The 144,179-nt window shown below is 40.1% G+C and overlaps 2 protein-coding genes across 3 annotated transcripts; both read left to right on the plus strand.

Moving 5' to 3' along the window:
- Nucleotides 1–625: 625 nt before the first annotated feature.
- Nucleotides 626–118,475, plus strand: SMG1 (SMG1 nonsense mediated mRNA decay associated PI3K related kinase). 2 transcript variants are annotated; one of them, XM_084642090.1, is made up of 63 exons: nucleotides 626–865; nucleotides 20,456–20,619; nucleotides 25,627–25,782; nucleotides 33,000–33,136; nucleotides 38,432–38,490; nucleotides 41,255–41,468; nucleotides 44,421–44,546; nucleotides 44,644–44,716; nucleotides 45,643–45,740; nucleotides 46,760–46,933; nucleotides 48,634–48,858; nucleotides 49,705–49,806; nucleotides 50,478–50,747; nucleotides 51,749–51,879; nucleotides 53,398–53,559; nucleotides 54,035–54,153; nucleotides 54,993–55,080; nucleotides 55,169–55,270; nucleotides 56,999–57,139; nucleotides 65,717–65,916; nucleotides 66,242–66,438; nucleotides 67,980–68,126; nucleotides 69,016–69,170; nucleotides 73,272–73,417; nucleotides 74,146–74,347; nucleotides 77,649–77,758; nucleotides 78,153–78,300; nucleotides 78,793–78,952; nucleotides 79,418–79,538; nucleotides 81,574–81,822; nucleotides 82,265–82,549; nucleotides 83,283–83,427; nucleotides 83,720–83,855; nucleotides 84,227–84,457; nucleotides 84,576–84,753; nucleotides 85,847–86,008; nucleotides 86,460–86,677; nucleotides 90,176–90,330; nucleotides 91,998–92,220; nucleotides 95,090–95,336; nucleotides 96,058–96,287; nucleotides 96,957–97,205; nucleotides 97,644–97,782; nucleotides 97,864–97,973; nucleotides 99,426–99,644; nucleotides 100,123–100,313; nucleotides 100,663–100,835; nucleotides 101,063–101,342; nucleotides 102,668–102,940; nucleotides 104,192–104,426; nucleotides 106,042–106,268; nucleotides 106,778–106,928; nucleotides 107,012–107,201; nucleotides 108,323–108,792; nucleotides 110,241–110,378; nucleotides 110,808–110,960; nucleotides 111,253–111,432; nucleotides 111,650–111,877; nucleotides 112,405–112,616; nucleotides 112,816–112,922; nucleotides 114,041–114,220; nucleotides 114,317–114,420; nucleotides 115,815–118,475. In XM_084642090.1, the coding sequence occupies exons 1-63, from the start codon at nucleotides 777–779 to the stop codon at nucleotides 115,890–115,892; spliced, it is 10,962 nt and encodes a 3,653-aa protein (XP_084498216.1). In that variant the 5' UTR covers nucleotides 626–776; the 3' UTR covers nucleotides 115,893–118,475. The 2 variants fall into 2 exon arrangements, with proteins under 2 accessions (XP_084498216.1, XP_084498215.1); XM_084642089.1 differs by having other exon boundaries at nucleotides 627–865; nucleotides 114,314–114,420.
- A 12,806-nt stretch (nucleotides 118,476–131,281) lies between these two features.
- ARL6IP1 (ARL6 interacting reticulophagy regulator 1) lies at nucleotides 131,282–140,441 on the plus strand. The gene is made up of 6 exons (XM_084640776.1): nucleotides 131,282–131,429; nucleotides 134,854–134,987; nucleotides 136,082–136,201; nucleotides 137,368–137,485; nucleotides 138,199–138,283; nucleotides 139,400–140,441. Exons 1-6 carry the CDS (start codon nucleotides 131,394–131,396, stop codon nucleotides 139,516–139,518), a joined length of 612 nt encoding a protein of 203 aa, XP_084496902.1. The 5' UTR covers nucleotides 131,282–131,393; the 3' UTR covers nucleotides 139,519–140,441.
- The last annotated feature ends 3,738 nt before the right edge of the window (nucleotides 140,442–144,179 follow it).

A 144,179-nucleotide genomic window follows, 5' to 3' on the forward strand; every position in this document is an offset into this window, starting at 1 on the left:
CTAACCACCCCCAATACCTGTAGCGCACCAAGGTGTGAACTTCTGTCCTATATGTGGAAGAAAGAACCCCTGTGTGAATTGGGCTGGGTCGGGTAGGCAGGAGACCCCTCAAGGTACCTGGCAAGGAAGGAAACTACTTTTGGGGGAGTAGTCCCCTCAATATGGGTGGGAGGGCAGGAAACCCTACTCGCCCTTCATGGGGATAGGAGACACCCTCATCACAGGATGACCCCCTCCTGAGGATAAACCCCCTCTTCGGGTGGGTGGGGGCCAGGAGGCTCCCTTAGGGGAAGGCGAACCCCCCGAACACACCAAAGAATGGGAGACAGGGGAGAGTTACACCACGGGGAGACCCCTCCCGGGCGGGGGCCAGCAGGCAGAGGGCTGAGTCCCCCGCTGCGGAGACTCCCCCGGGCTGGGTGTGCCCTCTCGGAGTGAGGGAAAGGTTAGGGAAGCCCGTTGTGAGGATACGGCGGGTAGCGGGGGCGCCCCGGCCCAGTACAGGGGGGTTTCCCGCGTGACCCCGCGGGGGTGACCCCGTTCGATGGCCGCTGTCCCAGGGTGCCCCGCGGAGGGCGGGCGAGCGGGGCGGCCCCATGGCCCGCGATCCCAGCATGCCGTTCGGCCAGGCAGCAGCAGCAGGCGGAGCCGCCACCGCCGCCGTCGTCTCCTCCTTGCCTGTGAGACAGCAGCAGCTTGAGGGGAGCGAGTGAGGAGCCGCCGCCGCCCCTGCCCTGCGCCGCTGCCCGGCCGGCCATGCCCTCTCGGGCAAGGTAATGAGCCGCAGAGCCCCGGGGTCTCGGCTGAGCGGCATCGGCACCAGGCAGCACTATCACCCGCGGAGCTGGAATGACTGGCAACCCAGGTGGGTTGGGCTCGGGTAGGGGGAGGCGCGGCCTAGGCGGCCTCCGGGGACACGCGGGGAGGGGGCCTGGCCTGGCCTGGCCTGTTCCCGCTGTGCTGGGGCCTGTGGAGATTGGGAGGAGGGAAGGTGTGGGGGAGAGGAGAAACCCCCGGCTTTCTACGTAGGCAGGCCCAGCTTCCTGAGTGCTGGGGCCTAGAGGGAAATGGGGAGGGGGGAGTGACCCACCCCCTGACTATTGGGGCCTAGAGGGGGTGCGGGGGGAGTGACCCATTCCTTGACTCTTGGGGCCTAGAGGGAGTTGGTGGGGGCGGGGGAGAGGAGGTGCGAGTGACCCGGTCCCTGACTGTTGGGGCCTACACACTCAGGATTGGGGTGTGTGTGGGGTGAACGGGCACTGCCTCTCTAATGTGGCCTAGTCAAATGGGGAACGAAACGCCAGGACACCTCTGATATAAAGGATCCAGACTTTGCTGGGTACTGGAAAGAGCTGGGGTAGGACGTGTGGACAGTGGAGGGTATTTCCTGCTATATAAGCAATCCCTTATCTATTGGTGGTTAGAGAGACAAAATGTTTCTATATCACACAACACGTAACGTCCTAGGATCCTAGTTGGGTTTATCTTGATTTAGCCTTCGCCTTTCAGGGTTTTGTCCTAGGTGATTTATGGTGTATGATGATTTTAAGGTGTTTCAGTTCAGCTGTTGCTGGCACCCCACACAGTATTGTAAGTAGCAACTTTGTTGCTCAGTGACTTATTTTATAGTAGGAGGCACTTTCCTTTAGTGGTAAATAGACGTTTTGAGTTGCTTATATTGAAACAGAATTTACGGGAACCTTCAGTAAGTGCATTTTTGTTCTCTTTTTGTGTTTTTTAATTGGAAATTACTTGAAGGAGAATGGAGGCTGCAAACATACTGGAGGTCTTTCAAGGGCTAAAAAAATAGCACACAAAACATATATATAAATTTTGTTCTTTAATCAAGGAAAAGTAGTTCAGAGTTGTAAGTAAACTAATGGGATTTTTGTTTGGGATGTGTTGCAGTTATTACATTTCAATAAGTGAAAAGTATATTTTGCATCTGAACTATTTCCAGCATGTCCTGTCACCCATGTAGTTGCTAAACTGCTTTAGTTTACTATATTAATTTTTAAAGTTGTTTTTGTAAAACTTTGTAATTTGGCCTGAAGTACAGTATCTAAGTCCTTTGACTTAATTGTTTCTATGTCAAACTTTTTTGGCTTTGTTTGAATGTTACTAAAACTTAAGTTGGCAGAGAAAGGGACTAGGGTTCTGAAGTTTGCTGTCAGTATCATGTAGTTTATTAAATTGATAGATTGAATGGATGTGGAAGTGGATCCTGCTATTGTATGTGTGGAACATTAGTTTCATATATGTGAAAGAATCAAAAGTTCATTTTGACTAAGTAGTCAGCTCTCCACATGTTAGGGATGTTAAGTATGCAAAAAGCATGCAACATTTAAATGATTACGTGATCAGACCTCACTAGATTCTGATCTCTTTAGTTGTTGAGGTGTAGTAAATTGTAAGTTTAAAAGTTAGAAATTTGCAAGCCATCATATTGATGTCCTGTTGTGGCATCCTATTTCTTCAGTAACAATGGAGGACTTCTAATGGCCTACAGTCTGGTACTTCCCTTACTCTGCAGGCAATCATTTAGGGAATAATGGACTCCATACTTGAAGTCAAAAACTTTCAAGCTCTTGACCCAGAGTTTTCCCCCCAAGGGAAAGCATTAGATGTACAAAGAAAAGGAGTACTTGTGGCACCTTAGAGACTAACCAATTTGTCTCTGCTGATATGGTGACAGCTGTGATAACAGCTTCCTGATAGGACATATTCATTCATTCATAGGACCCATCTGATTTTCAGCATAGAAAATGTGTTTTACAGATGCCGAAGCCCTGTCTATGCTAAGAAATTGACTTACTGAAAACCATTGAACTGGAGGAGGTGAAAATGGTATAACTGTTGGCACTGTAAGAACAAAACTATTCAGCAGTATTACAGAAAGTGAGACTTAGAGGAGATGAACCATTGTCACTGACAAGTTAGTTTCCTAATGTGAATGGGGCCTGGTCCTCTGCATCCGGAGGATCATGAAATTGGAGCATTTGTAAAGGAATAAGTGAGATCTGTAGCTGTCCTCGGGAGCAACCTAAACCTGCAGCAATTAGCTTTACCCCTTAGTTTATCTACTAGGCACCCCAAAGAGTATAAAAATGTGCACCATGAGAGTTGAGAGCTAATTCTACATATATATGAAATCTAAAAATGTTACCATAATACAAAGATCACTTTGACCATATGAATCAATATATGGTTGTTTATTTGAGCCTTCAACATGCAAAAAATCTTTGCAAAGGTATATTGTCAAGGAATTTTAAAAAAATCTGATAGAACTCCCTTAAATAGTATGTTCTGATATATTTTTTTAATTTAAAAGTAGCTGTGAATTTTTTTGCTTCCTTGTTTTATGTTTAGAATGAACTTTTGGGTAGCAATTATAACACAAAATATGCTCAGACTTCTTTTCTTTTTCTTCTTCTGTGTATACATCTGTTTTACTTACCAGTTCGGTTCTAGCTCTGTTGCTGCTGGTTAATGGTAAATAGCTTCTTGCAGGGACAGAGAAAGGTTGTATGCAGGGACCAAAATTGCAAAAATTCTATCAAATTTCCAGTGCAAGAAAAAAGAAAATAGAACTTTTTTCACTAATCTTTCATGGCACAGAACTTTCAAATGGAAATACTATTTTTGAAGTTGGCTGTATCCCTTTAATTAGGATATTGTGTTTTGAAGTTTAATTATCTGTAAATGTGATAAATGAGATGAAATCTGAACTATATCATCAGAATCAAAACTTCCTGAGCTTTGAGGTGTGAAAAATGTGGTTCTGATTTTTGTAGCTCAGATCCATCTCTAATAAAGTCTAGTTGGTGAAGCAGAATTTGAATTTCGTGCCCAGGTGAATGCGGCAATACCTGTCAGGTGTGTGCGGGCTGGTCTACACAAAGTTTTTGTAACACTGTATATTGACCAGGAATAAGCTATATGATATACTATAAGCTCCTTTATTCCTGAATAACTGTACCCATGCTAGGAGGTTGTACCAGTTTAACTATATCTGTTTCTAAATGGATATAGCTTACTGTGTATGGACAAGATCTGAGTATATGTGGCAGAACTTTGATCAGGTGACTTGATCAGATTTAGACTCTCTATTGCTACCTTTCTGAACTTTCAAGTTTCCACTTCCTTTGGCTTTTGGAAATAAGAAAAAAATTAAAAAGTCATATCACTGTGTAGCTTCTGCTAGTTTGTCTGCTATTAATCTTTAGCGTGGGGCTGAATTAACTGTGCAACACACTACTTCTTCACACTGACAGGAAAGCAGGGTTTGTGCAACACAGTAATATTAAGCAAACTGATGTCTACTGATGCAGCGTAATGGTAAAGACTAGAACCATGGTTTCAACGTTCACCTTTTCAGGCTATGGAGAGAAAGGATAGATAGATTTTAAATCGCCTGCTCCTGTAATCAGGAATTACTTCTGGAATAACTGAACTTCTCTTTATGAACAGAAAAAGACACAAACAATCTGGTAGCTGAGGATGTATATGGAAAAGTAAGAAACAAAAGCTCTGACTGGTAAAAGTTCCAAAACTACTCTGATAGATACAAGTTCAATCCTGGAATTTAATTCTTGAAAATGGAAGTTATCCTTCTCATGCAATGTAAGTTAGTGTTCTGAATTATTATTATTCATTTGTATTACTGTGACACCTAGAACCCCTGGTCATGAATTAGGATACATGTGTGGTAGGTGCTGTACAAATACAGAACAAAAACATGGTCCCTGCCCTCAAAGTGCTTATAGCCTAAATTTTAGGCCTGAGCTACATTAGAAAATTATGGATCAGAAAATCCACACCCTTGAATGCTGTAGTTAAGTTGGCCTAACCCCCAGTGTAGACATGATTGAGATGAGACCCCATAAGAGTTTTAGCTGTGTGAATAGATAGACAAGGCTGTATCTTAGATGTTATACAGAAAGAATCGGCAAGATTTATACATAGACTTGATGTGAGGACCTAGAGAGAGAGAGATCCAAGATGATAATGACATGCAGGTTACAGGCCTGAATAACCGGCAGAAAGGTGGTATCGTCCACTGTGATTGAGAAAGCGGGTAATGGGGAGGGTTTGGTGGAAAAGATTAACAGCTCTTACTTTAGCTGTATTCAGCTTGAGCTGACAGACAACCACAAGGACACGTCAGAAGGAGACATATCTGGTGAGAAGTGGTAGATCTATGAGCATAGAGATGGTCATTCAATTTGTCTTTGTGGATGATATTCCCCAGAGATAAGGTGTAGAGAGAGAACAGAAGGGGGCCAAGTACAGAGCCCTGTGGAACCCCCACAGAAAGTTGGACAGGTGATACAGAGGATCTACCAAAAGACATGCTGTGGTACCAGTTACAGAGGTAGGAATAGAACCAGGAGAGGACAGAAGCATGAAAGGCAAGGGAGGGCAAGGTTTCAAAGAAAAGCATGGTTGACTATGTTGAAGGTGGCTGACAGGTCAAGAAGGATGAGGATGGAATACTGGTTCTAAACTTTGATTAGGAAGAGGTCATTAGAGATTTTGGGGTGAGGGATTTCAGTGGAGTGCAAGTGACAGAAGCCAAATTAGAGAAGGTCAAGGATGGAATTGGAGAAAAGAAAGCTATTGTAACCAGTGTGTTCAATGACAGGTTTCAGAGTAGCAGCCGTGTTAGTCTGTATCTGCAAAAAGAAAAGGAGGACTTGTGGCACCTTAGAGACTAACCAATTTATTAGAGCAAAAGCTTTCGTGGGCTGAAGCCCACTTCATTGGATGCATAGAATGGAACATATAGTAATATATATACATACAACACATACAGATAAATTGGAAGTTACCTTACAAACTGCTGTAGCTCACGAAAGCTCATGCTCAAATAAATTGGTTAGTCTCTAAGGTGCCACAAGTACTCCTTTTCTTCTTACAAACTGAGAGGCTAATTACTTAAGATGAAAAGGAGTACTTGTGGCACCTTAGAGACTAACCAATTTATTTGAGCATGAGCTTTCGTGAGCTACAGCTCATCGGTATGCATCCGATGAAGTGAGCTGTAGCTCACGAAAGCTCATGCTCAAATAAATTGGTTAGTCTCTAAGGTGCCACAAGTATTCCTTTTCTTTTTGCGAATACAGACTAACACGGCTGTTACTCTGAAACCTGTACTTAAGATGAGATATTATCAGCAGGAGAAAAAAACTTTTGTAGTGATAATCAAGATGGCCCATTTAGACAGTTGACAAGAAGGTGTGAGGAATAATCTATGGAAATAGATTCAATATGTGTAATGACCCAGCCACTCCCAGTCTCTATTCAAACCCAAGTTAATAGTATCTAGTTTGCATATTAATTCAAGCTCAGCAGTTTCTCCTTGGAGTCTGTTTTTGAAGCTTTTCTGTTGCGAAATTGCCACCCTTAAATCTTTTACTGAGTGGCCAGAGAGGTTGAAGTGTTCTCCTACCAGTTTTTGAATGTTATGATTCCTGATGTCAGATTTGTGTCCATTTATTCTTTTTGTGTAGAGACTGTCCGGTTTGGCCAATGTACAAGGCAGAGGGGCATTGCTGGTGCATGATGGCATATATCACATTGATAGATGTGCAGGTGAACGAGCCCCTAATGGTGTGGCTAATGTGATTAGTTCCTATGATGGTGTCACTTGAATAAATATGTGGACAGGGTTGGCATCGGACTTTGTTGCAGGGGTAGGTTCCTGCGTTAGTGTTGTGTGGTGTGTGGTTGCTGGTGAGTATTTGCTTCAGGTTGGGGGGCTGTCTGTGTTCAATGAACTTACAGATAGATGGAAGAAGGTGTTGGAGAGGCAAGGGGGGACAAGGTTGTTCTAGTCTTTCTTAAAGCAGTCGCTCTCAACCTTCCAGACTACTGTACCCCTTTCAGGAGTCTGCTTTTCCCTGCGTACTCCCCAGTTTCATCTCACTTAAAAACTACTTGCTTAAAAAAATCAAACATAAAAATACAAAAATATCACACCATACTATTACTGACAAATTGCTTGCTTTCTCATTTTTACCCTATAATTATAAAATAAATCGATTGGAATATAAGGATTGTACTTACATTTCAGTGTATAGTATACAGAGCAGTATAAATAAGTCCTTGTCTTTATGAAATTTTAGTTTGTACTGACTTCACTAGTGCTTTTTATGTAGCCTGTTGTAAAACTAGACAAATACCTAGAAGCGTTGGTGTACCCCTGGAAAACCTCTGTGTACCCCCAGGGTTGAGAACCACTGGATTAAAGCATGTTTGTTTGTATTGTGAGGGGAAGAGCGAGAGGAGAGTGACAGGTTGAGGAGAAGAGGAAATGAGGGTATGAGAGGAGATCAGGAGATGGCATGGGATGGGGTCACTGAGGCAAGTGGAGGGATTAGAGAAGGTCAGACAAGAAACTTCTATGTCTCAGACAGGAGAGAGCTATAGGAGGGGATTGGGAAAGGAAGGAAGCCAAGGGAGAGGGAAAGTTGTCACCTTTTGCCTATGTTAACTTTTTCTTGTACAAGTTCATCCTGAGCAGAGAGAGAAATGGAGGCAGGGAGGGTTTGAGGACTGAGTCGAAGATGTTGAAAAGGTGGCTGGAATGCAGGACATGACATTCAGTTAAGTTGGAGAAGTGGAATTGTTTAGGAAGATGGCATTTGTAGTGAAGGAAGTTAGCTTGATTACAGGCTTTTTGCCAAAGATGCTCTGCTGTATGGGAGCAGAAGGAAGTGGATGTTGTGACTGAGCCAAGGCTGCAGATGGACAGGATGGGTCTTGCAAAAGAGTCAAGGTGTGGAGGGGAATGAACCATGGAGAGAATCAGCCACCATATCAGTGGATAAAAAGGGAGGTGAGGACTGAGAGCAGATGAGAAGTCATCAACCTTGATAGACTGGAAGTCACAGAATATTCTGAATGTTTCAGCGTTGTATGTAGCAAAGAATCAAAGCATATTATAATTAATTTGATCAGGATCTCCTATTAGATGTTCTGTCAGTTTCATGTAATGTTCATGGAGCAGTTTCTTTTCAAGTGTGGCAGGTGGATTTCAAGATTTTCTGTTCTAATATACAGAACTTTTAAGCTAATTATGTCAAGGATTCAAACTTGTATAGAGATAACGTAAGCATGTAGTGTAGTATACAGAGAGTTACCTGCACAAGTCCATTTACTGTGTACATGCTCTATTGCCTTTTTGGTGCCAGCTTGCACTGAAAAGATAACTTACTGAGGTAACAACTGATAGTTGTGGTTCGTGTTCCCAACAGAGATACTGCAAAATCCTAGTAGAATGCTTTTCCTAGCACAGAAAACCTTTTTAAAATATTGCAGTGTATTGGATTCCTATTCCACTCAGAATGAAGAGATTATAACGAGCTCAAAGATACTTTTTTCTAATTCAAGCAGTTTTACTGTTGTATTGGGGATTATGTTTTAATTTTATATGACAAGAAAGAGCAATAAGGCTTAATGTGTAAAATGAAGGTAGAAAGAATTGAGGTAGCAGTGATCACATTAGTAAAATTACGGTAAGAGAGATCCTTCATATGATGAATATTTACCTATAATTACTCAGACGCCACACTTCACTGCTGGCCTCCTTGAAGTATTTTGTTGTTGTTTTTTTTTTAAACAAGTATTCTATTTCTGTTGTCGTTGTTTTGAATCAGCTTCAGTAGTTTGTCCCAAATGCCATGCTTTTCTAATCTTGAAATCAGTCAGTTCAGTTGTCCACTGAATTGCTTTACAGAAATTGATTGATATGTAATATTTCATCCTTGTTGGCCACATTAGTGCTATTATCTAAACATTCATGAAAACTGTTGTGAATAATTTTCCTCGTCAATCTTACTAGTCTTTAAAATGACCTGCAATGGATTTTTAAGTATTATACATTTATTAATTCTATATAAAAGTGGCCTGTAAGATGATGTGGGGGGGGAGGAAGATGTTGTTTTTTGTTCCTTTTTAATAACTTGGTAAATAACTGAAATATCAAGCTTGGTTTTTTTTCTAGTTTTGCTGGAAGACCTCTTCCAGGTCTCAGAGCAAATGGATTGTGATCTCCCATGTCTTGACTGAATGGTCAGTGGAACTGAATCTTCTGATAAAGATATCCTTTCTTCAGAATGTTCTATGATCATCCCTGCTACTACAGCTAGAGGCCCAAATCATTCCTGGGATCTTATTGTGCTAGACACTACAAATACAGAAGTAGACATTGTCGTCTTGGTCATTGGGAGGATTCTTTAACCACAGCATTTCTAATTGTATTTAAATGGGCATCAGCAAACACCGTTTTAAACATTCTGACTAAAAATGCCTTTTTCTCTGTTGCCTAGGTTTATCTTTTGAATTCTGTGAAATAAAAATTGGGGGAGAAAGGGATAATCTTTCCTTCCCATTTTCCTGAAAATGTGGGGGTGGGTGGAATAGCAGTGGAAGTTTTCTCCCATTTTTCAGGTGCTTGGACTTTGGTTTCAGGAAGTGGGAGCTTGCTTTTGAAAAACAGCCTTGGCAAACAGGGCAGGAAACGCAGATCAAAGCCTGCCACCCCCACCCCTTTTTTTTAAACTGGATTTTGATGCCAATTTCTTTCTACGTATTTTGGAGAAAGGAGAGCAGTTCTGTGACCCATAGGGATTTATTTTTCATTCTAGAAATGTACCTCAACTTCAATTTTGGACAGCATATTTTCAAATTCATATATTACCTCAAGGCAAAATACACTCTACCTGATGGATGTATAACTCCTCTGCTCCTTCAGTGTTTCCATCTTGATTTGTCAACATGTAGCTATCAGAAAGGTCAGTTACTATTGTCACCTCATTTGTTATCTGTACTCCTTTCTACCCTTCATTGGTGTCTTGTTGACCCCAAGCGCTTTGGTGGACCACCCTGTGCTCTAGCACAGTAGTGATTTTGTCATTTTTGTTGGCACAGTGTGAAACTGACCAGGATCACATAATCCTGGTGCTGGATTGTGAGTGGGTAGTTATAGAGGATTTAATTTGAATGGCTGTATGCCAGAGGGGGTGTGAAGAATACTAAGCATTGAGAGTCTCTTGGCTAATTCAGACCAATAAACAGGCTAGATGTTCAGTCAGTCATTCACCTGTGCTGTTGCAGGTTATAAAATCTCTGCTAAGAGTGAATATTTTAATAATTAACTTCCTCTGGAAAAAATGCCTACCTTGCAAGGTGGGTACAAATCTGACTTTTTAAAAAAACAAACAAAAAAAACCCCAAAAACTAAAAACAAATATTTTATTTTATTTTAAAAGTAAATATGTTTAAAATTAACCTTAAATTTAGTACCAAATCTGTTTTAGGCCTAAATTTATTATAATCTCTTAAATAAGTAGGCTGAATCCATGAGCCTCTGTGACAAACTGTATGTTAAAGGCTACTCTTCTGTATAAAAAAAAAATCAGGGGAAAAAATTAACTTTTAGTATCAAGCTTTATAAATATGGCAGAATAGGTCATGTACTGTATTAAGGGCTTGTTTTGTTTAAAACAGTTTATATGCTGTTTTGTGTGTTTAGTTAAATTCTAGTCACCTTTCTAATGCATCCGGACACAAATCATGAGTAGAAAACTAATTATCTTGTAAATAAACAATATATTCATCATCTTCTAATACTAAATACTAGTACATACTAAAAATGTACAGTTAATAAGAATCTGAAAACATTAAACTTTTAATAGTTGTTTAAATAAATAAATGCTATAGTTTAAGGCTACGTTTTAGTCAAGGGTATTTTTAGTAAAAGTCATGCATAGGTCACGTGCCGTAAACAAAAATTCATTGTACTGTATACCCCTAACTAAAACTTGGGCTGGGCACCGCAGGTGTGTGTCGGGGGGGATGTGGGCTGGGGTAGGGCAGGTACTGTAGGGTGGGCGCACGCAGCGGGCCGGGGCTCCTGGTGGAGGTCAGGGGGCGCAGCTGGGGTGGGCCGGGCAGCGGCTGCATGTGGCCTAGCACCCCAGTGGTTCTGGGGGGCGGGGGGTTGGAAGGTCTGGCAGGCTCCCTACCCGGATCCCTGCAGCTCCCTGGAAGTGGCTGGCATGTCCCTGCAGCTCCTAGGGGAAGGGAAGGCCAGGGGAGCTCTGTGCTCTGCCCCTGCCACCAGCTCTGTGCGCTGCCCCCGCCATGAGCTCTGGTCCCGCACCCCAACCCCGACCTGGCCCTGAGTCCACTCGCATAACCAAACTGCTGCTGCTTAGGCAACCCCTGAGCTAGCCGCACCGGCCACTGCTTTACTGCGGAGGTCATGGAAAGTCACGGAATCCATGACCTCTGTGACAGACACGCAGCCTTATTTATAGTGCAAAAAAATGTACCAAATCTAGTGTAATGGCTCTATTTAGTTGTAAATCAACATTTTAATGGTTATATCAACCAGTCAGAATGCACCTTTCTTTAAAAAATAACTGAAGTACAAATGGAAAAGTTGCTTAAAATTGATGATTTAAATTGAGGCCTTCCAGTTGGAGATTTAAATCAATCCACCCTGCTACCTTGGGCACGTAGGTACTGGGGGTTGTCTGCATGGAACACTTGACCAGCAAGGCTATTCCAGACTAACTAATCTGCTATAAAGTCACTTTTATTCCAGAGTAATTTCCACAGAGGACAGTTATTCTGGGATAGCTAAATAATAGCAGAATAGTTAATCTGAAGTGGCCATGCCAGTGAATTGCTTCTTTGTAGACAAGGCCATAGAAATTGTAAACCCTTCTGGCATCCTAAAAGTGTTATCTCCACCCAGATGCTATGATAGGTTATTTTTACTGACTTGGAACTATAATCAATATATTCATCTAGGAGGGAAGAAACCAATCTATTTGTAAGGTCACTGACCTTCACGGGATGATGTATTTCTCCAATCATAATGACTCTACTTTTGACTGACTATTAAGTGTACTCCTTTTCCAAAGAGATTTCTGCCTGTCTCCTTATTCATTTGTTAGAACATGAGTATAGTAACTTTTGTGAACATGCAGTGACTATTTGAGTGTTTAATAAACTGGACTGCTCTTTTTTTTTTTTTTTTTGATAGGTGGGGAAAGAGAATTCAGAATGTTGCTTTGTGAATGTGAGCTTCCCAGTTTCAAAGTGCAACACAAAAACAATCACAGTATGGGCAAGGAAATTGCTCAGTAGGCAGCTATGCTGATTTGCTTCTCTTCTGTTACCTGATAGTGCATCTTCTATCCATACTATTCTGTGTTCTTTGTCTGCTCTCTAATCATGAGTTTATCATATAGAAACAAAAACTTAAAAGTATCTAATTGGCACTGCCCTGTGGAAGTGCATCCAACACCTTATAGTGTTGTTATGGTTATCCACCTTCATTTGGTTTCTCACATCTCATTCCAACTGCACAATTTTTATTCTGATATCTCATCATGTATTTGTGACTGAGCTGGTCTGCTGGCACCACTGCATAATGGCTTGGTCACCACACTGTGTGTGTTCTCTTATGAGGTCATGTCAAAATATGTGACCGATATAAAATCGGCGTTCCACAAGACTTTGAGACGGCATTAATAGTTATGTTCATAACTCAAACTTATCTGCCTGGCACAATCTAGTCAAAATATAAATATTACTTTATGAACAAGAAAAGTGCCATCTTAAAATACAGGCATGCGTTTAGAAAGGCAAGAATACAAGTTTTGTATATCTAATTTGGTTGATGTTTGATGGCACAATTGTATTGCATCATAAAAGAGGAAATGGGGAGACAGGTCAAGGAAGTATACTTTTAAATGCAAGTCACTGAAAAGGTTCTGTATTTGTAAGTATCTATGTAAAGTGTGTTATGGTTTTAAAGTGGATAAAATAGATAGCACTCTCTCCAAAATACATGTACTCTAATATAGGAAGAAGCTTTTAAACTTTAAATGATTGAAAATGGGTTTATTTTTATGGTTTTATTCTTAGTATTTACCAGTAATTGTACAAACATATTTGGATAAGCACGCACAAGCCATGATTTCAGCAGTCATCTTGCTCTTTGTTCCTTCAGTGAAATATAGAGGCTGAATTTCCATAGTGACATATTATGAGGTCACACATGGAACTCTGATAAGATCAAATCAAAAAGAGAATATGCGCTGTTACTTAAACACACATTTTTGAATAAGTAACAAAGTAATACTGAAATGATTGCTAAGAAAATTGCTTTTTGCATAAATTTTCTTATTACAAGCTTGCTTCAGTGTGAGAATCCATCTTCAAAGCATGACAGGTCATAGTTGAATCATTAAGTCTATTCTCAGGAAACCAAAAACTTGTATTGAAGGGGCCCCTTTATGCCTGCTGAGAGAGGATCAGAAATTGATGGTTGTTTGAAATGAGAACATTGATTGCAAAGGAGAGGAACAGACTTTTTAGAAGAGATAATAATGCTTGCTTGAGAAAGATGCATGGGGGCAAAAGAGCTTTTTTATTTAAACAAAACGCCACTCTCCCTTCTGCAGTTGATGGGCTGTTATGCAAGGTTGCCCGGCATCTCTTGATTCTGTTAGTTTGCAAGACTCTGCTCCCAAACACAGAACCACAATAGTACATAATACTTCTCAAAGCATCTACAGGCTTGTAGAGCATGTAGGCTTCACCACAATAAAAAGATTTTAAAACACTCTTTTTAAAAGAAAGCAACATTTCAGGAAGTGAGGTTAGTCAAGAATATGTACAATTCTCAGGTCAACTGATGTACAAAACCCCCCTGAGTTTAAAAGTGCGAAGTCAGTTAATGCTTTACTCAACTTAGGGTATGTCTACACTATGAAATTAGGTCGAATTTATAGAAGTCGTTTTTTTAGAAATCGGTTTTATATAGTCAATTGTCTGTGTCCCCACACAAAATGCTCTCAGTGCATTAAGTGCATTAACTTGGCGGAGTGCTTCCACAGTGCCGAGGCTAGCTATCCCACAGATCCTGCAGTCTCTGCCGTCCATTGGAATTCTGGGTTGAGATCCCAATGCCAAATGGGGCAAAAACATTGTCGCAGGTGGTTCTGGGTACATGTCGTCAAGCATGAAAGCAACGGCAGACAATCGTTTTGCACCTTTTTTCCTGAATTATCTGTGCAGACGCCATACCACGGCAAGCATGGAGCCCACTCAGCTCACTGACACCGTACGTCTCCTGGGTGCTGGCTTTTTTGCATTGCTACACAGCAGCAGCTCATTGCCTTTTGGCAGCAGGCGGTGCAATAAGCCTGATAACCATCGTCATCATGTCCGAGGTGCTCTTGGCCTCCCTGGTAAGGTCGGTCAGGAGCATCTGGGCAGACATGGGCACAGGGACTAAAATAGGAGTGACTCGACCAGGTCATTCTCTTTAGTCCTGCCGGCAGTCCTATTGCACCGCCTTCTGCCGAGCAGCCAGGAGATGAGGATGGCTAGCAGTCCTACTGCACCGTCTGCTGCCAGCCAAAGATGTAAAAGATAGATGGAGTGGATCAAAACAAGAAATATACCAGATTTGTTTTGTATTCTTTGCTCCTCCCCTCCCCCGTGAAATCAACAGCCGACAATCGTTTCGGTGAGGTCTGTCAGGGGCACCTTGAAAAGTTTCATGGAGATTCAGTCCTGCCTGGAATACCAGGGGGAGGCATAGTTCAGTGGGTTGAGCATTGGCCTGCTAAACCCAGGGTTTTGAGTTCAATCCTTGAGGGGGCCATTCTGTGTGACAGTTGTTCTTGTTTCTCCTTGTTGTAAAGCCACCCCCTTTGTTGATTTTAATTCCCTGTAAGCCATGTCTTCAGTCGCCTCTCCCTCTGTCAGAGCAATGGCAGACAATTGTTCCGCGCCTTTTTTCCATGTCGATGCCATACCACGGCAAGCATGGAGCCCGCTCAGATCACTTTGGCAATTAGGAGCAAGTTAAGCACCATGCGCATTATCCAGCGGTATATGCAGCACCAGAACCTGGCAAAGCGAAACCAGGGGAGTAGGTGACATCAGTGCGGTGACGAGGAGAGTGATGAGGACATGGACACAGACTTCTCTCAAAGCATGGGCCCTGGCAATGTGGGCATCATGGTGCTAATGGGGCAGGTTCATGCCGTGGAACACCGATTGTGGGCCCAGGGAAACCAGCACAGGCTGGTGGGACCGCATAGTGTTGCAGGTCTCGGGCGATTCCCAACAGCTGCGAAACTTTTGCATGCTTAAGGGCACTTTCATGGAACTTTGTGACTTGCTTTCCCCTGCCCTGAGGTGCAAGAATACCAAGATGAGAGCAGCCCTCACAGTTGAGAAGCGAGTGGCAATAGCCCTGTGGAAGCTTGCAATGCCAGACAGCTACCGGTCAATCAGGAATCAATTTGGAGTGGGCAGATCTACTGTGGGGGCTGCTGTGATGCAAGTAGCCAACGCAGTCAAAGATCTGCTGATATCAAGGGTTGTGTGCCTGGAAAATGTGCAGGTCATAGTGGATGGCTTTGCTGCAATGGGATTCCCTAACTGTGATGGGGCCACAGACGGAACCCATATCCCTATCTTGGCACCGGAGCACAAGCCAGCGAGTACATAAACCGCAAGGGGTACTTTTCAATGGTGCTGCAAGCCCTGGTGGATCACAAAGGACATTTCACCAACATCAGCGTGGGATGGCCAGGAAAGGTACATGACGCTGGCATCTTCAGGAACTCTGGTCTGTTTCAAAAGCTGCAGGAAGGGGCTTTCTTCCCAGATCAGAAAATAACCGTTGGGGATGTTGAAATGCCTATAGTTATTCTTGGGAACCCAGCTTACCCCTTAATGCCAAGGCTCATGAAGCCATACACAGGCAGCCTGGACAGTAGTCAGGAGCTGTTCAACTACAGGCTGAGCAAGTGTAGAATGATGGTAGAATGTGCATTTGGACGTTTAAAAGCGCGCTGGTGCAGTTTACTGACTCGGTTAGACCTCAGCAAAACCAATATTCCCACAGTTATTACTGCTTGCTGTGTGCTCCACAATATCTGTGAGAGTAAGGGGGAGACGTTTATGGCGGGGTGGGAGGTTGAGGCAAATCGCCTGGCCGCTGGTTACGCGCAGCCAGACACTAGGGCAGTTAGAAGAGCACAGGAGGGCGCGGTACACATCAGAGAAGCTATGAAAACCAGTTTCATGACTGGGCAGGCTATGGTGTGAAAGTTCTGTTTGTTTCTCCTTGATGAACCCACCCCCCCTTGGTTCACTCTACTTCCCTGTAAGCTAACCACCCTTCCCTGCTCCCTTCAATCAACACTTGCAGAGGCAATAAAGTCATTGTTGCTTCACATTCATGCGTTCTTTGTTAATTCATCACACAAATAGGGGGATAACTGCCAAGGTAGCTCGGAAGGGATGGTGGAGGAGGGAAGCAGCGGGTGGGGTGGTGGAGGAGGGAAGGACAAGGCCACACAGCACTTTAAAACTTATTGAATGCCAGCCTTCTGTTGCTTAGGCAATCCTCTGGGGTGGAGTGGCTGGGTGGCCAGAGGGGGACCCCCCCACCACGTTCTTGGGCATCTGGGTGAGGAGGCTATGGAACTTGGGGAGGAGGGCGGTTGGTTGCACAGGGGCTGTAGCGGCGGTCTGTGCTCCTGCTGCCTTTCCTGCAGCTCAACCATATGTTGGAACATATTAGTTTGATCCTTCATCAGCCTCGTCACTGAATCCTGCCTCCTCTCATCACACTGCTGCCACCTATCAGCTTCAGCCCTCTCTTCAGCCCACCACCTCTCCTCCCGGTCATTTTGTACTTTCCTGCACTCTGACATTGTCTGCCTCCACGCATTCGTCTGTGCTCTGTCAGTATGGGAGGTCAGAGAACATTTCATTGCGAGTGCGGTTTTTTTCGCCTTCTGATCTTCGCTAGCGTCTGGGAAGGAGAAGATCCTGTGATCCTTGAAATACATGCAGCTGGTGGAGGGAAAAAAAGGGACAGTGGTATTTAAAAAGACACCTTTTCTAGAACAATGGGTACACTCTTTTTCATGGTAAACCTTGCTGTTAACATACATACATAGCACATGTGCTTTTGTTAACAAGGTTGCATTTTGCCTTCCCCCACCAATGGCTAGTCCCTCCCCCCTCTCCATGGCTAACAGCGGGGAACATTTCTGTTCAGCCACAAGCAAACAGCCCAGCAGGAACGGGCACCTCTGAATGTCCCCTTAAGAAAAGCACCCTATTTCAACCAGGTGACCATGAATGATATCACTTTCCTGAGGATAACACAGAGAGATAAAGAACGGATGTTGTTTGAATGCCAGCAAACATACGCTGCAATGCTTTGTTCTGCAATGATTCCTGACTACGTGCTACTGGCCTGGTGTGCTAAAGTGTCCTACCATGGTGGACGGAATAAGGCTGCCCTCCCCAGAAACCTTTTGATAGGGCTTTGGGAGTACATCTCGGAGAGCTTTATGGAGATGTCCCTGGAGGATTTCCGCTCCATCCCCAGACACATTAACAGACTTTTCCAGTAGCTGTACTGGCCGCGAATGCCAGGGCAAATTAATCATTAAACACGCTTGCTTTTAAACCATGTATACTATTTAAGAAGGTACACTCACCAGAGGTCCCTTCTCTGCCTGGTGGGTCCAGGAGGCAGCCTTGGGTGAGTTCGGGGGGTACTGGCTCCAGGTCCAGGGTGAGAAACAGTTCCTGACTGTCGAGAAAACCAGTTTCTCCGCTTGCTTGCTGTGAGCTGTCTACAGCCTCCTCATCTTCATCTTCCTCATCCCCAAAACCTGCTTCCATGTTGCCTCCATCTCCATTGAAGGAGTCAAACAACACGGTTAGGGTAGTGGTGGCTGAACCCCCTAAAATGGCATGCAGCTCATCATAGAAGCGGCATGTTTGGGGCTCTGACCCGGAGCGGCTGTTCGCCTCTCTGGTTTTCTGGTAGGCTTGCCTCAGCTCCTTAAGTTTCACGCGGCACTGCTTCGGGTCCCTGTTATGGCCTGGGAGATTTTGACAAATGTTTTGGCATTTCGAAAACTGGAACAGAGTTCTGTTAGCATGGATTCCTCTCCCCGTACAGTGATCAGATCCCGTACCTCCTGTTCGTTCGGTCCATGCTGGAGCTCTTTTGCGATTCTGGGACTCCATCATGGTCACCTCTGCTGATGAGCTCTGCACTCACCTGCCGCTTGCCTCGCTGGTCAAACAGGAATGAAATTCAAAAGTTTGCGGGCCTTTTCCTGTCTATGTGGCCAGTGCATCTGAGTTGAGAGTGCTGTTCAGAGCGGTCGCAATGGAGCACTCTGGGATAGCTCCCAGAGGCCAGTACCGTCTGATTGCGTCCATGCTACCCCAAATTCGACCCATTTTGACAGTACGAGATAGTACAGTGTACTGTACTGGAAGGTCATGGTTATCAGAGGAGCCAACTGTTATGAAACTTTTGGGTGTTTAAGCTCAAAGCAAGTGAAAATCTGCTGCTCTGTTGCATTGGGTGGCTGAGACAGCAGACACGCTATATGGGACATTCTCCATCTCCCTGAGCGTGAACTAGAAATTTCTGCAGTTTACCCTGGAGGGAGAAAATGTGCAAGGGCCATGTAAGTGGAGTTGGAGTATGATACAGATACATGTGGCATAAAATGGGCTTCATTTGCTACTTAATACCATATGCTGTAGTAGTGACTGTAGTCCAGTTGTGTGGGCATGTTCACAGCCCACAGTTAGTTCTCATGAGCAAAGTCTTTTGTTCAGGCTTTCCCTGTTGGATCAGGATTTGGGCCTAAGGGACATCTGTCTGTGTTGCAATAGGAAAGTATTAATTGGGACTCTTAGCTACTTGAGTCTGTAGACTGGGGACAAAATTGTAATTTGGGGTGGGCATTGGGGAATTCAGGAAAACAGATGTGTTGTTTTTTTTTTTAAATCCCCAATAATATTTTTAGTGGTTTTTTCACCTGCAAAGTGCTTGACAAGCACTAACCCTCGACTGTTATTCTGTTTTGTAGATTGGGAAGCTGATCTTTGAGGGCATCTTTTAAGAAATGGTTGAAGAAATAAATCTCTTACTATTTCTTTGTTTGGTAACCTTTTTGCCTGCAAAGTGTATTTAATTCCACTGTTTTGAATTTGCCTCTTGACTCTTACCATAGTGACCTGTTTCGTTTTTATTGGAAGACCATTGAGGATTTGTCATATTTTCTCTTCTGATTTTTTGGGGGGTTTATATTTAAGAGTAGAAAAATTAGACTATCATTTTTTTCTTGAATTATTAAATATAAACAAAAGCTCATAATGAGTATGGGAGATCTTTATGGCTTGCTGAACAGCCCCCTCTGTGAATAATTTTCAGCAATGTAAACTCAGGTATCATTCAGTGTGTTGTATAAAAATCATTTTTGTTGGTTATAGTTTCACTTGATTTAACCTAAAACCTCCAATGCTACTTATAAGGAAGCATTTAAGAGTCTGGTCTTAATTAACTTAAGATACTGGACTTGGATATGCAAAACCAATAACTTCAGAATATTAAATGAAGTTACAGCATTCAAAGTCAAATTCACTTGACATATATGGGGAGAAAATGAATGATGTTTCGGTTTGTCACTCCCCCCACTCTTCCCCCCCAAAGTTATTTAGCATGACATAAAGTATATCCAACACACTTAATGAAAGTAATGCACCTTTATAGTCTTTCCTCAGTTTCTTTTTTTGTAGTTATCCTGTGTATGCTAAATAACTTCCTAACGTTAAACTTGCTGCTATACTTTTGCATTATACTTGAGAGGTACTGAAAATATTTGGTAAAAATTCTTATTATATAATTATTTTGAGACGTATTAGTGTGATAGTCTTATTATGATTTGGTTTTTTAAAATCTCCAATTCTGGGACATCACAAATTAAACTTCATTCTGCAAAGGAATTGCCTGAAAAGTCATTTGTAATTTCTTGACCCTTGAAAAGGGTAACAGTTCTTACTTTGCAGGTTTAATTCTTCCACAGTCACTTTCCCTTTAAATCTCATCTCAGTATTATGCAGCTCATCGCAAACAATATGTCTGCTTACAGGGAGGAATTACCTTGGAGCAGTTCTTAGTTCCTCCACAGTTAACTACATGGTGTTTGTTCCTGGCTGGGGTGGGTGTGTGACAGAGAGCTCAATCTGCTTTTCTCTTTTTGTCCATCTCTTCTTTCTTGCCGAATTGATCAAGATCTGACATTCCATGCAGTCCATCCAAGTCTGAGAACTTGACCGTAGTTCTTACAGTGGGGCATTGACCCGCTAGAACACATTACCTTTGTGTTCTGTAACTGTGCTTACTCAGTTCTGATTCAAGGCACAAGTTTAAGGTGCTTGCTTCTTCTACAAGTAGCTAGGGTATACAGTGTAGTCTTATTTTTCTTTCTAAGAAGATTATTGGATTGTTTTTAAATGTGAGCTGTGTTCATAAATGTGAACCCCTCTTTTAGTGTACTCTTACATAAAAATAATTTTCTTTTTGTAGATCTGACAGTGCATCAGCTGATCAAGACAGTTTAAAATACCCTGCATCCAGAGACCGGGGCAGCTCTGCCTCCTATGGATTACAACCCTCAAATTCAGCTGTGGTGTCTCGACAAAGACACGATGATATCAGAGTCCACACTGACATACAGAATGAAGAAAAAGGTATATGGATTTCTGTTTCATGTGTAAAGCACCAGGGGATATCCAAAAAAACCCTGAAAGGCAGAAAACTTAAAATTGATAAGAGGGATTGTCTTTACATAAAGCGTAGTTAATCTGTGAAACTGATTGCCACAAGATATAACTGAGTCTAAAACATAGCAAGATTCAAAAAATATTAGACATTTGATATGGATAATGAGAAAATCCAGAGTTGCATTATATAAAATAAAAAAACAGGTATTAATTGACTGATTAGAAAGAAACTTTGCTGTGGTTCTGTTATTTCATAATTGTCTGCTATGGCTTTCTGGCTCCTTCCTCTGAAATACCTGGTACTGGTTGCTGTTGGCAGTAGGTTACTGAAATAGATGGACCGTAGGTCTGATCTCTTATGGGAATCACTATTTTTCTAGTGATCCTAGCAGTGGATTTGGAATTTACTTCTGGGATCTAGTCTGTACTTTGCCGCTCGCTGTAATCTTGAGCAAATTGTTTAACTTCTTTCTGCCTCAGCTTACCTTTATTATAAAATTGGTGTGATATCTGTTTGTCCCACAGTATTATGAAGTTGGTAGATAAAACACTTCATGGTGCTTGGAGAAAGTATGAAGTATGTTCCTATATCTATATAAAAAAGTGACATTTGTCTCCTTCAACTTTATAGCTGTTTTCTGATTGGGAAGGTTCTCTAGATTCGAACAGCTTGTCTACGCAGCACAGCAACGTGCACTAGAATAATTTGAATTCTAAAATCCACCAGTGTTGTGCAGTAACTAGCATGGATTGACTCTGCTGTGTGCACTAAAAATTCCCTAGTAGGAAAGGGTCTGAGTTAGAAAAGTCCATGATTCCCCCCACCTCCCCTCCCGCAAGTTCAGAAAAATCATAGTTTTGTAGTTTTCTTTGTGAAAGTCTATACTGTGGAAATGACCAAACACACTGATTTTGGTAATCAGGCTTGGGAAGTATTTCATTCTAGTGGACTTAAAGGATACATACCTCCACATTCTTATCTTATCCACTAAAGGAACTCGCATTTTATGATGACAAGAAATCCATATTTCTGTCTAGCTTTGTTTTTTGCTCTGGTCTTTGCACTAGTGATTTTTTGGGTATGTCTACATTACAGACTTCTCTCCACTGAGTCTGCCTATAGAGGTCCAGGTACTTGTGGCTGCTTGTGTGTGAACTAGTACATGTATATTTAACCTGATCAGAATAAGTTATGTTCTGTCCAAGAAATAGTCAAGCTAATAGCCTGTAGACAGATAATTGTCACAAATGGATCGTTTCTATTCATTCACAATTTTGACTCAGTAGTGATCATCGGACTGCCATTGGTGGAATGTTTCAATCCTGTAACAAGATTTGAGAGGTTACACCACTCTTGAGCAACAGTCTAGGAGGTGATGTTTGGCAAGGAGGGGAAGAGTACATTTCCTCTTTTCCTCCCTGTTGTAGGCAGGTAACATTTCGTTTGATTATGAGGGTACTGGAAGTTCATTCCACAAACTTTCACAGCAGCAAGCTATTCCCCTGTATACTAAATTTCCACCATTGCACACAATGTTGTCTGCATGGTTCTGCTAAAATGAAAAACACTGTAATATTAACATATTTAATTACTCCTGGTGGAATTTTGCACCAAAATATTAAAAATTATATGGACAATATTGTAAAATTCTGCATATTTTATTTGTCAGAATAACACAATATAATCATGTGAGCGCCAATTATTTTGGTAATTTCTTTCAAAATACCGGTCAGCAAGTATGTCTGTAACAATACAGATGACAAAAAAGATTCGGGAAATATTTTTTGACAAATAGATTCCTTACTAGGCATATTAACACAGAACGTTGAGAAATAATTCATTTAAACTACAGTATAGGAGCATATTTCCTGCACCCCTCAGAAGCAGTGCAAAGGTTTGGGGGAGTCAGGGTAACAGAGGAGCTGAGGGAGAGGGAAATAATTGCTGGGAAGAACCCTAGGTGTGAACTTGGAGGGTTGTTGGGTGTGGGTGGGAGATGTATGGAACGGTTTTTTGGGAGTGGGGGGGTGTAAGGGAGTCAGTGAGCCTCCCTCATGCAGACCCTGGCCAGCCCCTAGCCTCTCCCATTCAGTCAGGCACATCTGTCCCCGTCATCTGTGTCCCGGCGCCTTCACTCAGCCACCCCTCTTCTCCTGTCCCCCATGTGTCCCTGCACCCCCATTCTCATTCACCCCTGCATCAGTACTGTCACCCCACTAGCTCCTGTGCCGGTGCTCCAGTCTCCTCTCCCCTCCCCCCCAGCCCTTCTGAATCCCAGTCTATATGACCCCCAGCAGCTCCATGTGCCACACTCCCTCCCTCCCTCCCCCCCCCCGGTCATATCCCGTTCCTCCTTATCTGTATGACAAAGTGGATATTTTGGAAGGTGGATATTTAAATGTGGCTTTGGTTTGGTGTGAAGTCAGATGTTACCTGTCACTTTCAATTAAATTACATGCTTTTAGTCTTGAATTTTATTGTGGTATACTGTCACTTAACCATAAAATGTATTATAAACATAACAATTAAAAGAAGTGTTGTAGCCATGTTGGTCCCAGGATATTAGACAGACAAGGTAATATTTCTTATTAGATCAACTTTTAGTGGTGAAAGAGATCAACTTTCAAGCTTATACACAGCTCTTATTCAGATCTGGGGAAGGTATGCAGTGTCACAGCTAAATAAAAGAGGGGGACAGATAAGGAGTAACCTGTGGTGCAAGAGACCATTCAAGGTGAAGTGAGTTGTTAACATCTCTAGAGTCGTAGGAGAAAAGAGGTGTAGTAGTTTACAGATTGTTGTAATGAGCCATAAATCCAGTGGAGATACATCTGCAGGTTTTGCATCTGTTATTTCTCTTAAAACTGCCTTCACCAAACAAGGAAACTCCAGAGTGGAGTGTTGCTTTACTTGTGGCAAAAAAGCCTTGATGACATATATTCTTTCTGTTTGAACTGAAAAAAATGAGAGAGAGAAGTTGTAGATCAAATAAAAATACATAATAAAAGATTATCCTTTACTATAATTTTCCAGTTAATTACATAATATACTGTACATAGTTTCAAAGTAAGGAAGTTATAGGTCTCTGTACAGAAATTTGTTGGGTCCTGAGGGAATGGTGAAATTTTCGTTAACATCTCAGATGCACAGCTCTTGGAGAGAAGCTTTATAATTGCTCTTTGGGTCCACTGCATCTCAACATCATTTGGACTTCAGTTTTTAAATTTCCTAATTCCTGCAGCTTTAAAAGACATACCTGTTCCAAGCAACTGCTATGGCTGCTGGAAGATGGTCTGCGTAATAGTCATATTTGTTTTTCATCTTCCTTATATTGTGAGGCAGTTTGGCTTCTGGAAGTGGTGTTGCTGAGAGAGGGCCTATCGACCATTGGTGATCTTGTGTCAAAAAATCTAGATGAGTTCTTCCCTGGTTGACTGGAGGGGTCAGGTAGGGAAGAAATGTTAAAAGGTTGCCTGCATGGCCTGAAATTTTCTTTCCATGTCTGAGCTTCAAGATTGAGTTCTTGCCAATCAGACAAAGGATTGTGAAGGCCCAATAGACTATTCTTTACCCTGTACAAATTGGCAATCCTGCGGAGAGATGGGCAGAGGAAAGTCCCCCACACAAAGTGCTGCAGGAGACATGATGGAACAGAAGGTTTCTTCCATTCACTATGTCAATTCTCAGAGAACTGGTTCTTTCAGAATGGCAGTGGCATTTGGCTGTCACCATAGGACAGTATGAACACCACTGGGCTGTGCAGTACCATGAGGAGGCGCTGCAGGGCATTGGGCGGGTCATGCACAAGAGACCATCCTTTCTTCTGGGTTGGCTGATCAATGGTGAATCAGTATCTAATTAACTTCCAGGGCTTGTATAGCCTGGAAATGTGCAGGCTTTTAAGGAACATGATCCATTAGGGAAAAATGTTAGTTCAGAAAGGTTTTTAGAATTTAAGGCCGTGACAGCATTTTAAATTTTATTTAACTGATAGTGGAAGTGTTTCCAGTTTAAGTATACGTTGTGCACTTAGAGTTGACCAGTGGTTCTCAATTTTTTGTATTGGTCAGCAAGCTTCTGAATGCGACCCGACCCTCTCCCCGCCCTCCCTTACAAATTAGAAATACTTAAAAAAAATATTCAATACTGTTATAAATGCTGGATGTGAAGTGGTGTTTGGGGGTGGAGGCTGACGGCTCGCAATCCCCACATTACCTTGTGACCCCCTGAGGAGTCATGACCCCCCAATTTGAGAACACCTGGAATAGACTCTGTTCCAAATTTAAAAATGTTTTTCCAAATAATAGATTTGTTAGTACACCATGTGTGAGTGAGGATATTCGTTGACACATGCAATTTTTCAAATTGACAATGTCCCTTTTAAGTATTTCTACCTGGAATTTTTTTTACTGGCTATTGCTACAAATAACCCCTAACATCTTTATGACTGAAACTGGAGAACTTCCTCTCAGTGTTTTTTCACCATTTCCCAGAGTGTACAAGATAATGTTTACCTGTTAATAGCAGCAGCAGGTCTGGAACTGGAAATAAGCAGGCAGCAAGGAACAGGTGGGTAAGTGCACAGAGGATGGGTGGGCCCTAAGCCTGTTTACACTCAAGCCCACCCAGAAGACCTCTCTAAGCATAAATAACACCCTTAATCTTTTTAAGGGATTTTAAAAAACTCAAACATATGTATTATTTTGAAAATTGAACTTCGATTTTTTTTAACTCTAATTTCAGTTTGATAGTGTCCCTTTAATTTAGTCTGAACAAGTGACCCAGAAACTCAAAGGACCTAGCAAAGCACTTTTGCATATGAAAGTCTAAAATCAAGCCAAATAACAAATTCAATTTTTTTATAATTAAAACTGGAAGCCTTTTAATTATTTAAACACTTTATTACATTGGTATAACGCAGTACTAAATAGACAATGCAATAACGTTCTGATTTCAAACCAATTTTTTCCCAGGTGGCTACAATGTCAATGGAGGATCTGGGGAAAATACTTATGGTCGGAAGTCGGTGGGGCAAGAGCTGAGAGTTAACAATGTGACCAACCCTGATTTTACCAGTGTTCAGCATGGAAATCGTGCTTTAGCCACAAAAGACATGAGGAAATCACAGGGTAAGAATGCTATGTGTTTACAGGAAGAATAACAGTAAATTATTTTGAAGTGTAAAATTGTAAACTTCCAAAGGTAGGTTGACTGCAGATTAAAAGTATTTGGGGAAAAATACACAATTTAAAAACAAATGTTTTGGCTATATTGTTACATGGGAAAAAGAGAACATGAAAATATGACTCTCTAATTTGACAGCTCAGTTTATCTTCTAAAGTGAGGAGCGTGGTCTACTTAGTGATAAGAGCAAGATGGGAATCAGTCATGGGCTCTGCTCCCACTACATCAGAGACTTCCTATGTGAAGTTGAACAGATTTTCAGCCTTATTTTTATGATGGTTTAATTTGAACAGTGTTTGCATGAAAATAGGATTTGTTTTATGACTAAATGAAGTTATAAACACTAACTACAGTTGTGTTACTTAGTCCAACAACAGCTGATCGTTATAATTACACCTCTACTCCGATATAATGTGGTCCGATATAACATGAATTCGGATATAACGCGGTAAAGCAGCGCTCCGGGGAGCAGGGCTGTTTTACCTTGTGATATCAGAATTCATGTTACCACAAGTGGTTCCTCTGAGCCTCCCCGCTCCCCCCCCTTACTTGCTGCGGCTCCCCCATCCCAGTTCACCTCCGCTCCGCCCCCTCCCATGAGTGCGCTACAGCTCCGCTTCTCCCCCTTCCCAGGCTTGCCGCGATTGACGCGGCAAGCCTGGGAAGGGGAGAAGAGGAGCTGCGGCGCACTTGTGGGAGGGGGTAGAACGAAGGTGAGCTGGGGCGGGGGGGCGCAGAGGAACCTCTTCCAGCCCCAGATCACCTGTGCTCCGCCTCTGCCTCTTCCCCTGAACCCGCTGCCGCCGCTCTGCTTCTCTCCCACCTTCTTTCCAGACTTCCCGCACCAAATAGCTGATTGGCGCAGCAAGCCTGGGAGGAAGAGGAGGAGCGGAGCAGCGGCGGTGGGCTCAGGGGAGGAGGCGGAGCGGAGATGAGCTGGGACGGGGAGCTTGGTTTTCCTCTCCCTACCCCGATATAACACGGTCTCACCTATAAGACAGTAAGACTTTTAGGCTCCCGAGGACCGCGTTATAGCGGGGTAGAGGTGTAATTAGTGGTTCCTAAAGGCCTCCACCAAAATTGACTGTGCTACGCAATTTATAAACAAATAGTAATGGACAGTCCTTGCCCCAGATAGTTTAGTCTACTTTAGGCAAGACAGACAAAAGCTGTGAGAGAAGAATACTATCTCCATTTTACAGATTAGAAAATGGGGATACAGACTGACTTATTCAAATAGAGATTTTGTGGCAGAGCCAGGAATTAAACCTAGACCTCCTGAGTCCCAGTCTAGTTCCTTAACAACAAGAATGTCCTGCCCTTTCTGATCTCTTCAGATGAGCCATAAGTAGATGAATGACTAATAGCTGTCCCTGTTTTAAGTCTCATGTCTCTAGTAATAGAATTTAGGGGTGAGAAGAGAGAATATTTTTCAGTATTAGCAGAATATTCTTAATAGTATGTATGTTTCTCTTGAGCAAGCCACAGCTCTAAGTTGCTTCTTAAAGTGCAAAAACTACAGTCTTTAAAAAATGAAATTTAAAAGTAACCATCTGTGACTAGTACACATCTGTTCATATTTCATCTGTCTTTGGACTCAACAGTTTGAGGGCAACTTTTTATTGGGCAGAGTTCACTAATTGGTGGTGTAATCTCTTAGCAAGTTATGTTAAAACTTGGTGTATCCTTTGAAATATAGAATAATTTTTTTGTGGTAGGATTTTATTTTTAATTTCTTTGTTTGCCATGATCTGAATGTGGTTTCTTTACAGTTGTTTAAATATGGAGGTTGTCTTACTATGAGGGGTAATTAGCATGTTGCAGAAACTTCCCTATTTTGCAAACAAAGTCTTTTGCAGGTGTCCTGTGTTTAACGCTTTGCTTTGCACAACTTCATGTTCATTTTGTCCTTCTGACTTGGTTTTCAGCATATGATTTAGGCTCAACTAAGTGGCAGTCTCAACATTTTATTATGTAATAAAGGTCAATATTTCATTTATTAATCAAATTGAAAGAAAGCTGTTTTTAACAGAATTATAAACTGGAAGACTTTTTCATGGAGAAATGAAGTACGTCTATCTAAACCAGTAAACTGTCTTTTTGCAGTTTCATATTGTCGTTTCTTTTTGTATATAAAACAGCACAGCTGCATTTTAATTGAGAAATAAATGTACAGTTCTTGCTCTGAAGAGATTACAAACAAAAGGATAGACACACAAGATGAGACACCAGGAAGTCAAGAGATGAAGATTTAATTACTACAGGTTTAGTTATTTCTGTTAACTTTAGATCTACAAGTTAAAACTGAAGAGCCTGCCAGTTTGCTCTACCTCCAGAGCTGCAATTGGTGACAGAAATCCCTCTGCGCAAGTTTAGCACTGCCTTATTCAAGACATTTCTAAATTAGTTACTAAAGAGTACTTATATTCTTATTCCTAACTATAGTATAACTAGTACAGAGTGCATTTCAGAAAAGTAGTTTCTCTCTAAGGCTCCGGTGACCTGTTTCTCTGCAACTCAAATGCTACAGAAACTGGCTGACAAGGCAAAAGAAAACTTTGAGCAAAACTACTCATCCTGTTCCTCTCCTTCGTTCCACAGTGGGTCAGAGATTTGTGATTTTCTGTTTTCAGATGAGTCATTACAGTGCCCTTACACCCTGCTCTCCTATCTCTGTAGCTCAGCCATGTATGGGACATTGGCAGGTAATCTTTGCAGAGCAGCTGCCAAATAAGTCCAGCAGCCAAAGGCTTCTCAAATTAGAGTGATCTTCTTGTAGCAGGGATTCCAGTTCCTAGAGTGGGAATTTCATGGAAGAAATTCCAGCTCTTGCATTAGCAACACCAGGAGCTGACTGTGGTTCCTTCAACACTCCTCACTGGATATATGGTGTGCTTTCCCATTTCTTAAGACCATGACTTCCAGATAAGCCAAGAGAAAAGGAAAATGAATTCAGTCTACATGGCTATAGTACAGCTGAATACATTGTGCTCAGTTCCAAGAAAGAAATTACAATGAGGAAGTAACATGTTCTCCAAAAGCCTTTTTGAAATTCTTTGAGCTTTTGGGGATGTATAGACATGCTGGCCAGAAACAAGATGTACATTAGACTGCGTCAAGTTTTCCTTGCCATTTCCTTTTCATAAAGATGCCCAATCACCTATCTTCCTCAAAGTTTTAAGACTCTGAACTAATGGCTGATGAGAAACAGATTCTCAAATGCCTTTTTTTTAAACCAGGCAGGGCAGCTACAACAATCAAGACCTGTCTGGAAGGTTGGGAAGCACCTTTCCCAACCAGAATAGTACAAGGAGTGTGGTCTCCTAGGGTGAAATGACCAATTAATAGTTTACCAGAACAGAGTGACAATCCACAATGGTCTCAAACCATTGATCTAGTAGTCAATGATGACTAACCGTAATCTTTCTCATGCTCCATATGTCTTAAACAGCAGGGAAAATCTAGCCAACCAGTCTTCCAGAAGGAGCCCTACATTCCCCTTTAAACAGGGGAAGAAAAACTACTATCTATCTGAACTCCCCCATTCAAGAGAACACCATCACAGTTGGCTGGCTAAGTAAAGAACGGATGAATTTTATGGATTGGAGTTGCCACTTCCTGTCTTGGTATTAGTAGTAAAATTGGTTGGCTTTCAGACCTAAGGGCATCCAAGCAAAACTACAATTCTTCTTTTTGTATTTTTACCCACGAGACTAAAACATGGAGCAGTAGCCACTCTCAGTTAGGACCAAGGGAGCTCTTGTCCACGTTTACTTTTTTCTTCAGAACCAGAGATCTCACTGAAGATCAGAAGAAGAAGAGCAATAGTCTTTCTTATCATGCAAACCTGATGTAGGATACCATGTATTTGGGGATCAACAATCTCTCGGAAATAATCGGTTTGTTCCACACAGGAAGAATCTGCTAGCATAGGAATCAATGCCATATCAAGATCCTACCAGATAGAAGTTAGCTGTCTGGTTGTTTAGGTTATCTAATTATTCTCTTTTCCCCAGTGTTAACATGCCTTTCTCATCAAAGAAAGAATTATGAATAAAGTCTATGTATGCCTGTTGGTATTCAAACACTAGAACAAGGTTGGACAAATCACTGCTAATTCTCATTAAGATTGTACAAGTGCGGGATTTTTTATCACTATGGTATGGATAAAGATGAATCCATGTGGAGTGCATATTTCCTCTATCCTTGTTTGTTCTCATAGTAATGACTACGATTTTCCATCCATCCAGATGTTAAGATATAGCTTAAAGCAGACTCTCTATTACTTCTGATAGATGAGCAGTTCATTTTCCTCAGTTCTTCTATCTGATATTAAAAATATTTACTGAAAATTGATTTAGGTTTCACTGTACATTTTATTTATCAGAGTCTTTTCACCTTCTCATGACCTGATTTGCAGTGAGGGATCTCAGGGGAAACTCACTTATGTTTGTTCTACTTAGACAAACAGGTACCAAACATAGATTCTATTTCTGAAGTAAACCAAACTTTTCATAGTTCTGGAGTAGTTCTGATGTCATTTGGTAAGATTCTCTCTGTGTAAAATAAATCTGACAAATTTTAGACAACTGCAGAGTCATCAAGATTCCTGAAGCTAGTAGGTTACCATCTTATTTAGCAAAAACAACGAGGAATCCTTGTGGCACCTTAGAGACTAACAAATGTATTTGAACATAAGCTTTCGTGGGCTAGAACCCACTTCATCAGATGCATGGAGTCAACTGTCTGTAATGGGCCACTCTCTTACCACCTCAAAAGTTATTTTTCCTCCCTTGGTATCCTGCTGTTAATAGATTTATCTCGTTAGATTGACCTCACACTTGGTAAAGCAACCCCCATCCTTTCATGTATTTATACCTGTTCCTGTATTTTCACTCCATGCATCTGATGAAGTGGGTTCTAGCCCATGAAAGCTTATGCCCAAACAAATTTGTTAGTCTCTAAGGTACCACAAGGACTTCTCGTTGTTTTTGCTGATACAGACTAACATGGCTACCCCTCTGAAACCTGTCATCTTATATAGGGCTCCAACTCGCCTATCAGTAATTACCTTGTGGACCATGGAATGGTACATCTCAAATGAAGGTACTGATCAGGTAGTAAATTGATCACTCATTCACTAAACAATACAAAACTTAAGTGGAGTCCATACTCAACACAACATTTGGACGGAAAGGTTTGCATGTAGTAGTAACTTGTTAACTTACATTTATTTTATATTACTGTGGCACAAAAGAAGCCCCGACTGAGATCATAGCCCCATTTGCTCTGTACATACACATATATTATAAACAGTCCCTGCCCAGAAGATCTTGGAGTCTTAAACAAGACAGAGAGGATGGAAGAAATAAGTATGATGCCTATTTTACAGATAAAAAATTCTGTATTTGTCTCTCTTCTAACATTAAAACAACATGACCTGCCACCCTCGGTGGAGTGTCAGTACTTAAAACAAAAACAGTTCCTAATCTTTCAGTTTGGTGTGGATGCCCTAGGCCTGCTAGAGGCCCCAGAGTGACAGGAAACCTTGGAAATGCCTCATAAACTCCCCAAGTCCATGTCTGCTATATATGCTTTATATATGCTTTAGTCTGGAGTTCTTTGTGTAAGCATATGAAGGTGAGTTATCACAGCCCTTAAAAGAATCTCAGTAGCAGAGCATATTACAGAATGTTACAAATGCTTCTGTGGATCTCAGGCTATGCCTGACACAGCAAAAGATTCTATTCAAAATGTATTGGACTCCACGGAGGTTTTGCAAGATGAGGGCTTTGTCCTCTGATGTAAGTTGGTGCTGTAATAGAGAAAAAGGAACCCTTCTGCATGCTATGGGACTGTCGAACAGCCAGGCAGTTGTGGAAAGAGGTGGACACAAGTGATACGCTTCTTCAACCAGATCTCAGTTTAAAATTATTTCCTAGGTTATGTACCTACTATGCTTGGTTTAACTCCACCACAAGACTTTGATTCTTGAGGGTTGCCATGATTATGAAGCTCATGATTTTACAAAAAATGAAGGAGTAGGCTTATGCTCGGAATAGAGCAATAGTATTCGGACCTGTCTGAGTGAGCAGCAAAAGAAAGAATATCTTACCAATATTGAGAGCACTTATATGAATTGGAAGAAATTTGGACCCTGTTTCTTGATACACTTGGATAAAGAATGCAGACAGCTCAAGGAATACAGACTTCCATTCTATCTGACTCCTCTGCTTTTTTTCCTCTCCTTTCATCTCCCCAGATCTCGCCTTCCCTTTTTTGGCTATTTGTGTGTATTTTTATTGTTACCTCAATCCTAACATGTTGTCTCTGTGCAGTATTTTATTTTTGTATTGTCTAGTCTTGCATCTTTGACAAGCTGTAAAATTGCATAATTTTATTGAATAGCCTGTGAAATGGGTGGTATTTGGTAACATACAAGCTGTAAATTGTTTACTTTTTGTATTTTTTTGTTTCTTTATGAATACTAATAAAAATGATTGTCAAATCTGTGTTCTACTGTTCTGAATTTCTGAAAATGTGTTGTTTCATTCCAGTTAAAATCTCTCCTGCTTGGGACATCAGCTGCTAAGATTTCATTTTAAGATCTTTGGGCCTGAATATACTGGAGATTAGGAAAGTTTTATATTCCCCTGAAAACTTCCTTTCTGTTAATAGTTAGGGAGAATAGGATCCTATAAGAAGTGGAGACATAATTACAGTAAAGGTATTCTGTTTTGTTTTATAAGTAGAAGACCCTGCTGCAGAGGCAGGAAAACAGAGCTGTTCAAAACAGTTAACCTGTTCTTATTGTTAATCCATCATAAAATTAAATTTATTTCAGTTTTGAAGTTATTGCTCTTCAACAGGCAGGGTTAGCCTAATGCTGTAACCACAGGTTTTGTTCTGCCTAAGAGCAACAAGGAGACCAAAGAGACATTATAGAGTGTGTACTATTTGCTAAAGAGAAGAAATTTTCAGGTATCTGAACCCATTTTTCTATTTCATTTTTTTAATTTGAGGCTAAGGTAAAGACAAAAATAAAACTGGGTTTTGTTTTTTCTCAAGAAATGGCTATGCTATTAAAATATACCCATGAATTTAAGTTCAGCTTGCTTAGTAAATACTCATACACCATTATAGAGAAAAAAATATTTTTCAGAGCGATCGTTGTCTTATTCTGACGAGTCTCGACTGTCAAATCTTCTTCGGAGAATTACTCGGGAAGACGACAGAGACCGAAGACTGGCTACTGTAAAGCAATTGAAAGAATTTATTCAGCAACCAGAAAACAAACTGGTTAGTAATGTTAACATGCAGTTCCATGTATCATTAAAATGTATAATATGTTCGTTTTCTAAATCAATTTTCTAAATGTTTGACTACTGAAGTGTAGGCTGGGTTAATGCACTTGTTTTTTTTTTTTGTTTTTTTTTTAAAGGGTAAACATTTCTGGGCCATGTGCCCTTTCTGTAGCGTTCAGGAAATGATTTATAGCTTGATTACTTAAGACATTTGCCTCAAAGCAAAACCACAAAATACGTGTGAGCCCAAGATGTAAATACGACATCCATTGTACAGCAGTCAGTCTGTTCTTTTTCTTCTGACTGCTCCTGGAAATATTTTCTTGATGATTTAAGTGCATTTTTACTTGAATTGAAATGATTTTCTTGTATTCAAAATAATAATTAACTTGAATATTTTTATTAAAAATTGAATACTTATATAAATCATGGATTACTGTGGCAAGGTTCGCAGCTGAGGGAAATACAATTTTCTAGAAAATACAGATGGGGGGAGGGAAGAGCTTCCTACAATGGTACTTGGGGAACCAGAAGCACCCCATCCCCATTTCAATTATGAGCTAGCTTGATGCAAATATCATTGTCTCACCAGTAGTTTCCCAGCTGTTGAACAGGGACGGGTGATAGATTAGAATCCTGTGAAACCTGCGTGATAGATTATTTCACAAAAACGAACATTTGCTTAACACCAACCTCTCAGATCTCTCTGAAGGGCAAAATAGAACCACTGAAGCATGAACCTACTACTCCTTCCAGGGATCGCTGTCAAGTTAGCAAAATCTCATCGTTAACTGTATAATATAATAAATCTGAATCCTGTCCATTACCAGGATTGGATTGATAGTTAATGATTAAAGGGCAGTCTCTGTGTTGCAAACCAGACTTAAAGCCAGTTAAAAGGGGCAAGGTCATAAGAGGGCTCCACATGGAGTTAATTTTGCTATAGCCATCTTACTATCTTTGCCCAAATAGGAAAGATTATGGCAAAATAGCTTTAGTTCCACTGCAGCCCTCTGACTGACTTCACCCTTGATCCTGTGTAACAGGATAGCTTGCACCTTTTAAAGGTGAGAGGCCTGGGGCCAGCTAATCTTAGGGAAGTAGGCACACCTTTGCAGGGATCAGGTTAGTTCCCTATAAGAGCAGCAGGAACCTGCAGAGAGAGGGGATGCTCAAGGAGAGAGAACCAGAGGAAGCTGTGACAGAGACTGTAGAAGAGTTGTTGTGCACACGAGACCTTTGTCCAGGCAGAAGGGTTTGGGCCTGGAAGACAGAGAACAAGGCTGAGGACCAGGGAGAGCAGATTCCATGGGAAAAGAGAGACTTCAGCCAGGTGAGGCTGAGAGTGGCTTGCCAAGACAGGAAAGAGCTGGGGGGAGAAAAGAAGTCCCAGGACTGAGGATAGTTTTGCCTTTCATGCCAATAAATTAGATCCTAGGAGAAGGGGTGTTATTTAAGGAGCCCCTTGAAGGGGGGAAATTGAGGCAGGGTTGCCTGTTGAGTGACTTCGGCTGCGAGAGGGCGTGGAAGGCAGTCCTTATGATGAAACTCTGGCTGCAGGCCTTTACCATGAGACTGTGCTGCAATTGTTAATTGATATCTTAGCAATAGACTGAGTTCAGATATTGTCTGTGTTGATTATTTTAGGTCAGCTACCATAAGGGGCACAAGTCCAGTTTGCAAGTTGGAAGTCAAAGCTTTGTGAGCCCATCTAGTATTTTAAAAATGAACTGAAACAGAGAAGACATTGCATTTGTCTCCTCTAAATACAAATTTGCTACCATGAAGGCATCCAGTCTGGCCACAACAGAAATATTACTGTTTCTTGGAGAAGGCAGCCTTGATTCAGTAGACAGTATACCTCTCAAAGACATTCTGGTGGTTAGGGCTTCCTTGTTCTGGAAGAAAGTGTTTTGCCTCCTCTGAATCACTGTTAGACACAATAAGAGTCTTCTAATCCCATTCTGCAATTTACAAAGGTTTGGTATTATAGACCTGAGGTGTGAGAAACAAAGAGCAAATTTGCCAGTATTTACTTGTTGGCGAGAGAATGAATCTATGCAGGTAAAATAGCTACATGGGATATTTATGAATCTCCTGTTCTGCAGCAATTGGTGCTGAGTTCAACAGTCTTGCTATCAACATCAGAGGCTTCTTTTGAAAATCATATAAATGTTTTTCCCTCTTAAAGTTTAAACCAGTGCACTTTTCTCATGCAAATGAGACCTACATCAGTTACTCTCCTTTAGCTTATTTTACAGTAACTGTAAAGTTTTTCCTTCTGAAAATCAGTGTGGTGTTGATTTCTGCATCATATTGAGTATCTTCTTTTATTGAATAAATCTTGTTTGGTCTTGATTATTAAAAACGAGGAAATGCATATTCCATTAAGGATTCCTACGGTCTATCAGGCATATGAGAGGAGCTATTATATATATGTCTTTAAAAAAATAAATAAAGGCATAAGAATACTCCCAGTGAAGTGCATGCCTGTTTTATGCTTTTCATAGCCACAATGCTGTTAAAACTTCTGAAGGAACCCACTACTCATAAAAAGTCTTATCTGATGCTGATTGGAATAAAAATTAAGCATAAGTAGCTGGGAGGTCAGACTACTTTTACATGTGAATTTTAGTTCAAATGTATTTATAAGCATCTTTTTGGAATCTAACATAGGCCTGTTGCCCTCCCACCCCTTGTGGATCTTACATGTTTTAGGCTTAGTTGTAACTGTCAAGCTCTCCAGTGGCCTTGGGATTTTTCACACATATGCTCAGAAAAAAATACTGATGGGCATCTGTGAGCATTTCATGTTGTTTATTTTGGGGTGGAGTATAAGTGTGTGTGTGTGTGTGTGTGTTTTAATGTGGGAGAAGTTAAGACTCCTCAAAATGGGACAGTTGAGAGCACTGTCATCATTTTAGTTTGCTAGCATGAAAGCAGGACTTCAAAATTAAGGGTTAGCCTAGCTGAAAATATGAGGACTTGCTAAAAATCTCTTCATCTCATTTCATTTTACTTGTAGGATCTTGGCTCAGGCTCTCACTATTTATTAGTCAACCTCTTCCCCTGCCCTTCTCCATCCTCAATCCAACCTCAGTTTTTCATAATCTTTTTAATTTAGACTTTTCATAACACTAGGGAAGATACAGTAGACTTGCAGATATATTTCTCAGAACACAGTGCTAATGCCCATCAAACTTGTCCTTAACTCAACAGTGAAGGAAGTTTTAGGGTAGACCCACAAACAATTAGAACAGTAAGTATCATACTTCTCACACGTGGCCTGTCAGAACATTGTCAAAGCCTCTCCACAGTGTCAAACTTTTAATATATTTTTAAAGGAAATATTTTCTTTAACTTAGACCATTCCAGGAAGTACACTTTTCATCACTGAAATTTTTAGCTATGAGCAGATAATGTTCTTGACATAATCTTGAGCCAAAACTTTAAAACCTACTCAAGACAAAGATTTTTAGTGAGCCATAATATCTGTAGGCACTAGGTCAGGGGTGGGCAAACGTTTTGGCCCAAGGGCCACATCTGGGTATGGAAATTGTATGGTGGGCCATGAATGCTCACGATATTGGGGGTTGGGGCGTGGGAGGGGGTGAGAGCTCCAGCTGGGGGTGTGGGCTCTGGGGTGCAGGAGGGTGGGACCAAGGGGTTCAAAGGGCAGGAGTGGGATCCAGGTTGGGGCAAAGGATTGGGGCATGGGAGGAGGTCGGGGTGCAGACTCCAGGCAGTGCTTACCTCAAGCAGCTCCTGGAAGCGGCATGTTCCCCCTCTGACTCCTACACAGAGGTGTGGCCAGGTGGCTCTGAACGCTGCCCCGTTCGCAGACGCTGCCCCTGCAGCTCCCATTGGCCCTGTTTGTTGGCCAATAGGAGCTGTAGGGGTGGCGCTTGGGGAAGGGGCAGGGGCCGTGTGCGGAGCAGAGCTGCATAGAGCAAGCCCCTGACCCCGCTCCATGGCAGGAGCTCGAGGGCCAGATTAAAATGTCTGAAGGCTCGGACGCGGCCCCCGGGCCATAGTTTGCCCACCCCTGCACTAGATGCCACCACCGTTTTTGCATTCTGTCTTGCAAAGCCTGCATAAGTCTTTCCCTTCCTTGTTCCATGGTATCCTGTGCCTTTTCATACTTCCTTTCCCAGAAGCAAAGGTTCCCCAACTTGTTTTATAATGACACCATGGTATTCTGAGGGAGTCGAGCACGCAGTCCCTCTCATTTTGCCATTGTTTTCTGAAATGGATCAGCATTGATCAGAATGTCAGATTTTTGAAGTGACCACACACTTTTTCCCCCAAGCACGTTAGAAGGTAAACCTGTTTTATAAATAAAAAAACCATAAAAGTAGGCGTATTAGTTTTTAAACATGTCATGTTTTTTGTTATCGTGCCTAACGCTATTGCAGTTGATGTATTTTTGTTTGACCATGCATTGCAGTGTATATACCGTGCAAGTAACTATTGCTCTAGCTTCAGCAATAATTTCCTTTGCAGAATAAGAGATGTTACTGTTTTCCAAAGTTAGGGTCACCTAACAAAACATGCTTTTTTTTTTATTTTTTATTTTTTTTAATAAATACCCCCCAGCCTTAATTAATCAATTAAAGGGTTATTCTGCTGATATACCTGATGGTCAGCATAAAATTGTGTACCCGTAGAAGACACGACAGTAGAATCTCAGAGTTACGAACACCTTGGGAATGGAGGTTCGACATGTTCGTAACTCTGAACAAAACATTATGGTGGTTCTTTTAAAAGTTTACAACTAAACATTGACTTAATACAGCTTTGAAACTTTACTATGCAGAAGAAAAATTCTGCTTTTTTTTTTTTAAGTTGTTTACATTTAACACAATATTGTATTGTGTTTTTGGGGTTTTTTGTGTCTCTTCTGCTGCCTGATTGCATACTTCCGGTTCCAAATGAGGTGTCTGGTTGATTGGGCAATTTGTAATTCTGGTGTTTGTAACTCTAAAGTTCTACTGTACTGGAGATAAGGCTCTCTTCATGTTTGTGATGCAACAGTATTAGTGAGAACTACGTTTAGGCTTAATTGCAGTATGTTAGTAAGCTTTTCTAGCCAGTGCAGATAGGTATGAAACATAATCTGTAGCACAATATTACAAATCTATTTAAAATAATTCATAGCTGTGTATGAGGTCCAGCGAAGATCTAATAGTAGTCCACTGTTGCTAATAATGTTTTAATGTGAGTGTAGGAAGGGTCTAAATTGCAGTAGCAATTGTGACAGTTTTAAGTGTATATCCTTTAACTATTGCAGGTACTAGTTAAACAACTGGATAATATCCTGACTGCCATACATGATGTGCTTAACGAAAGGTAAGCTGCAATAAGCTAGAAAAACGAAGCAGTCCAAAAGTTTTAAAGGGACACTGTTCACTTGAATGTTTTCAAATTGACTAATTTCTAAAATGTCTATTTTCTTATAGAGCACCTTTTCAAATATTGTGCCCTGACTTAAAATAAAAAGTCCTTTTAAACATTTTTAAGTGCTTTTCTGCTCCTGTGTTAACAGCAAAGGTGAAACTGACTGTTGGAAGTATGTAGAGTCAGTTTCACAAAGTAAACACAGTGCAAAAAGACATTTTTCTCCAACTGTCTATGCAGTAATACTTCATAGGCATGACAAGCTATATAAGTAGGGTGGGATTTTAAAAAATGCTTAAGGGAGTTGGGGTTCCAACTCTCAGGCATGTCAGAAAATGCCACCCACATTGCTGAAGTGCAAAAATGACACACACCTTATATTTCTGAGGTGTTTACTTTTTTTTCAAATCTTAGATGCTACTTTTAACAAGAACATGGACAGAATTTTAATGTAGAAACGTGATTGTTGTTTGTTGTTATCCCTGTAACTGAAAGGTTGTATAACATCATTGACAGGTTTCAGAGTAGCAGCCGTGTTAGTCTGTATTCACAAAAAGAAAAGGAGTACTTGTGGCACCTTGGAGACTAACCAATTTATCTGAGCATAAGCTTTCGTGAGCTACAGCCGTTGAAGTGAGCTGTAGCTCACGAAAGCTTATGCTCAAATAAATTGGTTAGTCTCCAAGGTGCCACAAGTACTCCTTTTCTTAACATCATTGACACTTGTTTATTCTCAATTGGTATACTTAAAATGTAGATTAGTATGTAAGATTAAGTATAAATGCTCATTAGTAGCCATAGGTATTTTGACAAACTTTTATTTGGTGGTCATTGCAGCAGAAAGCCTCTCTTGGCTTTTATCCAACATGATACACCATATGTACTACATTACAATCAACTTCCTAATCCTTACAAGTTGCCAAGGATACTTTCACAAAGCTACTGGTCCTGTTTCACGATGTGTATTGAGCTGACCACTGTTTAGTAAAAGTCACTAATATCCCTGTTCAGATATTAAAATAATTCTTCAGTTGACATTTTTTTTGTTTCAAATTCAGGAGATCTTTCATGAACAAATTTTATAAAATAAAAAAAATTAACTTGAGCTTATTTTTCAACAACTCTTTCATATTATATCCATCTGCAATTTGCATCTCTCCATAATAGTTTCCTATTCCTTTGTTTATATAGTAGCTTTTTTCTAAAATTTCTGCAGACAACCAAATCCCCTCTTGTCTCTGTCGCTATACATGAAGGGGACATTAGATATGGTTACAAGGAAGTAAAATTTTACACAACTAGAATTTTACATAACTAGCCTCTGGAACTAAGTGCAACTAGAAATCATTGGGGCTAAGAATTTAAGTAGGACTCAAAAGAGAGTGATCCGTTTGTATGGGTAAATAAGAACATCCATAATTGCATTAGACTCAAAATACCTTTTTAGAAGGGGTGTGAGTGTGTGTGTATGGGCATAAGCAAACCCACTAAGTGACAGGGGTTAGAAGGAAGCTTCTTTTGTGAGCAGGTTATTCCCTCATTGTCTGCTATGGGGTTTTTTGCACCCTTCTCTGAAATATCTAGTGCAACTGCTAAACAGGATACTGATCTACACAGACTGTTGATTTGATCTGGTATTGTACGTAATTCCTAGGTTCCTAAATAATGAAAATAATTCAGACATTAAGCATTGGCATTTTTTTAACTTAACCTGAAAGTTCAATTTCACGACAGTAGCTTCTGAATCTGTCAGTTTTATTTTGCTGTGTTTTCTGCTGGCTGAATTAAATAGTTGGACTCTTCAAGTTTTTAAATTTTATACCTAGAATACTGGAGCTTTATTATAATGTAAAGGAAGTAAGTTATCTTTGGGGGGTTGGAAGCGAGAGAACCCAAGTTTCATTCATTTGAATATCTAATTATAGGAGCATACAGATTACAGAAATTTTATGCCAAATGCAACCTTGGTACCTATGTGCTATAACTTAAATTAAAATAAAATTAATATTAAATGTTGCATATAAAAATAAATTAGTATTTTTTTAAGCCTCCCCCATTGGCCAATAGACAAACTTCATACAAGCGAAGAAACACCGTCCAACTAAAAGCTAAATGAAAACTGTTTTACATGGTTTCTAGAAAGTGGCCAGACATAAGTTTTCATGTAGTGTGAGAGGGAGTGAGTTCCAGAGGGTCTCCCATTAAGAGTGCATTGCCATAGGCCACAATGAGGTCATTTTGTAGGGTTGCCAGAAGAACACCTGAGTAGATAGAATCTGTTGCAAGTGGAGCATGGGAGAGAGGTGGTGTCTGAGGTAGCCAGGCCCTGAACTTTATCTCTACTATGTATTCTTGTATCTCAAGTCAGCTGTCTGTTTACTTGAGGAGATTTGTTCATCAGATGGCAGGTCTAAAATAGTTTTGCCAATCTAACTGTAGTATTTCCATATTTATATAGACTTGTTTAGTGGAAATCCATTTCTTATTGTTCATTTTTACATAACTGATCTAAATGGCTGGTGCAGCTATTTAGTGGAAGGAATACAATAGCTTCATATATACATGCCTTTTTTGCATTAGAAATGATTGCTTGTGCAAACTTTTTTACTGAATATGTTCAAGATTTTTTCTGTTCTTGTACTTGTTCACTGTGTAAAAAGGTCTAACTGCTTTTACCTTCTGAAAGCTTAAATTAATTTTTTTTGTATAAATACAGTAGCAAATTGCTTCAGGAACTGAGACAAGAGGGAGCTTGCTGTCTTGGCCTTCTTTGTGCTTCTTTGAGCTACGAGGCTGAGAAGATCTTTAAATGGATTTTTAGCAAATTTAGCTCATCCACTAAAGATGAAGTTAAACTTCTTTACTTGTGTGCAACCTACAAAGCACTAGAGACTGTGGGAGAAAAGAAAGCCTTTTCATCTGTAATGCAGGTAAGAATAAAAGTTAAAATTGGGGCATTATTGCTTTTCTGGTATTTTATTGATGCACAGCTTGAATCAAATCATTGCTTTTACTAAAATGAAGACATGAAGAGTAAGCAGTCAGGGTGTTAGAATAATAGAGATACATAACCCTGTGGAAAAACACATTTTACATATGGAATAGAAAAGTTTAATATTTTATGAGATTTAAGTTTACTTTTCCTTTAAAAATGTGATTTGAATTTGATGTCTGGATTATAGTTTGAAAAATCTTTATATAGTAAGGATGCGTGAAATGTCCTTCTTTATTCTGTTTTGGTTAATATCTAGTCTGTAAGTATTTTAGAACTAAAACTACTATTTTATCTCACTTCTTGTGACCTTGCTGCCTGCTCTTGGTTATTATAGCATTTTTTTCCACCTTTTTACTTGATTAAACTGGAAGACTTGGCAGCAGAACTTGCCAGACCCTCCCTCCCCTTGAAAAATTATTTTCAGTCACAGGGACATCTGAAATATCACCTGTCCAGTATGAGGGCTGTGAAATATTTAAAATAAGCCAGGTGGCTGGAAGGTCCACCAGAGCACTAGCTTGTATTTGCCTTGTATTTTAATTTGTACCTTTTTACTCTTCATCCCGTTTTGTTCTTGTGAGTATTCATGATTTCATCAGTTCCCTGGGTTGTTTTTGGTTGGGAGACCTGCCTACGCTTAAAAGGGTTTTCCGGTATAGATCTACTGGTAGAGTTATGTTGGCAAACTGCCCTAGATGGAAATGTTCTTTTGCTAGTATAGCTTAAACCAATTTCTAAAATGAAGTAAGGCTTTGTGTTTAAAAGTTTTTTGCTGGCATAATTATGACTGACATAGTTATGCTGGCAAAAGCCCTAGTATAGATGGCCATTCTGGCAAACCTTCTAGTGTAGACAGAAATTATATTAGTAAAAGAGTTTTATTGCCAATATAGCTTACGCCAGTTCCCAAATAAACTTTACTGGCAAAAGGACTCTTGCCAGTATAGCTGTGTCTACACTAGGTTTTTGTTTTTTCTCCTCCTATCCTTGACCGACAGCTATGCTGGCAAAAGCCATAGTATAGGAGCAGGTACAGTGGCAGAAAATTCATCTTGCCAGTATAGCTTATTTTGTTCAGGGAACTGGTAAGAGTTGTACTGGCAGTAAAACTCTTTTGCCAGTATAAGTTGCATTTATATTAGAAGAGTATGCTAGAATAGTTATAGTGGTATAACTATACTGGCAAACCTTTTGTAGCGTAGACCAGGCCTAAGAACTCTTACCAGTTTAACTGCATCTATACTGGGCTTTAGCTGGCATAGCTGTGTCAGTCAAGGTTGGAGAAAAATCACACACCTTACCGATATAGCTATGCTGACAAAAGTTTTAAGTGTAGACCAGGCCCACACCTGTAGCATATTTGCTACGCTCGTTTTGAAATGCTAAACTTTTTTTCCCCACGGTCACTTATGAGGATTCCTTCAGTGGAAGAAGTCTGTAAGGAAAAAATGCTAATTATGGTCAAGGAGCTCATTTCATTTAGTGGTCGCTTCAGTTAGCCTTTGGCCTGAGGTACCTTACACTTTTTTCCATCTCTCAAATGTTTTATTATGACATGGCTGTAGCTCCACCCTTCCCTTCTCCAGACAGTCGCTCCAAACTAAAAACATTTGTGATTTACCCGGGGGATCAGCCTACAGTAAACCCCAAATGTTTGGGTAAAAAGTATTCAGACTGTCTTTTAAAAGGTGTTAATTGTCAGTCAGTTAAGTCAAGAGAAACTGTAGAGAAACAAGGCATGAGTTTATGCTTTACCTTTGATTGTGTCTACAATCTGGAGACTTGATCTGCACTTAAAAATTAGGTTGACATAGCTATGCCATTCAAGGCTGTGAACAATTTCGTCCGCTGAGAACTGTAATTAGGTTGACCTAACCCTGACGTAGTTGTGGCTAGGTCGATGGAATAGTTCTTCCATCAACCTAGGCACCACTAAGCTGCAGTGCTGTAGCTGTGTTATTGTAGTCTGTGTAGTGTAGACATGCCCTTAATTTGGGTGGTGGTGTTCCTACATCAATGGAAAAAACCCTTCTATTGACATGTCTGTGCTCCAGGGTTATGCTGGCATAGCCACGCTCACATTGGAAGGGGTTTTTCCATCCGTGTAGGAACACTGCCTCCACAAATGAAATTAGCTATGTTGACGGAAACATTCTTCCGTCAACATAGTTGCATCTACACGGGGGGAGATCTACATAGTTGGCGGGGAAGGTCAGCATAGCTGTGTGATCAGGGGTATGTTTTTTTCACACCCCTGATCAGTGTAGCTATGTAGATTTAACTTGTAAGTGTGTAGGCCAGGCCTTAGGAAAGACCAGGGTTCTCCCTAGGCTAAAGCATGAATGCTTGTAGCCTGGATCAAAGTGAAGAGTGACCACTTAGTCTTTATGAATGTTAAATATCTCCTAACTGGATGTAAAAAGTCTAGTGAAGACAAGCCCTTTGTGAACCTCAGGTATTTTGGAATACCCATCCACACGTTCAGCCCAGGCAAGTGTTAGAAGAATTGTTAGGGGAACCTTCAAGTCTTTTGTAGTTTGTTGGAAACCCTAACACCATGCAAGCCCTCTCCCAGGTAGCCTTATTAGTCTCTGTAATTCCTAGTAAGCTTAAATAAATTTGTCATTGTTAACCTATCACTTCCCCCCCCTTTCACACCTTGGCATTTCCATGTTTCATAGGAAGGCAGAAAATATATACTATACATCAAAATGCTATGCAAGTACCTGTTGCTTGAATCTTAACAATGAGCAGCCATCTGTTTTGTATCAGATCTATCTTATGCCAGTCAAGGTTACAATTGATTTAACAGCATTCATGACTTTTCAATATTTTTGAATAAGCTGAAATGACTAGTAACTTTTTTTAATTTGTGACTCTTTTTAAGCTTGTAATGACCAGCCTGCAGTCCATTCTAGAAAATGTGGATACACCAGAGTTACTGTGCAAATGTGTCAAGTGCATCCTTCTGGTGTCCCGATGTTACCCACATATTTTCAGCACCAATTTTAGGGTAAGCTTGTGCCTGAATTTTTTCTGCCCCCTTTTATCGTATAAAACATTGACATAGCACATCACGTAGGTGATTTACCTTTTTCATTGCTTTCAAGGACACAGTTGACATATTGGTTGGGTGGCATATAGATCACACTCAGAAACCTTCTCTGACACAGCAGGTGTCTGGTAAGTCTGGCCTACAAAATCGTTACATGTGATGACCTACTATTAGTGTTCTGCTCCACCTTGTGGAGGATGTGGATTTATTTCTAAGCGTTACTCACTGCCACTGCGCGCACACTGCTGTGGAGGCAACCTGCCTGATCCCCAGACAGAGGATGCCTCTTGTCACTCAGTGGCAACCCCTCCATGTAAGTGGCATTCATTAATTATTAAAAGTCCAATGCAGTTCCTTCCCACATGGGGTAAAGGAGTTTACATAAAAACAAAAACAAAAAAAGTCTGGTTATACGGGAGACTTAGTGTATTAACAGAACTCAGAACCAAAAAGCCTATTGTCATATACCATTCATGTCAGTCAGTTAAAATTTAATTAAAGGACATTTTAGCCAGCCTACATTTAAACATCATTTGCTTTCTCTGTTAGAGAAAATTAATTCATTCTTATAGTTATCAACCCTCAAGCAACTCCTGAAAACATAACCACCTCCTTGTGCACCTTTTAAAAATAACGTGTTAGAAAAAAGGAAGGATGGATTGGGATTCAGGAGACAAGTTAATTTTCTGGCTTTACCACAGACTTCCTGTGATGACTTTGGGCATGTCACTTAATCTCTCTATGCCTCAGGCGCTTATCTGTAAAAGGGGACTAATGTTTCCTTTGTCTGTTTAAATTGTAGACTCTTTCTTACAATGTATTTATGCAGTGTCTAGTCCAGTATGACCCCAATCTCCTTGAGGCTCCTTGGGTTACTGTAATACAGATAATTATAAATAAAATAATTTTGTTCTTAAAAAAAAAAAAAAAAAAGAAAGAAAGATAAATTTAAATGAGTCATCTTTTCCATCCTTCAGTAATATGTATCTGAAATTTTATACCTGTGTTCTACTTTGCTTGTAACAATCTGTTTCACTTGGTCTGACTTATACAGGATGGCTACAGAGCTTGGAGCCATTTTGGGTAGCTGATCTTGCTTTTTCCACCACACTTTTGGGTCAGTTTCTAGAGGATATGGAGGCATATGCTGAGGTAAGCAAAGTTTATTGTGAAGCAGCATTAAGAGTTCTAAAATAATTAAGATATATTATAGCCATAAAGGCCTGTTTGAAGAGCTCTGTGTAAGCTTGAAAACTCATCTCTCTCCAACATAAGTTTATCCAATAAAAGGTATTACCTCACCCACCTTGTGTGTCTGATCATATTACCTTGTTTTGTTAAGTTTATAGAAAGTATGTTGAAAGTAAGGTGTGGGGTTGATGGGAGGGGACTCAAATGCTGCATACGCTTGTAGAAAATAAAATAAAATATAAAGGTGCTTGCATACTGATATGCTTCTTGGATGAAATTCTAGCCCCATTAAAGTCAGCCCCTCTTGTTTTTAGGAAGTCTAATTTTGAGGATGGGAATAGGGAAGAAACAATGATCTTTTGTAACAGATTAGTCAGTTAGCTCTGGGATGTGTTTAAGACATGCATATTGAAACACTGGGGTGCAATATTGCATTTTCTTAGAGAGACAAGGTAGGTGAGGTAATGTCTTTTATTGAACCAGCCAGCTTCTGTTGATGAGAGAGACAAGCTTTTCTTAGCAATTTCTGCTAGTTTGTAATGTTGTCGTCGTCATGATTTCCTGTTAAAACAGATGAGATGACATTGAGATGTTCACAATAATTGAAAGGACGACATAAAAAAGAAAGTTGCTTCTTAAATCTTATTTAATATGGTACCTGGTTTTATTTTGCTATAAATTACAACAATAATGCATCTGTAATTTGTACACCAGTAATCTATCTTAAAATTTGTGGTGACTGTATACACAGAGCTAATGTAAATACAGTTTTCCAGACATTTTGTGTTGCTTGTCATCTTTAATTAACAAGTATAATTACAGCTTGTTGAAGCTATAGTGTAAAGAGAGAACTCTGGTGTTGCATATTTATTGTGATACATTTGGGATACTTCTGATATTAAAACTGAATTTTATATATATTTTGTCTATATTAGAACTGCTTGTACTTACTACTTAATGACATAAATTTTCCTATCTAGGACCTCAGCCATGTGGCCTCTGGAGAATCAGTGGACGAAGATATTCCTCCTCCTTCAGTATCACTACCTAAATTAGCTGCACTTCTTCGGGTTTTCAGCACTGTGGTGAGGAGTATTGGGGAACGCTTCAGCCCAATTAGAGGACAACCAATTACTGAAGCATATGTAACTGATGTAAGATTTCAGAACATGTTTCATGCTACTTATTAAGAAAGATGTGCTGGTAAATTTATTGTAAATAATGAAACCCAACATCCATATTTTTTGCAAAATTTGGCAGCGTACAAATGTACTCATGGTCAACTTTACTGAAGGACTAGATTTGTCTGACAGCTAATAGAATCTGATTTAATATTTAGTGGTGATTGTGACAGAGACCTGTGATAGCTATATGTACCAAAAACCACAATGTATTTGATGTAAGTATTTTTCCAAAGGTTTTTCAGTCTGACCTGGCTATAGACCTTTGTTATGATCTGTTCAAATTATCATAGTGCAAATTATCATGATGCTTTAAAAATACTGGAGTATAATTATAACCAGCTAAAGGTTTGTACTTTATCCCTTTCTAATCTTCATCTAGTTGAAATCTGGTATATAAGAAGTTTTTCATTTTAGAGTATCTTTTGGAATAGATACTATTGCACAGTATGAGAAGGTGACTTTTGTTCTTACGTTGGTAATACAAAAATAATTAATGGGTTACAATCACAGTTAAAGCGACATCCAATTTAATCAAAACAAGGACACTCAGGAATAAGGTCCTGATTCTGCAGTTGAATCTGAGTGGGTAGACCTATGCCTGTACAGAATCCCATTGATATGCCTGCAAGGAGTTCCATATTTAAGGGTCCACCTGCACAGATTTCATTATTGGGATCTAAAGTTGTCTGAGTGACATGTGCAGGCACTGAAATATGAGACCCTTGTGGGACAAGTTAAGAAAAGAAGACCAGTTCTTTTCTCACTGAAGGCAATAGAAGTTCTAACATTGACTTCAGTTCAAGGTGTATAGGACCCAAAGTAATTACTTTAACTCTGTGTTTCTGTGCTTCTTTTAGTTCATTGTCTTTAAAATTATTCTAAATTTGGGGTTGTTGCATTTTTGTATTTAATGAAAATATAAATGCACATTAAGCATTTTTAATATTTATTTTGACAAAGAACTTGCTCCAGTGCAGAGTAGTGTTGGATTCTGAGATTATTAACAGGAGTGTCATATGTAAGACATGGAAGGCAATTATTCCACTCTACTCTGTACTGGTGAAGCCTCAGATGGAGTACTGTGTCCAGTTTTGGACATCACACTTTTCAGAAAAATGTGGACAAATTAGAGAGAGTCTGGAGGAGAGCAACAAAAATAAGAGGTTTAGAAAACATGAGGAAAGGTTAAAAAGCCTGGACATGTTTAGTCTATAGGAGAGAAGCCCTGAGGAGGGACACAAGTCTTCAAATATGTAAAAGGTTGTTACAAGCAGTGTGGTATTCAGTTGTTTTCATGTCCATCGAGGGTAGGACAAGAAGTAGTCAGCTTAGTTTTCAGCACAAGAGATTTAGGTTAGATATTAAGAAAAACTTTCTAACTCTAAGGATAGTTAAGCACTGAAACAGGTTACCTAAGGAGGCTGTGGAATCCTCATTCTTGGTGGTTTTTAAAAAACAGATTAGATAGACATCTGGCAGGGATGTTTTAGATGTACTTAATCTTGCCTCATCATGGGGGGATGGGGGAGATTAGATGATGTCTTGAGGTCCCTTCTAGCCCTGCATTTCTGGTTCTGTGTAGTTTCAAATGGATGTGGGTTTTTCCCCTATGCTTAAATAACATCCAGTACTAGTTAAACTGACTTGAATTCACTTTCCTTCTTTTCCAGGTTCTGTACAGAGTAATGAGATGTGTGACTACAGCAAACCAAGTGTTCTTCTCTGAGGCTGTATTGACCGCTGCCAATGAGTGTGTTGGGGTTTTACTCGGTAGTCTGGACCCCAGTATGACTATACACTGTGACATGGTCATCACATATGGCTTAGATCAACTGGAGAATTGCCAGACTTGTGGTACCGATTATATCATCTCGGTCTTGAATTTATTGACACTGGTACATACAAATTCTCATTTTTGTGGGGCTTTATAATTAGAAAAAAATATTTAACATATCTCATTCAGGCACCTGAATTACAAACTGATTTAACAGTAAATCGTGATTTTTGTTTCCTTTTTTTCTATTTCAATGTCTTGTATTCCCCCCCCCCAAAAAAAACCCCAAAACAAACAAACAAAAACCTATCAAATGTTTGTAATCATTTTGAAAAACTGGTAGAGCTTGTGCTGATAGCCTTCCTACTTAGTTCTATTACTGAATAGTTTTCAGTTTATCCAAAATAATTTTCCTTTGACTTTGGATAGTGCCTATTCTTTAACCAATATGTTAACTTTCCTCTGCAACTGGTAGCAGTATTTTTGATGAACTGCCAGAGAGACTAGGATTTAGTATGTTTATGCAGTCACTCTGCCATGGCTAAACACTTTGGATAGCGGATGACTTCAGAATATTGATCTCCACAACCTGTGTGTTGGCTAAATAACTGTTTTAACCTCTATTGGCTAAATAACCATATTAGCACATTACCATAGAACTTACGTCCAGCAATCTATATTGGTCATATGCTTGAGTTCCACTTCAGTTGACAAGATAGCATAAAAATAGCCTGTCCTCTGAATATTGAATTTTGGCAGAGCAATTATGTTTTTTCATTAACTTACAAAAGTAACTAATTGGTATCTATGTAACTGATTTCTTAACTCTAATGTAGTCAAATATTTATAAATATCTTTAAGGGGTTCTGATTTATTAAGTTCTGTAAATTAGTGCCATAAATGTGTCTGAATAAAGAATTCAGGCAATTGAAGATGTATATTATCAGTGCTTATGTTTTGTCTCTAGATTGTTGAACAAATAAATACAAAATTGCCATCGACATTTGTAGAGAAATTGTTTGTACCAGAATCTAAACTACTTGTACTCCGTTACCATAAGGAGAAAGAGGTAAGAAGTGGATGGTTGCTACTAATATGCTATAGCAATTCTAATACTGTTTTAGAGGAGTGGTATATTATCTTATGGAATTTTGCCCATAAGAAGAACAGTTAGTTGCGTAGATGTCTGAACTCATTAGAAAAACAGAAGCCTAAACTCAGGTTTGGTTATTGTTCATTCGGTTGTGGCATGTGAGGAAACATACTTTGTCACATACCAGACAGAAAAGAATTCTTTTTAATTTGCATAGCATCATTTGTTACAAATATAAATTGGAAGGTGGAAAAGAAAAGGATTACAATCCAGTGTTTACTTGGGGTTTTTTTGTGTGCGCGCTAAATATATCTTAACTCAAAGTTTATTCAGTAGGGCTTTTAGCATATATTTTAAGATTAACTCAATTTTAATTTTAGTTTTAAAGTTGATTCTTAATGGAAGTTCACCTACTTGTGGCAAATAGTCTAATTTGTTTTACTATTGGCTGGTGTAGTTTTGGTACCCTAAAATAATGATCAGCTTAATTTGCCTAGAAGAATTAAAGAAACAGTTAATTATAATAAACTGAAGAGCGAGACACTCAGACCATACATGTTCATAAGTCTTTCTTTCATTTAACAAGAAAGCTTCACTTCAGAAATATCTCACTGTTAAATAACATTTTGAATCTTTTCATTTTCAAGGTTGTTGCAGCAGCCCATGCTGTCTATCAAGCAGTATTGAGCCTGAAGAACATTCCTGTTTTGGAGACTGCTTACAGGTTGATTCTGGGAGAAATGACCTGTGGTCTAAATAGTCTCCTTTGTAGCCTACAGCTTCCTGAGGCATGTTCTGAAATCCAGCATGATGCTTTTAAGAACCATGTATTCAATGTGGCTAATGCAAAGTTTGTAGTTATATTTGACCTCAGTGCCCTAACTACTATTGGAAATGCTAAAAACTCATTGATTGGGGTAAGTATTTAACTGCAGTAAAAATAAATACTTTTTTTAATTTTTGCTCAATAAATCATATAATGTTTGGCTTTTATTGATAGGTACAAGTCTCTGTGGATTCATGTAATGCATATAATCTTCATTTCATACGTGCATATATGTACTTAAGGTGTCTTTTTCTTGATACTTCAATACTTTTGAGGGAGGAATTTTAATAACTTCCATGGTGCAAAATTGTTTGAGATAATTATTTCTAGTCTTAAAGGTGTGATGAAATATAACTTCCACATTACAGTACTTTACTGGGGTGATGGTAATTACTTCTGATACTGTCAGGACATTCTACTATCTTGATGAGAAAAGAAAGAAACTAAAGTAGTTTCGACATATCTTGCAGTGATCCTCACTGACAATAAAACGCTACCTTGCATTTGATGTCGTGTTTTCTGTCTTTTCAAGGTAGAATATAAACCTTTTGGGGCAGTGTATGTATAGGGTGCTTTTAAAATAAAAAAGGTGGACAGCAAAGCAGAACATTAGCAAACAGGGTCAGAAATATGAAGGATATATTTTCATTAAATCATTTAAAATATAAACAGCCAAAAAAACCCCAAATCTGCCAATGTATTTGAATACAGTATATAGAAATTACCGAGTAGGAAAGAAAAATGTAGAAAACTGCACTGTCTCCAACTTCCGTATTGTGCCACTTTGATTCAAAGTACCCTTGCATCACCTTTTAAAGAAAACTTTTACATCAGAAAAGACGGATGTGTGTTTCTTCAACTATGGGCAGGACAGCATTCACATTTGAGAAATTCTAGATAGACAAAAACAGTAAAGATTACTAGTAAAAATGTCCTAATTTCAGCAGGTTTTTTGTGATTTCAGCAGTACATTTTTTTGTTTAAAGCAAACTTGATCATTTATTTCTTTATAAACCAGATACATGTAAATATGACTGATAGCAATATCCTTTACATACATATTTTTGTGCTTTTATTACAATTGTTTTGTAGATGTGGGCCCTTTCTCCAACTGTGTTTGCACTGTTGAGTAAGAATTTGATGATTGTTCACAGTGACATAGCCATTCACTTTCCTGCTGTCCAGTATGCAGTTCTCTACACTTTATATTCACATTGTACCAGGTAGGAAGATCACTAAGGCATTAATATTTAAGAGCATAAATAGATAGATGTAAACTGTATTTGAGTTTAGGGAAGAATTTTACAATAGCAGCACTGATGGTCATGTAATCAATGTGTTGCCACCATTTCTCTTATAAATCCTTATTTTCATTGATTTTATTTTCATAGGTACTAGAGATCACCCATGAAAAACGGTTCTAGATTGAAATTGGCCATGCATATTCTCAGTTTCCTAAAAATCTTGTGCAAAAGATAATTTTAGGTATTTTTAAGATTGAGAATTAAGGTTTATTTTATAACTTCTAATTTAAGTGTGTCTAAAATAATTCTGCAAGCAGTTTATGATGTGAACTAATGGGTTTTCCTTTTTCGAAAAAAATTAACCTCTGGTATGTTACATGGTTCCTCTGATACTTAGCGTATTCTTTTCAGTACACATTAAACAATGCTTCATTTTGTATGGCATCTTGCATGCAAACATTAACTGAAACATTGTACACTGCAACTGCAAAAATTAAAGTAGATTTTAATTGTTGTATTAGGGATAAAATACCTCTGAATAAAAAACTTCTAGATTTCAGATCAACAAGTAGTCATAACATGTCCTAATGAATGCAAGGGTGAAGTAAAAAATCCAGCTTGAAATAGAAGAAATCTGGGGGGGAACAGATTGCTGAGACACAAGTTGCTCCTGTGCCACCTTGGAATTAATAGTACATGATTGGTCACTCGTTATCTAATGCTTGCAGTGATGTTGTGGCTGTGTTGGTCTCAGGATATTAGAGGTGGGTGAGGTAATATCTTTTATTGGATCAATTTCTGTTAGTGAAAGAGACAAGTTGAAGAAAAGCTCTTTGTAGCACGAAAAGCTCTTTCACCAGCAGAAGTTGGTCCAATAAAAGATACTACCTCACCATTCTTGTCGCTCATTACTTAAGGTATTTTGCAAGGTATGTCTTGTGGTTGAATCCATCTTTGGTGATGAGGGATAGGAGCACTGACATAAACTAGAACCATGGTGCACACAAGCACGGTGGCAGCATGTACATGCAGTTTTGCAGGTCAGGACTGAATGACATAGGCAGTACTCTCATTATTCTAGACTTGGGACGCTTTTGAGCAAATGCTAATAGATGTGACAAACTATGTGGTGATTTTGTAGTGGAACACATCTGGATCAGACCCTCTCAACTTAACTAGCTTTAGCTTCCTTTCTTGCTTGTATACCTCATATTTTTTCTGTCGCTGTTTAATGTTGAAATTACATTTATTTTCAGTACTTCAGAGGATTTGAGGCTGTAGTTAGCGTAAAACTATTGAAAAATAATTAATTAAACTCATTCTTATTTAGCTAGACATTGATAGTGCATTGGAGCTTTAAATTTTAGACTATCATGCGATTATAACATTGAAACTAGTTTCTGGGCAACACATCTGAGTATAACACTGATTTTTTTTTTTTTCTGATTTAGTTGTATGTTTAAGGAAATAAAATACTTTTTTCTAATTTTCCTTCAGGCATGACCACTTCATATCCAGTAGCCTCAGCTCCTCCTCTCCTTCTTTGTTTGATGGAGCAGTGATTAGCACTGTAACCACAGCTACAAAGAAACATTTCTCTATCATACTAAACCTTTTGGGGTTATTGCTTAAGAAGGATAACCTTATTCAAGATACCAGGTAAATAGTATTGTCTTCATATCAGAGATTGAGATTTTTTTTTAAAGAGAATTATTAGTTCTGATTTAGAACCAAGAAAATGTTTGCATTATTTTTCTTTAGAATAAAAAAAGGAGTGGTGAGGACTAAATATTTCAAAGTGGAGGATTTTGGTTTCATACAAAACATAAGAACTAAAATAATCATTCATGCTCAACATAATTGGTTCATAGGATTCAGGCTAAAACACTGAAAAAAAAGTTTTCATATTCATGAAAACACCAAAGGTGAAACTCTTCTAGGCCAAACATTGAATATAGAGCTTCCAAAACTCAATTGTTAGGTAATTTTCACTTATTTAATGGTTTTCTTTCACAAATATTTGCAAGTTTGCTTTACCACATTGATGTGAAAACTCAGGATATTTAATGTTTTATGAGTAACTTTGTCCCAGAATCTAGTTTTATAGAGTGACTAGTCTGTAATGCATTTTTAGGAAACTACTGATGACCTGGGCTTTGGAAGTGGCTGTTCTAATGAAAAAATCAGAAACATATGCGCCGTTATTCTCTCTTCCATCTTTCCACAAGTTTTGTAAAGGACTTCTAGGAAACAGTAAGATCACACAAAATTGTTTTTTCTTATTGGTTACCCTTTATAAGATGCCATTAACTGTATTGATATGTCCTTGGATAAAGACAGCTGATTGATAGATACAACTGTGGTCATCTTCTGATTTGCAGTTTTTTGTTGAGCTCTGGTTGCAGCTGCATAACCACTCCCTTGCCTTTTCCTCCTCCAAATAACTGACAGTTTGAGGAACAAGAGGAAAAGAGAATGTCCTTGCATGAAGGGACTACAATCATGAGATTGATTAAGCTTCTCAGTGGAATAATAGATATTTGGAAGTCAGATTGCATATGTTTGACAAAGGATAAGCAATCCTACCATAATTTGAGGTATTGTGTTAGATAGAGATTGGAAAACTAAATGGTGACAGGGTTATGGAAACAAGTATTCTAGCCCTGCTCTTATATCCTTCTGGCCTTGGACAATTAATTTACTTTCTTTAACTCTGTTTCTCCTAACTGCAAAATAGGCAAATGTGTATTATCCCCAACACATAGGGCAATATAAGGATTAACCTGTCAGCAATGTTTTAGGTCAGAAAGTGCTACATAGGTGCCAGGGATTATTCTTGATGATAATTATACATTTTTAAAATGACACAATCATGTTAAATATACATGGTAGGGATACAATTTCAGCTTTGATTTCCATGCGGCTTCTATTAGTATTAATAAAATCCATGCAGCTAAAACGGAACAAAATAAAAATGAAATGATTTTTTTATACAGTAATGTCCTTAAACGTTCAGGATATCTCTGTGTGGAGATGAATGAGTTTTTGCATCTTAATGAAAATGATAACCTTTATTTGTACCCTTAATGCAGCCCTTCTTGAAGATGTGAATATCTGTCTTCAAGCATGTAGTAGCCTCCATGCTCTTTCATCTTCCCTACCAGATGACCTTTTACAAAGGTACTTCCCCAAAATTCAATAAATTTTCTTAATATGTTACTAGATGCACATTTTATTATGACTCAATTTATTTTATTTATTTATGCAGGTGCGTTGATGTGTGCCGAGTTCAGCTAATCCATAGTGGTGCCCGTGTAAGACAAGCTTTTGGGAAACTGTTAAAGTCAATTCCTTTGGACGTGGTTCTGAGGTAAATAGTTCGTTTTAAGTATTTGTGTATCTAGAAAGTGTTTTACTACTTTGTTTCACAGACTAACTTTATTTTAATTTTAAGAAAGTACACTTCTGTAATGTATCCAAATAGCTTAGCTATACAGAGTTAATATTTTTTAAAAGATCATATACAACATGACAACAGTACCATGAGACTGTTTTTTGGTTTTTTTATTGGGTGCTTAGTGTACTTTTAGCATAAAATGACAGTTATTGACTTGGAGTTTAATGAAATGTGAACTTTGTAAGATCAGTATCACCCAGTGTTTCAACAATAACATCTTCTTGGTCTCCAGGACACAAACTCCTGGGTTCCAAAAAGCCATTCTCATAATCTGAGAACATACTTATTTCCAGCAGTTATAACTTTTATTTTGACTGGGAAGAAGATTGTTGCTTCTGTGCATATCTAGTAAATTCTAAATTTTAATATATCAAATTGTATTCTTAATCTAGGAACATATGAACGTGTTTCCTTCATAACGTCGTCTTTTGGGCTGAAACAGCCACTATCTAGAGTCAAATATTGACAAACAATGTATGGCAACTCTGTTATATATATTATAGACCACTCTATAATTCAATAAGATGATTCAACTTGTATAGGCAGAGTACTTGAAATCCAGAAATGCTTCTAGTATCTGGTAAATTTATCGAAGTATCAAGTCCCTCAAACCTTACATAAATCTTTAGATTCTGCCTTAACATGTATTTGTGAGCTGTTTTCTTTTATCCTTGGATAATTAATCTATATTTTTAGAAATTTCTTACTCTAATTTCTCCTGTTCTGTCAGAGACTGCCATCTTTCTTAAGGTGTTCTTCCGACTCGGCAAAACAAGTGGCAATGTTATACAAAATTCTTTTTAAAAAAATAAGTAATTGGTGGTATTTTCCTGGCAAATTAAAAAGGTATAAGTGGCAGAGACTGGCTATAGAGAGACTCCTATTATTTTTCCCAGTCCAGCATTTATATATATGTTGAGGGGATTTTGATGGTGGGACTTCTCTGGAAACTTTGTATCTTTAGAAGCTTTTCAGAAACTCAGTTGTTTCCCTCAAGGAAATCCTGCCAATATAAAATTCCACACATGTATTAAAAAATTTAAGATGTACTAGTCAGCCCCAAATCTCTTAATGATAACAACACACACAACAGAAAAAGCCCTTGCTTTACTCCAAAGGGTGAGTAGTGTACTGTCAAAATTGTAGTTTACAAAACCAGTTATAATCCTTAACTTCAAAACTTTAACTGAGGAGTTTCTCAGCCATTTAGTATAGTAACTTTTCAAGCAAACAGCCAAGTCTCAAAATCTTTATCAGTGACCTAAAACAGGTACAAAAGCAGTTCAACAAATTGTACTCCAAAATAAAATATGTAGTTCTGCTTGGTTGAGGTCACTGAGTTGAAAAAAGGTAAAGACAATTACAAATGTTTAGGTAATTGGAGATAAAGTACATTACTTTTTTAGTTTTTGCTTATCCCTTCTCTCTAGGCCTGGGATGAATGGGATGAGATTGGCCCAATGAGCTCTAGGGATGTTTTGCTGTACATGCAAAAACTAGTTAAAACTGAAATAGTGTTGCAGTTTCTTTCCTAAAATTAGTAAATACCGGGAATAATTTAAATTTGTTTTGTGAACTTCCTTGTATAGTATAGTTTGGTCTAAGGAGAATCAGACATATCTTATGTTTTTCTGTTTGTAGTAACAACAACCACACAGAAATACAAGAAATCTCTTTGGCTGTAAGAAATCACATGAGCAAAGCTCCAAGTAATACATTCCACCCACAGGACTTCTCTGATGTCATTAGTTTTATTTTGTATGGGAATTGTCACAGAACAGGGTAAGAACTTTTTGTACCTTTTAAAATAAAAAATATTATGTAGAATCCACACTTGACTATTTACTAAGTATATGCCTATTATTATTGGACAAGTTTAATGTGTTTGGTTTGCATTGGTTACCTTGAATCCTGAAATACGAAATTAGCTCATCAACAGACCTACTTCAAAAGTGATAACTAATTTACAAATGGTTTTGCTTCATAGTATAGATATTATCTGTGATGGAATTTGAGACTCTGCTTTTATTAAACATGTAAGATCAAATAGCTTTGGTAGCTCTTTTCAATGCCCCCTGGAAGAATTGGATTCATTTCAGAATTTGGGCCTCTTGCTCTTAAGAGTTATGGAAAGTCACTTTTGGTGGTAGAAGGCTGCTTCCACCTTTCAAAAACTCCTGTTCAACTACTAAAAAAAATTGCTTTTTGTTCACCCTCTCAACCTTTCAGTTAGTGAGAACTGTGTATAGGGTTGTGCTAGTGACAATGTAGTTGAACAAGCATTTTAATTACATGACTATCTTTTTCAGATGTTTGTAAGTGTGTGCGTACTTTGTGGTCTAACTTCTCATTCTTTTTCTCATCCCAAAGGCTAAACTTATTTTGAAAAGTTTGGTAAAATTCCACTGAGCTGTTTGAATTATCAGGATGGGAAGTGCTTGTGGGAAGGTGTCTTCAGTCTTAGGCCCCAGTTCTATAAAGAACTCCATGTGAGCAGACACCCATTGTTGTTGGTGTTGCTCCACCCGAGCACATAGGTTTACACTTGGCTAACTTGGGGGATTTAGTTTTAAAAATGAAACTTCTCATGCTTGAGCCTTGTGAGCTGCATGTAGTGTTTTTCAGTTAAATGCAAATGCCAGTACATTTGTCTGTGTGCAGTCTCACAAATGTGATTATATTTACAACATACGCGATATGATTGTGTAGACATTGAAATGAATGTATGATCATTTTGCACGTCACATCACACACAACAAAACCTACAATAGTGTGTATAACCAAGGGGGATTAGTTACAGACTGAGATGTTACTGCAATACAAATAATAAATAGTAATTGCAGGAATGCAGTTGCTGTGGGAAAATTGCTTTATATATCCTGATGCTTTAAGATATTATTAATCCTCAATCACTTTTCCATTGAATTAAAGAAGGTAACATTCTTCTTTGAGGTAGATGTAGCCATGTATTCCATGTGGGTGTGTGCACCCCACATACCAGTGAGCCAGAGAACTTTGCCTCGCAGTACCTGTAGGGGCAGCCCTTACGCCCTGCAGCCATAGCTCTTCCTGGCCACATAAGGGTGGTGCTGCCCTCACCACCTCGGTTCCTTTGCACTACCCATGGATAGAGTTGGAGCTCTGTGTAGTATCTTCACCTCATAAGAACGGCCATACTGGGTCAGACTAACGGTCCCTCTAGCCCAGTATCCTGTCTTCCAACAGTAGTCAATGCCAGATGCTTCAAAGGGAATGAACAGAACAGGGCAATTATTAAGTGATCCCAGTTATGATTTTCACTTTCATGGCATCTTCAGGTAATGAATTCCACAAATTATGTGTTGTACAACAAAGTACTTTCTTTGTTTTAAATCTGCTGCCTATTAATTTCATTGGGTGACTCTGGTTCATGTATATGTGAAGGGGTAAATAACACTTCCGTATTCACTTTCTTCACACCATTGATGATTTTATAGATCTCGGTCATATTCCCCCTATATTCCCCCCCATATTCCCCCTTCCCCCTCTTTTCCAAGATGAACAATCCCAGTCTTTTAATCTCTCCTCATAGGGAAGTTGTGCCATACCCTAAATTGTTTTTCTTGCCCTTCTCTATACCTTTTCCATTTCTAATATATCTCTTTTGAGATGAGCAACCAGAATTGCACACAGTATTTAAGGTGGGAGAGCGGTGGTAAATTTTCATATTATCTGTTCCTTTCCTAATGGTTCCTAACTTTGTTAGGTTTTTTGACTGCTGCTGCACATTAAGCGAATGTTTTTAGAGAACTATCCACAATGAATCCAAGATTTTTCTTGAGTGGTAATAGCAAATTTAGACCCCATCATTTTGTATGTATAGTTGAGATAATTTTTTTCAGTATGCATTACTTTGCGTTTATCAACACTGAATTTCATCTGCCCTTTTGTTGCTCAGTCACCCAGTTTTGTGATATCCCTTTGTAACTCTTTGCTGATTGCTTTGGAGTTAATTGTCTTGAGTAATTTTGTACCATCAGCAAACTTTGCCACTTCACTGGTTACCCCTTTTTCTGGATCATTTATAAATATGTTGAACAGCACTGGTCAGAGTACAGATTCTTAGGGAACCCTGCTATTTACCTCTGTCCATTCTGAAAACAAACCATTTATTCCTTCCCTTTTAACCAGTTACTTATGCATGAAAAAAACTTCCCTCTTATCCCATCACTGCTTAATTTGCTTAAGAGCATTTGGTGATGGACCTTGTCAAAGGTTTTCTGAAAATCCAAGTACATTGTATCCACTGGATCACCCTTGTCCACATGTTTTTTGACGCCCCTCATAGAATTCTAATAGACTGGTGAGGCATGATTTCCCTTTAAAATAGCCAGTTGACTCTTCCCCCAACAAATAGTGTTCATCTGTGTCTGATCATTCTGTTCTTAACTGTAATTTCAAGCAATTTGCTTGGTACTGAAGTTAGGCATATCAGTCTGTAATTGCCAGCGTCACATCGGCTATACTCCCATCATCTGGACAGAGCCCGATTTAAGTGATAGGTTACATACCACATTTAGTAATTCTGCAACTTCATGTATGAGTTCCTTCAGAACTCTTGGGTGAATACCATCCGGTCCTGGTAACTTATTACTGTTGAATTTATCAATTTGTTCCAAAACATCCTCTACTGACACCTCAGTCTGAGAGAGTTCCTCAGATTTGTTACCTAAAAAGAATGGCTTAGCTGTGGGAATCTCCATCACATCCTCTGCAGTAAAGACCAACGCAAAGAATTCATTTAGCTTCTCCGCAGCACACTTGTCTTCCCTGAATACTCCTGTAGCATCTTGATTGTCCAGTGGCCCCACTGATTGTTTGGAAGGCTTCCTGCTTCTATTGTACTTAAATTTTTTTTGCTGTTTGCTAGTTGCTCTTCAAATTCTTTTTTGACCGACCTAATTATACTTTTACATTTGACTTGCCAGAGTTTATGCTCCTTTCTATTTTCCTTAGTAGGATTTGGCTTCCAGTTTTTAAAAGATGCCTTTTTGACTCTATTGGTGGCATTTTTTGGTCCTCTTACAGTTTTTTTAAATTTGGGGTAAACATTTAATTTGAACCTCTCATGTTTTAAAAAAGATTCCATGCAGCGTGTAGTCATTAAGCAGTCACACTTTCACTCCCAGTTTTCTGAGAACTTTTATATAGTAATATTAGTACCTTCGATTAAGTTTAAGTGTTTAGTTTAGTGTTAGAGTAGTTAGCTGCCCTGTGTGATGCCCTCACCAGGGTTCAAGCAATGCCCACCATGCAGGGGGGCTATCCCCAACAGTTTATTGTGCCTCAGCGAGGGTCAGAGCACCTCTCTTTAATCTATCTCCAAGTCATTCACCAAGAGGACTCAGGTGGCAAGAGACTTGCAGTTGAAGCAGAACCTTCTGGAGCAGGCCTTGAGGCCCTCATCTCCTCAGCAGTTGCCTCTGGATCCAGCAAGTGATGTTGGCCTGCTCTCGGGCCCTGCTGCTTCCCCCCCAAAGAAAAAGGGGTTGTTCACCCTCTCTGGTGCAGTGAGAAAGAGGTCCTAAAAAATATGAGTTGGGCCCGTTCCAGGGCTTGGGGAGATGATGACTTTTCTAGGAGGAGTGTTGACCAGCATTGTATTTCTTTTGGCATGTGGAATGGAGCAAGTCTGTCCAACCGCTCCCTAATATTGGACCGAGAGCAGTGAGGGCCCTTACTGCCAACTTTGGTTCTGGCCATGGTGCACAGTTGAGTCAGGTATTGACGACATTGGCACCAGCGCTAACTGTCTCTATTATGATAACATACCATGCATCAGACCTGCTTTGCCTCTCAATCCCAGACTTCCTCTTGTTTCAGGAGTTCTCTAGTGTTAGGGTGTCTACTGGCTCATCCTCCATTGTGTCTTTGGCACCTTCTGGCCATATCGCAGTCACAAGCTCTGTTGGCAATGCAACTTCTATCGCATAAGCCAGACTGCAGAGTCAAGGCTGGGCCCAACACTGAAGGCCCCCACGATGCTGGTGCAGGCTTCAGCACAGTTATCGTCTTGGAGGCAGATCCCATCATTGAGTTTGGTACCAGCTTCGGTGCTGAAGCCTCTGCTGGCAGTACTCGTGCGACTGATGCTGATTCCTCCCTCCTCTTTGGCACCTGTGCTGCCTCCTTATTGTGCTTTAGATGCGTCTGACTGGTTCTTTGCCCCATCAGGAACTGATTCCCCCATTGTTACTACAGAAACTCTGGTATTCCTCAAGATCCAGGCTGGGGTTATCCTCCTCGTCCAATAGGTGCCAGAGATCATTTTGAGATCACTTTCACTTCCAAGATTGACATCTGTCCTGCAGTTGGGACAGGGTCTCTTGGCCCTCTACCTACTGGCCACCAATGCCTTATACACATGTCGTCTAGTGGCCTCCTTGGAATCCCTGGGATACTCCTCAGTCCCTGAGGTCCTGCTCCAGATCAAGATCACTGGTCCTGATCACCACTCCCATACCATTTCAGCTGCAAGTGATCGCTGAGTTGATTTCCCAAGGACCTATGTGGCTCTTCTGTCCTGATCTTGTGGTACAAGAACAGAATCAGTCATTGGCACAGCAAACTACCTTCTTGTCCTGCCCACTCTACTGTGCTGGAATCTTCCTCTCACTTGGTGTCTGAGGACATTAAAACTTATCAGGACCTCCTCTGGCATATGGCCACTGCCTTGGGTATACAGGAAGAATTTCTGCAGGAGAATACGCATAAGTTGCTGGATATTCTCCAATCATTAGCTCCAGGTAGAGCACCCCTCCTGATTAAATGAGGCTTTTCTGGAGACTACAAAGGCCCTCTGGAATACCCCATCTTCATTGCCCCCTGTGGCGAAGTGTTTCGATGCAAGGGTTCCTATGCAAGGGTTTGAGGGTTTCTCTTTCCACCAAGCCACTAACTCCCTGGTGGTGACTGCAGCAAATGACAGGGCTTGGCAAGGAATGTGTAAATCCACACCCAAGGACAGAGAGTGCCAAAGAGGATGGAGTTGGGGAGAAAGATTGTATACCTCCTCTTCCCTGCAGATGTGCATATGAACCAGCGGGTGTTGCTCTCTAAATATGACTTTGTTAATTGGGCAACCATATCTAAGTTCATGGAGAAATTGCCAGAAGCCTCCAGGGAAAAGTTTAAGTTATTCATTGCAGAAGGCCATTTAGCCAAGATTTTGTCGCAGGCAGCTCTGGAAGGGGCGGGTGCCTCAGCCAGGATTATGGCATTGTCTGTAACCATGAAGAGAGCCTGATGGTGACAGAACTCAGGTTTTGTGCCTGATGTGCAGCAGACCATTGAAGGTTTACATTTGATGGCTGGGTTTTGTTTTCAGGAAAGACTGACAAAACTTTGCCCTCTTTTAAAAGACTCCTGAGCTACTTTGTGCTTTGGGAGTATATTCTCTGGCTGTGAAGAGGCACCACTATAGTGGTTAGCTGCTGCAGCAGTTATACCACTTGCAGTGATTTTTTTTGGATAATTGTCCCATCCTGTCTGGCAGCGGAATTACTCCAGAAAGAGCCAGTGATTAAAAAGGAGGAGGTCCTCTGGTTCTGAGTTGAACTAGCCCCTCCCACCCATTTGCCCACCTGGCATCTAGTGGGTACCCATTTTGACTTGTTTAACCTCTCCTTTTCCATGCCCCCAGTTCAGGGACAAGCTAGCCCACTTGTAGAGTGTTTGGGACTCAATTACAATGGACAACTGGATCCTAAACGCAGTCAGATTGGGATATGCCATACTGTTCCTCTCCATCCATCCTCTATTTAAGCCTCTAGCAACTTCTTTCCACTTTCTGTGTCAGAGAACAGCTTTCCTTGTGGTGGTAACATTTGTAAGGAGAGTGTGCATATTGCAGGCTTGGATGGCGGAGCCTCCCCACATGCAATTTTCAAAAGACAAAGTAATCCTGAGGCCGCACCCAAAGCAAAGGTGATTTCCCAGTGTCACTTGAACAGTGTTATATATTTACCAGTGTTCTTCCTTAAGCTGCATTGAACCCCAAAGGAACAGAGTCTTCATACCTTGAATGTCAGGTGATTTTACATTTTTATGTGGCTAGAACTAAACCTTTTCATTCTTCTCTTCGTCTGTTTCATATGCAGACTGAATGAAGGGTCAAGTGGTCTCTTCACAGACAATCTCCAGGTGGATAACATCATGTATTTTGACAGCATATGAAGTAGCCCAGGCTACGCCTCCTCAAGAGGTGTGAGTGCATTCCAAGCAAGTTCAGGCAACGACAACAGCATTTCTCTATGACGTTCCTATATTGGACATTTGCAGGGTGGCCACTTGGTACTCTGTGCATACTTTTGCTATGTGCTATGTCATTACAGCTGTGTCCGGATCAGATGCAAACTTTAGGAAGGTAGACGTGCTGCCTTCTTTAAGTAGACTCTGAGCCTCACGTCCTGCGAGTACTGCTTGCAAGTCACCTGCATGGAGTATGTGGCTACATCTACTTGAAGTAAAAAGAGTTACCTACCTGTAACTGTTGTTCTTCCAGATGTGATACAGATGTGATACAAATGTGTATTTTGTGACCTGCCCTTCGTTGCCTCTGCATTTGGAGTCTGTACTTCAGACCTTTTATATGAAGGAACTGAGAGGATCGGGGCAGTGCCACCCGTATACAGCCAGGGGAGGCCCTACAGCCATAGGGTGTGAGAGCCTCAGCTACTGGTATGTCCCAGCTCCAGAGCATGGAGTGTGCACACTGACCTGGAATACATATCTGCATCACATCTTGAAGAACAGAAGATTATGTATTTTTCCAGACAGAAACTATTAAAATTACATACTTTACTAATGCAAGTTGTAAATATTAAATTTAAAGTTTCAGTTAATTCTTTTTGGTATGTAAAGACTTAATGTATTTAAATCTGCAAGAAGGGATGTTATGTAAGCCTTTGTATAATCAGTTTTGTCACCATGTAGCTACTAAAACCCACTACTCTGCTCACATCCATGTTGAAAGAGTTAAATATGTTTTTTTATTTTACTTTTTATTACCACTGGGTTGGTCATGTGGCATTAGGAGGGCCTTCAATGTTTTCAGAAGTTTCTGAAAGCAGACTAGGTAAGGCAGCATTTGTGAACCCAGAGAGCAAATTCTATATACCTCATAGTCTTCAACCATCTGTTCCTCTTTTATCCCTGCCAGTTCACTCTTAAAATTAAGGTCTTTTCAGCTGTAAGTAAATAATTTTTTGTTTGTTTTTTTGTTTGTTTTTAATTATGGTCTGTTTAATAGTTGATTTTTTTTTTCTGATAGCCTTAAGTCAGCTGGGTGTGATAGATGAATTTGAGTAACTTCTTTTTCTTGTCTTAATTGCACCATTGCCCTAGTGGATTTCCTTAGCTTGATGCACCCAGTACCTCTATACAGCTAGTCCCATTGTGCACAAAAGATGCTACAAACTAATGTTGACTGGTATATAGCACACTGCTTCCTCAGGTACTCCAGATGCCATCAACCTTCTTGCCTGGAACCATATGCTCCATATAGTTATACATGCCTCTTCCTCTCCTCTCCTCCCCCCCCCCCCCCCTTCGAGCTCAATGTGTAGGTATTCAATACAGATGTCTTTATACCATTTCTGTAGGATGCCTATCTCCTTCTCATGTATTTGACATATGATACACACAGAAGTTATACTGATATCATCTGCATTCTGAGACTGCAGACTCAATGCAAACTGACAATGAGGCATGTTTTGATGGTGTTGGCTCATGTTAGAAGATGAGACAGTGTTGGGACAGATATTGAGTTGTACTACTTGCAGTTGGCTTCACTGCGATCTTTCTAACTTGTGGGCCTTCTCTGTCATTTTGTACACCTGGAAGAGAATGTCTGAAATCCTTTTTCTGGTTTTTGGCACCAGCTGAAACTATTTACCATTCCAGTTTTTGGGATGCAATATTTTATGCTGCTAAATCCTTAGTCTTCATTAATTTCTATTCACATCTATTTTTATCTCTCAGAATTTTGAATATCTTATTTCTCTTTGCTCATTTTCATTTTCAACCAAAAGTGTATGCCTCTTTTTCAAATTTGTCTTCTGCACTGTGTTTTCTTTACTTTTGGCTAGCAAACCCTTTGTCTCCATTTTTTCTGCCTTTGTAATTTTTTTTGCAATGTTCTTGAGCTCTGTATTTGTTCCTGCAGAATAATCCTGTGTGTGTGTACACGCATGTGCATGACAATAGGAAACATAGGTCCATTAGAGGTTTGATTACAAGAGTAATCAGTTACAAGCTAAAATACCTTTACAGCTATGTATATAGATATGAATTGCTGTATTTGTCTTAACTTTTTTTCAGGAAGGACAATTGGTTAGAAAGATTGTTCTACAGCTGTCAGAGATTAGATAAGCGTGACCAATCAACCATTCCTCGCAATCTGTTGAAGACGGATGCTGTACTGTGGCAGTGGGCTGTTTGGGAAGCAGCTCAGTTTACAGTCCTTTCTAAGTTAAGAACCCCTTTAGGTAGAGCCCAAGATACGTTCCAGACAATTGAAGGTAATATAAAGAATGTATATTTTTTTTATGGGATATTTGGTTTAAGAAATAGAGTAGTGAGCTGTTTTCTTAAATTATGGTCAAGATAGGAAAAAATTACTTTCTTTTTCAACAATTTGTTGCTGTTTTAGACCTTTCTTAAATGTCAAGAAATCAAGTGTTATATAATAATTTTGGAGATGCTTTATGTAGTTTTTTATTTGTTGAAGTACATGTTAATAATTTTAGACTCAATTTTCACAGATATTTTTATATTATATTAAGGTGTGAATACCTGATTATTTGGTAACCAGTGTGTTGACATGTTCTGGCCAAATGTTCATAGGTATCATTAGAAGTCTTGCAGCCCACACGTTAAACCCGGATCAAGATGTTAGCCAGTGGACTATAGCAGACAATGATGAAGGACACAGCAGTAATCAGCTTAGACTTGTTCTCCTTCTACAGTACTTGGAGAATCTGGAGAAATTGATGTACAATGCTTATGAAGGATGTGCTAATGCACTCACTTCTCCACCCAAGGTTTGTCTCTTTCAATGCTGACCGTGTACTGCAAACTGTCCCACAAAAGTGGGAATATTTCACTGTATATCACTAGCTATTTATCAAGAATCATATGCCGCTTCTGAATGATTCCTTGTAATAACTTTTCTATCGAAATGTCCGATATACTACCCTGATTATAAGCCAACAATTTTTCCACTTTAAAAAATTAAAAAAGCTCAGGATTATCTAGCTGTTCTCCCTATTGGTGGAGCTTACTGTTTTTGAAAAAGATCAGCTGCAGACAACCTGGTTTCCAAACATTGTAGGCTTGTGTTCTGATTTTCATTTAACCTTGTTTGTCTAATTTCAAACAAACATGATATATTCCTTCAATTTCTTTTGCCTTACTTGATTTAATGTTATTTGCTATTAAACAACTGAAAAGGGAACATCGTTTTCTTGAGTAACTGTTTACACAGCAGCACAATATCAAACACGTTGCAGATGATAAAATGAATAACTATTGAATGTGAATTAAAGGCACAGTAGTCACTGCTCTATTAAGCTATCAACATTTGTTATGAAATGCATTCAGTTGTGAGGAGTTCAAGCTGCCATTTGTTGGATATGAAACAAAAATTGATGTATTTACAGTTAAATCTATGAAGCTTTGGCCTTCATAAACCAAACTGCTTTAAAAATTGAAAGGACCACTTTGCTGTTTTCCCATTTCTGTTTAAACAATCTGTAAAATGGCCAAGCAGTTGACATATTAAATCATGTCATAATTGCAATGAGTTTTTGCAAGAATTATTTGTTTGCTATTTTGCCTGTCCAGACATGTATTTGGAAGGGTTCCAAGGAAACCATTTCTGTTTGTTGAAAAAAATCCATCCAAATCTGATTGATTATAATATTTGGTAGAAAGATATTGCACCACTCGTGTGTTTGCCTCAGAATCTCTACAATTATAATGTATGTTGTCATTTCCCAATGGCAGGTCAAACTGAATTTGGGAGTAGTCTAGAATTAGTGTATTTTGCTGCTGTGCAGGGGATCAAATTTTAAGGATCAAGCTGAATTCTTTTCTCCCAGGCTGGCAAGAAGTAGTGAGTCACTGATGAGTCAGAATTTCTCTCTTTTCATCCCTTCTTTCCCCCCAACTTCCAGCCTCTTTCATATGGAAATGTGGTCCTCCAAGAGCAGGTATTGACGGAGGGTTGAGTAAAGCAAAAATATTTTCCAAGAAATCATCCGTTGTAAGTAGGGCTTCTTAGGTACGGGGGAAAGAGATTTGAAAGGACAAGTTAAAACACATTTAAATCTAACTTCTTGTCATGGACTTGCTGACAGAAATCTTCCCACGGCAACGTTGTTACATTTTAATCATTCTATAGTAAATTACACCACTTGAAAATTTAGTTAGAGAAGGGAACCCTTCTGGATAAAGATTATGCTGTGTTCTATGTATTAAATATTATAATGCATCTATTTTAATTTATACAGAAATAGAAAGTATTGTTTTATAAAACTCAGGATCTCTTTTTTTTTCTTTCTCCCTTCCCCCTATTGTAAAGGTTATCAGGACATTCTTCTACACTAACCGCCAGACCTGCCAAGATTGGCTAACTCGGATTAGACTTTCTATCATGCGGGTTGGATTGTTGGCTGGTCAACCTGCTGTGACAGTCAGACATGGTTTTGATTTACTCACAGAAATGAAGGTAGTATATTTTTCAAAATTTAGTAAGCTGTAGAAAAAAACATTTCCATAGTATTGTATATAAACTAAAAGATAAACCAATGGATTAGGTAATCAAACCAATAGGCCTGTCAAAAACTGTATTCTAGAGCAACAGTTTTGAACTTTTACTTATCTATTTTTGAGGGGGTGGAGTTTTTTCTAGGCAAAATAGTTTAAAATCTGGAAATTCTGTGTGTTACACATTTAGTCAAAGATTTATAGCTAGCTCATATTTTGAACTATATAATTCCCACTGTTTAAGTAAGGAGCCTCTGTTTAAAACTTGTGGAAGTTTTTTGATACTTCTGCTAGATCAGTATTTTTCAAACTTTTTGTCTGTGGAACCCTTCCTGATATTGTGAAAAGCAACCCTTTTCTAACCAAGGACTGGGATGAGGACTGGAAGAGGATGAGGTCCAGGAGGAGATCTTTCTACAAAATGTTGGCACAATGAGTTGGAAAAACCACTGTGTTTAGAACACTTTGTATAAAAGCTGAAGGGTACCGATGACTTGTTCGATAGTGTTGTTTGACCTTCTTGAAATGTGTGTGTTTTTAGCAGAGAACGCTTTCTAGATTTATGCCTGGGTAGTCATTTGTCTGCTGATGAATTTCTGGGGATTTGTGAAGAAGTCATGTATTTGCATAAGTATAGGCAATGAGCTAGATGTGCTTTTCAGAGGGTAGTGTACAGTGTCTGGTTTTCAAATATTCTTTGCTTTACTTTGTGGGGGTGGGGTAACTGTGACCCTTGAGAATACTTTATTAAATATAAACATGAAGTATTGCACGTTTAAAACATTTAACAATGTACGCATCTTTTCTCTTCAAACAAGATCTGTTAAATTAGGCTTAAACTTCATTTCTAGGGAAATGAATTGGAAGTGACAATTATGATGTTGGTGGAAGCACTATGTGAGCTTCATTGCCCTGAAGCTATACAAGGAATAGCTGTCTGGTCTTCTGCTATAGTTGGGAAGAGTCTGTCTTGGATTAATTCTGTAGCTCAGCAAGCAGAAGGACGGTAAGTTGGCACAAATGGCTGGAGAACTGGTATAAATATGAGCTTATTTTCTAAATACATGAAGTGCCAATATTTTTATCTTAGTTAATGTAAGTTGCTTCATGGATCAAAGCTGCTCTTCTGGTTTCCTTATCTGAACAAGAAGTTCACTTTTAGCATGTCTTTGGGAGATGGTTAGCATGTCCTAGAATTTTTTGAAAACAGATGCATAAGAACATCACTAAGTTGTCAGTGTTCAAGGATCAGCTGTGCTGTGTTACGTTTTCAAAAATTCTCTGTAGTGTAGCAGCATTAGTTAGCCAGGGTTATGTTGCAAATTATTCTTTAATCTGAATTTTTTTTTTTACCCGGTTTCCTGGCCAGAGGTAGTAATCTGAGGTTCTTTAAGGATATCCAGATGTAATTTTCATACCTGGCTCTGAACCCTTTTTTGTGTTATGAGTGTTGATCACGCTGAGGTAGTGTCTTAAATTACAGCTCCACCCTAGTCTACACTACAGTGTTAGGTTGACATGTTATGAATTATACCTGATAGGACACGCACACAAATGCTACGAATTACACCTGGTAGGTCACGCACAGTTCGAATCTAGGCTGAGGCACATAAACAAAGTCCACAACTGCAAAGTTCCCAAAAAACACCAAGTTTATTACGCTTGAGTGTGGTGCCCCCCTGCTAGCCAGGAGGGGACCCCGAATACAGATTATACAAAGGTTATATACCTCTTAGCAAAGCATGTTGCCCTCGCGCATCGGAAACCTTAACCAATAAACAAACCCTTTTTTTAATCTACCACCTATCCCTGCTTGGTGCATTCTTCATATGCTAAACTAGTATGTTAATTACACAGCATGGTCCTAAAGCGATGCATCAGTAACTTTTATTATCAGGATGGGAGGCCTCACATCAAAGGCCAGGAGATAAGGAGTTAGAGACAGACAAAGAACAGATACCAGGAATCAAGGCAGGCTGGAGACGAGGAGGAGGATTTTCACAGGAATGCAGTATCTAAGGAACACTCCTCCTGATGCATGATGTGCTTGCTTTTAGACAATGGTGGGCCCCAAACCAAAATGGAGTCACATGTGCTAACTTTTCCTTAACACATAAAGCACCTTATGATTTACAGCCACTGCAGTGGCTGTAAGTCAACCTAACATAGGTCGACTTGTTTATAGTTTAGACCTATGCTAAGAATCCGTAGAGCAGTGTGGTAGATTTTAAAAAGTGAATCAAAATACATGGAAACATACTTGAAATTTTCATCCACTTATGGGGAAGCAACTCACCTTTTCACTGTGGAAGGTAGTTACTGAATCCCAGAAAGGAAAAAGGAGACCCCTGTTAATTCTTAGGTACATGTGCAGACAAACAAAACCTAGGCAGGCAAAAATCTATAGAATTTTTATAAGGATTATTGATGTCTGTTTTCTTTTGTTAGGTCCTTCAAATAATGCATAACTTTGTAAGATACAAAGTGTGGTGTTCAGAAATACTTTCTGTTAGTAATGTGAACTCTTGCTGTACCAAGACTTAGAGAAAATCTTCAGTCCTAAAATCTACAGTACTAAACGTTATTTAGCTAACGGACATTCAGCTTCACTGTGTCAAGACAGTTATTACATGTGTGACTGAATAAGCAAAATAATGTTTGATCTATTATTCAACTATTTGAATAGTCAAAGCTTGCAACTCTGTTATGCAACATCCTTTCAGATTAATGAGATGTTGGGATATGACTAGTACAACAGGCCACAGTGAAAAAGGAAATTAATGGGACATTTCTGAAAGGAAGGTTAGCAGTGAAAAGGGAAATGTTGGTTTATGTTTGGTTTAACATTTGTTTTGCAGTACTACTCGGAGCCTCTTTATCATGATGATGGGGATCTCATTCTGTTAAGTGCTGCACAAAGGCATAGGATGACAGTCCCTGCCCCTTCTTACAGTCCAAGAAAATATGCAATATACAGAGACTAGAGGGTAGAAGGAAAAAGTCAGATACAATTATTATAAATATATATACACCTTTACATTTTTTGTTATAAAGAAAGAGAATTATTCCCAACTGCTGCTTAAACTATCCATCATTATATGCTCTTTGGGGTGTGGAAAAGTGACTAGTTTTGTTTGTTTGTGTTTTAATTTAGGGCAAAGACATCTAAATTTGGGATTTGTGCTGTTAAGTATATACAGTAAACTAAAATAAAATATTGTTTTTTGTTTTTTTAAAGGTCCTCATGGGTTATATACTTAGCACTACTGCCAACCCACAGAGCTAATAATTTATTGAAAATCGATATTATGTTGTATAGTTTTAATGTGGGCAGTCTTCGGAGTTTTGAACACGTAGGGAAAAACACCCTTTCCACCCATACCAAAGTACTTGTGTTTTACATATTAGACTAAAATTCACCTGTGGGAAAAACATGCAAACACATTCTGTGTCCGTGTATACCTTTTGTCCTGCTGGCATACTGAAAGAAACAACGCTCTTAATCTCTCTTCCCACCTCTGTCTCTGTTACAGGTGCTTCCTTCCCCCTGCCTTCTTAACTGCTTGGTTTGGCCTGTGTGGAAGCATCTTCCTGCAGGACTAGCTTTGATGTCTCTCACCCTCCAACATTTTACCACTTCCTTCCTCTGCCACCAGTCAGGGCCCATAGACATGCTGCCTTAAGTGTCAACATACCTTAAATAGGATCTGGTCAGAGGCATGAGGAGTTAGTGGCAGAGTGGATGCAAATCGGGCCTGCAGATCACACCAGTGATCTTCTCTTCTCCTGCTCTGTTGAGTGAGAGAAGTGGGAACTTCATGGCTCTTCTCCTTCAAACAACTTCAGCTCCCTCCATAAGACCAGCAGTGTCTGATAAGCACTCCTATTATACCAGCCTCAGTTAGGTAACCTTGCCAGATTACACCTCTGTCTCCCACTTGTGGTTCCTGTAAGCAGAGAAAGAAAGAATCCAATATTTGCTTCTCTCAGTTAAAGTCATGAGTAGCAAACGTTTGTGAATATAACAAAGCTGTTAGTCTAGTCATCTTTCATCTGCGGAGGTACAGTACTCACAGTATGCTAAGTGCTTTCCAAACAGGCGAGAGAGAGCGAGAGTGAGCCTTGTTGCAAGGGCTTCAGAGTCAAAAAAGGAGAGAACATATTAGGCTGGGAGAGAGGTACACATATGAGCAAAGAGGCCATGGCAGTTAACGTGTGTCCTGTTTGTTCCATGGTTTTCGTTCGATGGCTTTCGTTTTTTTCTTTTAAAAAAAGTTTTGTTATGGGGACAGTGGCAGGGGAGCAAGGGAGATACTAGGAACAAGGTTTGGGGGAAGGTCATTGAGAGGCAGGAGTGTGGGAAGAGTGACACTGGCAATGGAGGGACTGTGTTGAGGTGTGAGAATGAGATTAGGAGGAGCAAACAGTCAGCAAAAAAACAAATCTAGAATTCAAATTGTAAAATGCCAGCTGCTGACATCTTTTGGGCCTAGAGGCTGTGAAGCTCGTTCCACTAACCACGGTTTCCATTCTGTCTCCCCAGATCAACATAGCTGGGGGAGCTCTGCTCGTCCTCACCCTGCTGTGTTGTTGCTTCTGTCTCCTGTGAGGGAGGGGGAGTTTCTGGCAGACGTCTCATGTGAAAAATCATATTATAGCTACTCCATCTAGAACAGTGCCAGCAAGTAAATTTTGCTTCAGTTCATAGTAATTTGAAGTTGGTATGAAAAGCTGATACATAGGCATAATTTCACATATATGAAACTATCAACTGACCACCTTAATTGTTTTCCATCTTCTTCAACCTTATTTTTTAAAGATCCCAGTTTGATGTTTTGGGTTGAAGGATAAAGACAATTCCAGGAATAAAAAAGATCAGTAACTAGATCACCCACCTTCAGTAGCTTCCTCCCCCCACCACTTCTGTTTTCCAAGTTTTACCATAGGGAGAAATCCTCTGTGGTCTTCCTTAGTTTTATTCTTGTGGCATTGCAGGGATCATTCATTCTGTCCTTTTATAGGAAAGTTTAATACAAACTCCATATACAAAAAGTAGAAAATCATTGCTGTAAAATGTTGACTAAACATTAAATCTTAAATGTTTAAGGTTTGAAAAAGCAACTGTTGAATACCAGGAGCACTTGAGTTCCATGACAGGAGTGGATTGCTCCATAGCTGGTTTTGATAAATCTGTCCTGAAGTTGGCCAATTCAAATAGTGGCAATAATGCCAGCCCAAAGCATTCTTTCAATGGTAAGTATTATTAATTACTTTTTAAAATGGTCACAAACTCCATGTACTGAATATGTGCATAACATTGTTATGGTTTACAGGTAATATAGTCAACAATAAAGCCTTGCTATATTGCCTTAGTAATTTACATTGTAAACACTTACGTACAAGTTTAACTGAATAATCCAGTTGAAGATATTGGGGCTACTCACATATGTAAAGATAAGCACATGCATAGATGTTTGCAGGTTTGGGGCCTAGTGAAGAGTTGGATAAAAGCAAGGATAACACATTGTATTTTAAGCAGTTTAGTTCTAATTATTTAGACTTTAATACGTCATTACTTCCAGTTATTTGTATACATCATGAATGTACTATAGTATAAAAAGAAGCCTTAAAATGAGACCTTGGCACAGCACTCTATTAAAATCTTGAGAAGTGGGAAGGGGTATTTTGTACACTTTTGTGTGTATTATCAGGTGCACATATTAGTTTAGTTCTTCTATATTGATCAGATCATTTTCTATCTTCCAGTTTCTTTATAAATATTAACTACATTTTCTTGTGTAAGTATTTCAGTTTTACAGGTGATAAAATATGCTACAGATGAGAAGTTAGGTGCTGTAAATATTGTATAACTAATCTTATCTAAAACAGATGAAACTTTTTGCCTTAAAACATAATTTCCAAATGCTTTGTCAAGTAATAAGGCTTATTTTTCTTAAATATTGATTTTCTTAATTTCACAGGTGAAGCTAGAAAAACTGTTCTGACTAAACCAAGTGATTCTTCACCTGAAGTTATAAATTACTTGGGTAACAAAGCATGTGAATGTTACATTGCAATTGCTGATTGGTCTGCTGTACAAGAATGGCAGAATGCTGTCCATGATTTGAAAAAAAGCACAAGTAATACCTCAGTCAATTTAAAAGCAGACTTTAACTACATAAAGTAAGGTTCTCATTAATTTATTCAATAATATCTCTGAAAGCAGTAAACTGTTACATGAAAGCTTCTCTTAGTCTCATCATATCAGTGCCATGTGGTTTCCAAGATCTTTATCTTTTGTGATGCAAAATGAATAATGATTTAGTAGGAAAACTTCCTTGACGTATAGTAGCTATAACAAATAATTAGTGAATTGACACCATCCTAAGTAAATCATTGGGGCTTTCATGATTCTTAAGATTAGGAAAGGCCTCTTAAAGTGTTTATTTGGAGGCAGAAGATAATGGATTTGTTTTAGTTATTTTTTATTGTAAGGGGATTCATCCATTCTCACAACTAGAATAATTTTTTTAAAATACCTTATCTTTCACTTGTATCTTTTTATTCTTTAGATTTCTGAATTAAAATATTTTGACTCTAAAGCTTTCTTCAGAAATTAAAGATGATTATGTTGGTTGATAGCTAATGATTCATTAGAGATGCAAGGTGGATGAGGTAATATTTTATTGAATCACTATCTGTTGACAAGAGAAATTTTCAAGCTTACGTGGTGTTCTTCTGGATCTCTGTGTAAGCTTGGAAGCTTGTCTGTCTCACCCAATAAAATATATTACCTCACCACCTTGTCTCTCGAATGTCCTAGGGCCGACACAGCTACAACAACCCTGCATATATCTAATGAATCATGATAGTCTTTTTAGGTTTTTTTAAGTAAATATAAAAAAAGCGCACCTATGATTCTAGCAGACATTTGTTTTGTTACTCAAGTGGGTTTCAGCCTTTCTTCATTTGTGAACCCCTAAAAATTTCCAGTGGACGTGCAGACCCCTTTAGAAATCTTACACATAGTTTGTGGACCACCAGGGACCACAGGTTGAAAACCACTGTTCTAGGGTAATGACAGTCGTTTGCGAACAACTTAAACGTAGTCTGCGGATCCCTAAGGGGTCTGTGGACCACAGGTCCAAAACCACTGCTCTAGTTAATATAAAGTTGGAATTGCAATAGATAAGACTTCTGTAGCCATTCCATTTGAAGATCTATTCTTTTCAAGCCAGTACTTCTCCAATAAACTTCATAAAAAATCTTTTGTCTGAAGTTTTTCACATGCAGACTTGGCCTAAAAGTAAATTCTTGGGGAAAAGTTTAAATATAGTCTGTCAAGAAGTTTGAGTTTCTAAGGATAGAGTGTTTCTTTTTTTCTGTTAGTAAAACTGGTGGACTTCCTCATATAAACATAACTCAAAAAGTTTGTTTTTTAAAAGTTGCCATGTAGTTAATCCACAATGTAGGCAAGTCTTTACGATGTGTCTGAAAATATTTTGTTTAGAAATAGTTATGAATACTTCATATCCTCATTCTTTTTAGATACATTTGTCTGTGCTGGCAGAGATTTTTCAGTGATAGGCATCCACAAATAGTTTGTTTGCAGGTGCAGAGATTTGATCATTCTGAGTTGTGTGGGGCAGGTGTAGTTTTATCCAGGTCGTCTGTCTAATCTACATATTTTCCTGGTTATTAGGCACCAAATTTGTACACCCTCTAAAAAGCTTTTTAGGGTGCTCTATACCCATTTAAGATTATGACTTCACTGCAGAATCAAGCAAAAGGGAGAAACTCTGTAGTTAAAGAGAGAAGTTTTTAATCAAATAAATATGCAGTAGTAATGGAAATATAAACGTTTTCATAGTGATTGTGGGTTTTTTCTTCTTTGTCAGTCCAGACACTTCATATTTCCTTTCTGCCAGCAGATGGTAACAGAACACTTTAAACATTTATATCATGACATTCTGTGTTAAGGGTCTTGTTGGCTCAATCTTCAGTGTCTGATCTCAGTTGGCTGACTGATACTGTATCAAGTCTCCTGAACTGCTCAACTGATATGCTGTCAACAGGGTAGAAGGGTTGGGTGAGGAAGTTAGATTTTGGCTGTTGCAGGCTGTCAGCGTACTCCTGTGTAAACTATGCCCTACACAAGACTCTAGGTCACAACCTGTGGCTCGTGGGCCGCTTGCAGCCCAATCAGCACACAGCTGCAATCCATGTGACATCCTCAGGGCCCTACAGATAGTATTGGATGTGGCCCACATAACACATTGTGGCCCATAATGGTAAATAGGTTGAGAGCCACTGCTCTAGGAGCTTGTCTATGGAAGGACACTCAGGAAAATTAACTGAAGGTGTAAATTTAAAGTGGATTAGTTAAATCAAGTTTAAACCCCTTTGTGAATGCTACTATTTTGAATTAAAGTGGCCTTAATTCACTTTAATTCTGAAGAAGGTTCTCATAGGGGTTTAATGGAGTTTAACTAATCCCCTTTAAAATTTAGTTTGGATTAATTTTTCTGAGTGTCCCTGTGTAAACAAACCCTGTGTCTCTTGTTGTCATGTGCACCAAGCAGTTCAATTACTGGCCAAAAAAATTTTTGGGGCCTCTTTATTAGCCCTGTATAAGTCAATGGTAAAACTCTAATTGACTTGGATGGAACGAGGATTCCCCCCCTTAAACATAAAGGAAAACTCTTTTTAAGATTGCTCCCCTGAAAGGATCTTACTTTAATTTTCAAGTACTTATTATTTTCCTTCCTTTATCCCTACACCTAGTGGAAGAGCAGTAAGTGTGTGGACTAATTGATGATTTTCTATAAATATGAAACTTTGAAATGTTTGTTCTTTAATTTTGATAGTCTGATAGCTTCTAAATTTTCATGAATGGCAAAAATTGAATTAAGTGTTTTCTGCTATGTTACCTTCATTTTACAGATTATGATTTTATATTAAGATGGAAATCTTTGTTTTCAAGTTATGTGAATGTGCTCTGACTTCCACCTTCTAAAAGTGCTGTGTGAGAACCTCAGGGCTTTGAATAAAGGTATGTCTACACTTGAAGCTGGTGGCATAATTCACAGCTGGAGGAGACATACAATAGCTCTGACTGAGCAAGCATGCTAAAAATGGAATGTAGATGCAGCAGCGCAAGTGGGCTAGCTGCCCTGATTGCCTGTCTGTTTCTGACACACGTTCTGCGTGGCTAGCCCTTCGTGATGCTTGTGCTGCTGTGGCTATATTCTGTTGTTAACACGCTAGCTCACTCAGAGCTAGCATGAATATCTGTTCAAGCTGGGAATCACACCCCCTGCTCGAAGTGTACATATCGTAAGGCTACATGGAAGAAACATGTTAAAAGACAATTGTTTTATTAGTAGTGCTCCTTCTGGCTTTTCATTGCTGTTAAGTTGTAGGATCTTCACCAACTAGGGTGAAGTAGGAGTATGGAAATAAAACTATAAAAATTGAATTGCAGATCTTTAAGCAGCTTTGAATGTGGAGAACTTATTGACTGTACAGAACAGCTAGAACTGCTACCTGGAGAAAACATCAACCTACTTACTGGAGGATCCAAAGAAAAAATAGGTACAAATAAAATCAAAATTCATAATAAAAGTAATTCCTAAACACTTATTTTAAGCTTAAAATACAGTACCATATCAATATAGAAATTATACTTGGAGACTTTCTGGATAAGGATTCCAGAGTTCAGCAGAACTACTGTAACTTTATTTACCGAGTTGAGAAATAATTGGCAATCATAATCCTAAATGCTGTTGTATCTTTTTTTTGGATATATATGTGTTTTTTGAGAAAAGAACTTGGACTTAGAAATGTAATTTTCTCATTAATTATCAATATTTGTTCTGCAGTTCTTATCGCGAACTTTCTTCCTTTCAAAACTTTTATTGCAAGAATTATGGTAAAGGTTGGTACTTTTTAATCATTTGTGGAATGTATGTATGTATAATCTTTGTAGACATGAAGAAGCTGCTTCCTAACATGCTAAGTCCTGATCCAAGAGAATTTCAGAAAGCAATTGAAGTACAGTTGTTGAGAAGTTCAGTATGTCTGGCAACAGCTATTAACCACACAGAACAAGAACAAAAGTGGCAATTGATAACTGAGTAAGTTTAAAGAACCTTTGAGTGAATACAGTGACCTTGTATAACTTGTGTGAGAGAAGTTGTAATCCATTAAAAAACACTTTGTAGTAACTGTAGTCTTTGTTGTATTTAAGTATGAAGCTTTTGTTTGGCTGCATTTCTGAGAGTACATGAAGTTGTGTTTCATGTATTAGGAGTATAAACCACTAGGAGAAAGAATAAGGAGGGATTTTAATTTTAGAGATCTAATGCTTTGTTCACCTGGCCAGTTGACAGTAAACAATTCTTTGAAACAGACAATCTGTGGGAACTTATTGTGCATGATAAATGATAGGTTATGCAAGACCTGATCTTTTCTTCCATCTGAAGAGGCTGAATTTTGCTGCCTGTTGCACATTCATAGTTTTTTTTTTATGTTAATAAATAACAATATCTGTTAATTAAAAAGACAAGGATAATTAGTAGCTAACAGAATGGACTGTTCTAGTTTCTAACTCTAAATCTTTATTTCAGAAATATAGTAAAATATCTGAAGCAGACGTCACGAATCGCCATTGGACCTTTAAGACTTTCCACATTGACTGTGTCTCAGTCATTGCCAGTGTTGAGCACCCTGCAGTTATATTGTTCATCTGCTTTGGAAAACACAGTATCAAGCAGGCTTTCATCAGAGGTATGTTTTTTTGTGTATAAATTCTTAAAATAATATTAGTAAGGTCATGTGTTAATACATGCATCAGGTAACATCTTTCTGCAGAGATGGGCTCATTCTTATTCAAACTAAGTTGAGAACACATTGAATTTCCTAACATATTTGCACCTGAAAATATTTTTTTTTAATCTGTTAGTAAAATTTCTGACCATTTAACACCAATTCTACCTGCATCATTGTAATCCCACAGTAAAAAGGGCTTCATTGCAGGACTCTTCAGACCTCACTTTAGACACCTCTCTCATGCAGTAACATCCCTGCTCAAACAGTCCAACTAAGCAAATATTTTTGGTGTTACGCTTTGCTATATAAACTTAAATTAGTAAACTACAGCTTACTCCACTCTAAAATATTCTGTAGGTATTGAAAATTACAAGTTCTACATTATTCCATGACAAACATGAAATTTTTTTATGCCTTCCACAGGACTGTCTTATCCCTCTTTTTAGTGATGCTTTACGGTCGTGCAAACAGCATGATGTAAGACCATGGATGCATGCCCTAAGATATACTGTGTACCAGAATCAATTGCTGGAAAAAATTAAAGGTATCTAAATTTTATGTTGGTTTCTAAGGTGCCACAAGGACTCCTCATTATACACAATTAGTGACTTAGACTTTTGTTTTGGTAGAAGCACTTGCATTTTCATGGTTCAAATAATTTGCTTAGAAATATGCAAAATATGCTAAATAAAATTGTTTTATTTAGCAAATGCTTATGTATGTTATAAAATATTTAGGAAACAATGCTATAATGTAATTCACTCATTCTCAAGTTTTTAAACACTTCCATTGTGTTCTTAGACATACCTTGTGCTGTCATTAGTGTGTTTTCAAAAACAAGCTCCTTTACAGTAATTCAAGTATGCAGTATGCTTCTGGTATGCAAAGAAGCAGGGTACAGGTAAAATCTCCGCCCCGGTTTTTTTCTTCTTTTGGTAATCCATGAGTCTCAAATTTTAAATGTCAAACTGGAATTAAAACTAGCTACATGAGACGAGAGCATACTGTGGAAGAGTGATTAATGTTTTTAATACTGGCTCCAAACAGGTTTTTTACTTTTATATTGTCTAATAGAATCTTAAAATGGAAAAAAGTAAACAAATTGCAAAAATATTGCTTTTCTTATGTAACTAGTTTTGTGGCCTCTGACATCAGCCATCTGTTAAATCGCATGCATATTGGGGGGAGAGCGCCCACAATCTTCTGCTTCAATGCCATCTCATATATCACTTGACCTAACAGACTCATTAGTTGTCAGTGATATTTTTTTTTTGCTGTGAATCACCCATCTAATACTCTGGATTTTATCTGTCTTCTGTTTAAAAAAAAAAAAAAAGTATCAGTAAAATTGCACAATAATTAATTTGGACCATTGTCAAGAATCTAAAAACGGTTAGGTCATTCTTCTCTCTTCAGAAAAGAAAACTCCCACTTAATGGTCCTTTTTAAAAAAAAAAAAAAAAAAGTGCCTGGGAGAATAATGAAGGCTAAGCATGATCTGAAACTCAGTACAAACCAATTAGAAATATTTGAGCAGCGCTCATTTCTTTGAAGAGAAAGCAGTAGTATACATAGACTTAAGCCAGCATACCAGTTTTTTAAAATACTTATTTATCAAGTTTTCACAGGTCTACATAGTGCCAAATCCAAAAGAGGTCCATGTCTTTTGTTAGAATTTGATACAGAGAAAGCTTTTGACAGAATAGAGTGGAACTTTGTCTATGTAGTGCTATCATATTGACCTTGACCCCCAATTCCTTAAATGGATAACTGCTCTTTATACTGGCCCAAAAGCAGCTGTGCCTTTTGGACTTAAAGCTTCCCTGTTTGAATTACACAGGGGAGCTAGGCAAGGATATCCATTGTTTCCTTTACTTTTTGCATTTCCATGGCCTTTATACAGAGGATAAAGAATAATGAATTTATCACTGTAAGCATGACAACACCTCAGAAAATAGCTTTATATGCTAGTGATGTAATAGTATCTAACCTGAACATTTCCTTAAAATTAGTATCTAAAGAAATGCATGATGTCAGGAAAACATGAGGCTTGAAATAAATTATACTGTTTCTATGTGTAATTATAGATCTGTAATACTAGCTGTAAATTTACCAGACTTTGAGAAGTTATCCCTCCAGAAGACATTTGGGTGCACATAGGCAACAAATTCTGTAAGATACTGGGGAATTAAAATCTCAAAACAGCCAAGAGTTAAATGATTTAATTTTTCAAACTACTATTTCAGCAGATGAAAAAAGACTTGGGGTGCTGGAGGGAAGTATGCAATTACTTGGTTGGTAAGAATAGCCACGATCAAAATTAATATTGTTGCCCAGGATATCCTTCTTGTTTCAAACTCTCTCTCTAATCATTCCAGATAATTCTCTGGCAGGCATACAGAGAATGTTAGAATTTATATGGACTAAGAAAAGACCAAGAGTGGGTATAGTTTTTTCCTCTGTTGATAATTGCATTCTGTATACGGCTGGCATGGTGAGGCAATCATCTACTTGTGTTCCAAATGCAATTATTGCTTTAAAACAAAGTTTTGTCAACAAAAATTTGCTTTCTTTTTCAGAACAAACTGTCTCTGTTAGAAGTCATCTAATGGAACTGGGTCTAACGGCAGCAAAATTTGCTAGAAAACGGGGGAATGTGGCCCTAGCCACACGATTGCTTGCTCAATGCAGTGAAGTTCAGCTGGGAAAAACCACTACTGCTCAAGATTTAGTTCAGCACTTCAAAAAATTGTCAGCACCAGGTCAAATAGATGAAAAATGGAGTCCTGAACTTGATATTGAGAAAACAAAATTGCTATACACAGCTGGTTAGTGTTTGATAATCTCACATAGATACTATGTCTTATCGTACTTCTTGCCAGGTTGTTTTTTCCAAGAAATCATAATGGTACAGTAAACCTAGAAATTGCTTTCAACCCAATAACTAATGTCTCAGTTTGAGTATTTTAAAATGGCTTTTCTCTTTAGTTGTTTAGATTTGAAGGAAGAGAAACTCCCTTTCTTACAAATTGCTGAAAGTATAGAATTGTTTCTGTATTATAAGTTTAACTCTTACAAATATTTGGCCCTGTAGTATAGACTCTTATAATACCCCAGTAACATCAGCAGATAGAAAAAGGCAGTCTCTCATTTCTGTTCATGATTTGTTAAAGCTGCATCTGAAATTTGCGGAATTTTGAGATTACAGGGAAGTGCTTTGAATAAAACTAACATCTCTAATAAAAATGTACTGTGTGTCTTGATATGCAGGTCAGTCAACACACGCTATGGAAATGCTAAGTTCTTGTGCCATATCTTTCTGCAAATCTGCCAAAGCCGAATATGCAGTAGCTAAGTCTATTCTTACACTGGCTAAATGGATTCAGGCTGAATGGAAAGAGATTTCAGGTCAACTGAAGCAAGTATACAGAGCACGACAGCAACAGAATCTCACTGGCCTTTCTACGTTGTCTAAAAACGTATATACTTTGATTGACCTGCCAGCTGTTAATACAATAGAAGAGGAATATCCTAGAATTGAAAGTGAATCTACAGGTAGAAGTTCCTCCTTCTAGTTTTTGCTTTGCCAGGCTATATGGTTACTCAGATGTGATGGTTCCAATAAGGGGCAGAGCCAGCTGTGCTGGTAAAGTTTAATGTGGTACAACTGCTTTGCTATTTTAAAAAAAAGATTTTCAGACTTAGGTTAATATTTTATATAAAATTCAGATTTTGGGGTTTTGTAGAATTTAAATACTAATGGGAAATACAGGAGCTTGGAATGAATTCTCTTAAGGGCAACACTATGCTTTTATTACAAAATCATAATAAACTCTCACTTAAGATCTAGCAAGCAGACTGTAAATATAAAAGATCTATATTTAAATACCTTTAATAAACAACTATAAAATTTTTTTCCTCACAGGGTAACTGATCTTTTTTCTAAACACTTTTATTGCTCTTACAATTGTGATGTGTGTTTCAGTTAGTAAATTTGGTTGTTTCTTAGGAGACTTCTCCAAGTGTCACGATTAAATTTTTCCTCGTTTGAATCTGGACATCCTATCTAATTTAGGCCTCTGTTCAGCACATGCTCTCTACCTGACTTGTATCTATATTCTTTTCTCTTTACCTTTCCTATATCTCTACTCTCTTTAAAGTGATATATTGAAGTCTCAGTCTCTGAAGCACAGTATTCTGGTATTTTGGAGATCAGGATTCTCATAAATGTGAATCAGATGTGTTATTTTTGTGTGTAACCTCTGTTGCTCTATTTCCACCACCACAGTAAATATTGGCGTTGGAGAACCTGACTTCATTTTGGGGCACCTGTATCACCTGTCTTCAGTACAGGCACCTGAAGTAGCCAAGTCATGGGCAGCACTGGCTAGTTGGGCTTACAGATGGGGCAGGAAGGTAGTTGATAATGCCAGGTAAATCTATTATTCTTGTTTTTTAAAAAAATAAATACATAAAAAATCTTAATTTCACATTTGCTGAGTATATGTTAGCTCTCAATAAGTGTAATTCACCCCTGTGCGGTTCAGAGAGCCAAAACAAGATGGATGTGCCACTTGTGTTCTGTTTTGATTGCTGGCCCTCCGAATAGGGGTGAATTTCACCCTAAGACGAAGCCTTAAATATACAGTATTATGAAGGTAAGTAGCTCTGTAAATATTTACATTAATTGTGGTTTTGGGTTTGATGACTTATTAAATGTTACAGTCAGGGAGGTGTCCGTCTTCTGCCAAAAGAGAAATCTGAGGTTCAAAGCTTGCTTCCTGACAACATTGCAGAGGAAGACCGAGAGAAAATCTATGGCATTCTTGGACAGGCAGTATGTCGTCCAGCTGGAATTCAGGTAAGTGGAAACTTGCATTCTTGAAAAATGTTCCAATTCATTCAGTGTGCCACTTTAGCTTTCCTCCCTGATTGTGTAGTGGACTACAATATTTATATAATGTCTTAAATCAAACTTCTCCCAAAATGGCATACTGCACAAAAAATGCAGAAATTCCCAAGAAATAAGCTATGTTAGTGATTATACATGTATGGCATTATATCTGCTCTGGAATGAAGCAACTGAAAGAACTGTGTGTGTACACATTTCAAATTCCTGGCTACCCTTCCCGGGATTAGCAATTAATATACATTGTGGAAAAGTTTTGTGGTCTTGTTCAAACCAATTATCTCATTCTTTCCTCTTAATATTCTTGCATAATCTGAGTTTAGGATGAAGATATGACCCTACAGATCACAGAAAATGAAGACAATGAAGAAGATGATATGGTGGATGTTATATGGCGTCAGTTGCTGAGTAGTTGCCCCTGGCTTTCAGATCTTGATGAAAATGCAACAGAGGGGTTAATCAAAGTGTGGAGAAAAGTAGTAGACAGAATCTTCAGTCTCTATAAACTGTCCTGCAGTGCATATTTTACCTTCCTTAAACTAAATGCTGGTCAGGTATGCATTACAGTCTGTTGTGGTGATGAAAGCTAGTTCTTAAACATTTTTAAAGCTCAAGACCCATGACAAAACAGTATGGTCAGTTAAGAGTGCTGCTACTTTCTATAATATGTAGGTTCCTCTTGATGAAGATGACCCCAGACTACTTTTAAGAAACACTTCTGAACAAAGCACTGATGATGTTATTGTGATGGCAACCTTGAGATTGTTGAGATTACTTGTGAAACATGCTGGAGAACTTCGACAATATCTAGAGCAGGGACTAGAAACAACCCCTACTGCTCCATGGAGAGGTAAGGTGGTTTTAGCTGAATTATTAAATTGAATTTTGACAGACTTTTTTGCTAAATATAAATAAACAGAAAACTTCTTATCAAACTTGCCTTTGCAAACCTTTCTCTTTCAACCGTTGTAAACCCTAAGTTTATTTAAAAAAAAAAAAAAAAAAAATGTATACACAATAGTTTGTCTCCCACTAATAGGCAGATTATTGTGTACTCTTCATCTAACAAAACTTATTTTTTAAAAAGACTTTGGTATTCCCTAAGACTTTTGCAAAGACTAACCTGTATTCAAATTTGAAAGACTATTTTAAGTTTCTTGTAGGAAGTGAATGACCCCTTCCCAGGTGGGCCAGAGGAATGGACCATATATTCCTGAATTACAGTGGTAACTGCTGGACAGTGGCAGCCCTTCCAGGAATGGGTGAATTCCTACCACTTCTCTCAAGTGCTAGAATTAGTCAGCAAGATGCAGTGACCTGACTATAAAAAAGTGATGCTGAGTGGAAATGACAGGTTTCAGAGTAGCAGCCATGTTAGTCTGTATCCGCAAAAAGAAAAGGAGTACTTGTGGCACCTTAGAGACTAACAAATTTATTTGAGCATAAGCTTTCGTGAGCTACAGCTCACTTCATCGGATGCATCCACTGCACACATCCAAAGAAGTGAGCTCTAGCTCACGAAAGCTTATGCTCAAATAAATTTGTTAGTCTCTAAGGTGCCACAAGTACTCCTTTTCTTTTTGAGTGGAAATGGGTCTCTCCTTATTGCACCTTCTACATTGTCACAAAATCACATTTCTTTTTTGGAGCTTCTAGTGACGCAATCCCTAAAAACTATATGACGCTAACAGGCCCAATGTGCAGGACTCAATTGCTAGTGCTCTGTTGCAAGATTTATGTACTAAATATAATTGACTCTGCTTCTTGAATGGTAGGGGGAAATAATCTAGTACCCATACACTAAAAGGTAGAGATCTTGCTGTGGTTTAAATAACAGGAGAACGTTTCATGATTCAAAAATTACACATCACTGAAAACATCTTTCTGTGGCTTCAGTGTACAAAAATCAATGTAGCCCTTTTTTCTGCTCTTTTTTTATAAAGGTATTATTCCTCAACTCTTCTCCCGCCTGAACCACCCTGAAATATATGTTCGTCAAAGTATTTGCAATTTACTGTGTCGAGTAGCTCAAGATTCTCCTCATCTTATATTGTACCCTGCAATAGTGGGTACCATTTCACTTAGCAGTGAATCCCAGTCTTCAGGTATGGAAGGATTCTTTTTGTTGTTGTTGGGGTTATTACTTAATGCCAAATAGTTGATAAATGAAATGATGTTCAGAAGGTCCATTTTAAACAATTTGCTGAGAAGTACAGCAAGTCTATGTATGTGTGCTGCTAGCTAGAATGCAGTATGTTTGAACTTCTACTGTTTATACAGTAAAAGTTCACTTTGGTTATATCTTTCGATACAACACTCCTTAAGGTGTGACGTATTATGGACTACACCTGTAAACTGTCTAAAATTCTAGTACCTTGTACGAAGACCCCTTTGGCACACCATAATTTTTTCATTATGATTTCATATATTATATCTAAGCCTTTTATACTTCCATAAGTTTGTGCAGTACCGAGCATAATGGGGCCCTGATTCAAAATTTGGCCTTTGGATGCTACTGCAGTATATATATTATTCAATACACTTTTTCTAATCTAGGGAGCAAGTTGCCCTCTGCAATCCCTACTTTGCTAGGTAACATTCAAGGTGAAGAACTATTAGGTGGTGAATGTGAAGGAGGAAGTCCCCCGGCTTCTCAAGAAAGTAATAAGGATGAACCAAAAAATGGATTAAATGAAGACCAAGCAATGATGCAGGACTGCTACAGCAAAATTGTAGAAAAGCTGTCTACTGCAAATCCAACAATGGTGTTGCAGGTAAAATAAATTTGTTTTTTTGTAATTTATTCAGGCTGACTTGTAACCAGACATACAGTTTGTGAAATTATGTATTCTTTGAGTGCTTGCACGTGTCCATTGCAACGTAGGTGTGCGTGCGCCCTGAGCACAATTGCCAGAATCTTTTCCCTTCACAGTATCCGTTGGGTCAGCTCCAGCGCCCCCTGGTGCTGTGCGCTCATAGTGCTAGTATGTAGCCGCGCCAAGCCCGCATCCCTTCAGTTCCTTCTTACCGCCTGTGACGGATACTGGAACTTACCTCTTTGCTCAGGCAATCTCTTCCAGTGGTTTCTTTCTCCTTTTTTGGGGTATATAGTTCTTGTAGTTTAGCTAGTTTGGTGGTGGTGGTGGTAGCACTACTTTTAGTAGTTAGTGTGTTTTGGATGCCTCTGTACTTATTTGGAGAGGCTTGTCTGCTCCCTAGTGCCAGGGTATGCCTCTGTCATGGGGTTTTAAGCCCTGCTCTTCCTGTGGCAAGTCGACTAATCGTGTCTTCACCAGACCTGCTAAATCACTATCACTGCGTTAACTACATCAACAGGCAGGGCGGAGTGCTCTCTTCCTCCCTATGGCAGGAGGCAGTCTGGCTGTGGGAGTTCTGCATTACACACTCAATCTACCTAGAAGCATCTTACCTGCCAGGTACACAACAAATTCGCAGATCACCTCAGCAGGTCCTTCTGCACTTGCCACAAGTGGTCCCTTCATCCAGACATGGCAAGGGACATCTTCCAGAGCCTAGGTATGGGACTACCTTTGTAGACCTGTTTGCTACCTGCGACAACAGGAAATGCCATCAGTTTTGCTCCCGGAGGGGCCACAATTTGGGTCTCTTACGGATGCCTTCCTGTTGGCATGGACAACTTACCTGTATTACACTCTTCCCCCCCCCCCCCCCATTCCCTTAATTTGAAAGGTTCTGTCGAAAATCAAGCAGCATTGAGCACGGGTCATCCCTATAGCCCCGGCGTGGCTCAGATAGCACTGGTTCACTCACCATCCTCAAGCCTTTCAGTGGAGCTCCCACTGCACCTGGCTGAATCCTGAAGAGCAAGCTTGCTCAGAGCAGATTCATAGAGTCCTACTAAGCAGTAGAAAATCTTCCACCATGGTAACATACCTGGCAAAGTGGAAACAATTCTCCATCTGGTCTTCCCAATGGAGGGTTCCACCTATACAATCCTCATTGCAACTTACTTTGGAGTACCTTCTGCTCTTGAAACAACAAGGTGGCAATTTCATCTTTCTATCCTAAAGTTGACAAGAGATTGGTCTTTTCGCATGAAATGGTAATCTGTTTTCTCAAAGGCCTGGAGAGGATGTTTCCTCAGATAAATAAACGAATCTCTCCTTGGAACCTAAACCTTGTCCTGTCAAAGCTGACAGGCCCGCCCTTTGAGCTGCTAGCGACGTACTCACTGTTTCACCTCTCCTGGAAAGTGGCTGTTTTAGTGGCCATCACTTCAGCCAGAAGAGTTTCAGAGATCTGAGCCCTCATGGTGGAACCCCTGTATACAGTGTTCTTCAGAGATAAAGTACAGCTGTGTCTGCATCCAAAGTTCTTCCCAAAATTGGTTTCACAATTCCATTGCAGCCAAGCAGTTTTTCTACCAATATTCTACCCTAAGCTGCGTGCAGATGGAGAAGAACAGTGTCTGCACTCCTTGGATGTTAGAGGGCCCCTGGCATTTTATATTTCACAGTTCATAATGATAGCTGAGCGAATAAAGGGGCTCCCCATCTCTGCCCAGAGGATTTTGTCTTGGATTACTTCACGTATCTGGGCATGTTATGACTTCGTGGGAATCCCTCGTCCACCTAACCTGACTGCTCACTCCACAAGATCTCAGGCTTCTTAGGCCACTTTCCTAGCTCAAGTCCCTATTCAAGATATCTGCAGGGCAGCAACCTGGCCCTCGGCGCACACATTCTCAGCACACTTGCCATTACCCAGCAAGCCAGAGATTATGCCAACTTCGGCCGGGCAGTGTTGCAGTCAGTGTGTCGTAGAATCATAGAATATCGGGGTTGGAAGGGACCTCAGGATTGGAAGGGACCATCTAGTCCAACCCCCTGCTCAAAGCAGGACCAATCCCCAACTAAATCGTCCCAGCCAGGGCTTTGTCAAGCCTGACCTTAAAAACCTCAAAGGCAGGAGATTCCACCACCTCACTAGGTAATGCATTCCAGTGCTTCACCACCCTCCTACTGAAAGTTTTTCCTGATATCCAACCTAAACCTCCCCCACTGCAACTTGAGACCATTACTCCTTGTTCTGTCATCTGCTACCACTGAGAACAGTCTAGATCCATCCTCTTTGGAACCCCCTTCAGGTAGTTGAAAGCAACTATCAAATCCCCCCTCATTCTTCTCTTCTGCATACTAAACAATCCCAATTCCCTCAGCCTCTCCTCATAACTTATGTGTTCTAGTCCCCTAATCATTTTTGTTGCCCTCTGCTGGACACTTTCCAATTTTTCCACATCCTTGTAGTGTGGGGCCCAAAACTGGACACAGTACTCCAGATGAGGCCTCACCAGTGTCGAATAGAGGGGAACGATCATGTCCCTTGATCTGCTGGCAATGCCCCCACTTATACAGCCCAAAATGCTGTTAGCCTTCTTGGCAACAAGGGCACACTGTTGACTCATATCCAGCTTCTCGTCCATTGTAACCTCTAGGTCCTTTTCTGCAGAACTGCTGCCTAGCCACTCAGTCCCTAGTCTGAAGCAGTGCATGGGATTCTTTTGTTCTAAGTGCAGGACTCTGCACTTGTCTTTGTTGAACCCCATCAGATTTCTTTTGGCCCAATCCTCTAATTTGTCTAGGTCCGTCTGTATCCTATCCCTACCTTCCAGAATATCTACCACTCCTCCCAGTTTAGTGTCATCTGCAAACTTGCTGAGGGTGCAGTCCACGCCATCCTCCGGATCATTAATGAGTCCTTGAACTCTGAGCCCATCTCCTGTGCAACTGGTTGTGAGTCATCTACATTGGAATGGACATGTGCAAGCACTCGAAGAAAAAATATTTGCTAACCTTTCTGTAACTGTTGTTCTTCGAGATGTGTTGCACATATCCATTCCAAGACCTGCCCGCTGTTCCCTCTCCTGAAGCGATTGGTAAGAATAACCTGAAGAGGTGTGGGGTCAGTGGGGCCCCTTATACTTGTGCTATGAGCATGTAGCATCAGGGGGTGCAGGAGCCGATCCGATGGAAAAAATTCTGGCAAATGTGCTCTGGGCACTCACACACCTACACTGGCAAGGACGTGCAACACATCTCAAAGAACAACAGTTACAGAAAAGTTAGTAACTTGTTTCTTTTGCGTGGATGGTTACTAAAGTTTCCAGTGTAACTTTGATCTTACTGTAAGGATGTCATTCTTTTAAGACGTTCAAGCTGCTATTAAATAGATGACCTAGAAAAAAAATCTTGAACTTTAAAAATAAGGGCATTTTAATTTATTTTATACAGGTTCAGATGCTAGTAGCAGAGCTGCGCCGAGTTACAGTTCTGTGGGATGAACTTTGGTTGGGAGTGCTGTTGCAGCAGCACATGTATGTCCTCAGACGGATTCAGCAACTGGAAGATGAAGTCAAGAGAGTTCAAAACAACAACACTCTACGGAAGTAGGTTTTCATGAATAACTTCTAAGTAAAAATGGGCGAGAGAAGACAGATTGTTGCTGCGCAGTAGAATTATTAAATTGACCAGTCATGCTTTTCCTCCTAAATCGGTATCAGAGGTCAGGGTGCCACAGCTGGTACTTTGGTGCACTCCATTTGCACCACACAGAAGGTGCAAGTGGAGCAAAATATACAGCAATACGTTCCTTGCTGTGGATTCCCCCAGTATGGAGCAGTCACCTGTGAGTGTAGAACTACAGAATTCATATCCTACTCCTTCCCTTCTTACAGCCCTAGTACAGGCTCCTGTCAGCTGTGTAGAGGTTTGTCAAGGGTAGAGATGGGAGTGGCTGGTGTACACTGTACTCCAGCTATTCACCTCTGGTGTACGGTGGTGGAGGGACAGTTAACAGCTCATGTTAGGCTTGTACAGGAAGCTTTAATCGATTTTCAGCTTGTCTTTTTCCCTTTCCTGGGTGGCTGTGTGGAGGAGGGAAGTGATGCTTTTTGAAGCACTTGTCTAGCCTCCAGAAGAATCAGATGACTTTCAGTCCTGCTCTCCCTGTCAATACTTCTGTCTAGCATGGAAGCAGACAATAAAGAAGCCAAAACTATTACTGCTTCCTCATATGCAGTGCTACATGCAGCCAGGGAGGGAGCAGCAGCTGCTCAGAGTCCTCCCTGCTCACACCAGAGCAGCTTCTGTGACTGGAAAGGAAGAAGTGACAGGCTGTGCCTCTATTCCCCATAGTGATGGGGCTGATTCAGAGGCTTCCGTTTAAAAAATTAGAAGCCAAAGCTCAGGGGACCATATTTTCAATATGTAACCAAATACAAATTTTCTTCTTAACACAGCCACCCTCAAAGGCCACAATGTAGAGAATTGGGAACCAAAGGTTGGACATCCCTGTCTTGACTGCTTTTCAGTTTGTTGTCTCTTATTAATGTGTGAGATCACCTTTATCATATATCTGTTTGATTCTAAGTTCTGCACTGGTAGGCAAGATTGAAGATGGAAAAATATACTAAATTTAACTAGTAACACTTCTGTGATTCGTCTTTTCAATGATAAGACATTTTATTTAGTATAATTTTGTACCCAACACTAGTGTTGTACCCAACATTTTTGAAATGTTAGACATAAGTGTTTCTGGTACGACTGATCTGTCTCCTGTCCTGAAACATCAACCATTGACAAGTTCCAAGTGTTTATTGCCTCCTCTTCTGAAAGGCATCACAAATGAAAGTCCAATGGATTTGGAAATATAAATTCAGGTTTGTTTTGCAGTGTTTTTTTATGAAGAAGAAAAGAGCTTGTTCCTTGGTGGTTGTTTGACAATTATTTATAATATAGACATTTATTTGACATTTATAATATAATATAGAAGTACTGTTAAGTGTTTTGGGTGTGCATAAGTAGCTTTTTTCTCTTCCTGGTATTAACATCTCGTTGGCTCACTTATGGGTTTTTAAATATTGCTTGCTGGTGTTAAAATACCTATTTTCTTCTATTTTATATTTATCCTGAAAGATTGGCATCTTAATTTAGACTTTGTATTTAACTGGGTAACTGTCAGTGTGATATATCCTATAATAAATATGCCTTTTGTTTTAAAATAGTTCATTTTTAAAGCTGGTATAGAATTATTTTTTCTCTCCTTCCTACATAGAGAGGAAAAGATAGCAATCATGCGTGAAAAGCATACAGCTCTAATGAAGCCCATTGTATTTGCTTTGGAACATGTACAAAGCATCACTGCAGCTCCTGCAGAAACTCCTCATGAAAAGTGGTTTCAGGACAATTATGGAGATGCAATTGAAAATGCTTTAGAAAAACTTAAGAACCCTTCTAATCCTGCTAAACCTGGAAGCAGCTGGATCCCATTTAAAGAGGTACTGTGTCTTCAACATGCTAGTAAAGAAAATTATATATAAAATCTGATAACTTTTTCTGCTACATATGATTAAACTAACTTCTTACTTGTTACTGGAATGACTAATGTACCAATCAAAGTCTCTTCCTCTGTATCATGGGTTTGAATGTCGTCATATTTTAGGGCAAGATCATAGCTGGTTGAATCTTGGAAGATTAACAAGGACAGATTTTGTGTCCTCATTACATAGCAAATATTTTTGTCTCGAGCAGAAGCTGACATTGGGAACTTGTTTAAAATCATAATAGGGCCAAATTAGGGCAGTGGTGCTCAAATTATAGTTTGCAGAATAACATGCTTAGGAACAAGGCACAGGTGCCTTAAGACAAAGGAAATATCCTCTCATGGATTAAGTAGACTGCAGAATGAAGCAGTGTGAGAGCTACCACTGCATCAATAAGCATCTGTCCTCCAGTACCATCTGACTATAGGTTGGCTTCATCCCTTGCAATTAGAGTAATGTTCCATGTGCACATTTTTTTTATGCCCTCTCCAGGCCTTTTAGGAGCTCTGTTATCACCACATCCTAGTATTTTGCCTCTGCCACAAATACAGCTTATATCTCTACCCTCTCCACTACTAACCTTCCAACCATTGATAGTACTTTCCTTTTTTAACCTCCTACCTTCTAGTCTGTGGGATCCTGGAAAATGATAGGAGCAAGCAGCTGTTCCTTTCCTGTTTTTCCCATCCTATCTCTTCAAATTTCTCCCCATCTCCCTCCCCATGAGCCTAGTTATCTCAGACTCTGCTACCGAACACATTTCCTCTCTTGGAAGTCCAGCAGTGCTCCAGTTAGTTTTAACAGCAGTCCTCAACTTCTCCAGTTCTCTTTACATGACCTGCTTTCTACCACCTGACAGTCTTACTCAAAGATCTCACAATTCTTGCAGTCTCTCCTAGTTCCTCCAGATACTGGCTTTGCCATCTCAGTACTGGAAGACTTGAGCTGCTAGATCAAGGTAGGAAATACAGCTCTTTTCTGAAGGTTTCTTTGGTGTGACTTTGTTATGAAGTAATGAGACTTTTATAATCCTTCCACCAATGCATTTGGTTGATATTTTTCTATTGGTTTAAGCCTGACTTTGGAGCTTCAACAAGTTCAATGAACTACCATGTTTTAAATTGTTTCATTAAAGGTCTCAAACCCAGCACTGTGTAGAGACAGTCTTCAATGTTAGCAGCTCTGGACCTGGCAGAACGTCTTTGTCACCTACTGTAATATGAGGCCTTTATCTGTTAGCGGTCCCTGTGGCAGGATGGGGAGCTATACCACCTGACTCCATTCCCATTATGCCACTGAGTTCCAGCTCAGGGCCCTTGTTTGGAACATCAGAACCAATCCTTCTCTGTCCCTTGCTGCTCCCTGAGCTGCCTCCTACCTTTCTTCCTCTATAGGCTTCCCCAGTGTCTTGCTCTGTTCTCCCTTTTTGGAGCATTGGATTCTCACCAGTTTCCTGGGATCCTCTCTGCAGGCCTTCTGCCTCTCTGGCAGCTGCCTTTTTCCTCAGGAGTTCCCCCTCTAACTGAGGTACCTTTTATCATGTCCAGGTGCTAAACTGTTGAATTAACTGCCTCCCAGTTACTTCATGAGTTAACTACTCCTAGGTGAACCTGAGCTGTCTCATTCCCCCTTGTGGAGCCTCTCAGAGGTAGGCTGTGCCCCTGACCCCTTCAGGTGCCTACCCTCTGACACCTGTGTATCTCCCACTTCATACCCGCTAAGTCTTAGGATCTGTCTTGTGACTCCTTTTTGGTCATCTCCTATCCTATTCTATTGCTGATGCTTTAGAGCGTTGTAGCAACAAAAGAGCTCTTACAGGCAGGAAAAGAGAACTGAAACCTGGTCTATACCAAGAGCTTACATTGGTGTAGCTATGTTTCTCAGGGGTGTGAAAAGTATAGAGACATAGGCTAAGTCTGTGCTACAGACCTATTACGATATAACTATGTTGCTCAGGGGTGTGAAAAATCCACCCACCTGAGCAACATAGGTCAGTATAACTATCCCTCTGTGTAGACAGCACTGTGTCGACAGGAGAGCTTCTGTTGACATAGCTACCACCTCTCAGGGAGGTGGATTAACTGCGCCGATGAAAGAAGCTCTCAGGTCGGCGTAGTAGCGTCTTCACTAAAGCACTGCAGCAGTGCCATTATAGCGCTGTATGTGAAGGCAAGCCCATAGCTATACCGACCTTAACCCCCAATGTAGACAGCACTAGGTCGATGGAAGAATTCTTCTAATCTACCACCTCTCAGAGAGGTGGATTTATATATACTGGCAGGAGAAGCCCTCCCGTGAATGTAGGTAGTGTCTATACTGAACCACTACAGCGTTTTAAGTGTAGACATACCTAAAGAGAGATGATGTCCAACTGTTAAATGGCCAGAGCCAACCTGGTAATTGAACCAGATTGGTAGATGGATGCTATTCAAGAAAACCAATTTATATATTAAAGTTAGCCTGTTCTGCAAAACAGAAGTGAGGAAACCTGCAGATTTCTTGGTAGCAAGTAACTTTCTAGTGCTCTGTCCTGTCCTTTCTTCTGTTCCCAAAACAGACCTAGTACCAAATCTTAATAAATACAGGAACTAGCCCCTTTAAGGGAGTTCCCTTCTTATAAATACAGTTTTCTCTAAGCCAAAATCTTTTCTTTTGTTAAATAAAAATGGTGAAAATAATGTTACTGTCTTTGATATGGTTTTGTCACCAATAAGAAAGAGATTCCTTCCTTCCTTCCCCCCAAAAGTGGAAAATCTGTTTGTTTTTGTAAATGTTTACCACTACATCAGCTTGAACCTCAGCTTTTTAACCATTTCTTTAAAAGGTTATGCTAAGTTTGCAACAAAGAGCACAGAAACGTGCTAGTTACATCTTACGCCTTGAAGAAATTAGTCCTTGGTTGGCTGCCACGATGAACACTGAAATAGCACTCCCTGGAGAAGTGTCCGCTAGAGACACAGTCACGATTCAAAGCGTGGGGAGTACTATCACAATTCTGCCTACTAAAACCAAACCCAAAAAACTCCTTTTCTTGGGTTCAGATGGGAAGAACTACCCATACCTTTTCAAAGGTAAGACCTGGAAATTTCCTCAGGATTGGGGTGGGAGGGAGTTACATGTTTTATATGTATGTTATTCAGGCTTACACTCACTTTAAATTAGAGAGTAGCACACCTAAAGTTGGAAAGATGTATTGTGAACATTGAGTGTGTATTCTGATAAAGTCAGCCTGGCCAAAAAACTTCTTAGGTAGCCCTTAAAATTATACCTGAACAGTGGATGAAAGACATTGTAGGTGTCCATATGTAATAGTATCCATCATCCATCAGCTTTTCTTTCCAGAAATTCTGTAAGATTCTTTGACTCTCAGAAGAAGAGGCCTGTGGGTCCTTGTGGCTGTTGCAACAGAAAACAGAGTCCCAGCTGCAGCCTGTTTTGATCTTTCTTCTCAGCTGAACTCTCTCACAAAACTCATGCAGTAGCCTGAAGAGAGAGCGTCAGCCTGAGGCGTGAATGGTAGTGAAGTGATCTGCAGAGCTGGCATTCCACTTGCATGCTTCTCCCGTGGAGTTAGAACAGCAGCCCAAGCGCAAGGACTGTTTTCTTAGCAAATACCCCATTGCTTAGGAACCCATTCTGGGCCTGGATAGATATATAGCTTTTTAAGTCTAAAATGAAATGTGCACTTCAGAAATGCTACTTTGGGGGATTCATTTAAGAAAAAAGAGCTTTTATTATTTTAGTTGTAGAAGCTAAATTTTAAACAGAATACTTTTAAATTTTATAATACAGGTTTAGAAGATTTACATCTAGATGAGAGAATCATGCAGTTTTTATCAATTGTGAACACCATGTTTGCTACAATTAATCGTCAAGAGACACCACGGTTTCATGCTAGGCACTATTCTGTGACTCCGCTGGGAACGAGATCAGGCCTGATTCAATGGGTGGATGGAGCCACTCCTTTATTTGGCCTTTACAAGCGGTGGCAGCAGCGAGAAGCTGCTTTACAAGCTCAAAAGGTAACTACTGTATTTTAAACTAATTAGCGCCTCTCAGAAGTGGAATATATTATAAGTTGCTTTAAAACCTAAAGCAAGTATTAAAATATTTTTCATTATTTTTATCTGTACATGCATTCGTTCTGAGCAGATCTGTATGTTCATATCTTATGGGTTTGATCAGATGTCAGGCAAAACTGTATAGACAAATTTTGTCTTTTAGAGAGAGGAACGTTTCTTAGGCATATTTTAATTTAATTATACTATTCTTGCATGATACTTCAAGGGTAGGAGCATTTTTGGATGGCTTGAGCTAAAGTTACTCTAAACCATTTGTTTCTTTTCATTCTTAGCTCTTTTGTCACTTTACCTTCTGTAGCTTTAGAAAGGGATTTTCAGAAGTGCTAAATGTTGTCCTAACCCTGCTGCCACTGAATTAGTTATAAAAGTCCCATTGACTTCAGTAGAAGTTGAGGTAAGACGGTGCTGAGTGCTTTGAAAATCACCGTCCTAAATTTAAAAAAAAAACCAATGTCCTGAATTTGAAATAGTTAGTCCAAGCGCTGCAAGTCATAATCAGGAGAGAGGATTTAGATTCCAACTTTTTTAGTCTGAACTGACTTTAGGATAACTTCAACTCAGTATTGTAGTAGAATAAATAAGATAGCTTTATAATTCAATTTCTTGTAGGCTCAGGATTCTTACCAGACCCCTCAAAATCCTGGAATAGTACCTAGACCCAGTGAACTTTACTACAGTAAAATTGGACCTGCTTTGAAGGCAGTTGGGCTTAGTCTAGATGTATCTCGTCGTGACTGGCCTTTGAATGTAATGAAGGCTGTTCTAGAGGAGCTTATGGAAGCAACTCCACCAAATCTTCTAGCTAAAGAACTTTGGTCATCATGTGCTACACCTGATGAGTGGTGGAGAGTTACACAGGTAAGCTAACCTACATTATTTTCCTTTTTAAAACCATATTTTTGACTTGAGTGAGGGGCAGTAGATGCTTGGGATGCTTATAGCAATGGCACTCTTGTAGGGACAGGTGAGCTAGTACTATTGAACCATCACTTACCAGAAGTGTGTGCTTTAATATGGGTAGTTGGAAGAAGGGAGCGAGAGAGATTGGAAGTAAAAGCAGAAAAAATGGTGACCTAGAAAGAAGTGGGAAACCTGATTACCTGTATCTTAATTAGCCTATTAATTGAAGTTCTTAAATAAATGAGTGCTCTGTTGGTAGATGTCCTGAGACAATCAGTAAAGGAGAACTTGCAACTGACTGCTGTGAATTATCCTAAAAAGAATAATAAAAATATTAAGTGATGTTTTTTTAAGGTTCATAAAACCCAAAATATTATTCTGAAATTTTCTTTAAAGTCATACGCAAGATCCACTGCAGTTATGTCCATGGTTGGCTATATAATTGGTCTTGGAGACAGACATCTGGATAATGTTCTTATCGACATGACTACAGGAGAAGTTGTACATATAGATTACAATGTTTGCTTTGAAAAAGGTAAAAAATATTTTCTTTTATATACATTGTTCAAATATAACCTTTTCTTAATAATTAAAAATCTGAATCTTTCTCTTGAAGGAAAAAGCCTTAGAGTACCAGAAAAAGTTCCGTTCCGGATGACACACAATATTGAAACAGCACTTGGAGTAACAGGAGTAGAAGGGGTTTTCAGGCTTTCTTGTGAACAGGTAGGCTGTGTGACTTCTAGAAATGTGGGGAACTCTCATCTGTGTTTGTTTGGAAATGCTTCCCTTCTCCTTACTGCCTTTTCAAAGCCTTATTCTATTCTTATTCTTTAAATGTTGTGTTTTGAGATGGAGGAAATAAGAGTATTATTTTGGGGACATTTTATATTTATGCGAAACCCTAAAAAAAAAATAAGTGTACAAGTATATAAAATTTAGCTCCAGATGTTGGCATAATCACAGTGGTCCATTGTTTGGCAGGTTTAACTGACTATTAAAAATTAGGCTCTCCAGATCAGAAATATAAAGTATTATGTTTAGAATACTATGTTAAAATTTGAGATAAATGCAATGTAAGAAGCACATAGCCAATCATACCTGTCAACCAATTAAAATTAGAAATAAGGCACACCTTTAACGTGAGCATGATTAACTATTGGAACAAACTACCAAGGGAAGTGGTGGATTCTCCATCTTTTGATGTCTTCAAATCAAGACTTGGATGCCTTTCTGGAAGATATGCTTTGGCTAAACATGGGTTATTGAGTACAGTACTGGGGTAATTGTGTGAAATGTACTGGCCTGTGATATACAGGTGGTCTAACTAGATGATCTGATGATATCTTCTGGCCTTAAGGTCTATGAATCTATTATGTCTTATGGGGATATATAAGATGGTTAGAGAATTTAATACCTGAAAAGTTTTTGTATTCTAATAGTAAATTGAGGGGGTGTTTCTGGAGAATTTGTGGTGATATGACAAAGAAGGCATTAAGTTTCACTGAGATCTTCACTTACTACTGAGCATGTTCAGAGACTTCTTTCAGCCCCTAAGAACCTTTTTATTTATTACTGCATACCAAACAAATGAAGTAGCTCTCCAGGAAGACTATATGTATTTCAGACTTCAGGTTTTTTTGGTGTACTGTCAAGGTTTTTTTTTTTTATTTAAAAAAAAAAAGAGAGAGAAAGAGATTTTTATTTTTTTATTTATATGTTACACAAGGGGGAAGTTGACATTTATTTACTCAACCATAACTCAGATGACTGAAGGGATTTTGCTTGGTTGTCATTATCTTTCCTCTTCTTTCTCTACTACTTTTCTTCTCTCTGTCTTCCCACCTCTGCACCCTTTATGCACAAATAAGAAAAGAAAAATCAGCTTTGGGCAGAGACAAATACAGAAAAATTCATCCCCAAAGTAAATGTTTTCAAAGAGTTAGGAGCTTGTGAAGAAAGGTTAGAACGCAAACTCTGGTGCAGCTGAAACTCAAGAAAGTGCTGTTTGAACTTGCAGCTATAATTGTATATACTTCAGTATATCCACCTTCAGGAAAGTTATGGATTGCTTTATTTAGCTATTCAAATATTAATGTATATATTGTATTTAAAAACTGTGCTATTTTATGAGGATAACTTAACCTGACTAAACTTGTTAAAATACACAAAATACAGGTTCTACATATTATGCGACGTGGGAGAGAGACTTTGCTTACGTTGCTTGAGGCTTTTGTTTATGATCCTCTTGTGGACTGGACAGCAGGAGGGGAAGCAGGATTTGCTGGGGCTGTGTATGGTGGTGGTGGCCAGCAGGCTGAAAACAAACAGAGCAAAAGAGAGATGGAAAGAGACATCACTCGTAGCCTCTTTTCTTCAAGAGTAGCTGAGATAAAGGTGAAGTAGAGTCACTAAAGTAAAATTTCACATTATACTATCAGATAAAACATTTTAAAAAAGCTAAAAGTCTCATGAATAGAAATTCTTCACATTTTAAAGTAGTTTTTGCATGTTAGAAATACTATTTACTAAGAGCATAATACTGACCTCTTTTATTGAGCTAATTCAGGCCCAGATTTAGGAAAGTCACTGTTTAGGAAGGACACTTAAGAACACGCTTAACTTTTAAGCACATGAAGGTTAAGTATGTGCTAAAGAAATTTCCTGCCTTGGGCCACAGGGTTGAAATCTGAAGCCTAGAGACATTGGTCAAAATATTGACCTATATCCTAAAAGCTTAATACCTGTGAGAGTGAAAGAAACCTGTACCCATGGATTACAGCTGAGCAGCTGCGCAGAAATGAAGTACTCCCTCCTCTATCCATTTGAATAAGTATCACATCTATTTTTCTAATTTCTATATCTTGATTTATAGGTAAACTGGTTTAAGAACAGAGATGAAATGCTGGTTGTGCTTCCTAAGCTGGACAGCAGTTTAGAAGAGTATCTAAGCTTGCAAGAACAGTTGACGGACATTGAAAAATTGCAAGGCAAATTACTAGAAGAGATAGAATTTCTAGAAGGAGCAGAAGGAGTGGATCACCCATCTCATACATTGCAGCACAGGTATCGAAATATCTATGCTTCTACAGTGCATTTATTTGAGGATCTTAAAGCTTTGTTTTATATTGCACTGTTAGCACATTGCAGCTTTTTATGAATAGGATGCTGTCTGCACACTGGTTAATTTTATAACGGTTACTTCGAACCCGAGATTGACAGCAGTGAGAAACCTGTTCTCACAGTGCAAATACAATTAGTTTTTAATATATTTGTTTTTAACTTTTTATAATATGTAATCCTGTGAAAATTATAAAACAGATTTTCAGATCAATTGAGTTAGTACTGCTTTGATCGGTGTAGTTAAATATTTCTCATATGGCGGTTAATAGATTCGCTGACTTCTATAACTCAGGTATTCTGAACACACCCAGCTGCAATCACAGCAAAGAGCTGTTCAGGAAGCAATCCAAGTGAAGCTGAATGAATTTGAGCAGTGGATAACACATTACCAAGCTGCTTTTAATAATTTAGAGGCAACACAACTTGCAAGTCTTCTTCAAGAAATTAGCACCCAAATGGACCTTGGTATGAAATAAACAGTATTGTATCCTTCTCTAGGTATTTTTATCCATGACAAAATAATTGAACTAGTATTTAAAACCAAATGTTTTCTTAACAAATGACTTAAAAGTATGTTTGTAATATTCTGGTTTTATACATATAAAGAAGTGATTTTAAATTATGGTCATATTACATATGTGATCACCAATAGTTACAGGAAAATAGTTAAAATTTAATCTCTTTCTTGAAAGGTCCCCCAAGTTATGTACCAGCAACAGCCTTTCTACAGAATGCTGGCCAGGCACATTTGATCAGTCAGTGTGAACAGCTAGAGGGAGAGGTTGGTGCTTTTCTTCAACAGAGGCGGTCTGTTTTACGTGGCTGTCTTGAACAGTTGCATAACTATGCAACAGTAGCTCTTCAGTATCCCAAAGCTGTGTTTCAGAAACACCGAATTGAGCAGTGGAAGACATGGATGGAAGAACTCATCTGTAACATGACCATAGAACGTTGTCAGGATCTCTACGGGAAGTAAGTTGACAGCACAATGGATTTCCCTAGTAATTTAATCCTTGCTACTTTCCAGATATCTTTATATTAAGCAGGAAATGTAAAATACTAAAGTTTTGTTTTATATTAAAATGCCATAGTCTTTCCAAGGACTGTTTCTTTTAAAGTGCTATTACAGAAGTTTTAAAAAGATAATAGAGAATATCTTGTAAAGTGTGGTCACAGCTTCATCCATGTAGTGACAAAACAGAACTATAAATATTGTTGCTTTATTTTGTGATTAATGGCTGTGCACAGCTCTAGGAAAGTGACCGTCATGGTTTAAAACAAAACAAAATGCTACCCCACACCAAGCAGAGTTTTGATCATGAAAAAGAAGTGCCTGAGACTCCATGAGGTCACTAGGGACTTTGGCATTGTTATCAAATACTACAATGATGGGTGGTAGAAAAACTCAAAAGCACAGTGAACTGGTATTTAGTAGCATGGTTCGTGGTTTTTAACATTAATTGTACTTCTGAAATTAGGAGACTTCTGGCTTGTTGTCCACAAATTGATCCTGAGAATAGATTTTAGTGTTAATGCTGGATTATAATCAAAAGGCAGAAAGGTAGGATGTCCATTGACTTACATCGGTGCTATTCTAAATTTATTGCCAACTCATTCCCTAAAAAATGTTGAAAGGTGACACTGAAGAAGGAAGACTTTATTTTAACTCAAAAAAAAAAAAATTTGCTAGATCAATATACTCAGTGCATCTACTGTATTAGAGATGTTCTGGAAACAAAGGATCGAATTCTGGGTAATGAAGGGGAAGTGAACGTAAGCTCTCCACCTCGATAAAAGGAGATGCATTCAAAACAAAAGCAGTGTTAATTTGCATTTGTATCCTGGCTTAGATCAACTCTCATGATTTCTTTTTGTGCCAAAAGTAGGGGGGGAAATGTGGATGGACATCATGACTTGGGTCAGGCACTTGTATAGAAGCAGACTAAAACTGGTTTGGAAGAACCAAAATTTTCAGAAAAGGGGGAGGGGGTGGGAATCTTGTGAATTTTTTGCCATCTTTTTTTTTTTTTTTTGACCGAGAGACTTGATCTACACCAGAGCTGTCCATGCACTATTGTACTCCATGTCAGGAGCCATTGAATGAGTTACAAGTCCATGATTTGACAGAAGAGCCAAAGTAAGGTGGCCATCGTCCACTTTGTTCACATCTAGAATTTGGCCCAAAATATTTGATGATTCAGTTCCTATTTAAATAAGGAGTACTCTTCCTAGGGAATGGAATGCAGCTTGTTAGAGCGTCAGAAAGGAGAACTTGTCATTTTGTTGTCATTTTACAGGTATGAAATGCAGTATGCTCCTCAGCCACCTCCAGCTGTATGTCAGTTCATAACTGCTACAGAAATGACTCTTCAAAGATATGCAGCAGATATAAACAACAGACTAATCAGACAGGTGGAACGTTTGAAACAAGAAGCAGTCACTGTGCCAGTGTGTGAGGAACAGTTGAAAGAAATTGAACGCTGCATTAAGGTTTTCCTTCATGAAAATGGAGAGGAGGGGTCATTGAGCCTAGCAAGTGTTATAATATCTGCTCTTTGCACCCTTACAAGGTGAGCTGTCTGTTTATAAAATATACTATAGGTAGATGATCTCATGGTCCCTGGATAGACTGCCCCCTATGAGACCGTTTTCCAGTCCCCTTAGTGTACCCTTTCCAGTTTCAGGCCTGTGCCTCCACTTCTTTTTGTGGTGGGGGTCTTGTGATCCAACCACTGTCTCTGGGTTACAGCCCCCCTGGCTACCACCTGTGACTAATTCAGGATATCCAGCGGGGGTTGGATACTGCAAGGTTTCCCTTTTGGGAGCCTTGTGACTGTATGTGTGTGTAGTAATGCAGAAACAGCTGATTTAAAAAAAAGAGCATGATTTATTTTTCCTAAAGATACTCAGTGCTTAGAGAAGTGGATTTAAAATAAGAAACCTACATGCATATTTCCTTACCTAAGCTTTTAACCTCTTAATCCATAGCTGAGATTAAAGAGTCTGGCTTATTCCCCATCTCTTGAGTTGGGTGAAACAGTCTGTCCTGCTTGCAGCTTTTCCCCCCAGTCCCTGAATGTCAGTCACTGTTAGCCTTTTCACTGTCACATCCTGACCAGCCTCTCTGACCACTTCCCCACCTACTTTGACTTTTCTGCCAGAAGCACCTTTTAAACTTGTCAGGATTTTCTGATCTTTCAGGTTCTCCTTTGATCTCAGTTCAACTTTGGAAGAGTAAAACAACCTAGCTTGGATGAATCCAATATCATCATCATGTCGTCGTCCCCTCACCAACCCCCCCCCCCCCCCCACGCACACGATGGCCGAGCCACTGTTATCTTAATTCCCTTGTAGCTGCCTACCTAAGAGGCTGTCTTATCTGTCTCATTGTGTTACTCCTCTTACCTGGCTCCTCAACATCCTTTTACAGCCTCCTTTGATTTCACGCTATGCATTTAGGCAGGCAGCAATACACAATTGCTGGGAAACAGTCACACAGTATTCATAAGAAATATAACAGACATTTTCCCAGGTCATCACAGATGATTATATATTCCTTTTTTGGCCAAAAAAGGTAATTTTTTTTACACTTGAGTTATTGATTTTAATTAGAAAATCATTTTATCAATTTAATATCAGTATTAGAAATCTAAATTATCATATTGCCTAGAATATACTATAAAATATGTTGCCTTTTTTTAAGATCTGTTCCATTCCATGTTTTTATGGCTAGCTTATCAATTTAAGTGGTAGCAAAGTAAACGTAATATGCATTAGCACATGTGCTTTTACTTGTCTAACAGAAATATTGCTTCATTTAGACGTAATCTAATGATGGAAGGTGCTGCATCTAGTGCTGGAGAGCAGCTGGTTGATCTGACTTCAAGGGATGGAGCCTGGTTCTTGGAGGAGCTGTGTAGCATGAGTGGGAATGTTACATGCCTCGTGCAGTTGTTGAAGCAATGTCATCTGGTCCCACAAGACTTGGACATTCCAAACCCAATTGAAGCATCAGAAGCAGTTCACTTAGCTAATGGAGTTTACATCTCACTTCAGGTGAAGTGTACTTTTATGCCATTGTTTTTTTCCCCATTGTTTTTTTGGCTTTGGTGGAGCCATATAGTTTATGTTGTGTTCCAGAAATTCTCCTAAAAAAGTATTTATAATTATTTTACATTATCACCAGAAGTCTTTCATCAGGAATTAGTCTTAAATATCCCATTTATTCCCTGACTCTCAACCTATTATTTTTACTATCTTTACTTCATATTTAAATGACTAAAACAAACTATTAATGCAACCCAAAATTTTGAAAAAAGTTACTATTTATTAACCATAATGAGATATAGAAGATGGGGATAGTCAAATTAGTCAAAGTAACAACAATTAGTCAAACAACAAATTAGTCAAAGTAACAGCTTTATGTCTTGCTGTTATTTCATAGTATTCCATGACCCCTATCGCTGGGAGTCCAAAAAGGTTTCCAAATAGTGTTTAAAATTTCTCATTTCTATTTATTTCTAGCTACAGTTTATTCCCCCCCCCCCCCAAAAAAAAAACAAAAAACAAAACAAAAAAACCACAAGCTGTTTGAAACACACTAAAGGAATACTTTACAGGCCTCAGCTCCCAGACGCGGGGGGGGGGGGGGGGAGATTAACTATCTTCATTTTACCTACAGAAGAGTGCTAATCCATAGAAACTTTTCACTTTAAGGGCAACTCTGAATCATATGGATCAAATACTTGGTTTTCACCAGCCATCCATTTGGCTATGACAGGTGTGACTGTTACATTTTTGAGGATTTTCGTGCTCCCGAGTCACTTTTCAAAAACACTCTTTACCCACCTTTATAAAGGGCTTTGACAGTCTCTGAAGAAAGGTGCTATTTTATAAGTGCAAAGCATTAACCCATGTTTCAGAAGCATGCATATAACTTAATTGCACTGCACACAAATATGGTCATATTTCCTTTTGAGTTCTTGGATGAGACTTGAAAATCTTACTAAACTAAGCTAACTAACCTTTCTTTTGGTGCATCCTGTCTTGTTTTGGAGATGGAGGGCACTGGCTGATACCTTACACAATGTGCTTTAGCCCTCAGATGCATTCTGCTTAGTGAAAATAGTGGTTCTCAAAATGAAGTCTCTGTACTACCAGTCATCTGCAGAGCACTTGCAGTTAGTCCTTGCAGAGCTGATTGGTCACATGGTGCTAGAGCTCCTAATTTCTAGTTGCTAAACAGCAGTCAGATAAGCTAAAACTACTTTAAATGTTTTCCAATTATTTTTCCATACAAAATTGGTTATTTGCTACAGAGTGGTGGTTCAGTAATCTGCATAAGTCATGAAAAGGTGACAAAGTGGGCAACAAGACACTTTCTCTAAGATATTGCCTTTACTACTTAATGTTTTAAAACCCTTTGGTTTATGTAAAATGCCATTGCTTTAGGTTTAGAACATCTAAATTCAAAGTTACAGGGCTTCCTATTCTCAATTTATATGATAAAATATTTGAATCAAGTTTCTGATCCTTTTGCTAGTCAATAGTCTATTGTCTTCAAACAACCTTTACTGTAGGTGGCATACTTATAATATAAATAAGTCATTGCATAGGACACCTAAAAAGGGAAGAAGCTATTTTTTTTCTTCTTCTTGCATATTTCTGACAGGAATTGAACTCAAACTTCAGGCAGATCATTTTTCCAGAAGCTCTTAGGTGTTTAATGAAAGGAGAGTACACTTTAGAAAGTATGCTTCATGAACTGGACAATCTTATTGAACAAACAACTGATGGAGTCCCTTTGCAAACGCTGGTTGAATCTCTTCAAGCTTATTTAAGAAATACAGCTATGGGGCTAGAAGAAGAAACACATACTCATTACATTGATGTTGCAAGGTAAATAGTTTTGTGTGTGTTTCCTTTAGTTCAAATTCAGTATGTTTTGCCGTATTCTAACCCACCATATCCAATTGTTGGTTTGTCTTTAATTTGATTATTTGTCACCTAACAATGAATAATAGTAAAATGAGTATAAATGTGAGATTATGAAAACTTTTATATTTTAATCAGCATAAATTAGACATTAAGATACATTTGATGTTTGGGGTATTTCCCAAAGTGTCCAGGCAACACAAGACCATTCTTTTAGCCAGACACTTTTATGTTAGAGATTTAAAAAGAAAAACTTAGGAAAATATGGAGAGATGAGATTTCAGGAGAGCAAGTGTCTTTAAAATCTGAGAAGGTTGTGAACTGGAGTGAGGAATTCATAATTTTTGCAGTTCCTGCAGCAGCCACTGTTTGAATGAGTTTTCTGCACAAGACTTCCTGGTCAGATAGAATCACCAGTGGCCATAGGTATTTTTGGTAGCAAAAATATCTTAACCCCTTTATCTTTTTCCTAGAATACTTCATGCTCAGTATGGTGAACTAATTCAGCCAAGAAATGGTTCAGTTGATGAAACTCCAAAAATGTCAGCTGGTCAGATGCTTTTGGTTGCATTTGATGGAATGTTTGCCCAAGTAGAAACTGCATTTGGCTTGTTAATTGAAAAGGTATGGCTTTATTTTTCAAAATATCCTTGAGGCATAAGGCATTTATAAAACAAGAAAATAATCCTTTCCTTACTTTCATTCAGCTAAACAAGATGGAAGTACCTGTCACTTGGCGTAAGATTGATATAATCAGGGAAGCCCGGAGCACTCAAGTTAATTTCTTTGACGATGACGATAATCGACAAGTTCTAGAGGAGATTTTCTTTCTAAAGAGACTACAGACAATTAAAGAATTTTTCAGACTCTGTGGTACATTTTCTAAAACTTTGTCAGGTAAATATGCATGAATGTAAAAGAAACCATTTTTGTTTCATAGCAATAGGAAACCTCCCTGTTCTACACCATTTTACCTGTGATCTGAGTACAGAGTGAAACTAATCTGTATTTTTGTAACTTACATATTTTAAGATGCTAGTGTCTAGAACAGGGGGTCTCAAACACGAGGCCCGCGGGGTTCTTCCCTGCAGCCCGCCAAGCTCCACACGACTTCTGTCCCCTGTCCCATCCCCAGCCTACCTCCAGGCCCGGGGTGGGCAAACTATAGACCTGGACCGGATCCGGCCCATGGATTTGCCAACCCTGTGGTGCTGAGGGCCCCACGCCACTCCGGGAAGTGGCTGGCACCACTTCCCTGCAGTCCCAGGGGAACGGGGAGCAGAGAACTTCGTGAGCTGTTTTTGCCTGTGGTTATCTCCCCTGAAGCTCCCATTGGCCGGGAATGGGGAAGCGCGGCCAGTGGGAGCTTCGGGGGAGGTACCCACAGGCAAGAACAGCTCACGGAGTTCTCTGCTCCCCCTTCCCCCGGGGCTGCAGGGAAGCAGTGCCCACCGCTTCCCGGAGCGGTACGGGGCTGGGGCCAGAGCCAGGGAGCCTACCCTGGCCCCGGTGCGCACCCCCGCCACCCTGGAGCCCCTCAAGGTAAGTAGCGCCGGGCCGGAACCCCGAACCCCTCCTGCACCCCAACTCCCTGCTCTGAGCCCCCTGCCTGCACCCCAACCCCTGCCACACCCCGCACTCCCTCCTGCACCCCAACCCCCTGCCCTGAGCCGCCTGCCACACCCCTCCTGCACCCCAACCCCCTGCCCTGAGCCCCCTGCCTGCACCCCAACCCCCTGCCACACCCCGCACTCCCTCCTGCACCCCAACTCCCTGCCCTGAGCCCCCTGCTGCACCCCGTGGGCAGGGGTGGGGATGGAGTCAGGGGCGGGGGCAGTGGCCCTCAGGCCAATGTATGAGTCCTCATGTTGCCCTCCTGGTGATTCGAGTTTGAGACCCCGGTCTAGAAAATAAATGTAAATTCTGTCATGTAATAATGTTGTTGTCTATGCAGAAAATAAATGAAATTTTTCTAGATATACAAAATGTTTATATGAAATATTGTTTATTTTTTAAAGGATCAAGTTCACTTGAAGATCAGAACACAGTAAATGGACCTGTGCAAATTGTCAATGTGAAAGCCCTTTATAGAAATTCTTGTTTTAGTGAAGACCAAATGGCTAAACCTATAAAGGCATTTACAGCAGATTTTGTGAGACAGCTTTTAATTGGCCTTCCAAATCAAGCCTTGGGGCTTACCTTGTGCAGTTTCATCAGTGCTCTGGGTGTGGATATCATTGCTCAAGTAGAGGCTAAGGACTTTGGAGCAGAAAGCAAAGTTTCTGTGGATGACCTGTGTAAGAAAGCTGTAGAACACAATATCCAAATTGGCAAGTTCTCACAGTTGGTCATGAACAGGGCAACAGTATTGGCCAGTTCATATGACACAGCATGGAAGAAACATGATTTAGTGCGCAGACTTGAAACCAGTATTTCTTCTTGCAAGACTAGCCTTCAGAGGGTGCAATTGCATATTGCCATGTTCCAGGTAAAACCATATGTAAACTCTTTCCAAAATTGTTCATCTAAAAATATGCATCAGTTGTGTCATGCAGGTACATAAAATGCATATTGCTTGTGGAGTGTATAATGAATGTCGGTGGTTTTTAGTAAACTTAATTTAGTTTTCAGTTTTAAAATTTTGTTTAATACACAGATGTGGAAGAATAGCGTAGCATGCTGGTGGTAGCTTGTGGAGCTAGCTGCTCTCAAGGGTGCAGACATGACCATTTGTAATTTAAGTTTTGGAAATAACCATATATAAACCAGTGTCTGGCTATGCCAGAAGAAGGACCAGAGACACTGGATGTGTTTTAATTAGGCCATAAATGTATTTTTAAATGTCTGGGAGTACCCGACAGATACAAGTGTATGGTGCAGGTAATTCCGTAATTATTTCAGTGTGTACCCGGGAGGCTTCCATCAGCCCTCTCCCTTACCCATTGTGATCCTCAAGCAACCCGCAGCTTGGACCTCCCCTTCCCCTCTCTGAATAGGGGTAAGAGAGGCTGTAAAGGGAGGGGATTTGGCTTCCTGCGGTACCAGTCATAGGAGCCCCAACCCCACCCCCTCTCTTTCCCACTCCTTTAAAGGATATCTCCTTTAAATCTTTGGGATTTAAAGGAGTGCAGTGCCCACAGTGAAAAATCCACACCCCTGAGTGACATTTATACCAACCCAATCCTCTGTGTAGATAGCGCTTTCTTGACAAGAGAGCTTCTCCCATCGACATAGCTACCATCTCTTGGGGAGGTGGATTAACTCTGCCAATGGGAGAAGCTCTCCCATCAGCGTAGTAGCATCTTCACTGAGTGCTACACAGCACAGCTGCACCGCTGTATGTGAAGACGAGCCTTTAATGATTTCTGCTATGTAGATATTTGGTTGAGTGTAGTATTGTGATAAGTCTTCCTTTTGGAATGTTTTGTATGTTTTAGAAAAGTGGAGTAGGAAATTGTTTTTTATTTTAAATGTAAATGAGTTGTTTTTAAAAATAATAAGCAATAACAATTAAAACATTAATTGCTAAACTGTTTCATAGATGTCTTCTCAAATATTCTGTTTGTTAACCTGTGATGGGTTTAAAAAAAAAAGTATAAAGTGTAATCCATTTTCCTTTGGATTAAGGGTACAGAGATAAATATTTTTCTGAAGGGTTAATAATAAATGGTTAATTTAGTTCAACAGGACAGTACATTATTTGTATCCATGGCATATAACCATCTGTATCACTTTCTACTGATGTTCATAACTATCTATGATGCCTGCTGCTTATATCTGTAACATATTTGCCATTTATTAATTGTTTAACCCTTTATAAATATATCCTTGATATAAAATGTAACCATGATGTTAGAATTAATGTTGTCTTTTAAAAGTTTAACATTTTTGAAAGAAATTATATAAACTTCAATACAAATATTTTCTCTGAAAAAGTGGCAGCATGAAGATCTCCTTATCAGTCGCCCACAAGCCATGTCCATTACTCCTCCACCCCGTTCTGCAATTTTAGCCAGCATGAAAAAGAAACTTCATACGCTCAGCCAGATCGAAGCTTCAGTTGGAACAGTTCAGGTATTTTCTTTTTTTGGGTGTGTTTTTGCAGCATGTATAAATGTGAATTCTTTCTCATTGTGTGGACTGCATTAGTACATTCCAAAAGTGTCCACCTCTTGCTCACCATAATTCTGGATATTAGCCAATGTGAGCTAACATCTTTTACCTGGCCTTGTTAGTCTGAGTTGCCTTTCTCTGTCCCACCTTTTGCGTAGTTATTCCATTACTTCATCCCTCTGCCTCAGCAGACACAGCATTCTCTGCTTGGGATGGCAGGAAATTTGCTCTATGACTAAATACCCAGGTATACAAAGCATCCTTCTCCTGAAGGCTGAGACACTTATCCTTCAAGAGGATGGGTAGTCCCATGGGTAGAGTTTTGGGTTTTTTTAAACAAAGTCTTTGTGTTTTTTTGCAATTTTTTGGTTGATCATTTTCTCAATATAGGAGAAGCTAGCAGCACTTGAAGCAAGCATTGAGCAGCGTTTGAAATGGGCAGGAGGTGCCAATCCTGCATTAGCCCCAGTCCTACAAGATTTTGATGCCACTATTGCTGAAAGAAGAAACCTTGTCCTTAAAGAAAGTCAAAGAGCAAGTCAGGTACTATAAGCTATTTCACCGAAAGTTTGTTCAGCCCTGCTACAGGTAGGGTTTGGAAAATCTCTGGTGCCAGTAAATCTCTGGTGGAATTTTTGGGAATTCCAACTGCTTTTAAATTAGAAAAAATTATATAATGTTATTGCCCATGAATTGACAGTTGTTACTACTGCCTGCTTTGAGTGCTCTTGTCTAGAAGTAGACTTGCAGATAAAAGCCTTGAAGCTTCATTGTGTTTTTATTTGATGTAATATGCAATTTAATTGGGGTGGTTCTCACTTTTTCCACTTTGTAGGTTACTTTCCTCTGCAGTAACATAATTCATTTTGAAAGTTTACGCACTAGAACAGCAGAAGCCTTGAGTCTTGATACTGCATTGTTTGAACTTATCAAACGTTGTCAACAAATGTGTTCATTTGCATCACAGTTTAACAGTTCAGTCTCTGACCTGGAGCTACGTTTACTTCAGAGAGTGGTGAGTAAAGTTAATGGGGGAGACGGATTGTAAAACACAACATAATTACCAAACTTATGAATGGCTTCTCCACTTCATTTTCACTTACTAGTTTTGTGTGCTTGTTTTAGCAAGTAAAGGGTATTGGGTTAAATCCATTTAGCAGTAAACATAAAATGGAAGTACTTGTATAGTAAATTATTGTATCTAGATGGAGCTTAAAATTTTCTTTTTTCAGGGCACCAATCTTGAACATCCTATTGGTAGCTCTGAATGGCATCTCTCAGCTCACAAACAACTAACCCAGGACATGTCTACGCAGAGGGCAGTGCAAACAGAGAAAGAACAGCAGATAGAAACAGTTTGTGAAACAATTCAGAATCTGGTTGATAGTATTAAAACTGTGCTCACTGGTCACAACAGACAACTTGGAGATGTCAAACATCTGCTGAAAGCAATGGCAAAGGTAATGCCCAAAACTTCCACTGTTTTGTTACAGAAGACCTACCTAGTGTTCAAGAAAAAAAAATTACCAGGGTATTCATATTAGGCTACCTCATGGTATCCCCTAAAATTAAATATTTAATAATGGTGATTCCTGCTCACGTACATAGGGTTGAACCGATTAACACTTTGAGATCAAAGAAATTTTACTCAAGGGTATATTGAGTAAAGGGGTTCAGGTCGGAGTGATACAAGTTGATCAGATATTGGTAGACCTAAAGCTTGCCTTTTTTGTACGTATGTCTCTGTTTCTGTTTTAACCCACACACGCGCACAAACCTTTTTAAAATGCTGGACATGTCCAACATTTCCTTTTCAAGTTAGATAAATCTGAAGAAAAATTTTCTTATATTGATATTACAGTCACTTATGTACATGGTGTTCATAGGAAAACCCATCAAAGGCTGTAGAGGCAGGCAACTGCTAAGCTTTTCTAAGGTACAGAACAAAGCAAACATGAATCTTAACGCCTAGTTTCTTTGTTTATAGGATGAAGAAGCTGCTCTGGCAGATGGTGAAGATGTTCCCTATGAGAATAGTGTTAGGCAGTTCTTGGGTGAATATAAATCATGGCAAGACAATATTCAGACAGTTTTGTTCACATTAGTTCAAGCTATGGGTCAGGTCCGCAATCAGGAGCATGTTGAAATGCTGCAGGAAATAACTCCCACCCTGAAAGAACTCAAAACACAGAGTCAAAGGTAAAGCTATATGTTTTGTATGGTTGTAGAGAATTTTCTTTTCTGTTTACATATGTAAATAAATCCAGACACACATGCCATTCTAGTTCTTTTTGCAGAATTTCACTTCATTTTTACTCAGGTTTTCATTTGGGATTTTCAAGTAGCATACTATAGCTGAATGTATAAATATTTGTATTGACTTTATTATGTTTCCTAGTGTCTACAATAATCTAGTGAGTTTTGCATCACCCTTAGTCACGGATACATCAAATGAATGTTCAAGCCCAACATCAACTACTACATATCAGCCAACCTTTGCTGCAGGTAACATTTGGGAAAGTATCAAATCAAACATGATGGAGAATTTTTTAGCAAAAATAAATAGAAAAATAAAGAACTAAATCTCTCCAGGTGTACTGTTTTGGCACACTTACTACACCTATTTCTGAAAGAGAAAAAAATCAAACTTGGTGGAACAGGTATTTCTTACAGACTATGTGTGTGTATACCAAGTTTTAATTAAAAATATTAGTTTTATCCAAATTCAGTTTGAACTGTTAGTCTGAAAGGACAGTTCTTAAATAGCTGATCGAATTTTCATTCAGACTTTCCAAATTTTTGTCGGGGTTGAAAATAAGCATGACAAATTCTATACTAAAGGATAACTTCTTTTGAAAATTAACATTGATCTGCCTTGTAAACCATTTCTACAGCTTCCTTCAGTCCATTCTGCACGCACAGTTCAATAGTAATGTACATTCACAGCAGGTGTGTGTGCTGTAGGCATACGGAGGTGACTGCAAGCAACTTAGACCAGGCTGTCTCACAAATGGCCCAGTTAAGAAAAGTTTCTGGAGTGCCACGTTCTCCTCAGGCCTCTGAGGTAGAGGAGCATATGGAGAAAAGGTGGATGGGAAACCAAAAGGCCAGTAATCTGCTTAGCAAGTAAAGGTGAAGCTGCCTTGAGAGACAGGTAGCTCCAGGCTGGGTGCAGAAGAAAGAAGGGGAGGAGGGAAAGGTCATAGTAGCTGGAGAGAGGAGATGAAAAAGACAAAATCAGAGACTTAAGGGGCAGAAGAGAGCAGTGTGACAAGGCTAATGCAGCTGTTTAGTAGTTGGACAGGATTTGTGAATGGGATGAGAAGGCCAATTTACAATTTAAAAAAAAAAAATCTATTTAGTGTCATGAATCCAAATCCCAGGACAATGGAGTTGAATTTGCTTATTCATTCATATGCTAGTTGTTAATGGGAATACCCTGGCTGCTAATCATCTCCCAGGAACTTGTTTTAGAGAACTAGCAAGTTACTGACCTGTTTATATATATTTCCTCTTATTTAGAATTTTAATTTTTACATTTAAATTTGAGTGTAAAAACAAATCCGTTTTAGTAATACTTTTCTACATTCTGTTGCTCAAATGATTAAACATTATATTTACAGCTGTGCGTAGCAATACAGGACAGAAGACCCAGACAGAGGTCATGTCGCAGAATGCAAGAAAGCCAGTTCAGAAAAATCTTGCTACGTCAGCAGATACGCCTCCAAGCACAGTTCCAGGAACTGGCAAAAGTGTCGCCTGTAGTCCTAAAAAGGCCGTCAGGGACCCGAAAACAGGAAAGGGTAAATAGTGGAGTAAAAATTGTTGTAAAATGTGTTAACGTGCTTCTATATGTACTGTTAAATGTAGCTGATTGTTTGAATTTGCATTTTTAGCAGTGCAAGAAAGGAATTCATATGCAGTTAGTGTGTGGAAGCGAGTCAAAGCCAAGTTAGAGGGCCGAGATGTGGATCCCAACAGGAGAATGTCTGTTGCTGAACAGGTGAGTTGAATTTCGTAAAAGTTTAAGTAACAGTCCTTGTTAACAGTACTTGTCAATAAATTATCAATTTACTTACTTATCTTTTGTTAAAGCTTGACTGCAAAACTGAAACCTACAGTGAGTGGTTTTAGGATTGGTTAATCCACATTGGAATATTGTGCTCTATCCTGGTTGTTTAATGGAAAAGAGGGTCAGTGGGAGGGATAAAATGGGAAGCATATTGCTACACTAGATCTAGTTTGGGAGAGCAGGAAGAGGGGCGTGTGATAGTGAACAACAAATTAGACGTGCCTTTGCAATACAATGTGGGAGCAAAAGCACCCACAGCAGGTTTAGGTTATATATGCAGAGAGTCACTGCAGAGTAGGGAGGCTCTGGTGTCAAGTGCATCAGTAATATTCCATTTAGTTTTTACTGAACATCGTGCTGCCTATGTTATATGTATTTACTTTAGTGACCCAAAAGTTCTCATTCTTGTTAGCTCTGCAGAGCCAACACAACTAAGTGTGAACTATATTGTATTCCTTTTTTTCATGCATCAGAATTGTTGCCTTTTGTGCATAGCTTTGCAACTCCATGTCTTTAATGAGTAACATAAAGGGTATAATTTCCTTGTGAATTTCAGCATTACAAAGAAATGCTTAATTTTACACGCTTAAGTAGTGCCTTTGAAGTCAATGGAACCTATCTAGTTCAAACAGGAATTCAAGGAAGTCCTATGGCCTGCTATGCAGGAGGTGCTGGATGATTGTAATGATCATTTCTGGCCATATAATTTATGTATATAAAAAGCTGAGCATGTTCTTAAATGTTTGCAGCACTGGGGCTTTAAAGAGGACACTTGGTCTTTCCTTTCCTGAAACTTTGTTTAATAGGCAGCAGGTTTAAAACAAACAAAAGAAAGTACTTCACACAACACAGTCAATCTGTGGAACTTGTTTCCAGGGGATGTTGTGAAGACCAAAACTATAGCAGGGTTCAGAAAAGAATTAGATAAGTTCATGGAGGATAGGTCCATCAAAGACTATTAGCCAAGGTAGTCAGGGATGCAACACCATGCTCTGGGTGTCCCTAGCCTCTGACCGCCGGAAGTTGGGAGTAGACAGAGGATTGATTGCCTGTTCTGTTCATTCCTTCCAAAGCACCTGGCAGTGGCTACTGTCGGAACACAAGATACTGGACTAGATGGTCCATTGGTCTGATCCTGTATGGCTGTTCTTATGTAAATTTGTATGAATAAATTAATTGAATATTTAAAGTTTACTTAGAAATTCCCTACAAAAGTTTCTAAATGTTAAGGCCTAGTTAGGAAGTACTTTTAACAGTTAACTATTGTATGAAAATGCATTCAGTTGCACTAGTTTTAATAACTTATTTATTTGTCTCTTAAATAGGTTGACTTTGTGATTAAGGAAGCAACTAATCTAGATAACTTGGCTCAGCTGTATGAAGGTTGGACAGCCTGGGTATGAATAGGAAGAAAGCAGATCAGTCTGGTTCAGCAACGTCAGACATCCACCAGAATCAACTCGGCCTCAGGCATCCATAGCTGCACCACAGCCGGTGGTGATGCATACTGGGGCTTCATCTGAGGAAACCTAGGAAATCTCGGTGCACTGGGAAGTGAATCCTGCAGGATAGCTGCACTCAGGGATATGCTAAACACAATGGTCTGCAACCCCCCCAGGGTCAAGGGTGAAAGCTCACCGCCTGAACAACACGGTTGTCTTTCTGCTACAGAAGAACTGCAAACGTGTCAGGGGGTTAGCTGCAGAAAAGAAATCGGAATGCTACAAACCGCGGAGTGATTGGAACTCAATTCCACCTGACCCTGTGAACAATTCAGGAAACATCAAACCCTGTTCAAAGAAAAACAGAAAAATGGGGCCGTGAAGAAATCACAGCAAAGGGAGATTTGATGCATTTAGATTCTTGTTACTCTTGTTGGTTGGCAACAGAGCTGGTTGAGTTGACCAGTTAGTATAAAAAAGGCTACAAGATATGAACTTCAGAAATGGACTGAAAGCAAAGAGCTGTATCAGATACACACTACATTGGAAGAACTTCTGAGATAGAAGAAAAAGCCTTTTGTATCTTCCCTTTTTTTCTCCTCTTGTCCCGCCCCCTTGGCTTATTCTTGTAGTTTAAGGTGTACTTCCAATATACTTTTTATTTCAATCCTTGTATTTCACAGTTTAGTCAAATTAACAACATAATTTTTGTTTGGTAAACAGGAAATTTTCCAAAAGCACTGAAAATACTGAACATTCATTGATTATTTCTGAGTTGGCTGATCAAATGCAAAATGTAATTTTGGTTACTTTAAAATCATTTCTGTGATTTTTATCATGTACAGTTTCTCAAGATTGTCACTGTGCATTTAAAAGTAATGAATCTAGCAGGCATTTGATTTAATGTGCACTTCCCTCTGCTTGCAGTGTACACTTTTTTGTAATTCAGAATTGTCCCTCAAATCTCATTCTACTGTGATTGCTGTAGTTTCTTTGGTAAAATGTAGCGAATCCAATGTAATCTTTACCTTTTTAAAAACCAGGATAGAGTATCTAGTAGAGTTTTACATTGTTGATGACAGATAAACAAACAATAAAGTGCTGTTCTGGTGGAGGTAGAGTGATATGCTTTTTAATTCACTTTCTTAATACTTTAATTTACACTTGTAAATTATTGTGCTTCAGTTTATTGTGGTTTTCAGGACCTATACATATAATATTAAAATGAAGGACTATCCAATTTTTGTTCAACTCATTTGAAAAGATTTGTGCAAAGTAATTTTTGCTTTGCCATAGGACTTCAGTAGATGGTGGTTCAATAATGCATTGATAATTAATTTCTTACCATCAAGATTTACTTAAATTCAGCTTTGCACTCAAAGTGTGGTTATGGTCGGAAAAGTTTCTATAAAAATGGCATCTACTTAACAGATCTACATCCAGTTTGTACTGTCATATCTGCCTATTGACTAAAACATTTTTTCCACTGTTTTATTCTTTAGACTATATTGACTATGCCATACTATGGAAGAGAAGAGCTGGTTCTTTTTCTGGCTCATGCACTTAGCACAATTCTGTTCCAATTACAGAATCTATTACTAGTGGTGATGTCCAAGACTGAAAGCACATTGCTTAACTCTCTGATCCCAGATTCTCTACTTGTAAACTTAGCAAATTTGGTATAAAAGCCATTAAAAGATGATAAACTTGGAATTCTATTTTAGCCACTTAGAACTTTAGAACTTGTGCCATTTTAGCCACTTTTCAGAGTAAAAACACACTTTAAATACTGAGCTACCTAAAATGATTTTTTTAAATCAAAATTTAATCATAATTAAATATCTTGAGCCAAGTTCACCACTTGCATGAGCTGACACAATTTTCATTGACGTTAATAGAGTTGCACTTGCTTCTGTGAGTGGAGAGCTTAGTCCTTTAGCTAGAGTAGTGATAATCAAATAACACAAAGTAACAGGCATAGTAACAGAAGAACATACATTATTTTACATATTTACCATGTGTTACCTGTTCTGCCTTCTCAGTAGGTCCTAGGCAGATCTGCGTTCACTCTCTTTTTGCCAATCTTTCATGGACATACGCTTTAAGTGTAAGATATTCCAACAAAACTATGGCCTTTTATGCATTCTGATTGCCTGACTAGGTGTAGGGAAGTCACAGGCTATGTTTATTGACAAATGCATTCCAATATCAATGCTTTTGAAACTCTCTGCCATGACATGTATTGCAAGAAATACAGTGTTTGAATGTTAAAGCAAAGAAAATTCGTATGCCTAACAAGACACTCACACTGTTAGTCCATTTTACTTTTTCTCCACTTTCAAATAACCTTACAATCTGTATTGGAGCACCATAGTAATAAGACTGTATTATACATGCTGTTTTATTTCTTGGAAGCCGGGGGAGGGGAGGGTTAATGCACTCGCCTGTGGCTCATGTATTATACCTCTGCCATCCAGAAATGAAACGCTTGTGTGGAGATGGGTTCTTTACTGCCTAACTGAATAAAGTTTAAAAAGAAAATCAGCTTGTATTCTTGGTTTCCTTCTATGGTATTCTAAATTACTTCTGTTTTTGTAAGTTGTAGGGAGAGGAACAAAATCATCTTAAATAGCCAGCAAGTGCCAGATGTAGGCCTTTAGAATTAAGCATATGTGTAACTTTGGCTTCAGTAGGACTTCTCACATGCTAAGTTTTTGTAGTATTGGAGCCTCAACGAACTAGGGTGGTAAACATTTTTCTTGTTAAATATGTAGATTCAATATAAAGTTAGAAAAACCTAAAGGGCAATCTGTATACAGTAGAATCTGCTTATAAATTAGATCTTAATAGAGAGCTTAATCTAATTACATGTTTTAAAAGATGAGACAGTTTTATGAGCTGGATGAAACCATGTTATGGGCTGAGTTTAAACCTCTATTATGGGCTGAGTTTAAACCTCTAAGCTGATGCATAAACCAGTCCTCCATTTAAGATAGTTGTAAGAGACAGTTAAGGGGCCACACCTAAAACAAAGCCTAAAAGAGTCTGCCCAGAAACTAGCACCACGGGGGTAGAGGGATTGACTGGGTATTATGACCAAGTGGTGTAGGTGTGGGTGTAAGAGAACACAGAAAGAAACTAGGAACAGACAAGACTGCAAGAGGGAAAAAAAGCAAGAGACGAGCAATAGTGTGTGAGCACCATGTGACTGGAAAAAGCTAGAGAGCTTTTGGGTCTGGGTTTGTTTGTAGAGGTTTGGGGGTTGGGGCTGGTAAACTATGAAACTGCTCCTTTTTGTTCTTGGTTCCTTCTGCATTCAGAGACGTGGGACTTTGTAAATAAACAAGAATGCATCAAAGAAACCCCCAATTTCTATCTCCCCAGGGTCCTGATCTTTGACTAGTTGCTCAGTTCAAAAGGGGCTTCACTGTTGTCAGGAGTGGGATTCATTTTTTCAAGGAGAGAGATTGTGAGCTGGTATCCTGTTGAACCAAGATGGACCAAATAAATGGAGTTGCTTGTGGAAATCAGAAACGGCCAGCAGGATTGAAAACAAGACCTAAAACAAAAAGAAAAGGAGTACTTGTGGCACCTTAGAGACTAACCAATTTATTTGAGCATAAGTGCTCAAATAAATTGGTTAGTCTCTAAGGTGCCACAAGTACTCCTTTTTGCGAATACCGACTAACACGGCTGCTACTGTAAGACTTAAAACAGGAACTGGAGACTTTGCCAATGGAATTAAAACAAGATCTGGAGGTTTCCCAGAAAGGGCTCAGAGATGGCTTGCAGGCTGAGATTAGATCCCTGTTGGAGCAGCAGCTACAAAGTGCCCGGACAGATTGAGGAAACCCAGCTGCAACACACCCAGGATGGAATGGTGAAACAGATTGATGAGGTGATCAGTAATCTGACTGCCCTAGACTAGAAGTTTTTCCACAAAATAATGCAGACGAAAAAGGCTTTGTCCAGTTTGGAACTTGCTAACTGAGATGAACTGCAGTAAGAACTTGAGCTGAAAATTCAGCTACAGAAGGAAATCAGAGTCACTCACTGACCACAGTGGAAGATAATTACCTGAATGAGGAATTGAGCCAACCAGTCGACTTGGATAAGACCAGACATTTACAATGGTTTTCTACCCCATTTGTAAGCCACATACGCCCTGAGGGGAGAGATCAGGTTGTCTCAGCTCAAATGATGCAAAAGCCCCACTATCTTTGAGGGGAAAACTCTCTTGGAGGCTTATCTGGCTCAGTTCAACATAACTCAAATGAATGACTGGGAAGAGGGACAGAAAGGGGTATAATTAGCCACCAATTTAGGTGGCCCAGCTCTGATTGTGTTGTAGAACCTACGCCCAGAAAAGAGACATTGACATTTACATAAAGCTGCCAGAGTGGGTATATCACTTGTGCATGAGCACACATGGCTACTTTGTTGGCACTGTGTGTGCGCACCATGAGTGCTTGTGTCAATGCACAGGTAGGTATCCCAGTGCCACTCACCGCTACCTGGCCCATTCTTGGGACATTTTCACAATGCATTTTGGGGCAGAAACAAGTAGCACAGCAGTGACTAGGAGCAAGGGATCAAGTTCCCATCTTATAACTTTCTCTATCCCATAATGCCATCCAACGTTGCAACGGGGGGAAAAAAGGAAAGAAAGCTAACCAGTAGCCTGTGAGCACAATGACCCCCAGAGAAAGTTTTTTGGGTCTGGTGTTGGCTAATGTGGTTTGGGGAGCTGGTAAGCTAAAAAAAAAACTTATCCTTTTTTTTATTGGTTCCCTCTGCATACAGAGATACAGGACTTTGTACATTCCTTGTAAATAAACAAGATTGCATTAAATAAATACCGAGCTACCACCAATTTCTGTTTCCGACTGAAAACCCACAAAGCCGTGAACTTTGATTACCCACTTGGATCAAAAAGGGCCAACAATAGCATATCTTTTGATACAAAGCCCTATACATAAGTAAACTATGGAATAATCCTTTAACAAAACTGACATTCAATACCTAATTTTTCCTCAGGGCATACTAAAAACAGAATTATTTTCTGCAGGTTGGAAAAGCTGTTTAGCTTTGCTATGCAAAACCAGAATTAAAAATGTGATTAAAGCTAATGTTAAATTTATATAATACACAGGTTAAGAAAATAGTGTCTGTATACCTGGGCATAGTGCTTAGATTATCCACAAATACAAAGTTTGTTTTAAAAGTCATAAGATACATATAGTACATGATCAGCAATAACCCAAATTGAGGTGAATACAATTTTAACAATACAGTTTAAATATTAGAATCTGAATACTCGGGTACCTCACTCATGAAAAGTTGTACAGAGTTCGTTATGGAAAGCCAAATATATCAATGAGTGAAGATTGTCCATCAGTAATAGAATTTAGGGTAGGTTGTCTATTTAGAAAATACATTCCATCACGTGCACTTTCCTCAGCTAAGATAATTGGAGCCGTACTTTGTAACTTGTGAGAATTTTACCCATAGGTTTTACCTTCAGTACACTGGCCATTAAGCCACCATTTTCAGGTCCTCATGAATTAATTTCTCATAAAAGTTAAATTCCAAGTGGCTTTGTAGTTTTCAGTTGTAAAACAAATACTGATAGTGGAACTTTGGTACAGGAAAAAGTTACAGTACCAGTTCCAAGTCTAATGTGAATTAGCACTGTAAGTTCACATAGATGGAGGAAGTATTAGTCCAGAGGTTAGGGTGCTAACCTTGGATTTGGGAGACCCTGATTCAATTCCTTACTCTGTCTGTGTGATCTTGAATAAGTCCCTGAGTCTCTTGGTTCCTCATCTGTAAAATGGGGATAATACTTCCCTACCTCACAGGAGTGTTATTAAGATAAATATGCTACAAGATTGTGAGGTGCTCAGCTACTGTGGTAATGGGGCCCATAATATATAACCTTAAATATACTTTGATGAAACTATGATAAAAATATCAAGTCATAAAACTCAAGGTAAAATTATGAAGTTGTGAACACGTTTTCCAGTAATCAAACTTGCCTTTGCTAAGCCAATATCTACTTTTTTCCTTTTCCTTTAATGCTTTGTAGGTGCTTCATGATCTTGCCTATTTTAGCTTTCCTTCTTGACTATCTAGATCAATAGGAAAGACCCTTTAATGCAGCTGTATTAGCAACTTTACATACATATTTAATAAAAATCATTTTTGTTGATCCCTGGTAGTTAAGTTGTCTGGAGTGCCTTGTTGGGGCTGTTTCCCATTGCATGGTTGTACTGTACTGCCCTGGTGGACTAATAGCTTGAAAAGCCATTACATTTTCACCAGTCTAGTCTTCAGTCTTAACATGTGAATATCCTAAAACATTTTTTAAAAGGAAAAAAACCATTCAATCTATGATTAACAGCTGTGACATACTTTTAACCCCATAAGTGAAGATTATCAGTTTGGGGCTAACATGCCCTATTTATTGTCCCCACGGTTATACAGTAATTTCTCAACTTCCTTTGAAATCTAGTCAAAATTAGGTTTTTGTAATCAATGGGGTTTTATACTAGTCTTGTAGGAAACTAAGAAAAGGTAGCATGGCCTGCTGGAGAGGCACCACGCTGGGAGTCAGGAAACCTTGGTTCTATGCTCAACCTTGCCATTAACTTACCATAGTGCCTTCCTGGCAAGTCACTTAAATTCTCTCTGACTTCCATTTCCTTATCTATAAAATGGATATAATATTTACTCTTTTTATGTGAAATGCTCTGAAATCTATAGATGAAAAGCACTATAAAAGTGCTAAGTATTACTTTTAAAAAACTCTTTGCAGCCAACAGGGTGGTAAGCGGGCATTTTGAGGGTGCACTCGAGCAACCTGCCAGCCTGTGTCCTGGATCCTGCTTCCCGGCGTTTCTCCAACCAGCTTCCCCTTTCCTCCCTACCTGGGCCTCTAACTTTGGACCGTTGGGTCCTCAGCACTGTGGCTCAGGGTTATACCCTCCAGTTTTTCTGTCTCCCCCTCACACCCCCCTTCCCTGTCCCTCTTCAGGGACCCCTCTCATGATAGTCTGCTTATGCAGGAGGTCCCTCTAAATTACAGGGGCCAGGGTTTTTACTTCTGTTACTTTCTAATCCCAAAGGGGGGCTAAGGCCCATCCTGGACCTGCAAGACCTCAACAAATGCGAAGTTTTGCATGGTCTCCCTGGTCTCCATTATTCCTTCCCTAAATCCAGGAGTCTGGTATGCTGCCCTCTATTTGAAGGACGCTTACTTTCATGTATCGACATTCCACAGGCGCACAGGTTTCCCACATTTCATGGTGGGGTCTGCTCACTACCAATTTGCGGTGCTCCTGTTCGGCCTGGCAACAACCCCAAGGGTGTTTACAAAGTGCATGTCGGTGATGCGTCTTACCTCAGGCATCGGGATATCCAGATTTACCCTTATTTTGGCAATTGGCTGTGAGGCCTGCAACCATGAGCTATGCCTCATGGCGATACCGGAGGACAAGGTGCGCGCTGCCGAGTACGCAGCGTCCAGTGGGGCTTGTAAAGAGGTCTGTGCCACTGCCTTGCCCTCCTCCACTATTGCTCCAAACTCCTCCCTGGACACTGTTGGCACGAACTCCTTGAACCTGAGTAACGAGTTCCAGGAGTTGAAGTTATACCAGCTCAGAATTGCCTGCTGATTGGCAATCCTGAGTTGGAAACTGCCCTCCCCCCTCACCCCCGTCGAGTACACCTTATGCTCAAAGAAGTCCAGGCACTTGGCATCAGGCGCTGGGGCTTGTTGCCCGTGCCTCTCCTTCTCGTTCACTGCTGCAACCACCAATGAACAAGGCTGCAGGTGTGTGAAGAGGTATTTGTACCCCTTCGATGGCATGAAGTATTTCCTCTCAACGTACTTGGCGGTGGGAGGGATGGAGGTTGGGGTCTGCCAGACAGTCTTGGCATTGGCCTGTATGGACTTAATGATGGGCAGAGCCACCCTTGAAGGATCTTCCAGGGCCAAGATGTTAACCATCGGATCCTCCAACTCCACCACCTCCTGGGCCTGCAGACCCATGTTGCGTGCCACCCTGCGAAGGAGGTCCTGGTGGGCACGGCTGTCTATGGAGGGCGGTCCGGAGACAGAAGTGCCTGCAACGGCCTCGTCTGGGGAGGACGACAAGGAGGCTAATGGGGGAACAGGGTCCTCCTGCTCTTCAGGGACCTCCCGTCCTGTCTTGCTGGCTGAACCAGGAAGACCAGGGTCCTGTTCAGGAACTGGAGTTGGAGTTGGTTCCACAGGGGGTGGGGTGCGGGCATGGCACCTCCTCGGCACCCCAGGGGTGAGGCGATTGGCGGAAGCCTCCAGCACCTGTGGTTCAGAGGTGGACGATTGGGAGCCTTCAGACTGGGTGCCCTGGGCTTTGTGGTATGCCCAGGGGGTTCAAAATGGCCACTGCGCTGGTCCCTACCACTGTGCAGGCCACGGTCCTGCCTCCACCACAGAGCATTCACGGCCTAACCAGTGCCAACCCCAGTCGGAGTATCTAGATCCCGTCTTCGCGTCTGAAGATTGGGATCTGGACCGCGATGGCCAGGGTGATTCTGAGCGGAGCTGATCTGATGAGCAGTGCCACGACCTGGATTGATGCTGTGATCTGGAGCTTCATGGGGTCCCTGAGTGGCACCAGGAGCGGGACCTGCTGCGCGACAGGGATCAACACAGAGATGGGCATCACAAGCGGAAGTGCTGGCACTACCTGGATCGGTGCTGCGAGTGCAAGCGGTGCCGTGATTTTATCCGTGGTGCTGAGGGATGGAGCATCACCGGTTTGCCTTGGGACAGTGCCACTTGATGCAGTACCAAAGGCTTGGCGTAAAGGGTGGGTGACCTCAGCACTGTCATGGCGATGAGGTCCCTCACAGCCTCAAAAGTGGCCAGGGTGGATAGCAGTTCCACCTCCTTGATGACCTGGGCCGGGGAGTCAAACGGCACCGGACTCAACAGTCCCCCTTGCGAGGCCGAAGTCGATGGTGCCATCTCCGCAGACTTCGGCGCTGGATGCTCCTCTCGAGGACACACCCCATTGGCTAGTTCCAGAGGGGTGGACCTCTGGGACAGAAAGCTGCTCCTCCCTTGCTTCTTGCACTTGTCGGCTTGGTGAGCCTCCCCCAGACAAGTGTCGTCGGGGTTGCCCGTTGTCATGGGCTTGCTGCAGGACTTGCAGGGCTTGAACCCCTGGGATTTGGGCATGTAAGCCCTCCCAAGGAAAAGCGGTCAGGATAGAGGATAAACTCCCCAGCCCAACTGCTAACTACTAACTAATGACTAAGAACTAACTAATAAGTACAGAGAACAAGAAACAAACGAAGTTAGGGAAACATGGTAGAACTTGCTGAGCAAGATGCAACAGTTCCAACGACTGTCACTGGCGGTAAGAAGGAACTGAGGAGGCGCCGGGTCAGCAGGATCATATATGGAGCACCATGAAGGTGCCACTTCAGGGGGCTCCACAGCCAACTCGACGGGTGCTGCTAGGGGAAAAACTTTCCAACAACTGTGCACGCAGAGTGCACGCACCTAATTGGAAGCGGTATGAATAATCACTCGAAGAAGAAATTGTGTGTCCGTGACTGAGGAGGAAGAGGAGAGAGTTGTAAGGGGGAATTCAAGGCGATTTGAGGGGAGGAGAAAAGTCACATTGTCTTTTGTCAGTTTCCACTTGAAACAAATCAGCAAGATCCTGTGCAAAGAAAAATGGAAGTAGGAAGGAAGGTTTGAGGAGTGAGTCAAATGTGGCAAAAAGGCAGAGAAGTTGAAGTAGAACTGTTTAGCTAGGAAAATGGGAGAACTGAAAGAGGAGAGAATTAATTTGTTATGGAGCAAGACCGCCTGATCAGGGGATTTCCACCAGATAGACTGCAGCACGAGATCAAGAACAGAGGAAGTGGATGTTGGGGATGAGCCAGGGCTGGGAGTTTGGAGGGCAGACCTTGTGATAGGAGAGAGCGGCAAAAGAGTCAAGTTGTGGAGGAGAGTGAAGCATGGAGAGAATCAACAGCTGTATCAATGGAAGAAAGGAAAAAGAGGCAGGGAGGAGAGCGCTGAGAGCAAACAATTCAACGCTGATGGAAAGCAAGTCACAGAAAGGCCAAGAAATAGGGCATGAGGTGGGGGCAGGGGGTTGATAGACGATGTTGAGGGAGACCAGCTGAGAGCACCAGAGAGGTCAGAGAGACAGCAGAGCTTGGTCAAAACCAAGTCCAAGCCCATTCGGTGAGTAGGAGAGTTGAACCATGGCTGCAGGTTGAATGAAGAGGTGCTGGTGAGGAAATGTGTAGCTAAGGAGTCCAGTAAGTTGTCAACATGAAAGACTTGAAGATTGTGAGGCACAAGAGGAAGAGAGCAAGCCAGGAATCTAAATCAGAGAGGAAGGCTGATGGGAAGGACTGTAGAGGACAGCAAAAAGGAGGGGGAAAAGGGGTGGAGAATTAGATGCAGTGCTGTTCAAAAGAGGAGAAAGATAGGGAAGAGAGAAGGTGTTGGAAGTGGCAGGAAGAGGACAGGAGAAGCCCAACACTCTCACCTGGTCTGATCCAAGGTGGGGAGTGTGGCTGCAGAGGCAGTGTCAGACAAAAGTACCACTGTGAGACCCAGGAGCTGGAGGGAGAGATATATTAAGAGGTCATGGATGACCGATCTTTTTCAAGATGAAGTGGATGTTCCAGAAATGGAAAGCGAAGAGAAGGAGGGAGAGAGAAAGAAGAAGGATGGGCATAAGGTTAGGAATGATGGCATGAGAAGGGTAGACACAGGTGTGGGACATGGAGAAGGTGGGGATGGAAGGAAGGTCAGGGTTGAGGCAAATGTCACCAGAGCTGAGGAGGCGGTGGCTGCAGAGGATGTGGGTTCTGGATTTATGCTGGCAGGAGAGGGGCAGAGTACAGGATGGAGATACCTCTACTCCATGGATCCAAAATCCAAGTGGTGACAGATCACATAGATAAGAAGGAGCTAAGTCATCTTTGCTTGGTCAGGAGTCCATTCAGTTCTGGACTACTTGTGTTCATCAAGGCCCTACATTTTCCAGGCACCCAGAATTTGATGGCAAATCACAATAGTAGCCAATTCTCAGACAACCATGAGTGGCTGATAAAGGACCCAGTGTTGATGAGAAACTTTTGCAAGTAGGGATACCCATCACTAGATCTATTTACCAGGAACCAGAACAAAAAATGCCAAGTGTTCTGCTCCAGAGGAGGCTCCAGTCTAGGCTCCCTGTTAAATGCCTTTCTTATCCCCTGGATACCAGGACTTATCTATGTCTTCCACCTAGTCCTCATGATACTGACAATCTGAGGAAACCAAGGCAAGATGCTGGATACATGATTATGATAACCCTGGCCTGGGTCAGGCAGTTCTGCTATTCGGATCTGATGAACCTCTCACCGCAGTCCCCTGATCACTTTGCCTAGCATAGGATCTGACCGTTGTTCTGTGAAACTACAACTGGACACTGCATTGTTACAACTGACGCCTGGATACTGGCTGGCTAACATCCACCAAAAGAACCTAAAGTTCACATTCTACCCTAAAGCACAAAAGCCTCAACTAGACTGACTTATAAACCTAAGTGGAAGAATTTTATTTCAGCATCTCATCACTAGCTGTCTCGAAAACACCCTTTTCAGCCATATAGGGCTAGTAAATAGTTCAGAAAAAATCTGGACTTTCTATTAGTTGCATGGGAGTCTATTTAGCAGCTTTATCTTCACATCACTCTATCTAGGACCACAGTGTGGGTTTGTTTGTATTTTACTCTACGGGGTGGTCTCCAACTTTTTTATGCACAAGATCACTTTTTGAATTTAAGTGCAACCCAGGATCTGCCCTGGCCCGCTCACTCCATCCCCCCTCCCTCCATCGCTCCCTCTCCCCCACCCTCACTCACTTTCACTGTGCTGAGGCAGGGGTTGGGGTTTGGGAGGGGGTGTGGACAGGGGTTGGGGTTTGGGAGGGGGCCCAGAGGTTCAGAATGTGGGAGGGGGCTCTGGGCTGAATCTGGGGCAGACTGAGTCTGGGGTGTACCAGGTGGTAAGAGGTACAAGCTCTGGGAGGGAGTTTGGGTGCAGGAGGGGGCTCTGAGCTGGGGCAGAGTGTTGGGGTGCACGAGGGGGTTTGAGGTGCTGGCTCTGGGAAGGGGGTCAGGGCTGGGTCAGGGGCTTGGGGTGTAGGAGAGGGCTCGGGGCTGGGGTGTGAGCTCCTGCTGGGCGGCACTTACCTTGGGTGGCTCCCAGTCAGCAGCATAGTGGAGTTAAGGCAGGCTCCCTGCCTGCCCCACGCTGCCCCCAGAAGCGACCAGCATGCCCCCATGGCCCCTGAGGGGGTGGCGGGACAGGGGTCTCCGTCCACTACTCCTGGCTGGAAGCACTGCCCCTGCAGCTCCCATTGGCCACAGTTCCCTGTTCTTGGCCAATGGGAACTGCAGGGGTGGTAGTTCCAGGCAGAACACGGAGATCTCTGCCCTCGCCCACCCCACCTCACTCCACCCCCCAGGAACTGCGGGGGCATGCTGGCTGCTTCTGGGAGCGGCGTCGGGCAGGCATGGAGCCTGCCTTAACTCCGCTGTGCCGCTGGATTTTTAGCAGCCAGAGCTCACGATTGACTGGCAGAGGCTCCAGGATCGACCAGTCAATCGCGATATATGGGTTAGTGACCACTGCTCTATAGTGTCTAGATTCCTTAGTTGCCTTATTTGTGTTCTTTTTTTCCCCCAGTTCAGGAGTGGTCCTCTTGGGACCGCAATATAGTATTAATAGGGTTAATGGGCCCTTCCCAACCCTTTGAGCTCTTGGTAACTTATTCCCTCTACCACTTCCAATGAAGACTGCCTTTTTAGTAGCCATTATGTCAGTTTGAAGAGTATGAGAGATTCAGGCCCTCAGGGTAACTCCCCCTTATACATTGTTTAATAAAGGTGGGGTCACTGTCAGGCCTCATCTCAAATTACTGGCCAAAGTTGTTTGAGTTCCGTATGGATCGATTTATTCATCTCCTAGTTTTCTTCCCCAAGCCTCTCCACGCCAGGGGAAGCTAAACTTCATAGCATTGATTATGTAAGGGCCCTGTTGTATTACCGTTAACAGGATAATCATTCAGAAACACACCTAGACAATTCATGGCCGTTTCTGAGAGGATTAAAGGTCAGGCAATATTCTCACAAAGATTATTGAAATAGGTCTCTGACTCAATAAAAACACATTATGAGCTAGCAAACTTCCATCCACATGCACCCATTAGAGTTTCTTCCTCTAGCGCTCACGCTGCCTCTGCAGCCTGTTTGAAGAACGTCCCTATTTCTCAAAAAGAAAAGGAGTACTTGTGGCACCTTAGAGACTAACCAATTTATTAGAGCATAAGCTTTCGTGAGCTACAGCTCACTTCCTCACTTCCTCCCTATTTCTGAAATTTGAAGGGCAGCTAGCTGTGGAGTTCACTCCACCCTTTTACAAGACACGCTAGGCAGAGGCTTCCCAATTGGTATCCATTTTGGTAGGGTGTCCTGCAGTCATCATTTAACTGGCACTCCTGCCAAGTCCAAGCAAACAGACAACTGCTTGTTAATCACAATAGTGGAATCCATGTGGACAATCACTCAAAGAATAAAGAATGGTTACTTGCTTTAGAGTAAAGCTGGTTCTTCAAGGTGTGTTGGTCACACAAATTCCATGACCTGTCTTCCATTCACACTACTACACCGCCCCCTCCCCTGGAAATCTTTATTGACAAAGGAATTGAGGGATGGTTGGACCTGTTCTGCCCTTTGTGTGGGGAGGGAGCAGAGAGGGGGTGTGCGTGTGTGACGACGTCTAGGGCATAGGTCCCTAGGCAGCACTAGTCCCCCTACCAGCACTAGTCCCTAGGAAGACTGCAGGCCAAATCTAGACTGCCAGGCACTTTTGAGTAGGACCCCAATACCTTTTTATTTACTTGTTATTTTTTTAAAATTATTTTCTCTGCAGTCTGGACCTTGACTATACCTTGACCATGACATTTGGACCTTGACAAAAAATTGACTACTCCTGCCCCATACCAAAATAATCTGATCTTAGACATGTGTGCATTAAAAGTAAAATTCCTATAGACAACACATCTTGAAGAACCACAATCACTGTAAAGTAAGTAACCATTCTTTCTTTTTATTTACCTTCAGGTGTCTGAGTCTTTAGGTACACTTAAATCATGTTTTCAAGCTCCTCTCCAAAATCAGGAGGGCTTAAAACTTGCTTTTTAAAATAAAGCTGAAATTCTTGCATAAAGGTTCAGCTCCTTGGAGACAATTGACTAAATCAAACATCAAATCTCATTGTAAAATTACACACGATGGGACCATTCTACCAAGCTGATGATTGGTGGAGGCATGACTCATGGTTTTTGAAAGCTTGAAGTGGTTTAGCTGAAGTTCAGACTGTTCTGTGGTTGTGTATCCATTTTGTTTGTTCTTCTGTTGGCCCTCCCTTCCTGTTAGCTCCATCCACCCATTCCGCTACTGCCCATAGCTGCTTTTCCATTTGCCAAAAGCACGGGGACTGCGTCCGCTATGGCCAAACCGTGCAGTGTGTGCCGGATCGGCTCTGTCCACACCACTCTGAAACCACCCCCCAACGTGCTTTCCTGAACAATGCATCTCTCCGGCATGTGGTGTTCTCTGAGTGTTCCTGGCGTAGCCACCTGAGGGTGCTGCTCTGCCCAGGCACAACTATCACCATCCCCCCACTTGCTTGGCCTTTAATTCCACTCTGCTGCTTTCTTTTCTTTTTGCTCGTCCATAGTCCTCTTCTGGGCTGGCCATAGGCCTGTGCTCGTTGCAGCTGTGCCCTTATGGACCAGTGTCTGTGAATGGTTTTTGTACCTGTGGCAACTACTGAGGCAGGCGCCCGCTCACGGGGCAAAGTACCCACTGAGGGGTAGCTGTGAATGGGAGACTCTCCTCTCCTAGATGTGGGGGGCTGTGAACGGTGGCGTCTCCCCCGCCCCCAGGAAACGTGGGACAGCTGAGAGGCTCTCCCTCCCATTGCCCCCAGGAACTTGGCAGACAAGTGAGAAAGGCCCCCCCCCCCCCCCGAGGGAGATTTCGGCCACCAGTTAACGCTCTACACTACTGAGAGGAAGAGGAGAAGCGGATCCCTGATTGGTGGCGGCCTGTATTCAAACAGCAACTGCCAGCAGGCAGGCTCCGGTTGTAGTTGAGCGCTCTGGGATTGACCTGACCCAGGCGTGGAGTCCGCCAACCAATTTGGCGGGCACGGCGTCTGGGCGGAGCTAGCCGCTTCCCCCATCCCGCTGGACGCCGCGTCTATAAGGGCGGCGGCCGGGGGGGGAGCTGGCGAGCTGCTGCAGCGCGGTTTGACGGCTGCAGTGCAGCGACTGGGAGGGCGCGGCTAAAGGACGAGAAGCAGCAAGCGCACCGCACCGCCTCGCACAAAATGGCGGAGGGAGATAACAGGAGCGCCAACCAACTGGTGAGCGGGTCTTGTGGGCTGGCCAGGGTCGCTTGGGAAGCCGGAAGGGGACGTGAGCGTCTCCGGCCCCTTGCACCGTTCTTCTCGCTGCCCCGGGCGCGGTCTGCTCGGGGAAGGAGGGAGACAGTGGGGCTGCGTCTTCCCTGTCCCCCTTCTCCCCCCCCCACGCGTCTTCAACCCTCGCTCTCCAGCCGGGGGTGGCGACCAACGAAAATTTATCCCCTCCGGCGTTCCGTAGTGAGGGGGTCCTGGCTTTGTGTGGGGGGCCGGGCCGGCCCCGTTTCGCCCGCCTCCGGGAGATGCTGTTGGGACTGGCTCCCGCAGGCGCGGGGCAGTCTGTGCGGTGGGGACGGAGCGCTCGCGGCGGGAGGCCGAGCCTACCCCGCGGGCGTTCTCCGGGCAGATGGCGTGGGGCCGGTGGCCCACTGAGCCGAGCGGGGGTGTGCGGCCGCTTCTGTGTGCTTCCCCCCGCCCTGGCTGACCGCCTGAGCCCGTCGAAGCGCCGGTGGCCCGACGCCTCCCTTGGTTCAGCCTCCCCTCCCCCAGCCTTCGGTGGCTTTGGTCAGCGCGCGCAGGAGGGCTCCAGCCGCTGACTGCGCAGGGCGTCCTCGTGGTGTTCGCACCTGCCCCTGTTAATAAAGGGGACAAGGAGTAGCCCGGCGCTTCCCAGCAAACCTCACACGAGGCCTTGGTCGCTTGTAATTGGCCCAGCCCTGTGTGCAATTTTAGAGTCAGATTGTTTTTTAGGTAACATACGCAGGCTTTTTTTTTCTTAGTTTGTAATCTCTGTGAGAGAACCCACCAGGCTTTCCTGAGGGGATGGTCATATTTCAGCGTATTTAGGGTGTGACTAGGTGTTTGACAGATGTAAGAGGACCGCAGAAGATGCAGGGTGGCTAGTGGGGTACTTTAAGGTAAGGGCTGGATATAGCTACAAAACTGAGGGTGGAAGAAGTGAAGACTTGACTTAATGGGTGGTGATAGCCAAACAGGGGCAGGATGCCATTCATCTTCCATTCAGTTTAAAATGTAAATAAAACAAATCTGAGAAGTAGTTTTGGGTACTCCCTTGGACACTTTTTTTATAGCTATATTTTAATATTCTTCAACTTGTATTATTCTAAAAATTCCAAATAGACAAAAGGGGGGAAATTATTTCTTGAAAATACAGGAAGGAGGAAATAGCGAAACTGATGTAGGTGCTACCAAATGCACAAACTAAAACAAAAACCTGGAAAAATCATGCTAATTCGCTTTTAAGAATTAAGAATGGTCTTGAAGTTTGGTGGATTAACCATGACTTTGTATGAGTGGTTAACCCATTTGTTGTTGTTTATATTAGAGCAGAGGGTTCTCAAACTCTGTGATAAGAAACCTTATTGGAAGTGATATCCCAAAAGGTCTTTTTAAAATTTAAAAAGTTTCATGTACAGTCATCACCTACACTGCAGCATTTCAGAAAATGCTTGGGAAGCAAAATGCACTTGCCTGCTTTGAGCCATAATGGTCAATAAGACTTTATTTATTTATTTTATTTTTTTTGCTAAGCCTAGCTTTCAGCTTGCACCAGGCTGCACAATTTGAGCTACTAAAGTGAACTTGCAAAGTTCCATGTCATCCTTCAGCGCTCATCTCTAAAAAGAGACACGTGTACACTGCTGGTTCAAAACGTGCAGCTGTGCAGATTGGTGAGATAAAAGGGCCTGTCACAAACAAAGCCACTGCAGAATATGAGCTCCCTCTGCACTCTCTACCCTACAGAGGCTGCAGACTGGGCCCTGCTGTACTGGGAGGCCTGGGGCACATGGGGATTTTCCTCCTATCTCCCCAGGGAAGTATGCGCGCTTGCTGGGGGTGGTGTCAGTTGGGTCTAGACTGTCTGGTGGATAAAAGCCTGTCTGTGATGCTAAGGAGAGCCACCTGGCTCTTCAGCAGCAGAACTGGCTAACTGCAATCCCTGCTTGGCGGGGGCTGGAGTTGCTGGGGAGCAAGAGCGCTTCTACGCCAAGTGGTATCTGATACCCAGGTAAAGCCAAGACTCCCCAATTCCCCCTTCCTTCTGAGTCACCTGCTCTTTAGTTATACACAAGCACAGCCCTTTTCTCATTAATGGTGCTTTTTAAAATTTATGCAAGAGCAAATAAAAATGTTTTGTATTTTATTTAAATTTTGTGGGGTTTTGTTTTGTTTTTAAAGGAAGCAAAATGAATTTTGACTCACACTCAGCAATAACCCAAATAAGAATTAGCAGGAACATCAGACTTAAATTAAACAAGTTAGTCAAGTCATTGACTGTAGCTCAGCAGCATATCAAAATATATCAGGACACCATTTATGATATACTTATTTGTTGTAATTTGAGTAACATAAAAGGCCTAGTGGTGGCTTCATTATGTTTTTTGTTGTATGTTATAATTAAGTGTTGTTGTAATTAAACTTGGGTGAGATTTTTAGATTACATTTTTTTGTTGGAAATTGAAAATATTCATTAATTGAAATGTATCGTTCGGATGAAACTTTTATCAGGAAGGTTTCTCAGGTCCGGAACAGAAGTTCTGGTTGAAACCAGAAACCCACTGTAGAGTAGCCAGTCACCCAGTGGTCAGGGCACTCTCCTGGGTTGCAGGAAACCCATATTCAACAAGACTCTGGTTTGCATGATTCAGATGAGAGACTGGAATCTGGGTCTGCTATATTCGGTGTGAGTGCCCTAATCACTGTTTTATTGGGTATTTTAGAAGTGTTTATTGTGGGAGGAGAAAAGGTCTTGCTTTTGTTTCACATTGGAACAAAAACAAATGTTGAAATCTGAGAATTTTTTATTGGAATTATCTAACTTTTTAGGCCTCCTAGGCATTTACTTCACAGTCTGGATATACTTAAATTAAGCTTATGAAGGGCTGAATTAAATGTGCATAGGAAACAGAAATTTGCATGTGATACCTTGAATATCTTATTTTCAAAAAGGTGTTATGGGAACCAATAAAGGTTGGGGAAACACTAGACTAGGGGATTTCTTCTATGTCTGAAAATAGCAGATTACAAATCTTTTAATATAGCACTATGTCTTGGGATGCTATTCAGGTTGTGAGTCTCAAAACAGTGTAGGGGATTTAGAGACCCATTCTACTCTGCAAATTGCTTGAAAAATCTCAGTCTCACTGTTTTGATTGAAACTGACTATATAGCTTTATCCCATACTCTTTTGTGTCTGACTGAGGAGAATTTTTGATATAAAAATGTTTTTCTAATTGAAAAAGGAAGTAACCATAGATGATATCTTAATAAAAAATAACTTAGTTCAGAGTGGCTTCACAACCAAAGGTCCTTATTTAATATAGTTGGTGTATCTGTAAAGCACTTTAGATGTAAGAATTATTTGATTTCTTAATGAATGATAATGCTTTTTTTTTTTTTAATACAGGCTGCAGAGACTGCAAGTTTGGAGGAACATTTGCAAGGATGGGGGGAAGTAATTCTGGTAGCTGACAAAATCCTTCGTTGGGAGAGAGCTTGGTTTCCACTTGTATTGATGGGTGGTGTTTCCTTTGCTTTTCTGTGAGTGCGGTACCCTCTGATCACTTACATCTTCAGATAGCAAAAATGCAGTGAAACTTAGCAAGTCTTTACTTCTCTAAAGATGCATAAACAGAGATCTTGGAGTAAGAATCCTGCACAAATGCAAGTAAAGCAGAACTCCCCAAGTTCTAAAGATTTCTCTTTCTGAGCGCAGTGGTAACAGGAAGGAGCAGAAGCCACGTTCTGCCCACACACAGGCCAGTGGCGGTGCTGATTTAGTTCCAGAAACCTTAGAGGACCAACTATACCTAGACTATCCCTAATGGGTTTGTCTAACCTGTTCTTTAAAACTTTCAATGACTGAATTTTCACAACCTCCCTTGGTAACCTATTCCAGTACTTAATTGTCCTCAAGTTTTTCTTAACATCCAACCTAAATCTTCCCTGCTCTAGATTAAGCTGATTACTTCTTGTCCTGCCTCCAGTGGATATGGAGAACATATGTGCACATAGTGATTCTTTGGTGGTTGGAAAATAATTCAGACTTTTTGTAGGGATAAAGTACTACCGGTTTCTTGATTCCTGAGCTAGCACTCACCATGCCTTGCATTTTCGTAAAAGCTCCTTGGTGTATCAACGCTTAACGTGGGTTGGGGAAGTATCCCCAACGTGCTATCCTCGGGATGGTGTTGTGCATGCCTGTGCTAGGGAACTGTAGATCAAGAGTGACAATCTTAAGATGACATCTTCATAGAATTAGAAGTACAAGTGAAGTAACTGTCCCTTCCTGAAATAGTGTAAACGTTCTGTATTGCTAAACAATCTGCATAGCACATTGTCTTGCTGCAGGTTTTAGTGCTAACAGGTTTTAGTGTTGTTCAATACAGTGATATTTTGGAGGTACTGCCGAGGAATAGTTCTGTATTGGTATTCTTTTTTTGGTTTTTGTTTTGTTTTAAATCACTGGAGTTAAGAGCAACTTTGAACCACTTAACTTGTTAAATTTGTTTAAATCTAAATTTTGTGTTGAACTCAAACAACATCCTTTTAAATGCAGCAATTTAAAGATTTAGACAAACTGAATTTTCAGAAATCCACAAGCAAGCAATTTTTACCTTGCCTTTTCTTTACAGGATGATCTACTACCTGGATCCTTCAGTTCTTTCAGGTGTCTCTTGTTTTGTCATGTTCCTGTGTTTGGCTGACTATCTTGTTCCTGCTCTTGCTCCTAGAATTTTTGGCTCTAATAAATGGTATGTAAAATCAAAACTAGACAAATAAACCCCTTATGGCTTTCCTATTTATGAAAATGAACATTGTCAAAATGGGCAGTTGAGTGGCTAATATCAGGTCAGTTGTGTATACCATAGCATGTAAGGGTAAGGCGCTCATCACCTACTAACCAAAAGATGCCAGTGAGTCCAGTGGTAAGAAGTCGAGCTTCATTTTATTTTAGAAGATGGGGAGGGTGGGGTACTGCACATCTTCCCAGCTCTACCTCATTTCAGCTAAAGACCTCTTTAGTGATGGGCATATTGCCTTAATCTGCTTTAAGATGTTGCCCTACTACTAACTTTATTCTTTTAAAGCTAACACTTCAAGTCTTAACAATTCAAACTGGTGTTAAATATGATTGGTGTTAAATATGACCTAACTAAAAATCTAGAAAGGGGAGTATACAGCACATGAATGAAAATTTTAGGTGCTGAAGTGGAGGAGTAGTTCTAAACATAAATTAGGATGAAGAAAGTAATACACCGAGGGACCTAGAGTAGAAATTTGGGTGGGAAATAATCAACACTTCAACTTGGGGGAAGGGAAGTGAATTTTTACAGAAAGAAGTAACAATAACCTGACCTACTGGAAGAAAAACCTAGAGAATTACATGTTGGATTTAAAAAAAAAAAAAAAGAATCTAAAATGGGATAATTGGCTAATACCAGGGTAAGACCGTACGGCTGTTTGAAAAAAAATTCTATGCAAGAGTATCCGCTAGTGTAGCCAGACTTGGCAGTGGATAAAACTTCAGTAGTATGCATCTCTTGTGCATGCTCTAACGTAGCATTATGCAAGCCTTTTGAATTAATTGCCCCTGAAAGAATAGTCCACAATTTTTGAGAGATTCAGTGTACAGTGAATTCTAGAACAAGTTCAAAGTATACAGTCAATTGATAAATGAAGGGTGCTCAATAAAATGGGCAGTAATTTAAGGAAATGTAAAAGTAAACAAAATCAAGATCATGCTTCAATGTACATAACACTGATGTTGAAAAGTTAAGAGCTCTGCGTGTTCTTTGCTTTTACTGAAAGAGCAATGAATTTTACATCCTGAACTTTAAACTGACCTTTGGATGATATCTTAGGCTAAAGATATTTCAGATTGTAGTAAATTTATTTTTAAAAATTCCTTTTTAAAAAGGACCACAGAACAACAGCAAAGATTTCATGAAATTTGCAGCAACCTGGTAAAAACTCGTCGCAGAATTATTGGCTGGTGGAAACGTCTCTTCACATTGAAGGAAGAAAAGCCTAAAATGGTACTTTACACACTTGGTCCTGAGGGGTTGGGGGTTGAAAAAATTACTTAAACTGTGATTCTGCTTTATTCACATTTGAAACAAGGGTTTTGTCTCTTTATGAAATGGCATCTTGTATTTAGATTTGGCAACTCTGGTTGAATTTGCAATGTAGGGAACACATCTTATTTTTGTAAATCTACCAAACGAGGGTTCAAAACACTTCTCAATGTAAACTCAAACTCTGACCAACCTTAACCTTAAAGCAGAGTATAACAACTTTGAGGAGCCCAACTTCTGAGACCATCTTAAATCAGTGTCTTTCAGTAAGCACCTGCCATCTGAAAACGAGGCTCCTTTTAAGGTGTGTCAAGTTAGGCACACTTTAGAATATCTTGGCCTAAAAGTAACTTTAGATGCTGTATCTTTCTTATCAGTTTTAATGGTGGTGCAATTAAACTAAATATTTCTCTACCACATCTGTGTGAAAGACAAAAGGAACAATTAATACACTGGGAAACTGATGAACTGAAAATATGAACATTCGTCTGTGATCTCAGGTCAGGCATTTTAAATGGTGTGTGTAACTATAGTGTGTAATGGTTGGGTGAGCGAGGGGCGCTTCCAACTAAAGTGGTTGGAGGTTCATTTCCCTTCTTAAATTTGGGAATTTAAAATGCTGTGAAATCCCGGACAGGACTTGAGTAACTTAATGTTTTATCTCTCATTCTTAGTACTTCATGACCATGCTCTGTTCTCTTGCTGGAATTGCTTGGGTAGGACAGCAAGTTCATAATCTCTTCCTCACCTACCTTATAGGTAAGTGTTCATACTTTGCGGAGTGGATACAAACAAGAATATTTTCCCCTCTTCTGAATAGAGACACGATAGCCAAAAGTTCACATGCTAAACTGCTCATTTGTTTGAAACTCACTGTTTCCTGATGGACCTACTTTCCCACTTCCACTGAAAGGACAAGCAGTACAGTAACTCCTCACTTAATGTCATCCCCGTTCACGTTGTTTCATTGTTACGTTGCTGATCAATTAGAGAACTTGCTCGTTTAAAGTTGCGCAATGCTCCCTTATAATGTTGTTCAGCAGCCGCCTGCTTTGTTCACTGCTTGCAGAAAGAGCAACCTCTTGGAGCTAGCTGGTGGGGGCTTAGAACCAGGGTGGACCGGCAGCCCCCCTAAGTTCCCTGTGCGGCAACCACCTAGCAGGCTATCAATTGCTGGGCAGTTCAGCTGTCTCTCCCCGCCACTGCTGTGTGCTGCTCCTATTCTCTGCCTTGAAGCTTCTCCCAGGAGCCTCCTGCTTGCTTTGCAAGGGGGTGGGGGAGGAAGTGGGGTGCTAATGTCAGGGTGTCCCCCTCCCCCTGCTCCTGTACCCCATCTCCACAGAGCAGGCAGGGGAGGGACATGAGAGTGTTCAGGACAGAGGGAGCTTGCTGGCAGCAGTTGCTGTCTCAACTTGTTGATCTACTTAAAGGGGCAATGCACATCTCTCTCGCACACACATACGTCTCTGTGTCTCTCTCATGCTGTGTCTCCTTCCTCCATTCGTGTGGAGTGTGAGGCTACATTAACAACAATGTAGTGCTATTCATCATTTAGCAGTAAGGCATTCCTTGGGACATATTCGATCCTCTGGCTCCACCATCTCAAGCAAGCTTCACAATCATCATTGCTGTGTACAGCATTAAATTGTTCGTTTAAAACTTATACGGTGTGTGTGTGTGTAAAATTGGATTTGCTTAACATAGTTTCGCTTAAAGTAGCATTTTTTAGGAACGTAACTACAATGTTAAGCAAGGAGAACACTTAATATAAAGAACATTTAATAGGGTTTAGCAAACGTGGGGTTATATAGTGAAAGGAACTTTTTATAAGAAAATATACTGTTAAGTAATTTGTTCTGTCTGATCTCATTTTAGTGAGTGTTTTGTTGCTGTTTCCTGGATTAAACCAACATGGAATCATTACCAAGTATGTTGGAATGGCAAAAAGGGAGATTAACAAACTTCTCAAGCAAAAGGAGAAGAAAAATGAATGAAGCATCACTTGCTAATTAAGCTACAGCATAAGATGTCCCTGGGAACAGTTTCTAGAATTCCTCTATACTTATTATAGAAGCAGTTACTTTGCTCATTGGCTCTAATTAAAATTGGGTCCCTATTCAGCAGAAATGCCATTCTCTCAACAGCTGTGAGGGTCTCCTGTTTCCTCTGGTAGGCACATAGTTTTGTAGCCTGCTGGTGATTATATTTGGGAAATACCTATTTTATGCAATGGGGAGCCCTGCTGAACTTATTTAACATCCACACCATGTGGGAAGTCTTAGCTGCTAAAGCACAAGAATTGGCACTTTTGTAATGTATGAATAGTATCCTCATAATGAAGTTAGTAGTGTTGCCCCACCATCAATAGGCTTGTGGGCGCAGAAAGCAGCGAAGTATGTGATTTAAGAACTAGTTAATTGGTGTGGAGATTTTTTACTACTGATTCTAGTGGGAAGGGACCAATTAATAGTCTTCGTTCCCATTCAGTTCTTTCTGGGGGCACTTGCACAGAACTATGGCTAAAAATGAATCTATGGCCTAGCTAAAATAGTATTTATTTGTTTCTGTTGGCTAGCTTAATCGGTTGAATAAACCATGGATTATTTCTGCCAAATAGGGCTCCTGAACACTTAAATTTGAATTTAGTCACTAGCTGTAGTGTATCTGTCAACTCATTGCACTGAAAATATGTTGAAAGTGGCCTAGGGTATATGTACCTGAACAGTCAATTATTTTGAAAACTGCTGTAGTCATGGAGCCATGTAACAAGTCTGTTTTTATGTATGTTGTCCTGTCCATAGATGTACTAGATATTTCTGTCTCTTGTAAATAATCCTGTCTTCTGAGTTACGACTTCAGTTTTTAAAACTGTACTTCTGTTTCCTCAAGTAAAAGCTGAAAGATGTTTACGTATCAAGGCCTCTTAAAAGTTGAACCTTTGTTTTAAAACTATCTTTCTTCTGTTTGTTTCAACTGTAAAACAGGTAAATGGTGGTACCTTTTAATTTAAAATATAGACTTGAGAAAACCATTTTGAAGAGTTGCTCTTTCGCACATCCCTGGTGTGTGTTCACAATGTATCTGATCTTTGCCAGGATGAGAGTGGAGATGTGAAAATACTTTCATTCTTCAACCTCACAAATGCATCTATGGGCACAGGGCTACTATCTTAAGTGTCTCCCCTACTGCACTTAATGTAATGATAGTAAACTTCTCTATTTTTTTTTCTAAAGAGTGGAGCTTGTCAGTATAACTGCTGTTTGTTCAATCTGCGAAGTAGTGCCTATGCTGCTGAGAAGCCCGGAACATCATGGGAACAGAAGAGACTGTAATGTCTTTTCTCTGCAGCACATGGAATTCCTTCCACTGTTGCTTGTCATAGCTTTCATAGCAGCAGCTGCTTATGACTGACCTAGGTCAATTTTTAGGAACTGTGAATAAATCTGTGGGGAAAGGGCATATATGAAAGTGACAAAGCAGGCCCAATCAACAAAAAATACAAGTTTGAACTCTACAAAGTTAGACACTGCTGGGGAAAATGAAACACTTGTTAATGTCTCAAAGCTGACATTTAACTAACTTTGGATTCTGACTATGATGAGTGTCCCATATAATGAGCAAGAATACTCTGATACAGAATTTCCCTTAGCCTCCATGGCTGCAGAGAATCTTTAAAATGTAAACTGATGCAGGGTTAATACTTTAAGCCTATAAGTAGCCTGAAGTAGTAGCTTTCAATGGTATGAACTTTTCCATCTTAATCAACTTTGAAAAATATATGCTAATGTTAACTTGCTCACTTCTAAAGATCTCTCTAGAAACAGCAGAACACAATTCCAAACAGCTTCTAATGGGCTTCCCAGATGCTAAAGATCTGTTTTATCAAGCTTCCAGGCCTCCAGCTTTTCCCCAGCCAGTTTTCATAATGTGGATTGATGCATAACGCATACTGAAGCTTAAATTTAGGGTGTATGTTTAAAAACAACCAGCTTTGTTAAATGGTATAACCAAGTAACACTGTGGTATTCATATACAATAAAAACATCCCATTTAAAAAAAAAACTGTTGCTGAAGAATCTCCAGACATCTGTGACGTAATTCAAGAGGTTCACTCCAAAATCTAGGCTTGCAAGGATTACACTGGCTCTTGGCTATGAATGCTTTCATGTGGCTTGAAAACTGGGTGAAGACCATAATGAAAGATCAGCCTTGGGGATAGTGAAGTAACTGTTCCTTTGTTTTGAAGAAACTATACCTGGCATTTTTCTGTGCATGTTACTACCAAAATATAGTGGCAATTTGGAAAAAAATACCTTTGTTGAAGGGATGCAGTGGGAAGAGATGCCTCTCTGAGGAACAAGACACTTATTTTGGCATCATATGAGTACAACTACTTAACCTTTTATTGCAGCACCTGTAGAAGAGCTTGGAGGATGGCTTTCTCACTTCTCTTTAAAGCAATCCACTCCACATAACTATTTCACCACTCCCTGTGCTTTTTGATCCTGGTCTCCAGAAAGGGCTGGAGATGAGGATAGAATTTCCATAGAGTCCTAAAAGGGGTTCAGGGAATGAAGCCACCCCATTGTTTTCTTCCAAGATCTGTTGATTCACTTGCAGAGAATGGAAAAAGACAGCTCTGTGACGGAATCCAAATAAGTGATATCTTCTTGATTCCAAACTTAGAGTGGTACATCTGCTATATTAATGATAAATACCCTCATGCAGAGTTTGTGGTGGGTGGGAAAGGCCTTCCACCTCCCAGTGAATGTCCTGTTATCTTGTGAATGCCTGAAATTTAACTGCACAAAATAAAAGTAAAAATCTTTTTTTTATAGTAATTTGGTGTTAGCTGTACAGAAGTAGGGGGAACTGTGAGCATGTGTGATCCTTAACATAAAGATATCCTTTTAAAATACCAACAAAAAACAAGCTAACTATATTCTTTGTATTTTGGTAAACTTGAATTCGGATAGAAATGTTCATCTTGCAAAAGGAGTAATAGTATCTTCACATCCTAGATTCTACTGTTCTCTACTCTCTTTTTTGGTAGCTTAAATGTCTGTATTTCCTACACTGATATAAAACTGGCCTATCATGCCCAGTTTAGGATTTTTTTCCTCTCCCCACAGATCTCTTCTGTGGGCCTCAAACTTATTTACTCAAACAATTTACTCCTTAAGACTAAGTTTTTTGTTTATAAATCTATGGCTCCTCCATAATGTTTAGTGAGTTGTGTGCAATTTCAAAAAGAAAAATGGAACAAAGGAGGTTTAATCAATCATTTCAATTTCCTCACTTCTGCTGAATGTACCTGCAGTAATATACACCATGCACAGAAGCTGAGTGAATGTACCACTGTGATTTAAATGGAATATTAGTACATCAGGGGATACGGCTAGAGTGAAAGGGTCAAATCCTGTAATGTGCTCTGTACAAGTAGCTCCCTTTCTCAGAAGGAAAACTTTAGGATCTGAATGCATGTTTTTCATAATGCTGGAGGAGACTAGTGAGTGTGAAGGGCTGCTGTTGTAATTACATCAGTCAAGAAAGAGCTACAATGAAGGAGTTACCTGTAAGAAAATATAGCAACCAGGGAAACTAATTCCTCAAAACTCAAACCTGACCTTTTCAACAAAGCACACAACTGCTAACCAGTCTCATTAGGAGTGCTATCATACATGCTATTAAAAGGAGAGATCATAAATAAACTAAGGTAGAAAGTTTTTTCAGGGTTTGTCTACATGAAGAAACTTACCAGCATAATTATACCAGTAAATTTCCTTGTACAGGCCACCTCTTATGTCTTCTGTGTTTTGAGTCACGGTAGCAGACCCAAACGCTTAAGGTTAGGCAGCTGTGGTTTTGTATTGCTTGAATCAGATTTACTGGTAGAGTGGTGCTGGTCTCCCATTGTGGGGCTTTCTGACTGCATGAGGTGCTCAGTACCTTTCACTGTCACAGTTCCTTTCAATTTATTTTCCTGCTGTTTCAAAAGAGATTTCAGAGTTTAAGGCTGGATGGGACCATTGGATCTAGTCTGATCTGTATACCATACATTTCATTGTTATCCCTGCATTGAGACTACTATAAGTTGTATAACCATAGTGCCAGGACCCCAGTGTGGTAGGCACTGTACAAATACAGAACAAAAAGACAGTGCTTGCCTTCAAAAAGCTTACTCTCTAAGTAACTTGTGTTGGACTAAAGTGTATCGTCCAGAAAGGGAGGCACTCAGCTTTTTTCTCCACTAGATGAAAAATCCCTTAACTACCTTATATCTTCTGGTGAAGGCCTTACAGGCTGCAATCAAGTAATTTCTCAATCTTTTTGATAAACTAAACAGAATGAGCTCTTTGTATCTCACTGTAAGGCATTTTCTCATTGTTTGAATAATTTCTGTGGTTCTTTTCCCTCCCCAATTTTTCAAAATCCTTTTTAAAATGTGGGTTATCAGAATTGTATGTTGTATTTCAGTATCAGTCTTACCAATACAAAATAGAGAGAAAATCACCTTCCTCCTCCTGTTTAGTTTTCCAGGCATTGCATTAGCCCTTTTTGCCTCAGCATTGCACTGGGAGCTCATGTTCAGTTGCTTGTACGCTCTGACCCTTAATTCCATTTCAGTCACTCCCTTTCAGGATACATTTCAGAG

Source organism: Lepidochelys olivacea, assembly GCF_965140295.1.
Source record: "Lepidochelys olivacea isolate rLepOli2 genome assembly, chromosome: 10".
NCBI lineage: Eukaryota > Metazoa > Chordata > Testudines > Cheloniidae > Lepidochelys > Lepidochelys olivacea.

Coding starts and splice junctions, on each gene's coding strand:
- SMG1 (XM_084642089.1), top strand. CDS start 777: ATGAGCCGCAGAGCCCCGGGGTCTCGGCTGAGCGGCATCGGCACCAGG. Junction 57,140..65,716: donor GGGAATTGTCACAGAACAGG/GTAAGAACTTTT, acceptor ACTTTTTTTCAG/GAAGGACAATTGGTTAGAAA. Junction 65,917..66,241: donor TACGTTCCAGACAATTGAAG/GTAATATAAAGA, acceptor AAATGTTCATAG/GTATCATTAGAAGTCTTGCA.
- ARL6IP1 (XM_084640776.1), top strand. CDS start 131,394: ATGGCGGAGGGAGATAACAGGAGCGCCAACCAACTG. Junction 131,430..134,853: donor ACAGGAGCGCCAACCAACTG/GTGAGCGGGTCT, acceptor TTTTTAATACAG/GCTGCAGAGACTGCAAGTTT. Junction 137,486..138,198: donor AGGAAGAAAAGCCTAAAATG/GTACTTTACACA, acceptor TCTCATTCTTAG/TACTTCATGACCATGCTCTG.